The sequence below is a fragment of the Gadus chalcogrammus genome, chromosome 9, assembly GCF_026213295.1.
Source record: "Gadus chalcogrammus isolate NIFS_2021 chromosome 9, NIFS_Gcha_1.0, whole genome shotgun sequence".
Classification (NCBI taxonomy): domain Eukaryota; kingdom Metazoa; phylum Chordata; class Actinopteri; order Gadiformes; family Gadidae; genus Gadus; species Gadus chalcogrammus.
Genome location: NC_079420.1, coordinates 5,033,919 through 5,178,097, shown reverse-complemented (window position 1 = coordinate 5,178,097; position 144,179 = coordinate 5,033,919). Strand labels below are relative to the sequence as shown.

Here is a 144,179-nt window from a genome sequence, read left to right as displayed (position 1 = left end):
GAACCTATGGACCCAAGATCAAGGAACTGGGGTGGAGGCACCTGTAGGACCAGGGAGGGCACGGAGAAGATCATGGCTTCGTTGAAGATGGGGTTGTTGTCATCCCGCTTGGTGGACGTCTTCTTCTTGCTGATCTTCCGGCCGTCCTGCAGGAGGTACACCTTGACAAAGGGGTCTGAGGACCGGAGGCAGGCACACAGAGATAGGTGGAACAGGATTAGCTCTGGAACATCCACACAGGTGAGCTCGTCTTTGGCTGGGTGCACACACACACACACACACACACACACACACACACACACACACACACACACACACACACACACACACACACACACACACACACACACACACACACACACAAAGGCGTGCACATACATTTGTGTGCCTGGACACACATCCACGGGCATGCGTATGTACACACACACACAGTAATAATTTAGACAAACACAGCTCTACACAAATAATCTCAGAGGTTTACTCAGTGGCTCAGGGAGTGAGTGGAGAGGTCTTAAGGCGCTAGGTAGTTCAATTATTCTGAGTCTATTCACGAAGAGACCTTGTTGTCTCGTACATTTATTTTTGGTGAGTGTGTGGTTTAGCGCAGGGGTAGGGCACAGGAGTTTGAAGAGAAAAATAAGCATTGCAAGCAAAACAAAGAGGATGACCTCAAAAACATTTAGCGGTAGAAAAACAAGAAATCAAGCGACACTGAGTGAGAGAGTTGGAAAAAACTAAAGTTCAAAGTGGCCAAGCAAAAACAGAGATAAGAAATGGCCAATCAGACAGAGAAAAACAGCCAGACTGCCAGACGGACAAACATGTGTTTTGACTGGTTTCCGAACTCTCAAACGTGCACAGACTTGACTGGAAAGCCAAAGTACGCTAGCACGAATAGCTGTCCTACCTGCAGTGGTCCTGCCGTTGGTCCACACCAAGTTTTTAGCCTTGGCTACTACCACGGTGAGACGCTCTGCGGTGGGCAGATAGCTGAGAGACAGAAGGATCTCTCCCACTGCGTCCACAGCCTACAGGGGGGGAAGAAACCATGCAAAATACACAAAATCAACCTGGTCCTCAAGCCCAAAGCACTGAGTTGCAGTATTGTATGTTAAGTTTGTGAGAAACGGTCTTTGAAAAAAAGTTTGAAATGATTGTGCAAGTGTTTTTTTCAGTGCAAATATTTCCAACATAAACACAGTTTCATTGAGAAGGGTTGAAAGATCATAGGCAGCTTATCGGATTACTAAATATCAGTTGCATAACATTAGCCTTGTTTAAAAACGGTGTTAGACTTGCTACTGTCTTGCTACTGTATGCTTTGACACGTACTGCTATTCTATGGAACTGGTAGAGCATGCTATGCAATGGAATAAAAAAACAAAAGAGGCACATTCATTTATTCAGGTTATTGTGGGTCACCTTGTTAAAACCCTCAAGGTAGAGCCCAGTGCTGAAAGTCTGGCTGTCAGGTCAAACTGGTAGCGCATGCCATGGTAACCTAATTGACTATGTGGCACTTCATTGAAATTCTGGAGGTCGAGTCAGGAGTTATAGAGTCAGATGGTCAGTATAATATTGCATTTAATACTATGCTAGGCTAGGCCACATTAGGTGATTGTGTGGCAAGTTATTGACATCCTGGACATCGACCCAGGTCCAGGTCCAAGAGCTAGGCTAGGCTAAGCTAAGTGATTGTGTAGCACTTACCGACGTCCTCGGAGGTTGAGCCAGGCGTTGAAGGGTCTGAAGGCCAGGACCGACTGGTATTGCATGCGCTAGGCTAAGCTAAGCTAAGCTAGGTGATTGTGGGGCACCTTATTGACGTCCTGGAGGTAGAGCCAGGCGTTGAAGGGTCTGACGGTCAGGTCCAGGTCCGAGAGCTTTAGCTCGGCGAGCCCAGCGCTGATGTTGCGTTCCTCGGTGTCGATACCGAAGCATGCAAAGCGCAGACTGATCTCCTCCAGGGTGGCCACGTCCAGGGGGATGGAGAAGCGCTCGTCAAACAGCACAGTGAAGGCATTGGCCTGGACCTGAAAAATCAATTAAGATACATAACAATGAGGCAGGGATTCTGATTCCCGTTCAGTCTTTTAAGCAGGTGCTTAAACATCAGAAGCAACCTCTGGTGAATTGAGGTCAGGTCTTGAAGGGGTTAAGCATCTTGCACAAAAGATACCGGTGAGCACTCTGTGTCCATTGGGGATTGACCCAGGACCCCTTGCCAGCAAAATGAAATGATGAGTTGAAGATACTAAAGTGAATATAAAGTAAGTAAGTAAGTAAGTACGTTTTATTTATAGAGCACATATACACACAGCATACACTGACCAAAGTGCTGTACAATAAGATAAAAATAATAAAAATAATAATGATAATTAAAAATAACAATAATAATAATTATAATTATAATAATAAATAAAGATTAAAAAAAAGTGAATAAAATACAACAACACAACAATATATAGAGGTCATAGTAATACAAAGGGGGAACATTCATTTCCAGGGCATACCACACAGACATGAACAGGAGGTAGGCTAAAAGGTCAAGGGGCAAGACGTGGAAGAGATTTCAGAAGATACTGTGGTAGATATTTCTTTCTCAGGCTCTCCTAGAGGTGAACCCAGTAGAAACGACTTGTAGAAACGACTTGGTCTGGTGGTGTAGTCGCGAAAAGGGCTCTGTGTTTGTAGTTCTAGGGGTGTGTGTGTGTGTGTGTGTGTGTGTGTGTGTGTGTGTGTGTGTGTGTGTGTGTGTGTGTGTGTGTGTGTGTGTGTGTGTGTGTGTGTGTGTGTGTGTGTGTGTGTGTGTGTGTGTGTGTGTGTGCTAGTGAGTGTAATACATGCACTGTAGAACCTGCATAATGCATCCTCTTAATCAAGCAGTCAGAGGGTAGACTCCTAGCCGATCATCTAGACTCTTGGCAGGCGAGGTAGATTTAAGAATAGGTAGGGTCCAAGGCAACAGCCAGCGCTGGCCTTCTGCTCATCAAAATTAATGACAAAGAGAAACCTTTTTATAGTGGTGATTAAATGTTCACACTTTGAAGAAGAAATGGTTTCCAATGGATTTGACAAGGAATCGGACGGAAAAACATACTGCGACTCGATTATAATTGGACAGGTTCGCCACAGCCGACCCGTGAAATGTGAAAGCGGTCTGTATGAAATGTCTGAGTAGAGACAGCAACATTTAGCTCCACAGTGCAACAGTGAACGGCAAGGACACCTGGGTCACGAGTCACGACCAGAGATAAGGCCTGTGTGGCCAGCACGCTACTGGGCTGAGCAATCCCTGCTAGTGGTTCATCTTTAGTTTCATTTGATCAACCTAAAAACTTGAGTCACCCAGGCTTTTTGGTATCATCCACTCTAATGCAAAACATATTTGACTATGCCGTGGGATGATTACACGGTATGTTGTGTGGGAAATGCAAAGAGAGCATGTTGTTTCTCAGAGTGAATTTGGATTCGGCAGCACAGCGGCCTAGTCCATAACCTTGGAAGGATTTTAGCGGGCCAAACAGCATCAGAAAACAGAGACGTTTCTGAGTCACAAGACGCTCAAACAGGTGGTTAGCACTGAGGAGCCATGATCTCAAAGTTCATCACTGGGGAAAAGAGGGATAGAAAGATGACGTACAGCGAGCGAGCGAGAGAGAGAGCGCAGGCGAGAGAGAGAGCAAGATAAATATGGGGGGGGAGAAAGAAAGAGGGATAGAAAGATAGAGACCAAGAGATGGAGCAAGAGAGCAAGAGAGAAATGGGTAGAGGAAGAAGGCAAAACGGATAGAGCAAGAAAGACAATAAGACCGATAAATCAAGAGAGAGTGCGTGAGAGAGTGAGAGTAAGAGAGTAAGGGAGAGAGAGAATGCGAAAGCGAACAAGAAAGAGAGACAGAAACACAGAACAAGAGGGAGATAGAATACGAGAGAGAGAACGAGAGGCATAGAACGACACAGAGAGAAAGACACAGAGACAAAACGAGAGAAAATGAGCGAGAGAGAATGAGCGGGAGAGAACGACACATAGAGAGAATGAGAGGGAGAACGACACACACAGACAGAACGAGAGAGAATGAGAGAGAGAACGACACACACAGACAGAACGAGAGAGAAAATGAGAGAGAGAATGAGAGAGAGAACGACACAGAGAGAGAACGAGAGGGAGAACGACACAGAGAGACAGAACGAGAGAGAAAACGAGCGAGAGAGAATGAGGGAGAGAGAACGACACAGAGAGAATGAGAGAGAGAACGCCACAGAGAGAGAACGAGAGAGAGAGATAGAAAGTGAGTAAAAGATGAGCCCCTCGCAGGGAAAGCAGGGCCCGAGCGTGGGCCAGTGCGTCGGCTGGCTCCCTGTTGGTTGCGTGTTGCGCAGGGGAGCTGATGTCAGCCATTCCTCCCGCCTTCCACGCCCTCAAACCCCCCCCCCCCCTCCCCCGTTTGCACGTCACACGGGAAAACCAATCTCGCCTGCGCTGCGGCGCCTCCCGCCTTTATTAACACCACACCGCTTCAGCGCCGCGATAACTACAACAATGGGAATAATAACACAACGTGATAACACAACGTGAACACACTCCACTCCTGACACCCGGACAGCACGGAGGTGTAGTGTGGTGCAGCGCAGGCCCCTGCGCAAGGCTGGCCGAGAGCGGCACGGGGCTTTGGAATGAGCGCGTGAGCCCGAAGCCTGATCATGGGGTTGAGTGCGTCCAGCAGGCGGTGAGGACGGAGCCAGCGTGGCAGATGGAACCGATACCGCAGTGTCCCTTCGTCTCGTCCCCGGGCCCTCTCCAATTGTAGTCCCTAATCTGGTTAGCGTGTAGTGAACGGGCTTTTATAGGCCTTGTGCCTTTCTGGACAGGACAATGTGGAGACGCACATGGGAAGTGGGTTGAAAGAGAGAATAGGAATGAGACGGAGCATACTGTAGCTTGCAATCTAGCCCGAGTCGCTATATAGGCTCATGGCGTACTTCTTCGTCAAGCGATCGGTTACAAAAACATGCATAGCTATACACTGTGTGAGCCTGCTCGCTGACTACTGCTCGGAGATGTGAGGTCGTCCCCGTTCTGCTGAACGGAGAGGAAACAATAGGAAAGTAGAAGAAGCCGACTCAGCCTTTGGAATATAATGGAGCAGAGAGGTAGCATCTGGAGCTACAGGATCAACCCCCTCAACGGTGTGATTTATCACTGCATGGGAACAAGTTAAGTGCCCCTATCACTTAAGCACAACTTAAATGATTCCACCCCCCCAACAGTCACACACACACACACACACACACACACACACACACACACACACACACACACACACACACACACACACACACACACACACACACACACACACACACACACACACACACACACACACACAGTAACCGAGCTAGGCGTCCTAAGGCCTTGTGTTTGTGCCCAACTAATACCTTAATTGCAATGAAATCGAGCCAAATCCGGTGCTCAGCTGGCCTGGGTCAACAATGACAGCCATCACTGTGATGGTTTAAACACTCCGTGCGACAGCTCATTTAGACTGGATTTGGACTGGGGCGGTATTGGTGCAGTGACTGGATGCGATCGTGTTCAATGTCCACAAACACACTTACAAACTGTCGTGAGATAACAAACGCATACAACTAAACGTCATGGCTTTAAGCAGAAGATCAACGTGGGTCAAGTTGATTATATTAGTGTTTTCAGTTCTTCAAGGCATACACTCTTTGAATACACACATACACACAAACACACACACACACACTTTGACAAACACACACAAACACACTTTGACAAGCAGACACAAACACACACTTTGTCAAGCACACACACACACACAGTCCATCACCTTGGTGACGCCCACGTGGAACTCCTCGGCTCCCAGGGACACCCTGACGAAGCAGCCGGGGAAGTCCCCCTCCTCCCGCTCCAGCAGGTCCTTGCCCTGGTGCAGGGCCACGTGCAGCAGCCCCGTGCCGTGGCCCAGGTGGGTGTGGGGGTGGCGCGACGGCTCGAACTCCAGCGTCACCTCCAGCTGCCCCACCGTGTAGTCGTGGCCGAAGTTGTTGGCGACGGACGAGATGGAGCTCAGCGAGTCGGTGGACACCGAGCGGTTGAGGTGGGCCGCCGCGCCCGCCGGGTCCAGCTCCCGGCTCACCAGCTCCAGGGGGCCCAGCTCCCGCAGGACGTCCAGGGCCTCGCCCGCCGCCAGGCTGGGCTTGCGGCTGGAGGCGGTGGAGGTGCGGCGGTGGTTGTTGGCCGCCACTCTCTGCAGGGAGGGGGAAGAGGGGGGGGGGATTAATGATATTATGTGTTATGATTAATGATATTGACTTGTTTTCCCCACCTGAGTGCAGACAGCCCGGAACAAGACTTGCTGCAATTTAATCAGCTAATTACCTCAGACGAATTGACTGAATGCTGACAAATTGTAGCATTTCATCTGTTTGACTGTATCCCCCCTCTGAGACTAGCGGTCATCTTGGAGGTAAACACTCCACTGAAAGTTTCCCAACATTTCATCCACACATTAATTAATTGATTAACATGGGCCTAGTCTCACAAAACAGCCTTTAGATTCATATCTAAGCCTGATGGCTCAGTTCTGATTTAATGGGTCGTTTCACTTAATTTCACTTCATACTTCTGTCGACCAATCATGTCGCTGTAGGAGGGGATCTATAAGTGCGTTATTGGCAAACACATACTTGGCTAGCAGAAGTAAACTGTAAAGAAAGGGTCTGTATAGGAATCAAACCAACAGTGTGGACTGGGCACTGTAGAAAATACACTTCTTAAAATCACTTTTGAACCCTTTATCGACTTGCGCAAATTGGTTTTCTTTACAAGGCCTCACTCGGGCCCTCAACGTTGTTGGTTTTGTACCAGGCTCTGTGCCGTCTCTTCCCAGAAGTTTTGCTATAACATTTAAAAACTGCTGCATCCGAGATAAACATAGGTCTTAGTCCTCAATTTAGCGACAATAATAACCAAATTATTTTAAAACGTATAGGTTTTGAGCCCCTTCCTACCAACTATTATATTGACCTTTGGTACATTTTTATATTCAACACAAGGAAAAAATCTGTGATTAGTCCCTCGAAACGGATCAGAGTTTCAAAGCTGTAACCGTGTCCTATGAAATCATTCAACAATAGTGATCAATGATGAAATGAGAGCCAAGCTAATGCATTACTAGAAGGATGCATTTTCCCATGGCGAGGTAAGTGAATGATTTTTGAAGGGGCCATATTTCCCCGCCATTAGTACAAGCGGTTTCAAAATCCATCCACATGTGACATCGCAAGTGGCACTGCCTGCCCACCCAGATATAGGATCGACCAGTGGATCGATTCTGAAACAGCTTCTAATGAGCCACCAGAATCACACCTGCTGCTAAAGCAGTTGCCCTTTGGAAACAATCACTTTGGGCTTTGGACGGAGACGATCGCAAAAGGATCATCAAGAGATCGCTTCACGGTACCTTCTGCCGCACTTCCGAGAAGGAGTTTCCATATTTCTCCTGGAGGTACCGGTAGTCAAAGTTGGGGAAGGGAGAAGGGGTGGGAAACGTTCCCGACTTCCAGAGCTTCCAGATGTTCAGGCCCGCCACTGCCAGTAGGATCAGGAATCCCACCAGGTAAAGCCCCACCTCCCATCCTGGGGGGTTCCGCACCACTGGAGGTCAAACGCACACACACAGACTGAGAGGTCAACGCAGTGGGACCGGGCAGAAGAGGTTTCATTGAAGCTTGGGGAACAGAAGTCCATGACGGACACCATAGGGTTATCATTATTTTTTGATTGCATAGTTCTATAGAGATAGATTAACAAAGAGGTATGTAGTTACAGTTTATCAACATAGAAGTGTCACATCAAATGGAAAATACTGGAACATGTCACGGCATATTATCATGATTATACATATTTTTGGCCATAAAGACCACAGTCTCAGCAGGAACCTCATTCCCTTTTTGAATTGAACAAAGATGCTTCCAATTAGTTTGCTACAAGGATGGAATGTAAATGCCGTACCTAAAGTATTTCTTAAAGCCATGGGTAATAAATGAGCGAGTTCATCTGCGCCATCATTGACCTGAGGGAAAGCCATCTTGGGGGCTAGTTTTTTCTTTTTTGGTATACATATATACCGGAAGGTATATATGTTGTCCCTTTGATACTCCACTTTTCAATACACACACACACAGGCTGCAGCACTGGGGCGTTCAGCTGAGATGCGTGTTCAGTGATGAGGTATAGCGAAAGCCAGTGACAGGCATCGTCATGACAACGTCAGCCTCACTCACCACTCAGACGGTACCCTGAAGAATCCTCACTCTGAGCAGAGGACATGGTTCAGCAGCAGGCCTGTGAAGCACACACACACACACACACACACACACACACACACACACACACACACACACACACACACACACACACACACACACACACACACACACACACACACACAAACACACACACAGATCTGTTTAATGTCTAAATAGGTATAGGTATAAGCATGCAGAAATATTTTTTAATAGCTTAATGTTGTTGCAACAGGGTAACAAGATCAAGGCAAAATTCAAAATATGCACCTGTCTGGCCAAGACTGCAGTGTGAATCGCACAGAACAAAACACAACTAGGGCAGTTCTAGTAAGAACAGCCTTGTGTGTGAAGTATTTAGCCGTCCTCTTCACAATGAATCCAAATATAGTCAGTGGTTATTAAACCACAATCCCTTTCACACTTACTTTACACAAATCGTCCATAAATAGCCTATTTTATTTTGACTAGTAGAAGTCACTTGATACAATAATGTTCCAGATCACGCACATAGCCTACTGAATGTACCCTGAACACTGGAATTATTTCCACAAAATAAAAAAAATGTATTTTTTTGCTATTGTTTATGGACGGGACAGCGAAATCAGACAAGGCCGTGGGTGGAGAGAGCTGCTCTACGGGGTCGAACCGTGGGATGTCCGCCGCACACGAGCCAGAGGAGCCAGGGCTGATGCTGTGATCCTAGCGTCTCCACACAGCCACTGATGGTCTGTTTGGCTAACAACGTTAGACGGGGGAAGGAAGAGGAAGAAAAAAAAAAACCCTGTCCGTTAAAAATAGCAGCGGCAGGCTTTCGGAAAACAACACTTTCTGACGTCCCTTTCTCTCTCCTCCGGAGAAGCGTCGCCGCATTAGTTTCTGTGACTCATACCATTTCCCTCCACCTTCCCCACAAACCCCTTCTCTCCCTACCGCCCTAGTCGAACCCTCTTTGTTCTGACGGGAATCTTTCCGTGGCGCTTGGATGTGGTGAGGCGAGAAGTTCTGGCCTTGCCGTTAGCATAACGTTCACCCCTTTCCCCTCGCCACATCCATGTATCTATAGGAGGACGGCTCCATGGATGTGGCAGCGGTGGTGGTGGTGGTGGGAGGAGGGGGGGGGGTGGGGGTTTGTGGTGGAGGCTGGGGGGTTGGGGGGGGGGGGGTGAGTGGATGGGGGGTATTGCAATCCTGCTGAGTCCTTTTGCAGAGACCTAGACCAATTAAAAGAGCTGGTGCAGTGCAGGGGGTGATGGTGGCGGTGGGTGGTGGCGGTGGGTGGTGGGGGTGGGTCTACTGCTGATGTGCTGTTAGGAGAGCATGCCGGTTCCTCAGAGAGATTGAGGGAGGAGGAGAAGGGGGGGGGGGGGGGGGAAGGAGAGGGAGGAAGGGGAGGAAGGAGGTAGGGAGAGAGGGAGTAAAGGAAGAGGAGAAGGGAGGGAGGGAGGGAGGGAGGAGGTAGGGAGAGAGGGAGTGAGTGAAGAGGAGAAGGGAGGGAGGGAGGGAGGAGGTAGGGAGAGAGGGAGGAAGGGAAGAGGAGAAGGGAGGGAGGGAGAGGCAGGAGGTAGGGAGAGAGGGAGGAAGGGAAGAGGAGAAGGGAGGGAGGGAGAGGGAGGAGGTAGGGAGAGAGGGAGTGAGGGTTGAGAAGGGAGGGAGGAGGTAGGGAGAGAGATAGTGAGGGAGGAAGAGAAGGGAGGGAAGGTGGGCATTCCTCACCTCCTCACCTCCTCACCTCCTCACCTCCTCACCTCCTCACCTCCTCACCTGTGTCCAGCTCAGCCCAGGCCCTCTCCCCTAAAGCTCCCAGCCAATAACACTTTTGTTTTGATCAGCAGAACTCACTTCCGTAAGGAAATGTACTCAAGAAAGCGTTTTCCCCTCCTCAGGGCTTGGCCCCATTACGTCGTCCGGATTTGCAAACAGGCCAACCACCGCCTTCGGTGAATCTTCTGGAAGCTGCGTATCGATTTCGCAGCGTTGTCAGGTGCAGATCTTACCACTAATGGAAAGTTCCCATGAGCTTCATTTTCTTGCACATATTGCAAAATATCACAAAAATACAGAGGGAAAAAGTTGCGATGGACATCACATTTCCAGTGATTCGATGAAAATAGAGTAGAAATAGAGGCTCTGCGATGCACTGCCAGCCAACATCGTGAGGCACTGAAAAGTACTGCAAAGCATTAAAAACAACACCTCCGATCATCTCAAACCCAGCGATCTGCGTCATGGCTGTGGAATGTAGGCGTACCCCTTAATTATATAAAGTATGCCTGCAATGAATGTTATCGCAAAAGAACAGTAAATAACATCACTTTGCTGCAAAGTGTAGCACTGATGACAAGTGCATCATGGTACCTCAAGGAACACTTGAAAGGTTGCTGGACCCAGAAGACTAGTTTGGCCCTTCATGCGTATAGTTGTTAAGATCTGAATGAGTAAACACTAACACTGTCCGAATATAACTACAACACAAAACAAACAATAACTCACAGGTGTACTATAGTAACTATCAACACAGGACTCATCTTTATATATTTTAACCTCAATATCGGCACAGAAGATACAGCACACACATCTTTGCGTTCTGATGGCTGTGTCGAATTTATGGGGCCCAAAAAGATGAAACGTCATTGGATATAATTGGGTAACGAGTGAACGTACTACATAATAGAAAGGTTAAGGGTTCAGTATAGTTTGAAAGAAGTTTTAATATTCCTTTTGTGATTGTAGAGTAGGAGACGGTGGCAGCGAGCAGCAGCACTAATGATGTTTCTCTTCTGCTGCTGTGTCACTCAGATTTAATCTGGGAGGAATAAAGTACGTCTCATCTCATTTTAGATCAATAAAGTCAACCGTACCGACTACAGACGAAAATTCAAACACAAGTGGCGTTCTGGCGTTATTGTTATGCAACAAGTTCTCTCAGCCTGACTCATGTTTGAAATATGACTCACTGCACAGCGAAATGCAGTAATACACCGCCATGGACGATGACGCAATACTAATATAAGGTAATAGCAGTACTTATACAAGGCTTAACAAGTATACTGTTAACCACGTCATTAAAGAGTTATACTGTTGTCCACTCACTTCATATCCACAGCCTTAAAACCAGGAAAGCCTGTGGGGATGAACAAAGATCGACAAGCCAAATGTTTGTTCATCTCAGTTTATCATTTATTTATTCATTTTCCAGATGGTTTGAGTCATGAAGGCAAAACCGAGGAGGAGATGCCATAATAAAGATCCTATTTACAGACAATAATCCCGGGATGACTTTGTCATCACAACACAACCAACAGTTATCACGCACACACACTTACTAAGAGAGTGGTTTAAGCAGAGCTAAAAACACTGATGTTGATTGAGCCAAGGCAGTACTGTTATGAGACGCATTTTGGCATAATTGATTATTTTCACATTCAAAATATTCAAAATTCAAACATTCAAAACATTCAAAATATAAACAATGTTTACAAATGTATATTCATGGCAGACATGTTCAGTCATTAACTCTTACAGAGATCCAGTGAAGAAGTCTAGCGTCAGCTCCTCATTGTTTTACTTTATTCTATTCTTACCTCCATGGTGTAGTTCTATTCTCTTGCCTGTACAACTCCTGTGTTACATTCTCGTTGAACTGAATCCCATAACTTCCATTGAAGGCAGATAGGCAACACAACAACTCAACTATCCTACCCCTATCCAGCACATCCATGGGAGATGAAGTACAATTTCAGATCTCAACTCTCATTGTTTCTCCTTTTATGCTTGTAGGCTAATGAAAAGCATAAATTAAGAAAATAAATGAGTGAAAATGTATTTTAGCTTGCTGGGACCACTTGCCTTTCTCAATTTAAAGATCTTTATTCAGCATTTTAGAAGTATTGGGTTGGCACTGAACTGTTGGCAAACAGTCACCTATCCTCGCTCTCATTCTCTCTCTCTCTCCCTCCCTCTTCCTCAATTTCCTCCCAAGGAATTAGCAGCACGCCCGTTCTCCATGGTGACACAGAGAGGTACTGTGGATATGTCTGCTAAGGTCCAGACCACCTGCAGAGACACAGCCTCAGTCTACACGCGGCCTGTGGAGGGGGGAGCGACAGCTGGAGTGTGTGTACGTGCGAGTGTGTAAGATGGAGGATAAAGATTGTGTCTGCCTGTGTTTCTTTCGATAGGAGAAGACAACAGAAAACAAGTTCATGTGTGAGAGGGAGAGATATTGATTAAGAGAGCCCAGCTATGAGAGGCGAGCGAGCGAGCGAGAGCGAGAGAAAGAGAGAAAGCGCTCGGGCCACAACCAGAACGAGAGAGAGAAAGAGAGACGGCGAGAGCGAGAGACCGAAAGAGAGAGATACAAGGCCGACATTTATTAATCTTTCTAGCAACCCCATTACTGCAACTGCTATTTGTTAAGAATTTTGTTCAAAAAAATCTTTTTTGGTAGAAAGACAGATGAATGTAGAGAACAGCTCATAGCTGGCAGTGTAGAGGCAGAGATCTTCTCCAGGAGTGTATTTGGCTCTTGAACGATGCATGCCTGGAAACATTGATTATTTTTCATTGACTTCCTTTAAAACCACCAGGGAGAGTATCGACACAACGTACAGGGTAATTAGCCAGAGTTTGTGCCCGATTTTCCCCTTCCGACTCTGGTCAGCAAAGTGCTGTGGTGTGGGGCGTGGTTAGATTAAATATTAAACAAGTTAAATACGACGATGTCCTTTAGTGTGGGGGGGAACCCTGACGACAGCCAAGTACACAGGCAATTGATTGTCACCTGGGAAAGACGATAGCCAATCAGGAGCCATGCTGACTTAACGAAATACCATGAATTCATCAAGTATTCATAACAAAAGCCATGGCGGTAAAAGCTTTAGTGAGGTTGTCTTCCAATATGGAGGGAAGGCTTGTAGAGTGATCGTGAGAGATTGTAACGACTTCCGGTGTTGAGAATCTGTACTGGTTTATTGGGGAATGGTTAGTGTGGTGTGTGTGTGTCAACACTGAATGTATCTAAATCTATCGCAAGGTGAGTGGTCCCTCACATTTTCTAAATTTGATTAATCGTCTATGTTTTATCCAGCATAAGGCTAGCCTAGCATGTCAGTGAACTAAACCTACTTTGCTGACATTGTGAAGGAGATGTTACTTAGAATACTTGGATACATGAAAAATCTAATTGATTAGATTAATATTAATATGTTATCGTTATTTTGTAGAATAGATTAACTATGTAAAGGCCCAATGGTTGTGTTAGTGAAAGGAGCGCTGTACTTTCATACATAAAAATGTCTATAAATGGTAAAGTATATTGATGTATAAACATAGTGCGTGCGTGCGTGCGTGCGTGCGTGCGTGCGTGCGTGTGTGTGTGTGTATGCACAAGTGAGAGAAAAAAAATAAATCAAAAACAAAAGAAAGAGTCCAAGAAGTGAAAAGTAGACCAATTTCTTGGAAGGCTGCTAGCCAGTGAGATCAAAACGAGGATCATATGAGATGCTCCTTTATGGCTCCGGTACACCCAAGCAGCTCTGATCAATAGTAATGGCCACCAGAATTTATTACCACAGCCCCAATGGCCGGGGGGGGTGGAGTAGGGGCGAAACCGGGCTGGAGGCAGAGTGGGTGGATGGAGAAACAGCGGGAGAAGAAGGAGATTGGAATGGAGGAAAGAGCAGAGGAGACAAACAGACAGGCAGGGAGTGGGAGGGGGCGAGGGGTTTGGGGGTTGGGGGTGGGGGGGTTTGATGTGTGATCACAGACAGCCCTTCTCTCTCTCTTTGGCTTCGAATGTTGGACTGACTGATAAATCAAGTTCGCTTTTAATCCCACCCAATGACTCACAATTAAATTAAACATCTCTCTCCCTCTCTCCCCCTCTCCCTCCCTCTCTCTCTCTCCCCCTCTCTCTCTCTCTCTCTCTCTCTCTCTCTCTCTCTCTCTCCCTCCCTCTCTCTCTCTCTCGGTTGCCACTCAGCTACCGTTCTGATCGATTTACCCATCCATCCATCCACCTATTCATCCATCCATCCATCAATCCAACTCACCATTCATCCCTCTACCGGTCCACTCCACTCTCCATACTTTCTTTCGCCCAACCATCCAACTATCCGTCCATCTGTCCATGCACCATCCATTTCCTATGTTTCCGCTGAAGCAGCAGGTTATGATTCGGCTCATTGGTCGAACGGGGGGGGGGGGGGGGGGGGGGGGGGGGGGGGGGGGGGGGCGACGACGACTCATCAAGCAACATGTCAGGGCTATTGATGTCGATGAGCATGTGCCATCGGAGAGCTGCGTGTGGGTCGAACACCGAGTGGAGAACCCAGCCCTTTGCAGTCCAACCATCTTCATCATTCAGGGGCTGAAGCAACATGACGCGCCCTGGACTTATGTTTCCACCATGTGGGCCGGATGGAGCAAAGCATCATCTATTACAACTGTCACTTATTGAAGTAGGTTTTACACTGGAGCCCAGTTGCCTTGCATCTCTTTTTACAGTGACTGACCATCTTTCTTTGGTCTCTAACCTAACGACACAGAAATTAGGATGTGGAAGTGCAAACTGTTGCAATAAATACAACGGTAGTGTCTATACACGTCCATGCAGCATTACAGTAATCACACACTTATGGGCCAGAATCCCATGGCTTTTACCAAACTATCAAATTACGTTGGTGTTGGAAGTTACATTGCAACATAATATGGTTGCAGGGAAGCTGGGGGCATTCCGAGAGCGAGAGAGCGAGAGCGCGAGAGAGAGAGAGAGAGAGAGATGACTTCGATGATTGCGCGTGTTGAAATTGAATCGCAAAGCAGATCATATTTCAACATATATAGTTCATTCTGTTAGGGTCTTGGACAAAACAAGCATACGTCTAGATATATCAGTTATATCACCAAGATAATACCACATAACACCCAGAGTGTAGATTAGATGGAGGAGTAGGCTACTACTTAGCTGGCGCAAAAATGGAAAGGCAGCAGAGTGTAATGTATCAGGGAGAGGCCTCATTGCCTATACGTTGGCATTGTAATTCATTTGAAACGACGGACTTTCGTGTTGTCGTTGCTCTGGGCTTCCCTTGGACCGTCTGTGCGTGTGATGGGTTCAGTTAATAGAGCGTTAAAATCAGCAGAGAGTCGTGACCCGCCAAGTAGATTTACTCAGAAGAAATAACTGCATCTAAATCGGAAAAATCATATTTTAACAACGATGCAACTAAACGCGGTGTCTCAGACAGAACGCAGTGGGACCCTCAGACCTAGTTGTGTAGTGTGACCGTCCGGAGCAGACGGGAACAACACGTGCTCTGGCTGTTGCATAATCCTCCATGTGGCTGCTCTATCCCATTCAACGAGAAAGTAGTGTGATGCAAATGTAATAATTAAAAGGGTTAGCCCCGAACCCCAACCCTATGCCTTCTTCACAGCCAACGAGCTATTCTGAAGGGTCTGGGCATATGAAGAGGTTCTTTTGCGGTAAAGGTATATAGGATGATGATAAACCCACCGTGCCTACGTCCGGGGAACCAGATGCTCGGTAGCAAGGCCACAGGTCTTCGGCAGTGTTGCTATATTGGGCCAGATTTCCCGCCCAATCTGGCAACACTGGTCCTCGGACGCTTGGGTCGCCACTCAACGCCGACGGTGGAGCTTGAAGAGCGGCTCCTACCACTTGACTTGTTACCTTATAGCCTACTATTCCCCAATGTCCCACATTCAAAACTAAAGCGCCTCCGATAGGATGGTCTAACGGTAGTAGTGACGCGCATCACACCGATTAGGAAAACCAAATTCTTACTTTAAAGCACTTCTATTTCTTAACGGTCTGTGAGAGAGGACATTACGTCCAAATCTCTATCCCCAGAATATGCATGGCATTTACTGGCCAGGCGAATGGCTCGGTGCTGAACTGTGTCCTTTTTTATGTCCATCTAAAAGCCAACGGCCGTGAGAGGTGAAGTCCACCAATTGTCTCGCTCCTAATGCATTTGTAGTAGTGCTGGAATTACACAGTGAAGGCATATTTAGGCCAACGGCATTCAAAACGGGACTTGGGACTCCCAATGTATTTTCATTCAACAGCAAAAGTGAACAAGCCATCCTTACCCCAGAGTTTTCTTTTGGTGCAATGGGGAAGGGGGGGAACCCACTCCACCGCTCTTCCCTTCTTCACGCGTCTCTTGTCCCCATCAACGGACGCACAGGTGCTGCTTGTGCTGATGCTGAAGCTGGTGCTGATGTTGCTCGATCCGGCGGGACGCGTCCACGGCGAGCCGTGCTGTTCTTATCCCGCGGCGTGCATGCGCGATACACGGCAAAACGGGGATAAACGGTGAGGGCTTCTATACGTGAACCAGAATATGTGTCCGCCTGCGTTAGTGGGCTGTGGAAAACGCTGTGTGTAGCATTTCCATGAGAGACGCAGCTCCCCTGACTGCAGAAGTCACACCCCTGCAGTGGAACTTCTACACTTGATGGCGATACGCTGAGCCCGGGCCACCACAGCCCTACAAAGCCTCGTGTGATGTTAATCGAGCGGTGCTGTCTTACGCGACGGTCGCCCGTGGAGATACAAGGGGGGATAATGTAAAGACTACAGAGAGAGAGAGAGTATATGTGTGTGTGTGTGTGTGTGTGTGTGTGTGTGTGTGTGTGTGTGTGTGTGTGTGTGTGTGTGTGTGTGTGTGTGTGTGTGTGTGTGTTCTTGTCCTCTTGAATTAAGAATACTGAGGAAACACAATCACAACGTTTTCACTGTAATGATATAGCCATTTAATAGGCATCAGTTTATTTTGTTTCGTGTATTACACAACTTCATGAATGTTTTCATTGACCTCCCAGCATTGTGTTTTTATATGGATTCTCAAAATGTCATTTTAAAAAGGCTCAAGTTGATATTTCAATTAGGAAAGACTGGCTAGATATTCTTGCCTTGCAAAAGGTCACTGGATGTTTTTTATGGCATTCAATGTGTAATGCAGCTCAAAATATATCGGTTTTATTGCTCTCCAACGTAGAGAGAATCTACAATTGTGTGGTCTGTATCACTGCAATATCAGAAATCTATATTTAGATGACATTTAGACTAGACATATGGTCACTTTCTATAAAACAATCGTTTGAGTCAGCCTTTTAAATTGCAGAAAATGAAAAATCTTAACAGGCTTCATCTGGTTCAGTTAAATATGAAGCCTTTTAGTGTCAAATACCATGTATGGAGTAAAATCGTCTAAACAAGCTGCTGCATCAAAATTGTACAGGGCAGACATGTTTGTAAAGGTTAAAAAAGCAAAGACCTTGGTTCACTCCATCTATTTCTTCCCATTGGCTGTTCACATCTGTTTTGGAGCCATGATAACATTGTGTGTGCAAGTGATTGACAGGCGAGGCAGCTTCCCAAACCAAACGGGGTGCCTTGATTAAGTGAAAGTGACAGGTGAGTAAATATTCAGAAGGCTAGCTCCTCAGGGCAGGTCACACCAATACCGAGATCAGCAAGCTGAAAGTAGTTTAATAGCATTCGTTTGTCACTTCTTAATGAGAGCACATTGTTAACCATTTAAAAAGACTGTCTTGGGACACAGCAACACATTCTCTTATGGCAAGATAGAAAGATCTTTAACTCCATACAATCAGCACAACCAATCGACGCTCCGTGTTAACACTCAGACACTTAAGAAATAGTTTGCATGCAACCTAAACACAAGTCGTAATAATTAAATCATGTTTATTTATGAAGCAACACATTTTTACATAACAAATATAATCTAAAGCATTTCAAGCCCAGGATTAAACCCATAGGTGAAGAACCAAAATAGGTGGAGCCGAAGGGACACGTTTGGTTTAGGTTGTTATATTTTGAAATGTTCGTTTTGGCACAGGATTAAGGCTGGTCAATTGAATGCACAAGTTAACGGTTTGGTTTAGGTGTGAATATTATAGGCACTCATTCATATTTATGTTAGAGGATTAGTTTAGTGATGGTTTAGTTCATGATAGGAGATTTTCACATTGAGTTAGTGGGTTTGAGATTTTCTCGTTTAGGTTTTAGGTTAGTAAGTTTAGGCATTACGAGGTTTACCAGCTAGGGGGGCTAGAAATACAATAGCTGGGCTCAGACTCGCCGAAATAAAATACTAATAACAAATGGTCACAGGTCCGGTTGTCAACGGTGACAAGCAATCGAGCCATTGTAGCTGCCAACCCTCGTAACCGACTGATGGTACAGACTTTGGTTGAAGGTACAGCCATGTGGAATCCCGACCAACAGGCCAGTTTGTATGGCGACCACTACCTGCGGCCAAGGAGAGACTGCAGAGTTGAACCACCAAAGATTAATAAACATTTCATTGGCATTCAAAAACCCATAAATGCAGTGACAGTGCAATCTGTTAAATCGGATCATTACATTTAGTGGCAGGGTTCGGAAACTCGTTTTAATTGGTGGCCAATAAGTGCATAGTGGTTACCTCATCCAAAATACTAGGCTCCTCAAACGACAAAAAAAAAAATTGGGAGGGATTGTGTCATTGCCATTTGATGTCCATTATGATAAGTAAGTTGATTACAGATCTCACCAGGTCATCTGCAGAATGGGCACTGATCTGCTGAATGTTCCATCTTCACCCGTAAGAAACACATTTGCGCCGAGGACTTGAGTCACAGCAACGTGAACCGTCTGCCAACCTGAATGTGATCAGATTAACTGAACTTTATCGAATCAAGCCAAAGGCCTTACCTTTCCTGGAGGAGCTGGCCGGTCTCACCAACACCAGGAACTCCAGATGACCCGAAATCACTTCTGAAAGTTAACACTTTCACACCATCACAGGGATATGCAGCATATATACAGACACAAATAATCTTTATTTTACTTAAATACCCTCCCAAACCAAATAGCCAGCTGTACATGTACTGTATACTTTGTCTTATTGTAGTTCTCCCCTAAGGTTTCAATATTATTTACTATTATTTGCATGCAAGTGTAAAGTGGCCCCAAAATACCCACTGGCATGAGTTTCTAGACTGAAGTGCTCCTGGTCTTCCGTTCACCTTCAAACGTCTGTTCTGCATTTCATTGATACGTTTGAGTCACAGACACAGTAGGATGTACAAACATGGTAGGAGATTTCAACAAACAGCTCTGCTTGGTAGTTGTCGTCACTATCGAGGGGGAGTTGAATGAGTCAGCAGGGCCACCAGTCGATCCACAGAAACATCCATCAATGGGCACAACACTGCCAGGCTTAACAAAATGTAATTTCCATACTTCACTGTTTGAGGAGATCATTACGGTTACATTAAGCACACCCACCTACTTTCTAGGCCCATCTCACCACTCTGAATTAAACTACGCTTCATGAAAAGTATCAGCTATTTATATTACAAATTCCTTGATATCGTTTCTCAAATGTTTATTATGAAAGAAACCATTATGACTAGCAAGAGCCATATCTGCTAAGCTGGTGTAGTCATGACACAAATAATGGTGAACACAACCATTATGAGTTTTTTTAAAGTGTCAAGAACGAATTGCCTTTGTAGCTGATGTTTGTACAGATCTTCCAATGGACTTGGTAAAACACGGAAATTAAAAATATCAAAATTCGCCAAAAAAGTACATTTGTCATACTAAAAGCAGCTCAACGACCAGTGGCTAGAGTTGCAAGCCCATTACTCTAAAAGACAAACATAAATGTACCAATACTTTATCATTTTCAATGGAGCAAACCAAGACAATGCAAAATTTGCATTGGAATAATCATTTATAAGAAAAAAGATTCCCACAAACCACGCCAGTGTCAACAGCGGCCTGAACAAAGGGACAATGTCAGAGGTTAATCAAATACTTAATTGCACAAAACTACCTTGCACAGAGTCCATAAATCAGCAGTCAAACTGCAAGCAGCAGTTGACAAGTTCCAAATGTAGCATAGGAAGTGGAAAAGGAAAGACGAGATAAATGGGAGAGTAGTAGTGACGAGTAGGCATTCTGTGTGCAAGTGTGGAATACGTAATTACAGCATCAAAGCAAAGACTAAACATCAACACCCAAGTCAGTCATGAAGTCAGTCTTTTGTCTGTGAAAAGAGAAAAGCCTGTCCATTACTTTGTGAGTCTCTTTGGGCGACATGGCAGGCTTGACACCAATGAAGCTTCAAGGTGCTTTTTGTGGATTCATGGAGGGCAGCAACACGACATCTGCAAGAAGTGACGTTCCGTTCTTCAGAATGAGAGGCATCAAATCCGAAAGGTTTGAAGTGACCTTCAATCCTACAAAAGGTTGTCTTGCCAAAAATAGAGGTTTCTTGCAAATTCAGGACGCAACAGCTGTTGAGTTCTTTAACCTAGTGGATGTCCTTTACCGAGAAAATAGCCCTTGACAAAAGTTAGTACTCAAATACCCCGGGATTTCTCTACTTACACCATCACTTACCTATTTTTAAGAATAAAACAAACTACAGTAGAAGGCTTATGAACTTTACAGATACGGCTGAAGTTGTTTCCTATAGTTGAGGATCTTGATAGTTTCCCCAAACAACTATGCCAGTTATTCATTTTCCCAGTTGATCCATTTTGTTGCCAGAGCACACATTTTCCAGTGTAGTGTTCATCAGTGAGGAGGAATGCATGGTTTAGTAAAGTCAAGTCAGTGCAGTCAGCCAGCTTGCCTGTCGACCACAGCCAATACAAAACGCACTCAACAAACTGCAATCCGCAAAGCAGTGTTGACTGCAAAAGTGAAGTCCTTGAAAAGTAAGAGGGGAAAGAAGAGGAATAGAGGGCATGCATTTTGGGGGAGATGATAGGAAGGGTAATGCGTACAGTGCTCAAGTCCAAAACACGGCTCACTTGAAGCCAACAGACCAAAGCACCTCAACAATCATCACAGAAACGTTGAAGGCCTACTCACTGCGGTGATCCTCGGTGAGCCGTTCCCATAGGTGGCCACCCTTTTCCGGATTGTTCAAAAGCACACAAAACCAGGAACAAGCAGCAGATCATTTATGAGGCAATTTCAGAGCGACGCTAGAACACATATATTATCTAGATGGCCAATTAGCTACAGTCCACACCAGATTCGCTGTCCAACGCATAAATGCGTTTTTTTATTTTAAAGACCCACATATATAGGGTGCGTGACACGACTGAACTCAATCAAGAGCTAATGAGAAGGAACCCCCATAATTTAACACAACTGATTAAATCTATTATTTAAAGGTTGAAAACACAGCTCCCATTTCCATTCATACCTGCAGGGCCATGAGATGTGTTCTTAACTTCTGTGGGAAATAAGTATACAAATAAGGTTTAATAAGAGTTCCTCTTTGACCTTAACAGCAGGGGGGATCTAATCAAAGCAAAGATATATATATATATATATATATATATATATATAATCTCAAATGTATTCAAACATGATCACATTAGCAAATTTTTTACTCCATTTAGACTATGTTCAAATCCCTTCACTTGATTTTAGCCATTTAACATTTCTTAAACTATTTTGCTTTACTTAAACGTATTTCAACCTCATTTTGCACTACAACACTGACCGCATTTTCTGCAGTAAATGCATTTTTTCGTTTAATATTGATGTAAACTCTATGGAGATTTATTTATGGGGATTAACGTTGTTTTTACAATCCAACGAAACAAGTTTCAGCAGGTTCGAGGTATTGTCGCCATCTGGTGTCGGAGAGTATTTTGTCAAAGTTAAATGTTAAATAGACCAAACCGGCCCCATGCGACATTTATTCTCTAAAATAGTAGTAATATTGTAGGGATACAGTTGCTTCCATTACTGTGTCCATCCATTCATACCTACTGATTACCTTAACATGTATGTTCTGTCCTTGCTTTAATATCCTGCGACAAAACCCTGAAAGGACAGGAATTATGACAACAAAAAAATAATTGACGCAATGAAAATATATAAAAACATATATTTATTTTTCTGTTACCGCTGGTTAACTTGATTTGACAGTAAAATGGAATCGGGCCAGGAGATATACATCATGTACAGTTTGCGACTGACAAATGAAACAAAGTACTGTATTCACTGTCACTGCACGGCAACACTGGTACAAATCGATGAACACGGATGTGTTTTAAAAATGGTGCCCACACTTCCAACATGAACTCTCTTCAAAGTGGTTTGACTCCTGGATTGAGGAGGGGAAATATCTGTACAATAGGCCTACTGTGTCCAACGATTGTCTTTTCCATGTTAACAATTTCACTCTTTATTTTAGAGACAACTATACCTTTTCCTTCTCTCATAACCGTTACAATGGAGGAGAGTAAAGTAAATCTTTGCTTTATTAAAATGGACTAATTCTACTTTAGTCTCTCTGGTGCTCTGTAGGACGTGATAAAATAGTGTGTATAGGTTAAAATAGATAAGATTGGAGCATATATATATATTTGTATAAAGGCTTGACATCTTTACAAACACAAGGACAGCAACCAGTGCCATCCACACACACACACACACACACACTTCTTAAAGAAACAAACCCTTGTTTGTGACAAAATCCCATGCTTGCTTTATCTCGATTCACTTGCCACACTCAAGTTGCCACACACCAACAGAACCCTAATTCCAGAAGTCCATTTGCCTCGCTTTGATTCTGATAATGCATATCAATGATGTCGCAGGACGGATATCATGGAACATGTATAAGAAAAAAAAAGAAGAGAAAAATGGGTTCGTAAAAAAATGGAAGGAAAATGGTACACACAGGTGAATTAATCAACTAACCAACCGTTTCTTTTCAAGACTGTCCATATGGTTGCATTGTGTGTCAAAGTTGTGTTTTTTTATTTTCCACACCTCCAAGGCTTTTCGACAGATGGCTCCTCATGTTTGATCTACAAAACCTTGTAAAGCGAACCACTTGATATTCCTGTCTGGCAGACGCACCTCCCATCTCACCTGGAGCTGATAATAGGGCCAGACTTATTTGGCTGTTGCATGTGGGTACACTGAAAGCAAACACAGTAGGACTTGGCATGCGATTGGCTGGATCATACAGGAAGTAAAAGACAAAAGGGCGGGAAAGTGTGGAAGCATTGCTTAGTGGTTGGATAGTTTCACTGGAGGGGCGGGTTCTTAAGGCTGTGTTTGTAAAGTGTTTCTGGCGGCTAGTGGTTGAGATTCAAGCAGGCTTTTTTTTGGGGGGGGGGGGGGGTGGGGGGTGGGGGTGGGTGATAGTCCAGTGAAATAGTTTCAAATGGTTTATTTGTTTGCTCTCCTTCAAGGTCTGGCCCAAAGACCCCAGCCCATCACGTACAGTTTAGTCCAAACTAATCACAAGCCAGTTCCTCCACTGAAAGGGAACCTCTCTCAGATGTTCTCTTTCTCTCTCTCTCTCTCTCTCTCACTCACTCTCTTTGGCTCTCAGATAACCTCTGATGTCTGCAATGTTATTGTCCCATCAGGGTTTGTCAGCGCAACTTGATGGATTTGTAAATGCCATCCACTGACTGGTATTGTTAGAAAACGGCGAACACAGTCGAAAGAAAATCAAAAACCAAAACAATTAAAACATCCCCCATTCACTGAAGCATGTCAAACTGTGTCCAAGCCATCGTTGTAACATTGAATCCAAATGAAGTTTACAGCCTTAACTGTGACTCTGTGTCTATGAGACATTGCCGTCATTTTATGTGCCACAAGAAATTAAAAAGGACTTGCAAAGGTTTGTAAAATGCTTCATGGTGTCCTAAAAATAACAACATACTGTAAGCTCCATAGGAAATTCACAAAAAAAATTGCACACATTGCAACAAAATATAAAATCCACGGTTTGCTTTGTGCCATTTGAGCTTGGAAAGGACGACATTAAATGGGTTTACACATACTGACAGTCAACTGTGCGATCAGATCACGAAAGGGGCAATGTATGCCAAAGAACACTAAATGCGACTGAAGAAATCTACATTTGTGTTTTTGGCGACTAAAACTGCATGTCACTGAAATGCTACATACCGTAGGTAAAAACGCCAGGATTTGATTTGAAAGTACTTGAACATAAGTTCCAAGGAGAAACTGTGGAAACCTAATGCTGTTGGCATGGTAACCTACTGTTGACACCAACAGTTGGTGACTTGTTAGCAATTTATGTAAGATTTGATTGAAAAAAACGAAGTGACCTTGACTGGCTTCTAGTGACCTTGAGCAATTCAGTCGTAATTTTGTGTGGGATTCTTTGGCTACTTTATAATTGAATGGTCATAGTTCACAGTATGTCCTTTGTGCTTTTCCTGGCGCATGTACGGGAACCATGGTCTAAAATATTGAGTTACATCCCACGAGTTGCATCTAAAACCCACCATACATTAAACGTTCACCTGCTCAAACCTCTCTGATTTGCTACATCACACAGGACGTTTCTTCACGGCAAATGAATGTAAACGACAAATACACCCGTGGCTGCGTGAGTACACAGCACAAAACAATGACTCTGTTCAGTCTTGATCCCTCGTGCAGCCTGCACCTCTCACAGGAAAGGTCTATTGGACACACAGCCAGCATCTGCACGATTCATTTATGTAACGCCTTAATGTCTCGCAGGGCTTTGAGCTCAAAACCTCAAGCAGCCCCCAGGGCAGTGCACTTTGATCAAGGATTGAATCGCAGACAGCTCGAGGCCGTAGGTGTCTCTGCATCTTAAGCACCCCGCACACAGGGATATCAACCCGCATGGTCGGGCTGCACGGACTTCACAGTGTCCTACAACGGGTCTACGCCTCGTTGCATTTTGTTTTGGACTTCATTTCTTGACTGTCGATGACAGCCCCCGTGTTGGCTCTCTTTGTTCCGCTGTCACGGGGGAAAAATTGATTGAGTGGACAGCCACAACTGTCCACTCCCTTTACACGTTCCGTCATGGAAAGATCGAAACTACTGAAAAGGCAGATGAAACCAGGCTGTCTCGTAGGGGATCCGAGGGGCCAGAGATGTACACGACCAGGCCAGATATTAGTCTTCATCAAGTTCAAGTTTCACGCACGCACAGACACACACACACCCACACCCACACACGCAGACATACACACACACACACAGGCGCACACACACTCGCACACTCCAGAGGGGTGGCGGCGGATCTGTTGCCATAGCGACGGCCCGACTTCAGAGGCTCACAGCGGCTGGGACTGCGCGAGGTGGATCGTGGGGGCGGCGTGGTGGTGGTTCGGGGCGTGGTGGGCGACGTGCGGCGGCGGCGGCGGCGGCTGCTGGTGCTGGGGCGGGCCCTGGGGAGGAGCCTGTGGGTGGGGCTGGTCCTGGGGGGCGACCTGGGGGTGGGGCTGCTGCAGGATGTGCACCACGCGGCCCAGCGTCTCGGTGGAGGCGAACGCCAGATACTGGCAGCACAGCCAGTCCTCCAGGCTCACGCCGCTGACCGTGTCCAGCGAGCGCTCGGCGAACTTGATCATCATCAGCGTCCTCTTCAGGTCCAGCCAGTTCTGCAGCGTGGTGTCGCGCTGCTGCCCGGCGTCGCCCCCCGCCGTGGGCTGCGTCGCGGCGGCGGCGGCGGCGGTGGCGGTGGCGGCGCCCAGTGCCTGGAACAGGTCCTCCCGCGGGCCCCAGAGCAGGCACTGCAGGCAGGCGCGCGCCTCCGCCATGCGGATCCTCTCGGAGGGGTTGACGGTGAGCAGCAGGCTGGCCAGCTGCTGCAGGCCCTGGGAGTAGAGCGAGCGCAGGGGCAGCGGCGGCAGGTCGGCCCAGGTGTACTCGCGCTCCTTCAGCTCCGGCGTCTCCTCGAAGGGGTTGGCCCGGTGCAGCATCTCGTAGATGAGGATGCCCGTCTGGAACTCGTCGCACTTGCGGTACTGCGTGGCGGTCACGATCTCGGGCGCCAGCCGCGACTGGTCGCGCAGGGTGCCCGCGTCGCCGGCCGCCAGGCGGCTCTTCTGCTTGGCCTGGGAGAAGTTGCTGATGATGAGGCGGGCGGGGCAGGTGGCGGCGTTGGCGTTGCCGTTGGCCGTGTTGCCGGGACTAGCCCCTCCACCGCCGCCGCCGCCGGCGCCGTTCCCTGGGTTGTTGTTGTTGTTGTTGTTGGGCTCCGTGGGCTCCGCGGGGTTGGCCGGGGAGCCGGGCAGGCATTGCACCAGCAGCAGGTTCTCCAGCCGCAGGTCGCAGTGCGTGACGTGGTGGGGCTTCATGTGCTCCAGGCCGGAGCACAGCTGCAGCAGCAGGAGACACACCTGCCGCTCGTACAGCTCCGGGTTGCGGGCGTGGCGGGACACGCCCTGGCGGACGAAGTCGGCCACCGTCTGGAAGGGGACCTCCCGCGTGATGACCACCACGCGGCTGCGCAGGGAGCCCCGCGAGCTCGCGTGCGGTGAAGGCTCCTCCGGCCGGCCGTCCGCCGACGAAGGCCTGGCGTCCGGCGTCCTGTTTGCGGCCTTCCTCTTCTCATCGTCCTTCTCCCTTTGTCCTTCTACATCTTCCTCTCCTCCCTCCTCCTCCTCCTCCTCCTCCTCCTCCTCGTCGTCGTCGTCCTCCTCCTCTTCGTCCGCTCCCTGGGTCTCCTCCCAGGGCAGCAGGCGGGCGGGGACGTCGGCCAGGAAGTGTCCACAGTCCTGCTGGATGTTAAAGTGCAGTGCCAGGCTCTGCCTTACCGCCAGGCTGTGGAAGAACTGCTGCTGGGTCTCCTTCACTTTGCTCCGGCAGATCTGGAGGAGCGAGGGGGGCGACAGAGAGACACGCAAAGATGGATGGTCGATGCGGCAACAAAGGGCAGGAGATAATGTGTCAACAAGGCAGAGATTGGGTGGAGGGACAACGGTGCCATGGATTAAAGTGTTAGCTTTTGTACTGAAGCGCTCGCACGGGGCGAGGCAGCCAGCCTCGCCCCGTTACTCTCCGTTACTCTAAACTGCCGAGACAGGCTCAGAACCTCGACGCACCTCCAGGATTAGATCACAGAGGGGGGTCGCTAAACCTTGCCCGACCCAGAAGGCGCATGGATGCGACTTGGAACCTTAATTTGAATTCCAATTATGCGCTATTTCATATGCATTGGTTGTAAACTATAAACTATAAAGTTTCTCTGGTCATTCTGAATAAAAATCAGGACCAAAATCGTCTGGATGTTTGGTGCACGTGTACAGTGCACGTGAGCCCACGACCTGCAGGCACTGAGCTTGTTGCTATGGCGACCAACCTAATCGTCCTCTAATGAAGCCCACCTAGCACACACACAAAGTGTTTGTCACCCAGTGTGCCCGACGGATAAGCATCCTAATAAATCTCTAATGCGAGGCCTGGTGTCGTGATGACTATGAGCAACGTTTTAATGTTTTAATGTTTCAGTGTTGGAAACAGGTGAAAACAGGCCGACTCAACTGAAACCAGGACACTGAAGAATTCATGACATAAACAACAAACAACAAGAAATAAATACGGTTAAGGAACTACTGACAAGCACAAATAGAACACGTCAAAATCCTCAGGAATGCCTTGAGGATGAACGTCGAGCAAATCTAATATTTGACAGTCAGGCAGGAAGTCACAGAACTGGGCCACATCTAAACAGGTTTTTTTTTTAAACTGGGCAGCTGGGTTTCATCCGGAAAGAAATGGCCTTCTCTAGAATCCAGTGATGACATAGAAACAAGTAGTGAAGAGCTAACTTTCCTTCTAACTAGATCAACCTAGAGCTTCTACATTTCCTTTGGAACTGAGCAAGGCAACAGGCCAGCTTTACCCACAGGGCCTATATTAGTGAGCCTGGCCCCACATTTACCAAAAGTCTTCCCAAGCTTCTTGCAACATGGTAGACTTTCACATAATGTATTTCGAAGCTTTATTAAAATATAAAACGATATGATAAGATGGCCGTATATGGGCAAAGAATTGGGCACAATATTCTATTTTTAAATATCCACCAGCCTCATTACAGAGCTGTTGCTGGTTAAATAACTTAATTCCCCCAATCGGGATTTGCGACCAAGTCAAGTCCATTTAGTTTGAATAGCCCCTTAATCACGGTGTCTCTTAATTATACCAAAGGCTGCACAGGCTGCACAGGCTGGTGTCTTACGTGACACCCTCTAACCCTGAGCCTTCTAAAGAACAGACAACAACCTCAACACAATCCAAACAAAACCCAAGAAATTAACCCAGAAGAGGGGATCCCTCTTCCCTCCTTCCAGGGCCGGTTGGAGTGTGGGACAGGGGGGGGGAAATAACTGAGCTCTGTCCCTCTGTCTCCCACTATCAATCCGCACTACAGAGTCTCTCCCCACCTTTAAAACCTCCATCAACACTCACCTGTTCTGAATGGCCTGTCCCACTTAATTCCACCCATCAGCCAATTTAATGAATATGTTGCTTTGTAAAATGTGTTCTTTTTAACTATATTTGCCAGTTTTTAAATTGCATTTGCTTTTCTTAACTGTAAGGCGACTTTGAGAGTCTTTGAAAGGTGCCCTGAAACAAAAAGTATTAACATTATTATTATTATTAATAATAATAAACTACTATGGCCCCACCCACCACCTACGTATTCACGGATTCCCCTAGGGGGGGGGACCCCAGACCCACCTTGATGGCGTAGTTGACCAGGGGGTCCTTGGCGTACGAGGCCGTGTAGTAGACGGCGTCCCCGGCCTCGCAGCACGGCTTGCCGGCCGTCAGCCGGAAGTGGGACCAGCTGTCGGTGCCGAAGCGCAGGTGGTCCTTCTGCCCCGCCATGAAGCGGTCCTCGCAGCGCGCCGACAGCTTCCGCAACGTGTCCGTGTGGAGGCTGCGGATGCGTCCCACCACCTCCTCCCAGCTGTCCATGCCCCGGTACAGGATGGGCACCGGGGGCTTGGAGGAGCCCCCCGGACCTCCGACGGCGCCGCCGCCACCACCCCCTCGACCCGTTGTCCGGGCCCTCGCCGCCAGAGACCCGCCCCCCCTCTCCCGTCCGCCGGTGGCCGTGCCGGGGGCCGGGGCCACCAGGGCGGTCAGGCTGTTGGCGGGACGTCCCTTCCCCGAGCTGGGCGCGGCTGCCGGCGGCGGCGGCGTCGGCCTCTCCAGGGAGTCCCCGCCGCTCTCGTGCTCGTGGAGGCGGTGGGGCTCGGAGCTCAGCGAGGAGCTCTGGCTGGCCGACTCCCAGGTGGAGTCCAGGTCGTAGAGGGGGTTGGCCACGCTCAGGTTGGTGCCGCCGGGCTTGGCCTCGGCCCGGGGTCTTGCGACGGGCCCCGGCGGCGGCGGCGGCGGCTCCTTGCCCGCGAGGCCCGGTTCGGTGACGGAGCGCGGGACGGACTTCTTGGGCAGCGGGGGCGGGGTGGACTTGGGGAAGGGCTGCTCCGAGAGGCCGTCCAGGTCCAGCGAGGCCAGGGTGTCGTTGGAGGCTTTGAGGTTGCGCGGCTGTTTGAGCGGGATCATGTTGGCTCTGGATTGACCTGGGGGAGGGGGCGGGGGGGGGAGGGGGGGGAGAGAGAGGAGGAGGGTCGAGTCATAAATTTAACATCGTTCCAATACAAATGTGTATAACTTGTTCAGGCGCAAATAAATGAAACCGACCAGGCAAATGTGACCTGCGAAACAATCTCAAAACATTAGCAGAGTTTCTTTGGAGTCCACTGCGGTCCTATAAATATCGTCCGACGGTCATCCCTGGTTGAAAGGGGCGGAATCGCCGCAGCTACAGCAGCGCAACCACTTTTCGCACGCCTCCAGCTCTCGAATCTTCACTTGTTTCTTCCTGCTAGCCTTCCCACACTCGTCTGACGGCTTACTGGCTCCTCTAACGAGCTGCGCATATGAGAGGGTGAAAACAGGATCTGCCTCCCTCCCCTCTCTCTCCCTCTCTCTCTCAACACACATGGTGGAGGGAGGGTGGGTGGGGGAGGACGGGGGGCCTTATAGGAGGATCTCGAGCTCAAGACAGGGAAGGTTGCCCGTCTTATCTGGCTCTTCCTGCAGGGCAGCTTAAAGTGCCGTCATGGTAGATGATCCTGTCTGGAGGGAGGAGTGACATGGGAGTTCTTTGGAGGGGGGCCCAGGACTGATATTTCACCCCTAGACATGCCTTGGAGCGCAGGGAGAGGACGAGGTTCACGAAGGGGGGTCTCGAGCGGATTTCAAAAGGACAAAGAGTCCCACTCTTTGTGTGATCGGGAATTTGATCATCTCCCTGTTTCGGTGTCAACCAGGAGCCGGCCCACGAGGACACACGAGACAGCAACGCCTCTTAAGCTCTGCAGCTCACAGGGAAATCCCCTCGTTGCTTCGGAAGATTGGACTGAGAAAGGGGCACCCGTTGGCAGACCACGCCCCTGCAAAGCAAGGCTTGTGGAAGTTGACATCAGGGGTCCGTAGTATACACGCTGCAATGATGTCCCCTCGAGAAAAACACCTAATCCTTACAGTATATATAATACCCTTCTTTCATGCCCCGCAAGTCGCTTGCGATAATAGCATAGGTGTAAACGTGAGTAAGACCGCCAACAGTACTTAGATCTATAAATGTATGCAACTAAATTGTTTTGAAAATCCCCATTCAACCAAGTGAGTGAGCTATCCCAAAAGAAACAATTTAATTGGAAATAGTCATTTCCAATCGCTAAACAACCATATGGGTCAGGGTAGCATAGTGGCTAGCCTGTGACTAGCCAAAAAGTTACTGAGTTCGATCCCCCGTCCTCCACACAGCATACCTGTAGGCATCCTAGCGCAAGACGCCTCAAGCCTGCATGCGGCTTTATAACATAAACACCACAGCTTTAGAACGTTCATCCAAAATCGCTGTGAGTTGCCTCGGACATAAGCATCTGCTAAATAACTAAAACGGCACCAAACAGTATTCAGAGTCTACACGGGCTTCCTCTTGGATTAGAGGGAGAGGAGGAGGGGACGAGGGGGGTGAGGAGTGGTTTGGGGAGACGTAAACGCGTGTGGTCTTATCCTCCCCTGAAGAGTGTGTGTTTAGATGTGTTCCTCGTCCAATCTGTGGTAATCCATCAGAGCAGTACGAGTGGTTTTCGCTCATCCTGCGGCAGAGAACGCAGCGGGCGATGTGCGCTCGATTTAGCGGCGTTACGCAACAGATTCCCTCTCCGAGTATCAGAGATATGATGGAGGAAGCCGAGAGAGAGACATGTTGGACAGGGAAGGCCAAGGTAGAGCGTAAAAAACACGCGTGCAGGTGACAATTACACATCGATAGATATCAATTGGGATTAATTAATTGTAGTCTTTTTGTTGGGGCTTAATGCTTTCCTTGAAACTACACTTTCTTTATATGCAGTATGTTGGCCTCGTTATTTACCAGAGCATGCGTGGGTGATCCCTTAAAAAGAATGTCTAGACATATATAGACGAAAATAAATGATGGTTTCCAAACAAATCTCGTTTATTGGAAATAAATCTAGCTCACCATATTTCAAATTCATCAATATTTGATTCCTGCAAAAGACTGCTGCTTCTGAGGGGTGTTTGGGATAAACACTACCGCCATGAATCTCCCCCCCCCCCTCAAAAACAACACTTTGAGCGGGGGGGGGGGGGGGGGGGGTTTGTTATTCCGTCGTGCATGGAGCACATTTCCTTCAGCTCACTCCAGAGTAAATCTTTGATGACTTGCCATGAGGTAACAACAGAGAAATATCTCTCCCCCGCCCTGTGCTTCAAAGAACAACACAGCATGTTGTATGGATGTCTCTCCAAAGAGACATCATCTTCAAAGTGTTTATATGATTCTGTTTTCCCACATTAGATAACATTATCATCATCAGTTTTTCCCGCTGGGCGCATATCTGGCCTTGGGGCGCTACTGCTGGAGAGTTGGAAGTCTCTGTTCCAGCAGCAGATGTCGAAGACAGACAGGATGTCTGTCTTCGACATCACCACATCAGTCAGGGTTAGGTACCTTGTCAAGGACACCTCGACACTCAGCTAGGAGAAGCCGGGGATCGAACCAGCAACCTTCGACCTTTAAGAACCCTAACAACTGTTCTATTGGCACGCTGCCCATGGATAATACAAAATAAATACAACTAAATCTGATAACCCCCCTGTGGGTTCAAAAGGACAGACTCCCCCATCTCCAGAGGGATGAAGAAGACTCCTCACATAATCCCTCCCAAATCTACTGGGGATTAAGAAGCTAATTGCACTCTCGGCAACTCGCTGTGTGGTGGCGCACAGTCGTGCAGCGAGTATCTTTCATAGAAGGCTGCCAATGGACGGCTCGATCGATCCGACATCGACTTGAAATGGAAACAGCCAACAACCCAAACCAACGCAAGGGAATCACATTAATTCAGGCGCAGTCAAACAGCCACCAACAAGGAGTTATCCTCAGTCATTTCATCCCAGAATTGATTGAAAACTTTTCATATGCTTCCTGAATCTGGAAAAAAGACAATTTGTAAAACAACTAATTAATTTAGTTCAAGTATGCTTTCCAGTCGCTTAACAGCCATCTCCCGAATCCACCTTGTATTTATTTTCTGAATAAATGTGTTAGGGTTAATGTTTTTATTCATATTGATTCTACAATTTGAACTCCAGGCACGGTTAAACTCCATTTCAAGATCATTGTGGCCAATGGTGAGGTCTTATCACACTCTGTGGTGCAGTGACATCGGCACACTAACCACAGCAGAGTTCACTATGAGAACACATCCTTAAATCAACCGAGCTCCGTCTCCAGTGTTAATACACTGCACACTTTTAATACACAAACAAATAGGCAAACTGTGGTGAAAGACCAAAAGAGACACACACAGAGAGACAGACACACAGAGAGAGATAGAGAGAGAGAGAGAGAGAGAAAGTTCTGGGATAAGATTGAGGATGGCAAATGATGAGACGTGACTGATCGAGAAGAGATAGTTAGAGATAGAAAAAGAGAGAGAGAAAAAGTAAGTGTGTGTGTGTGAGACAGAGTAGGAGCGAAAGCAGAAAAAAAGGTAAAGTTGCAAAAGCCTACCCTTAGCTCTGCTTCCAAGCTTCAAAGTACTTCAAATGTTACAGAGAAACATTCTCTCTCCCCCCTCTCTAACTATCTCTTCCTCCTTCCTACCACAACAGCAATGCCAACACAGACAGAGACAGAGACAGAGACAGAGACAGAGACAGAGACAGAGACAGAGACAGAGACAGAGAGAGAGAGATCTGACTGAAGCGACGAGGAGGAAGGCATCAAAGGGATCTGCCTCCTCATGCTTCACACACTATCATTAAAAAGTAGTTGTGTGTGAGGAGAACGAGGGCGAGCCGTAGGGGGCGAGCCGAGGGGGCTGCCAGAGAGAATGAGGAGAGAGGACACACAGAGCAACATTCACACGTAAAGTGAAACGATAACAATAAATGCATATATAGATGGTGTGTGTGTGTGTGTGTGTGTGTGTGTGTGTGTGTGTGTGTGTGTGTGTGTGTGTGTGTGTGTGTGTGTGTGTGTGTGTGTGTGTGTGTGTGTGTGTGTCGTGAATGTTGATGTGTGAATGGTAGTGAAAGGAAAAGACTGCATCGTTCACAAGTCCATCTGAAAAACTTTAGTGAGAAACACTTCTCCAGACAGCAATGACTATCAAACGTACACGGACACGTGCACGCGCACGCACACGCACACACACACACACACACACACACACACACACAGGTGTCCAGCGTTTATTGTCCCTTCAGACAATATATGCTGTTCTTCCTTCCATCACGAAACGTATCTTAATGAAAGGATGAACAGGGGGACTAGTGGTCGATACGGGCAGAAATATATAAATTGTGTTAATCTGAAAGAAGAGCAGGAGACATTTCAGTCCACAAGATGGCACAGCTGTGTTGCACTGCAGGACACCGGCAGACAGACTAGCAACCGTAACTATAGCTACAGCCCCACTGTAATAATTAAGACATCCAAACAACAGCAGAGTCACAAGCAAAGACACACAACCACAAACACACACAAATACAGAGAGCCACAAAAAAATCACACACACACACACTTCACGAATATACACACACACATAGCTAACAACACAGACACACCACACCCCAGACACAAGTGCGCATGTACACAGACACACACAAAACGCACACAGCTACAAGCACACAGACACACACCTGTCTGTTCTGTCAGCAGCTGTGTGCAGCAGGTGGAATTAGACACACACACACACACACACACACCACACACACACACACACACACACACACACCACACACACACACACACACACACCACACACACACACACACACACACACACAGGAAAGAAGAGGATGGTGCCACTCGCTGTTAACAGAAAAAAGCTGAAAAAGACTAAAAGACAAACACACATGATATAATAAAGATATAACACATTTTCAGGGTGTGATGGGAACTCTGTGATGGCAGCCAAACATGTGCTGTGCCTCTAAAAATAAGTTAAATCAAAGCGTTAATCTACTTCTCCGTGACAAACAGAGAAACGCAATCTCAAAAGCATCATGATATCAACAAAATACAAAACACTTTCATCACATGGAGCGCTACGGACAACGCTGACTTTCTAGTACAAAGCATTGGATGCTAGCGTCACACTACATCACACAGCATGGCATTACTCACAGTGCACCATTACATCATAGCGCCGTTATTTAGCGAGCGTCTGATGAGGTCTGCTAATGAGTTGACTAATTAATCACGGGCACATCCCCGGGTACTAGTGGAGGCAGCAGGCTGATTATGTAAGGCTCACAGCACCATGCAAAGCTTTTGGACCCAATCAGAATCAAGTTGGGTCTTTGTCATAAAAACCCATGTACAGCATTGTCTGTGACTGGATACACACGCTTTGGCATAGTTGCAAGCTAGCCTCTTAGAAATGAGGATATGAAGATATGAAGCTTCTTGGTACAGACAAATTATACATCTGCAGTAAACATACGGTTTAGTATGCAGTCTGATTGACTGTATTTATGGAGACATAACTAACAGGCATCTTCCTGGTTTGCCTAACTGCGGTTATGGAGGCAGGAATACACTAGAATGTAGTGTATTCCTGCCTCCAGGTAAAAAAATCAACTAAATACTGATTTTACACTCTATGTATTGACTAGATATAATGTCAAATCCATATTTAGTAAAACAAAAAAACAACAGAATCCTTTAATACAATTATGCAGTCGTCTTTGAACCAAAGTGCGGAAGACACTTTCCCTGAAGACGTCTTTGTTTGTGAGAGGCCTAGGGCCACGGGCCCGGGTAAGGACGGGACTAACCCGTGGTAGATCAGAGAACAAAGGATGCACTGAGGCCAGAGTGATGAAAGAGAGGAAGGAAGGGAATGACAGGGAGAGAGGGAGAGAGGGAACCGGCGGGAGACAGACGGATGAGACGCGACACACGAAGAGCAGATAATACAAAACACCAGCGCTTTTTGACCCTTTTCAGTGTGAGTGAGTGTGTGCAATCAATAACACTCGGAATGGGTCTCAAACCAATTCCGTGTGACGGGCGTCGTCTTCTCCTGATGGGATGACTCCCGGGCGAGACGAGGCCGCCCCGGTCGTCACCAAAACCTCGGACAGCCTAAAGGCAACCGCTCATCACAGATAACCGTTGGCACCAGGGGCGTACGCAGTACACCGTCTCGAGGCCGTGTTCATGACCTTCTAACGACGTGCGGCGGACGATGAGTCACCTGACTCAGACCCGTGACGTAAGGGACCGGGGGTTGTAACGGCATGAGAGAGGAAATAAATCCACTCAAAATGAGCAGAACTGCGTGAAGCACCGTCTGCGAACGTCGACGAACATTGGGGCATTGAACCGGGGAACCTTTAGTTGGGAGTCGACGACCACAAGGTTTTGCTTTGAAACAAACTCCTTCGCCACTAGACCATTTTATCCTGCCCATCTTGAAACAGAGCCTCAAACAAACTGTTATTGCATCCTTAAGGCTCAGTTGTGGTTCCACGTCGACGCAACGCGAGGGGGTTTACGCACATTTTGTCCTTGCGGACCTTCCTTGCGTCCACCGCAAGGGCCAGACGTGCGCCCCCCCAAAAATTGTAAGCTTGTGTCGAGGCGACGCAGCAGCAAGGGCTGTGATTGGTCGGCTCACAAACCCGACGCAGAAACCGAAACAGGTTCACGACTGCGTCGAAGCGTCTGCGAGGTCACTGCGTTGCCTCGACGTGGAACCATAACTGAGCCTTTAGGAGCACCGAAAGACAATCCCGTTTTCCTCATGATAACGAGGAGCTTATTCTCGGTGATGCATTATTAGATAGCGAGGTCGTGTGTTCTCACCCAGGTTGCTGTAGGTGGCGCTGCAGGCACTGGAGGCCGGGGAGTGGGAGTGATGGGAGTGCAGGCTGTCGTCCTCGGGGTCCCCCAGGCTGGCACTGCCCTCGCTGGCCGCGGTGACGGCGGCGGCGGCGGTGGTGGTGGGGGCGAGGTGGTAAGGGCGGTGGTAGGCCTCATCCTCCACATCCTCCTCCTCCTCCTCCTCCTCAGGCCCCTCCTCCTCCACCCCCCTGGGCGGGGGGAGGGTTTAGGAGCCGGCCGGAGAGGGAGGCGGCCCCTGCAGGCCCCTCCCCCCCGTCCCTGGTGGGGCGGTGATGGCCGCTCGCTGCCGCCACCTGGCTGTGGACGGAGGGATACACCAAAGTAGAATCATGTTAGCGATCATGCTGGTATGTGGGAGAAGAAGGCTGTGGAAAGAACCCCCCCCCCCTGCGAAATAAGCTATACTTTAGAAATGATAGTGTAAACCAGGTTGTAATAAACGGGGAAGTACAAATGTGCAATAAAAAGGTTATGAGTTCAAGCCCACACACGAGCCCTAAAGGGTTAGGTCGCTGGTTCGATCGTGGCTCCTCCTAGCAGAGGTCGCCAGAGGAACACACCTTCCCTACCTGCCTGATGAGCTGGCTGTTTCCCTTGCATGGTTGACATGAATGTGTGTATGAATGGGTGAATGAATGGTGCATGTGTGGCACTAACTGTAAACTGCTTTGAGCAGCCACTGGTAGGACAAGCACTTGTGTGTGTATATATATATATATATATATATATATGCAGTCCAGTATATAGGCTACGTTAATGTTTTATTCCGTCAGTTTGACAGTTAGGGTTGAACGAGTACTGGATTCTTGGTTCAACAGGGCAATGACCTCGGCTTCCTTTTTAACTGGCGAAGGAAGGTGTGGTAAAGTTTGAGACGGAAAAAGGTTCATGAATCAAGTAGACTACACCTGAATCACTGTGGAAGGTAGACGGTAAAAGGTGTCAGGGACAACGTAGCAACGGTCTGTCTTTCTGATCATTTGAAGACTTGATCCACTGTCAACTGTCAACTTTTTGTGTTTATGGATCATAACATACTCAACTTACACTAAGCCTAACAAACACAAGCACCAACACACGCATACAAAAACCAAAACACGTGTCCCTGTTCCTTCCGAACCGACGTGGTTGCAGAAAGAGACTTTGCTCCAACTTTATGATGCCCTGCAGTCATGCATTTGACACAACGAGAAGCGACAGGAGGTAGTTACTGTTGATTGACTAGAAGAGAGTTACTACAGACTTTGGTTGCTCAGGGTTGGATCAGGGACCGGGGGGGAAGTGAAACAGCTGAGCCACAGCCAAACTACACAGCGATTCCCTGGAGTAAAGCATTGAGGAGTGACTGAAAACAAACAGGATCCTCGCTACACGGCCAAACTTCAGATGACTCCATTCCACAGACAACAAACCTCCATTTTAGATCTCCTATCGATTCTTCCATGCATTGGCATGAATGGCTGGTATGATTTGCAACAATAAATGAGTAAATAAATATATAATAAAGACAAACGGCAGCTGCTTTGAGGACATGTCCTGCTTTGAGGACATGAGTGACAGTGAGTAGTATTTACAGATGTGGACTGCGGGTAGCATGGTTGACTTTTTAGCACTTTGCTAACTGGGTCACATCTTGAGGTCACACAAACAGACGCACACATGCAGGCACAGACAGACATACCCACACACACACACCAGAATAATTACAGACGAGTGGAGTGAGCCCTCTGAGACTAGACCCAGGGCTTCTTCTGTGACAGGCTGACAGCCAGGCGCGTGCTGAAGCGAGAAAGTGAAATGTAGTGCAAGTGAGTGGGTATCAGTATGCCATGCTAAAAAAAACACAGACTCAAATATCTATACTGAATTATTTTGACACATTCAACGTTGCCATTCATCTGAACTGTAAAAGTTGAACTGTTTAAGTTGTAAAAAATAGCACTCCATATTTTGGTTTATATTTACTGTACAACCGTAGTAGGAACAGTACTACGCTAGCAGTAAGGATTATGCATCAAGCGTTACAAATCAGACTGGAACAAACCACAGTTTGTGTTCAAAGGTGAAGTGTCACATCCTCTATTTGCATCCCTTACAGTTACAGAAGCATTGTTTGTTTACAAATCACAACCTATGTTAGCATCATCCAATATGTCAGGCAACTGAGTCAAAACTGGGAACTACTGAATCATTTGTGATGATGTTGACAAACGTATCATGCGAGGCGAAGGTATATTGTGGTATGAAATATTCCTTCCTTCAACAAATGTTGAAGGACACACACACACACACACACACACACACACACACACACACACACACACACACACACACACACACACACACACACACACACACACACACACACACACACACACACACACACACACACACACACCTCGAGTGGCCCCCTGGAACAATAAATACCTTTAGAGCTAGTGAACGTTTTGAGGCCCGGACATGTTCAGACGAAGTTAGGCTGCAGAGAAAACATTTCACTTTCTGCAAAATCTCAAAGTCGAAAAACTCTACAGCCGGACTTACACAGATACCCCTTCAACGCAACCCAAGAAGGAGCACAGCCTAAACAAATACAATCTCAAGCACTGCTCCCGCCCCACAGGGTCACCGTGGCCAAAGATACTGTGTTCCATCAAAACCGTTGAGGAAAACACAGAATAAATATCAAACAAGAACAAGAACTAGACGGAGACAGAGTCAGATCAAGGGACAGAGACTGAAGCCATAGCAGGGACAGAGAGACAGAGACAGAGCCATAGCAGGGACAGGGACAGAGAGACAGAGACAGAGCCATAGCAGGGACAGAGAGACAGAGACAGAGCCATAGAAAGAGACAGAGAAAGAGAGACAGAGAGAAAGAGAGAGACAGAGACAGAGAGATAGGGATGTCACAAGCTTACCCACTGTACTGGCTTACACAGTTTCCCATTTCTGAACGGCCTTTGTAATAAATTTGACGCAGGGTTAAGGGGAGTGGGCTCACATCCTCTCGGTAAGAGAGCAGGAACTCTCTCTTCTGTCTTGGTTTGATGGAAAAATAAATTGATACGTGGAAAACCTGGAGACCTCCTTTCTCTCTGGGCACTCTGCTTCCCCTTCTCTCTGTCCTACCTGACTCACCTGCGTTCTCACCTGTCTGAGCTCTGTCTGAATGTGTGTGCGCTCGTGTGTGTGAGAGCACGCCCAATGTTAGCCAATACCAGAGTTATGGCCACAGTGAACAGAAATACAGAAAGGCAGGGTACTTCTTGGATCATCCAATCGAAACATTCTATTGATGAGTGAGGGACAGAATGTAAGCAGGCCTATGAATATACAGAATATAATATGTAGATATGTCTTTTTTTTTTATCCGAGCATTACAGTTTGTAAAAAATGAAGGGGGATGCAAGGGCTTTTTCAGAATAACTGAAATTCCTCAAAGTTAATGAATGAACAGGGAAAGCCTGAAATTAAATTGGATTGACCGTTGATTTCTCCATTTGTGGGGATAGCCGTGTGTCTGTTACAGTATTGCTCAAACTGTGTGCACGATTTCACACCGCAGCTTGTGAAAGGCGAGGTAATAAACACACAAACGATAACGGCTGGGCAACTAGACGTCAACACAGGAAGCGTGTTGATCACGTGACAAATACGAATCTCAGCTCAACTTTTACACAACAGCCGGTGTTGCTTATCAGCATAACAATTATTATGCATTCTCTACTGGTTGTATGTGATTTGTGTAAACCGCTTCCCCTGTTAAACCTATGAACCTGCATTCATTGACTGAAACTACCTTTGTTTTCTTCCTTCCTATTTCTTTCAGTTGGACGGGTAAGCTGAGAAACGAATTGACTTGTTTGTTTAACCACTGTGCACCGTACCCACTCACTGTGTCGTCTGTAATGGGCTAACCGACCTGTGGTGAACCCATATCCTAAAGGTACAATCATCAAAACAACTCCTTCTCCTACAGCCTATATTACTTGATTCATATGGGTGGAAAAAATTGATAATTTCTTTCTTTCATTTTTTAACTCTGGGGGTTGTTACATAATAGACAGAATGGGGACAAGCCTTTGGCAGTCTAAATTCAAATGCTGAGGTTGATGAGATTGTGAGAGGAGAGAAGAAGTATCAAACTCTGAATACTGGTGCTTTAAGATAGCCTGTGGGTCTAGAAGACATATCCAACCTCACATGCTGCAATCTCGATCGCTATTATTAGTAAGCGAGATTATACTGGCAGAGCGATCCAGTCGGAGGAGTTGTAACTAGCAGAGGAATGTTCATAATGTTTGGCTGCCATTACAGTCTGGGCAAAGAAAAAAGATTTTCCGTGAGTCACACTGAAGGCAATATACATAGACAAGAAGTAAAGACAAAGTAAAGACAAAGTAAAGAAAGAAAGAAAGAAAGAAAGAAAGAAAGAAAGAAAGAAAGAAAGAAAGAAAGAAAGAAAGAAAGAAAGAAAGAAAGAAAGAAAGAAAGAAGAAAGAAAGAAGAAAGAAAGAAAGAAAGAAGAAAGAAAGAAAGAAAGAAAGAAAGAAAGAGAGAGAGAGAGAAAAACAGGACAGGAATGGCAAGGCAACATTTTAGAAGAAAGTTGTCAGGAAAGTGGGACTATGGATAAAATATACAGAACAAAGTGCGATGGTGGACTCGAAAGTGTATCAAGGAAATAAATGTCAGCCATGAAAGAATGATATAATAACAGACCCTGTGAATAGCAGATACAAAAGAACAGCAAGAAATAACTCAATATAACAAAAGAGATTCATGCAGAATGCAGCGAAAAGGATCTCAATATTTAGACATTCCTTTGCTCGCTGTAACACTGATAAGATGTGAAACATCAGGAAACATATAACAATGGAACAGATTCATCAAGTGTATGAAGAGAACGAAAACATCTACAACTAAAATAAATGTAACCGTGTAAAACCCACAAATTGTTTCTGTATTTTCCATGCCGAAACAAATTACTGTTAAGAACTGATATGGACAGATACTGGGAGCATCTTGGTAAATTTATGACGACGACGTGTGAATAAAACTCTTTCATCTGAGGCCCATCAACAGCTAGACTTACCATAGAAACAGGTTTCTGCTGCTGGTATGATCAAAAAGCTTTAGTTTGACAGTTCCGAAGAATATTTGGCCACAGTAGTTCTTACTTTTAACCCCACTTAATAGAGAAACCTTTCAGAATGGATTTATTACCCAGAGGCAGTATCCAGGATACTCATCAAATGATTTAAGGACAGAGATCTCAATATCTGACCAAAAGACAAACAAAAAAAATTCGAATAAACTGCATGTCGCGGTCATGTCTGTTATTTCTATTAAGGGGAAAGATCATTTCAGATTTTTCATGTTTCTGTCGGCTTCTGTCGGCCAAAATAACTCATCACCTCAACATTATTTCTCATTAGAAATTACGTCATAGTCCTACCATGAACCATTTATCATGCACGTAATATCTATGGGAACGTATTGTACATGGATTAGGGGATTCGATGCATATGTTTTTTAAATCTATGATTCCTCAATAAGCAATGAATAAATCATCCATCTCGGCGATTTTGGCGACGTCGGAAGTCGGAACACCAGAGCGATGATCCTGAACTCTCGCTGGGTCAGACTGGCTGATCCCAGTGGGTTGCTCCCCCACTCTGCCTGACCTGGCTCAGGGCGGGGGGGGGGGGGGGGGCTGGATCCTAGCAGGAGACCCATGGAGAGCGGGAAACCATGCCGTTCTGCTAATGGACGCCCATTAAGGATAAAATGCAGGGGAGGGAGGGGGAATATTAATAGACGGTGCAATGGGGAATACGTGTTGTGCATCATCGTGCGTTCAGTCAGGGACAAGAGGGAGGCCGTTGTCTGTGGTAGCGCCGTCTAGAGTACGGGTCCGAAGCTCTTTTAGGTTTCTTATGACTCGATTACGATTCAGACGTATTACGTACTCGGTACCGGCCCCTGGAACCGGCTCTCTAGAACCGGTCCCTGGAACAGGTTCACTAGAACCATCTCCCTTAGCCTATGAGAGCAGTCGCTTCTGTTGATTGTTTTAAGAAGTATTTAAAAACTAAACGGCCTAAAAGGCTTTGACTCTGTAATTATGGTGGCTGGTCCCTTGTCTCTTCAAATAACTGTCTCTCTTCCTTTTCATCTTCATACATTTCGTTTTTTTCCCTCTTATTTATTTTCTACCGTTTTTTTATGGCTTGTTTTATTCTGATGTCACTTAAACACGTTGTCAGTCTCTCTGAAAAGTTGCTATGAATAATGATCAAAAATGATATTGTAATACCATATCATCAGACCAGCAGGTCAGAGTGAAATTGGCATTAGTGGGGCAAGTGGTCCCCTGGACTGTGTACTGATTCCCCCCACTAATATGATCTGATCAGAAAAGGGTCATTCAGGAACCATTTTAGAGAACATGATAATCCCCTGTCTTCAGCTGTGAGACATTCACACAACTGCGGCATGCTGTCGGCTGTCTCCTTCGGCTGCTCATGGATGCAAGGTTAATGTCTTCAGGATGGCTGTAGCAACTCCTCGGTGGGGTTCATCATGGAGTAAGACACATGATTGTGTGCAAGCCATTCCAGCTATCCACACAATCCTTCCCCGATGGACCATATATCCTTGACTCACATTTGTTATTATTATGAAAGTTTCTGAATAATGGAGATCAAAAAAATACCATTACCCATTATTCAAATTTAATTATTTGTGATTTGTTTTCCCAGGCTGATAATCACATCCTTCTGAGTTATCTGATGGATTTTATAATTTGAAGGTTTGACTGCGATGTATTCCGTTGGAGCGCTTCGCTGAATAATGGATACTAATGAATATTGGATAATTATAAATGATTAGCTATCGTACACTGTAAAAGCCTCATTAACACACAATCACCTCGTTTAGGTATTTATGTTGAATTACACATCAGAGATGTAGCCAGACACACGACGGAGATGCAGCGCACCGCACACACACACACACACACACACACACACACCACACACACACACACACACACACACACACACACACACACACACACACACACACACACACACACACACACACACACACACACACACCTATCATTTGGGAAACAACAGCTTTCCCTTACTGAACATCCGTTTTCTCGAGCGAGAGACCAAACCGGTAGCGACAGAAACGGGAAGGGTGACAAAAAAGCGTTGACTTTACCTGATGACCTCGCTCGATGATGTCCGCCCCCACGCTGTGCGGCGACGGCGTTCCCCTCGGAACAGTCAGCCGGGGGTCCCTACTCCCTTCCGGGGATGGTCGGACGCCGCGACCTCCCCGCCTTGATCGTCCGAGCGCTCCTCCCCTTATCGTCTCCGTCAGTGCGCGGCGCCCGTCCGCTTGTAGGTGAAGTGATGGTGGGCTTCTGGCTGGGGTAGTCGGGCTTGGCCTCGGCGAACAGTTATGCGCTGTTGGGCGGCGGCGGCAGCACGTGGATGACGGTGCCGTCGAGCCCCACCAGGGTTTCCCTTCTCCTTCTCCTTCTCCGCCTTCTCCTTCTGCTCGTCGTCCTGAACCCGCGGCGGAAGAAGCTCTTGAACGAGATCCAGCGTTTGGGTTTCGTGCTCTCTCGGCCGCCGCCCGCCTGCCGCCGCCGCCGTCGCCCGCGCCGCCGCCGCTCTCCCCGGCGCGGCCGCGTGGGGGAACCCACGCCGGCGACTTGTTGCTCCAGTTGCCGAAGTTGTTCTGGAGGATTTCGGTGGCGTGGTACGGGGAGGAGGTGGAGCGGGGGGGGGGAACGGGGCGCGGGCTCCGCCTTGGCGGGGACTGGACAGGGGAGAGCCGCCGAGGCGCTGTGGGACTTGGGCAGCAGCCTCGACGGCGTCTCCTGGTGGGTTTGGAGAGCGCGCCGTAGGGGGAGGAACAGGGACTTGGGCCGGACGAGGCTCTCCGTGGCGTCAGGGGGGCACGGCGTAGATCTCCTCGAGCCGAACGTATCGGACTTCTCCGAGGGAGACTCCGGAGGGGAGTGCGGGGGTTGGATGGACGCCACGATCTGGGAGAGCACGGCGCTGGCCTCCTCGCGGTGGCCCGCCCCCGCCCCGAAGGACACGGACAGGTCCGTGGCGACAGAGGACCCACCGCTCCTCTGGCCGGACGGCGCCACTGCAGTGGCAGCAGGGCTGCGCTTGGGTAGGCTCACGGTATAGGTGGAGAGGACTGGCCGCGTTGGCCTGACTAGTGGGAGAGGGAGCGGCGCTTATGTGCTGCTCATACAAGCTTGCACCCGCAGTGTTGGGATCTGTAGTGGTTCTCGGCTGAACGTTCATCATCTTGGACAGGGCTTCGGGCCGAGCTCTCAGCTCCTCGGCAGCGGTCTTTCAGAGGTTGCCTTGCCGGAGAGGGTTTTATCACGTGGAGCTGGAATGGACGCTCTCAGAGGAGCCGATCTCCTCGTAGGTGGTGGCTGGTCACTGCTGCCCGTCACTCTGCCGACGGCCCCTTGGGCGGCGGCCGCTCCCCGCTGAGTCCCAGGAAGCTCCTGTACACCTCCAGGTTGTCGTAGGCGTACGCGCACGGGTTGATGACGATGGGCACCTTGACGGCGTATTGAACTGCGCGCCTAGGCGGCTCGTCGCGAATGATAATGGGAAACGGCGGCCATCACGGCGTTGTTAAAGCTATTGAACTTGATTCGACAAGTTGGAGATTTCACCGGTATGGTGCGGGAGGAGGACAGCCCGGAGATGGGAGACGTGGGGGCCCGACTTGTGGCTGCAGTGTCGCGGGGGGACCGCCGGACCGTTGTGCGCACCCTGAACCGTGATCTATCTTGGCGATTTTTCTGGCGCGGGCTCTGTGATGGACGTCCACACCTCTTGGTACCGAATGCTCCCGCTGGCTTTCGGCGGGCGTTCGCCGGCAACAGCGCCGTTGGGCGTCATCGGGGACGCCGGGGAAGAAGGGGACCCCGGGAAGGACGGACGGAGAAGGCCTGACGCAGAGGGCCGGGGACGCGTTTGGGCTCAGGGGCTTTTTTCGTTTTCGACGTGGGGTCAGGGATCGGCTCTTCTTTGGTCGTCATGGATGCAGAAAGAAACGTCTACGACAGTGTAGGGCTTGCAAACGAGAGACTTCTCCAGGTTGACACACCCGGTACGGGTACCCTGTGACCACCTGCTCCTCCGTGGGGCTGACGCTGATGGTGACGGGTTGACCCGGTAGAGCCTGAGGGCATCGGAGCGCCTTCCCTTGCCGCTCTGCTCTCAGCCGGATGGCGAGCCGGCCGTTGTGCGTCTCGGCCGTCCTAAACGGACTCTGCGGCGCCGACCTGGGGGTCGGGCGGCGCCTTAGTCTCAAAAGTGCAGGGCTTGTGGGGAGCGTGTGGAGGCGCGAGGGAGAGTTTATGCCGTTGGGTGCCCGGCAGGGGGGGCGCGCTGCTACCGCTGCTCGAGGCCGGCGGGAATCCCCGAGGAGGGACGAGGAGGACTCGGGCGAGGTGGGGGGATTCCGAGTTGGAGGACGACAGCCGGACGCCCGCACGTCGCTCTGTCCGTAGGCCATGGGAGCTCCGTTGGAGTCCAGAGAGGGGTAGCCGTTGAGGATCTCGTCGTAGCTGTCGTCGTAGTCCCCGGCGCATAGCTTTGCAGCGAGCGGTCGCAGCGGCACGTTGTTCCACTTCGTCCCGGCGGCGAAAGTGCACCGGCGACAACGTGGCCGGCGGAATATCGAGAAGCGCGGCTGGCCCCGCATGCGGATCGCCATGGCCAGCATCTCCTCGTCACTCTCGTCCCAGCTGTCCTGCTCGTCATCGTCGTCGTCGTCGTCTTCCTCGTGCTCCTCTTCGCTCTCCTCCTCTTCCTCTTCCTCGTCGTCTTCCTCGTCCCCGCTGGAAAACTCCGGGTAGCAGTAGCGTCCACCCTCGGCACTGATGATCTCAGCGCTGTTGTTGAGGGAGACCCCTTTTCTGGCCAGACACTCCGCTTCCAACGCTTTGACCCATGGCCAGGCAGCTCGCGGCCCTGAAGACCCCCTTTCAAGGGACCGCCGGTCTGACGTGTTGATGCGTCCGAAGAAGAGGTCCCTGGAGCGGACAGGGGACAGAGGCTGGGCCCGGCCCCAGGCCGACGATCTCTTTCTTTGAGAACGTCAGTCAGTCCGCTGTTTGTTGTTGTTCCGAACGGGGCCAGGGGGCCTGATGCGGTCACAGTAACCCTCGATCTCCTCCCTCCTCCTCTCCTCTATCCTCTCCCTCGTTGTTGTTGTTGGGCCCGGCAGGCCTCTTGCGATTCAGCCCGTTGCGGTTCCAGACCGTGAAGGCGGAGGTCTTGCCCTGCTCCCCAGCACTGGGTGGACGGTGCGGCTGCTGCTGCTGCTGCTGCTGCTGCTGGAGGTTGCCTTCCGGATCCAGATCCGTGGAGGCGCATGGCAGCATCATGGTGGGCTTGACTGCGATGGTGGGCTTCTTGGCCACCGGCGGCCGGAAGTGGCCCGAGCGAGCAGCCACTCCGCCGGGCCTCTGGGGGGCGTTGGGGAGGTCCGGGTTGGGCCTGGCCCCAACAGAAGGCTGGTTCTGCTGCTGCTGTGGAGGGGAAAGCCTGTGCTCCGACTGGGCCTTCCTCACGCTGTTTTGAGGCTGGAGATGGTGCAGGCTCTTAGGCTTGAAGCAGTTCTTGCACTCGCCCGGCTTCCACACGTGCTCAGTGAAGGAGCTGCAGGCTGACATGGCTGCAGAGGCGGTGAGGTGGGGGGGGCGGAGTCAGTGGACAGGAAATCCCTCCATGGAGCCACAGGTCACCGGAATGGACTCTGAACCAGCGACCCTGGACTGTGCTCTACGGCCCCGGTCCTCTCACGCACGGATCACTGGACCTGAAACAACACGACAAACAGAAAAATACATGTATTTAGTGAGGATAAACAATCGATTTAATTATTAATCTGTATATTTATTCATGTACGCAAAATTCATGAAACACACACAAATGCACTCATACTGGATATAAAAAGCGCATACAAAGATTATAGAGGGAGAGAAAAATGTGTAAACAAGAGAAGGGAAATGCATCTTCATTTCCATTAGGTGGCAGTATTTCTCTATTTTGCAGCTGGTCTGCTTGCAGTGAGGGTCAACTAACATGTTATTCATAGAAGTTGTGCTTTTCCAATTATTTTCAATATTCTTTTGTATTTTATTGATGTTAGTGGTGGGCCTCAGGTTAGAATGGAATATGTTGCATTGAATTGTGAAATTTTTATTTGCTAATTTCTGTTCCATATCTGTTCCATATCCCAGTTGATGAGAACTCAAACAAAGACAGTCTCTGAAGCCAGACAATTTGAAAAATATAGCAAAGTCATCAAGATGAAAGATGAATCGACAGTTTCATAAACAAATCAAAGAGACGTGTGAATGAGTTAAGTCCCAAGTGTTTGATCAAGAGCACACACCAGCTAACACAAAAGAAAGGCACTCAAAGCTAAAGTGAACCCAAGATGAACACCCACCATTTCACCCTCCATGACTGAACAAATACCTAACTACCAGACTGCATAATTACTTAAAAATAAACATAACCTAGAAAAGTATAAAGAGTGTGGGATGACTGAAACTATTTTCTAGAATTTCCATTGCACTCGTCTGGAATATATATCCCGTTTTGTTCCAGAACGTTCAGGTACATTGGCTGCTGGATACTTTTTGGGGGGAAAACGATTTCCATCCGGTAATAGACACGCTGCAGATGACAGTTGGGCCATGACTCAGCAGGAACACTGTTGGGCTGATGCGTGTTTGTGTCTATCCATCCACCGCTAGGGACACGCCAGGGCTGAGATCCTGGGCGGTCAACGCCCGGCGTCCTTCTGCCCAGAACACAATGAAAGCGGGAACTCCCTGCAGCCGAGAAAACCTAGGGATGGGGGGGGGGACGATTTATCCTGTTGCACCCCCTGACCGGCCACATCCTGACAGGAAAGCAATGGCCAAAGCCCTTCGGATGAGTGATGTGATGAGCGAGTGTTGACGTCGAATGCGTGATGTCATACGTGGGTTTGTGATGGATGGTGGGGTTTTCTTCATAACAGCACCACACCTTTTTGAGAAGGGTGGGGTTATAGCAGAGAGGACCGGACAATGATAGCCTTATAGCAAAGAGACACCGGCCAATCAGAGCACAGGGAAACGGCTAAGTGGCTATTGCTCCAACCAAGTAGACTCACTTTATGATGACAGATTATCAACATTACCATTGATTATCGCCCTCTAGCACTCACACAACCCTTGTGATGAAAATGTTTGAAACAAAAAAAAGGGAGGTCCAATAGCCATGAATCAGGGCAGATATCACCCAAAAGGTCTACCATCAAAAGGCTTATAATTAAAATAATGGACCCCTCATAACGACCTGGACGTCAACCTGCTCTGGATTGCTCACCACAACCGAGGAGTTTTTGAGGTGCTGAAGAAGACACGTGGCCGCATCGTCTTCCAACCCGCTCAACAAGTCACTGGTTTCTGCTGGAGCAGTCGTCCACCTCCTCCAACAGCTGGAGAAGGACTAGGGTCATAAACATGCAGTGTTTTCCCCTCAGTCGCCACAACAACCACCCTAAACTATCTCCCAATTCCAGGTTTCTGTGCTCCAAGTGAAGTCTTAAGGACAGACCAGGGTCTAGATTTAAGACTCTGTTTTTGTACGAGATCACAAAACAACATGTCGTAAGAAGGCTTTCTTCCAGAAGGTCGAAATGAAAATCAAAATGGTATGCAGTGGTGGAGAACAGCAACGTGCTTGTTGTGACAATTCAAGAAAGCACAAGACACTCATTTGAACACATCCAATGCATTATGCAAATGTTAGTTTGTGCTGCGCTCCACAAAAACACAATTCTCTGTTAGTGGCGCATCTTTGGCAGGAACACAAAGACAACGTGCTCGTTCAGATTTGTGAATTTTAGCCAGGATGGGAAGGTAATGGTATCATCCATTTTGAATAGAATAACTTTACTTGAACATGGAACACTTTTTGCTTTAACTTCATGGTCAAGATACTTGAGAAACTAGAAGAAAAGTATATAAAAAAATAGCACAAGTATATTTTTTATACACATGAAATAAACTAACTCAATTACAAGTGCATTACTCCTCCAACAGATAGCTAGAGGTATTGTTTCTCTGTAAACAAATTTCATTGACGCATTGGATTGGATATTGGCATTGGATAATACCAATATAATCTTTGGAAAGAGGCAGGATTCATTTGAATCTTCTAGCCAAGGGCACAGCAGTGTGGAAGGTTGCTACGGGAAAAGGCTTTGTAACATCTAATCCAAGAAAATAATGACTCAATATCATTTTCATCATTCATGTAGTCTGTTAAACGCTGCCCTGGAGGCACAGCACAAAGGAAAAACATAGTGAATCACAACTATGTAATCACCTGCATAGACGCTTATCAAATCCGAGTCAAGTGGCAATTCTATTGTGATTCATGATTTCGATTCATGACTTCAAGCAGACCCCCCCCCTTCAGTTAAATATAAGTACCTGCTCACTGGGCGTTTGATGTCACCGATGTTATCTAACAGACTTGCATGTTGGAAAAGACATCTTTATGGTAATTTCATTATTGTAATAGATATAAATACATAAACTGTGTGCTAATCCTTGTACATCCCTAATTACAATTGTAAACAAGATAGCAAAGAATGAAATGATTTACGCATTCAAAATATCTTATATCTTACACCTAATATTTATGATGGTTCCATAATGCACTTTCCATTATTCCAATGATTGTTATTTTCCAAACAATCAGTGACCATGCCACTGTCAGGTGATTACCAATAACAAATCCATATTTATATGGATCATATCCCTTTGCTTTGTAAAACCCTTTGCTTTCGGGAATGTTCAGGGACTTTTTAAATTCTGGAATCTGGATTGGTACAAGGCTTCACAGTGGGAAAACAGCATCACTTATAAATATAACTTATGAAAGCACAAAGGCAAACCAGGCCGTCTCCATTCTAGTCGCACAGCGGGTCGGTAAAAACACTGAGTAGGAGTATATTAGTAATGTGCAGAGTCCCAGCCTTCTGCACGGCCATGTGAGGCCATGTCCACACAGTTCACACTATGTTGTCACGACAATTATCTGGGGATTTTAATACCGTTCTTCTTGTGCATATGTGCTTCTGAAGTTCTGAAAGGACAATGAATGCTGGACACCTTTGGGGTGTGTGTGTGGTGTGTGTGTGTGTGTGTGTGTGTGTGTGTGTGTGTGTGTGTGTGTGTGTGTGTGTGTGTGTGTGTGTGTGTGTGTGTGTGTGTGTGTGTGTGTGTGTGTGTGTGTGTGTGTGTGTGCGCGTGCATGGCTGTATTCCTGTCTGTGCACCCGGGCGTGCGTGTGTGCGTATGGCTGTATTCGTACGCGTGTGTGTGTAAATGTTGTGAGGTGGCCCACATGCACTTGTGCGGCATTCCTCCTTCAATGACAATAAACCCCACAACAGTCCCACCACTGACGCACACAAATCATCCCAGAAACCAACAAAGCCCTTTTATTTATTTATTTTTTGTCACCAATGAACCGGATCGTTCTAGAACGTTCCGAGAGTTCCAGATGTGGCGTGATTCCATTTTTCAACCCGGCCCCTTCGACTCCTCCAACTGTGTGAGTGAGAGGAGTGAATAACATCACACACCACCACAATGCCACCGTGAATAGCACGAATGAAACAATAATCCAAGAAACGTGTTTTCATCCAAGCAAAAAAAATCCTTAGACAAAGGCCTGGTGCACCGGAATGTTCTAAAACAGCCTTAGCAACTCCCACACTGTGTGAGAGAGGTCACAGGGGTAGAGTACCTGTGTACCTGGTACCTGTCAGGTAAGAGATAGACTTTCACACAGGAGGGGTGGGGGGGGGGGGGGGGGATGGGGTGAAGAGGCAGGTGACGACATGCCCTTGTGCCAGGGAGGGTTTGAACGCCACACCTGCTGTACAGCAGCCAGCACGTCGCCCCAGAGACCGCGGAGGACAGGTCACTGGCTCAGGAAAACGGGCATCCTGTATCGGATATTCATCTGTTACTGCTATTCCTGTCTTCCGCTGGAAGATTGATGGATATTTTTCCCATTATTGAACTATTCGCTGGCATGGTTTCGTTCTCCTCTGACTTTATTAAGGATCAATATAACTTTGTAGGCATGATGATTAATGACTAAATACTTCTTCAATGATATTGAGAATAGCTGCAGCACACTGTCATTATTACTTTATAGCTCCACACACCATTTCAATTACGACAATATAAATGGTAATGTTCCTCCTATGAAAGTGCTCTCTGAGAGCATGAAATAGCATGTGGAGTCAGTCATAAGCAGCAGACGAGCATGTCAGCTTGTGTTCATCAACCAGTACGTTTCAGCTAGCCTGGAACCACATGTGCCCCGCGCACACGCACACACGCACACACACACACACACACACACACACAGACAGACAGACAGACAGACAGACAGACAGACAGACACAGACAGACAGACAGACAGACAGACAGACAGACAGACAGACACACAGACACACAGACACACAGACACACAGACACACAGACACACACACCTCGTGTTCATTAAATTGATCTTGAAACAGGGAGAGCAGAGTATCAAAATGTCTGTTGGGAGATTTGTGGTTCTGTCTGTCCGTCTTGATAGGTTGCCGTAGATTAGAAAAACTCGACCCCCTTTACAGCAAGGGGATATTTAACGATACTCTTGTGAACAACCAGAGCTAAACCCTGAAACTAGTTTTTCCACATTTTTGATGATCACATCTAAAAGACACTGGGGGCAGGGTTTGGCTCACACATCAGGCTTATCAGATATCTAATGATGCTGGTGCAGAGTTACCCAGGCTAACAGGTGGCCCATCACAAAGTGATTCATGGGCAGCTGAACGAGCCTCCAAAAACAACCCAAAACTAATCTGCACATTCATGGCACGCCAGTTCATCATCTCCTATCATCTGGGAGCAGATCCACAATCTCATATACATACACATATATATATATATACACATTAAATACATTTGATTCATGCAAGTATAACGATTATTTGATCCCACAATATTTTGCTAAATTGACAAAAAAAAAAGAAAGGTCAATGTAATCTCGTCAATGTAATCTGGTCCAAATGTAGGCCCTTTGCTTTATCCGCATTATGTTAGTCATAGTATTCAACTATGTTTGGTTTGACAGCGTTCAATGAAGAATCAATGAGGTCCTGTGAAACCCGAACCAACGTTAAACCTATACATAAACCACACTTGATACAAATCGCACAAAGCAAAATGTATATCACACCGACATCACACTTTTTACACAGTTTAAATATTTGTCGAATCGCAATATATGTGGTGCGGCACTCACGATCGCTGTAGTATCGTTTAGTGAGGTCCCTGCCGATTCCAGCAACTACAATCTGATACTACACAATAACAACACTTCACATCACATGCCAGGTATTCATTTCTTGAAAAATATAGATCTATTGAGCTCCGTTTACTGAACATTATACAGATCTGGGGAGCTCAGTTTACTGAACATTATACAGATCTGGGGAGCTCAGTTTACTAAACATTATACAGATCTGGGGAGCTCAGTTTACTGAACATTATACAGATCTGGGGAGCTCCATTTACTGTACATTATAGAGACCTGGTTAGCTCAGTTTACTGTACATTATAGGAACCTGGTGAGCTCCATTATCTGTGCATTGAATAATTACACAGATCTGGTAAACTCCCATAGGCTGGACGCCATTACATTTGGCTCGAAGCCGAGAGAAGGACAGAATAATTGAGGTGGATATAATGGAGACGAAAATGGGAAAAACAGAGTCCATGAACGATATTGGATTAAAATAAAAGGGACTGGACTGGACAGCTTTCCGTATTTGACAATGACAAGTCATCTGTAGCTGTTGTTACCACAAAACCAGGCATTATACTTCTAGAGCTGTATAGCTGTATAATGGACCACATGGACCATTATGGACGTTCTTAAAGCAAACCCGGTCACCAGCTTGGGAATCAACCCGTTCTCTGTAGTGCAGTGAAGGGTAAGGCTTTGCTACGGGTCCTGTACTTCTGCCTCCATGTCTGAGTGCCATAATGTTGTGACATCCCTCAAAGTGAGAGAGAAAATCGAAAGAACGCGTGGAAACTGAAAAGGGAAAAGGTGGTTTCTGTTTCGAAAAGCTGTCGCTCTCTGGGAAAACGCTTTTCCCCCGCAACAGTAAAACAACCTGCCAAGCTCACGTTCAAGGTCTGCTCGTACGGGAATGTTTCCATAACATACCCAAAGCACACTATAAATTATAGACAACACTGAGAAGAATTGGTTCAGATAAAACACCTGTCCACAAACGTCAGCCGCACCATTGTTGTTAATGGAGTCGCTCTGAGCCCATGTCCCCCACAAGACATGCTGTTTGGTTTGCGAATTGTTTCGGATGTTGCCGATGTTCACAGGTTATTAATCTTCGGGTGCGAGGCCAGCAGGATTACATTTAAAGCCATTAAATGGCCAATACGTTAAAGGGAAACAGATCCATTCACCTCTGAAATGACAAACGTAGGAGAGACTATGTATGTACTATGCACTAAGGCAACAGTGGGGAAAAAACAATAACCGATTCAAACTCCTCAAGTACCCGTGACTACAAAGTAGCCTTATCCTTCTTTACCATTAGAAGAACATTTTATGTCCATAAAGGTTCAACACAGCGTTACGCAATAGAGAGGGACAGCATGCTATGGTTTCATAGTGGATCCATACTACCTCCATTACTCTAAGTATGATGGCCTTTCACTGAACTGAAACATTGATTTGACAATAATGGAGTTCAGCCAATGGCCATGCCTCCAACCAAAGGGGATTTGGATCCCTAGAATAGGTAAAATATGCAACATATTATAATAACATTTATCGGTGACACGGATCGATTCTACCTAACGAGGCATAAATAAACATGTGTCCCACCCGCCAGAGAAAGAGAGAGTCCATTTAGTGACTGTGAGCCACTGCTAGCCTCATCAATGAAACCACTGATGCATCCTAATGCTAAATACCAAACATTGATCACCAACCACAGAAGAATGCGACTGCAATTTCTGCAAGTCATTGGAGAGGTCCACGGCCAGCCAGCCAAAATAGAAGCGGACAGAAAGGGCATTCATCACAGCCAGCATACTTATCCAGGCCATTTCACATCGCCCACATGATTAGGATGCACGGAGGGCTTGCCAATGGGTCATCAATATGGATGATATACAAGAGGCCGGCAGAGTGCAATGGACTGTATCAGCTGTGATGTGACACACGCTTCTAAGTGGCTGGGCGTGTGCGTGTGCGTGTGCGTGTGTGTGAGCTGCTAGATTATGGGAAACTCATAATCACGATTATTATGGTCAATATTGAAATTCCGATCATTCAAACGATTATATGACGGGTGTGTGTGTGTGTGTGTGTGTGTGTGTGTGTGTGTGTGTGTGTGTGTGTGTGTGTGTGTGTGTGTGTGTGTGTGTGCATGTGACTGTGTGTGTGTGTGACTGTGCGTGTGTGACTGTGTGTAGGTGTGTGTGTGTGTGTGTTTGTGCATTGGCATGTGTGTGACTCAGAATCTTGGATTAGAAGGATAAAGTGCGATAAGCATCACAATAAGCAACATGTGGACCAAGAGAGACCGCAGAGTAAACACGACCATGCAGAAGGGAGCGGGCACCCCCCCCCCCCACACACACACACACACACACACACACACACACCTAGGAAGCCAACTCCTCTAGGCCAGCTCTAGTTGTTTTAAGGTCTCTGGTCGGCGCTGAGCAAACTCAAAGTCGTCTATTAAGGCTTTTGTAGCGCTGGCGTTGACGAAGAGCGGCGATTAACCTGTCAGCTAAACAACCTCATTAATAGCGGGCCCCTCTTCCCGTGCTTTAAACTTTACCTACGAATAATGTATGGAGCCATAAAGGACAACCTCAACGCACTGCACTCTCCCCAACACTGAGTTTCAATCATCAACCTCCAGACCAATTAGGCTATGGCCAGAAGTTCAAGGAGTTCTTCAGTAGAGCTCTATCGTTTTTAAAGGCCAAAAGCATTCCAGAGGCCTCTCAGACACGGCAATTACTACGATTAGTCCAATAAAAACAACTACTCTGAAGCAAGTCCATTAATCGGACGGGCGCCGTTATACTTCTGATTTCTTTGCCTCTCCCTAGTCATTTGAAGTCGGTAACATTTCAAAGCAGAAGAAGCAACGGGTTCTGTCACAATAAAAGCGCCCTTTATTTGATGCATCTTTAAGCAGCTGTCTGAGTCTAAATCCGAGACAATTTAAACTCTTATTCTGCGATTCTCCCCCTTCCTTTGACTCCTTCCCCCTCATCCAACCCCATCAATCACTCAAACAGAACATTCTTTGGCGTCAGGCAAACAGTCCGCTTGCGTAACACTCGCCAGGCTCCACGACTGCATAAACTATCATCTTCTCCGGAGAAATGAAAAGATAATGGGTTAGGAAGTGGAAGTTTATCAGAGCGCAAAAAAAGACAACAGATGCGGAGGACGAGATAGGGACACGTTTTAGAGCGAGAGCAAGAGAGAGGTATGACGTATACGGAGAAGGAAAAAACATTACAGGGGTAGACATTTCCTAATAAATAACAGTAGCATAAATAACAGAAAGAAGGGACTCAGATAATTCACACAGCAGAGTTTCAGTTAGAGGGACCCGAATACGCTGTTGTTTCTTTCATCCATGTGATGTTACTCTAAGGCACAATTTCCATTCGACGCCGTAGCAGTGACAGTATAAAACAAACAAACATGACAAACAGAAAAAAAGAAAAGAAAAAAGGACAGCAAGTTCGCATTCCAGAGTGGCGGATTGCACAATCACTCTGGGAGGTGACACCGGGAAGGACCAATCAGGACTGGGAAGAAGGCCTGCAAAGATCCCGCCCCCGCTCCCACAACCACATACCCAGGAGACACACACATACACACAGCAGACATGTACACATAAACACAGACACGAGAACAATAACACACATGCGCGCACAAATACACACACTGCACACACCACTGGGAAAGTATGTGATGAAGCTTTTTTTTCTATTAAATGCAGAGACGTTGGCTTTTTTTCCTATGGGATGTTGTTTGATGTTTGTTATTATGGGCTATTTCTAGGCCCTCGCTCACAAAACGTGCATCTTTTAATGCCCCCACCTCAGGAAAATGTTCCGTCTTTAAAGTTAACCATGTCATCGATTCTCTGCAGTCTTCATTGGATATTATATTCCTTTCATCTCGCACGACTTGAACATGACATGCTTCATTCAAAACAGAGAAATGTTGCGTCTGGTCAGCTGGGGAATCCATACAGAAGATAGAAATGCAGAAATTAGGGACCCTGTTACGACTTACTACTACTAGATATCATCTGGGAGCCTAAATGCTATCTCCTCTTAGCTTTAAACGGCCACACTACAGGGAAGGAAACTCAGTATGAATCATCGCCCTACTAAAGAAATGTCTTTAAATCGAAGACGGTGAGGGAGACAATCAACATTACTGTGACTTTATGATGATCTTTGCATGAGGGCTCTCAAATTGCATTTTTAGGTTTCTACCATAAACCTGTCAGCATACACAAACCCCCCCCCCAATAAAAGCACTAATGCCATATTGGAAACAGATTCGGGCCACACAGAGCATTGACCGGCGGAGCCGCCGAACATTCAAACTAATTCAAACACCCCTGTGCTTCCAGAAGGATTGACCCCTGGTCTCCGACCAGGGAGGTAGCAGTAAGTGGCGGTGACAGATGACCCACATCGTTTCTAACTTGAGGAACAATTGAATTCATATAAATATCCATAAAGGTGACAATTATATACCATCTGTAAATCCACACTCAAGAACTTAAATTTGATCCAACCCGGTGAGGATTAACCCTGGCAACGTCAACGCCCACTGAGGCCACGTTTGTGAGGGTCTCTGAGTGAAAACAGACGGGGGGACCCTGGAACCTATCAGACCGGGGGGACCCTGAAACCTATCAGGCGGGGGGACCCTGAAACCTACCCTGAGGTTAACTGAGGTCCTTTTTTACACTCTTGCCACTTGAGTTTCTCCATCGAGGCTCTAGAGGAGTGTTGACCGTACAAGGTCTCCACGGGAGGGCTTCAATGACCTCATTGACGCCATGAGAGTGAGGTCAGAAGCATGGGGGGGGGGGGTTGGTCCAAATGTCTTGGTCAATAACTTTGAGGAAGGAACGAGTTGCCAGGAGCAATCCTGGAGACGAACGTAGAGAAAGATCTAGAATGTGTTAGATTTACTGTTTCACCACTTCTGCGGTTTGGCACCTGGAGGATGCGCGCGCACACACACACAGACACGCACACGCACACACACACACACACCCCCCCACCTCTGGCTAAAAGCATCTGCTCAATGACTCTAATAGTAAAATAATAAAAAAAGAAAAGAACATACTATTAGAATCAAAGTCATCGTCACACACTCACAAAACCACTTGTGAACGTGGAGTAGAGGACCATACAACGCAGCAGCCTTGTCTGCCCCCTACTACCAAACCAGTGCAGCTGAAATGATCTTGCAGTGTCCAAAAGACTGGGTAAAGAAATGGGAAAATCATATAACCAACCCGCTTCAAAGACACGAAAAGAAGAAGAATCGTCACACATCTAGGTAATGTTGCAGTATATAGGTTTGCATACACTAGAACTGGATAATAAACTCCTTACATAGACCTCTGTAAGCTTTACTGAGGAGCCCGTGGGCAAATATATAGGATAAGTAAGCTTCAAGACAGAACGAAAGCTCTTGGTGAAACATGGCCTAGTTTATTCTGGAGACCATCATCTACCACCAACTAATTCTATAGGGGAAGGACTGGCGGCCTTAAGCTCGCTCACACGCACGCACGCACGCGCGCGCGCGCGCACACGCACACACACACACACACACACACACACACACACACACACACCCACACACGGGGGTTTTAAATCACTTTCATGTAGACTAGAAAAAATGAAGCGTGTGAAATCACTCAAATGAACAGTTCCCATACTAGCAGTGGCAAAGCAATGGTTGCAGCAAGCGACCAGTATTCTGATTATGTGTGTCTGACTAAGTATGCTGGCTCTTTTGTCGAACACACGTATAAGGCACTATTAAATACGACCAAAGTAAACGCTAGGATTCGTCCAGCTTCTAAAAGTCCCTGCAGCTCTTTCCAGGAAAGCCTCTAGCAGCTGACTTGGTGTGATCCGCTAGAGTGTGACCATCTACGGCTACGGGGCCGCTGTTTCTGGCCCGGCCGGCCGGGGCGGGTTGAGGAGTGACGGTAAAGAGGTTGTCGGGGGAAGGGGGTTCGAAGAGATGACGCCAGCAATCGACCATGTGATCAAAGTGCCACTACATCTTCGACAGCCTCATCATCATCCTAGTCGCGGAAATGGAACCACCTCCCCCCCACACACCACACACACACACTCTCACTCCAAACAGCCGAGAGCAAAACAAACAAAACGACAAACGATCGCAGCCGAAGCGATCGATACAGAGAAGTATGGGAAGTGGGAAGCGGAGACGACAGGAAGGGCGACCGGGCTGCTACTTCCTGTCGGGATGCACAGGTGGGACGTGAAAGAGCTGACTCCATCTTTCAACAGCGCTTTGTGGTTAAAAAAAAAAGTCAGGAGCAGCACATTGTATCCGGATAACCGCTTCTCGTTGCACTCCTCCTCCTCATCTTCCCTCCTCTTCCTCCCTCCTTTCCGTCGCTCCCATTTTCCTCCGCCTTTCCTCTTCTTACCGTCCGCGACGCCAAACTTCAGCATTGCTGCCCCGAAGCGGATCCATTCTATGATTCACTCTACCTCTTCTACCTCTCCATTCTACCTCTTCTCCCCCTCCTCCCCTCTCCTTCTCCTGCCTCTCCTTCCCCTCTCTCCTCCTCCTCCCCCCTTCATTCTCCTGCCTCTCCTTCTCCCTCCTTCTCATCCCCCTCTCCTTCCCCCCCTCCTCCTCCTCCTCCCCCTTCCTTCTCCTGCCTCTGCCTCTCCTTCTCCTCCTCCTCCTCTTTCCTTCACCTCCTCCCTCCTTCTCATCCCCCTCTCTTCAACTCCTACTACTCCTCCCCTCTCCTCCTCCCCTCTCCTCCTCCTTCTTCCTTCTCCTTCTCCTCCTCCTCCCCCCCCTCCTTCTCATCCCCCTCTCTTCAACTCCTACTACTCCGCCCCTCTCCTTTCCCCTCCTCCTCCCCTTCCTCCTCCACGCTCGCTGAGCTACACGCGTGTGAAATTGATCCTGGCGGCGGGTATAATTAAATCAACGCTACCAAAAAAATAAAAAAGGTGAAACAACAGAGAGAGAATTTCAGCAGGCGCTAGAGGTGAAAACGCTGCTGCTCTCTGCATGGGCCCTGGCCCATTTATGATCATCAAAGTTATTGCTACTTTATGTAAACAATTTGCATATGCCTAGATATGAATGCTGTGGTGCTTTCATCCCCACCGGGAAAGGTCCCTTCTTTACCCAGATAATACGGTCCAGAATAGTGGAGTTACAAGAGTGGTCAACTCCCAGCCAGAAAGGACTGTTCAAATTTGTACCTGTACGCATATCACAAACCTCCTTCCTGCTCCCAATCCCATGTGTCGACTAATTACACGTATTCACTGTTAGTCATGTCAACAAAACCCTCAGCTCGATGACTCAATAAGATTAAATACTAACGACTGAATCATAAGCTCCACAGCCCTACAGATGAACCCTCTGGCTTCCTGTGAATAAGCAAAGCCCCACAAATAGCCACAGAGTCAAACACAACCAGTAGGAATTCACAACACATCACACACACACAGCGACCCTGTGTTCCCACCATCAATAAGGAGCAGAAAGACAATTGGAGACAACAAGTCTGCAGACAGGAGAAACCCAAACAGAGCCGAGGTGTCCTGGTCCGAGGACAGAGGCCTAGGCCACGCAGCCGGCCCTGGGTCGGGAGCAGGAAGGAGCGCACCTCCGCAGACAAAACACGGCCAGGGGGGAAGCCCAGGTTGAGGAGGAAAAGGAACGCTTTTTGTCTCTGGCTGTACAAAGGTTGAGCGAAACTATAGCATGGGTTCTGTTTCCTACAATCCTTTCCAATGTACGCTCGTGTGTGCGTGCGTACACAAGCATGCGCACACACACACACACACACACACACACACACCACACACACACACACACACACACACACACACACAGACACACACACACACACACACACACACACACACACACACACACACACACACACACCTGGGATTGACCAACACAAATTGTAGCTCTTCCCTTCGTTTCAGAGAGCCAATATATTCATATTCACCAAGCGGCCATCTTAGCTTTAAACGCTAGCAGCATTCAGTAAAGTCCCCCCACCCAGCTTGATTTAACAACCAAGTTACCCCTGGGTGAATAAGACCCATTGAGCAAGTCAGTCAAATCAGGATTATGATTACATCATAGACCACAGAAAAATTCAAACTATGTGATTAGAAATAGAAGGAAAAATAACGTTACAGCTGGACGGGTCTTGTCAGCAGACCAGTGCGATAACTATGAAGCAAATTTGGATGGAACAATGATGGATTATCTATCCATCCACCCATCCGTCAAGTGTCTAGCAAGGCATGGCACACTTAGTATGATCAACTAATATGATTTCAGAGCTTAGGTTTCCATCTTTTCTTTGGCTGAACACACACACACACACACACACACACACACACACACACACACACACACACACACACACACACACACACACACACACACACACACACACACACACACACACACACACACACACACAGTATAGAAGTCTACTGCCAACTTTGGGTTAATTGCGAAGCTGTCAGATTGCGTAAGAGGAGAAAATGAAAGACTGTTAAAGATAGATCCGTGAACATTCTGCTCAGTGTGCTGTGTGTGTGTGTGTGTGTGTGTGTGTGTGTGTGTGTGTGTGTGTGTGTGTGTGTGTGTGTGTGTGTGTGTGTGTGTGTGTGTGTGTGTGTGTGTAGGTGTAGGTGTGTTTGTGTGGTGTAGGTGTGTGTGTTCCAAAAGTGTATGCCTTGAACTGAAAAAACAAATTATAATTAATAACCCGGTTTGATTTGGTTTCTCATCATGTGGACACGCTCTACATAACATCAGCTTTGAAAAAAGCACCCTAGACACGCAAGTAATTGCAGTTGTGTTGTTAACTGACTATGATTGGTTAACACACACACGCACACGCACACACGCTAAGAAAGAGTAGGGCTGGACTCACGGTGCGATGAATCAGGAGGTACAGACGGAAGGAGCGCCCAGCAGAGACACCAGTTGCTGCTCTAGCTCCTGCGGTGTGCCTTCGTCTCTGACCTACAGAGAGTGAATCATAACAAACACAGAGATTCACAGGAGGGAGAGAGAGGGAGGTGGGGTGTGCGGGGTGGGGGGGGATCAGAACAAGAAGCAAAAGAAACAGAAGAGGGTGTTAAGTTATTTTGCCGAAGGCGACGCTGCACTTGCTCAAAGAGTGTCATTGTTCCCCGCGATGCGCTCCGGTGCACAGATCAGATCTGATGGCACGTTGGGCCAAGGCGTTGTGTTGCAAGCGTTCCTGTCGCCCGGGACAGAGACGCTGCTGTCCTGGAACAGAGACACCGGGGCCCCGGTGTGATGGTACAAACATCACCTCCGACCGACGCGGGTTTGACAATATCGTGTTAGTACTGAGTTTGTTCTGAAGAGTGCATTCATCGTCACCCCACTTGGAGGGTGTCTGATGAAATCAATGAGATCGAGATCATATTATGCATGACCTTGCCTTGGCTTATAATTATCAAGGCATCCCCTGGTTTACCCACGAGTAGTGGTCTTCTCTTTACCGCCAGGTCTTCGTAACTAGCCCATTGTTAGCCACACAGACACACGCACACACGCACGCGCCTAATCAAAAATAGCACATAGCTTCCTTGGGTTTGGGGATCATATCTTAAAAAGCAGCCCTACATTAATATTCATTAAAGGCGGATGCCTGGGATAAAATAGCAATAGTCATCTCATGAGGCCTCGGGCGGGGGGAGGGGAGAGGGGAGGGGGGAGGGACGGGGGGTAATGAGCCAATAAGCTCCGTCAACAAGATCCGTCGAAAAAGATGAGCACAGAAGGATCAAATCCGTGAACCGTGGGCGCAGCTCATCTGGTGTTGGGTACCAGAGAGGCCAGATGTAATGCAGTCTCTTTATTACGGTTGGTTGTTATTGATTCCAAAGGTGACTGCTGTGCATCTGTTGTTAGCAGTGTCCCCCATCGCGTGGCTGTGGGGTGGACAACGGTGGATTAGCCTGATACTAATACTGCTAGGCTTAGCAGGCCTTTTGAGTCTCGCTCCATTTGGCACGCACGCACACATGCCGGCACGCACGCACACACACACGCACGCACGCACGCACGCACACACCAAATGACTCAATGTGATAAATCCATCAATCATTCACTGAGCCACCAGGGTTGGGTTGGTCAAACATCCTAAGAGTAGTTCCCTATTCCAGTCGCACTGACTGACACACAACATAGGTGACCGCAAAGGAAAGAGACGGGTAGTGTAGACCTGGCGTCCATATTGGTGAGTCGGGAGGGGGGAACCTTCTAGAATATTGGGAAACTATGACCACTTCACCCAGGTAGCATATAGGATGCACTTTAAAGTGATGGGCAAAGACATTTGATTTTACACCTCGTTCCTCGTTAGTAACAATGAGATGGCATGAAATGGCATAGATTACTATGTGGAAGATCATATACCATGTTTAAAAACCAACAATAACGATTTTTGGTTCACTGTCCCTTTAAAATGTGTGAAGTCAATCAGTGGACAATCATCGTTTTAGTCTGACTCTGTGCCTGACATTATCAGAGTTCCCCTATACTCAACCACATCACTCATAGTTTCAGACACACACAGGCCCCCTAGGTGAACCCAAAAACACGGCAGAATAACATCCATTTCATCAAAATAACAACAACAACCGCAGCAGAAGCAGCTGGCTCCAAAAAGGCCGGTGTGAGCAGTCACCTCCTGTCTCTAATGGAAGTCCCAGTGATGCACGGTGCCATTTACACCGTCTGGACGGAAAGGTGCAGTTGCGTGCAGGCAGCCACACAAGGTTTGTGCTCTCCCAGCATAATAACAGTCCGGCAACTTGAACCTGCACACACTCCGCGCCAACCCCGCCTTTATTGGAGTGCCTCAGTGCCATTTTCATTTTAACACCAGACAATAACTGGTGGGGTTTGAAACAACACAACATCTATGCTGTTTACTTTGTTGCTGTGTGGTGGTTATGTTTGAGAGTGGGCCCCAGGAGTTTGTCTCGGGAGCATCAAAGGGGTGGTTGGCGGTGGTCGGCTGGTCTGTTTACTTCCTGTTTGATTGGACCATGATACAGACTGCACTGTGGCTTTGTCTTCAGGAATATCCGAGGCTGAAGTTTACTTTATTGATTTTATGCCCTCTAATTCTTGCACTTTTGGGGTTTATCTTCATGGTTGAAGGCATCTATTGTTGCTTTGAACAAATACGTGAGCTAAATAAATGTAATATAAGTAATGTAAGATACAATTTCACTAATGAATGAAACTGAATGCTCTGAAAAAAAATCTTTTTTTCAATTTCGGGGTCAGAATTGTTTTTCAAAATATGTATCACTGAAAATTATTATTTTATAAAGTATTATTTTATTTCATTATTTGAATTTTCAATTAGTTTTGTCTCTTTTTGTGACCCTCTTTTGTTAATGTTTGGATTACTATCCAATTTTGTCTTGATTGAGAGGTGATGTGAAGATATCAGAAGCATCAGGGTAGGGCTGGGTACATTTCGTTGTACGTTACTTTCTTTGAGTAAATTGTGCAGACCCATCTGGCCTGATATTTATCCCCATTAGAAGAACCGACTCGTGATACCATAAAGAGTCGATCTGACAACCCTCTAGATAAAGACATATCCATCCACATCCAAACCTTATCGATAGACAATCTCGTCCATAGGGAGTCCAATCACTTGAAATAAATGGGAGAATCGAAGAAGCACTCAGACAAATAAAGATAAGAAATAAGCTATACCCTTGAACATTGAATTGCATTGAACGGCTAATAGCCTATCAAAATGTAGATAAGCTCCAAGAGAAGCAGAACATCAGAGCCAATCACATTCTCTTAGGCTGCAGGTGGGAGTCCCACTTGAGAACGGAGGTGGAATCCGAGTTAGGAGGAGATAGATAGAGGTTCTTGTTCTTCATAATCATCCCAGACGGATCGGAATGCAAAGTGGTCAGACAATTCCAGCCTCTTAAAGCCATGCAAGCGTTTAGTACCATGAAGGCTGCTAGGTGAACAAGGCCCATGGGTTTTGGCCTTGGTTGAAACCAGAGACTATTGTTTAAGCCTCCCTCAGTATTCAGCCAGCTCTGAATTTTGGGATTTACAACTTTGGTGTAACTTCCAGATCGACTGGCGCTACCCATCTCAATGATAAAACATTTACTGGAATTGGAATGGAAAACCACTTTCTCCCTTCACATTTTGAGGACCCCCGACTTTGACAGGTTTCTTCTGACAGCTTTTTTCTAAAGCACGGCAGTATTCTTCACAACGTATTGAATGTTGCACTGAATTACTTTTTTATTATAGGGATGACGGTGGAATCCACCAAAAAGGTCCCAACAGAAATGGGAACCTTTACTGGAAGATCATATCTGAATCTTAGTGTGTGCGTGCTTGTGTGCAGAAACACACACACACACACACACCACACACACACACACACACACGCGCGCGCGCGCACACACACAAGCACATGCACAAGCACACGCAAGCACACACACACTATCAAGTTCAGCGTTCTTGCATTGTGTTCTACCATTCTCTTGTCTCCATGACAACAGTGCCCCCCCACTACCAATATGGAACAGTGGCACTATGGCTGTTTGAAACTCTATGCCAAAGTGATTGTGCCCGTGTTTCAACATCCGCATCGATACGGAAACACTGGGTGTATATCATACCTTCCAGGTATGATAATGATGAAGATTCGGTTATTGGATACACCATCGGAGATCATAACACAAGATAAGCTGCATCCCTGACAGGAAATGAGGGTGTCAAAAGATGAAGTACAGCACAGTAATAAGAATAAGAAAACTGATCTGCAAAAAATATACCGAAAATATATCCGTATTCACAATAGGAGTAGTAGTAGTAAAATATATATAAATGTGAAGAACACAGGGAGCCGTATAACCGTATGTCTAACACACACACACTGGGCTGTTCGATTATGGGAAAAATCATAATCACGATTATTTTGGTCAATATTGAAATCACGATTATTCCAACGATTCTTTTTGAGTTTGTAATCATGTTGTATTTATTCAGCATGTCTCTCTGATATTTTTTTTACAACTGATAACTTTGAAATTTTGCCTTAAAAAAATACACAAAATGGTCACAAAGAACGTTCCAATCTAAAATGATGTACAGATGTGTATCCAGCTGTTCTGCCCTTTCGATAAAACATTCGAAAAAATCGATTATTTTAATTATGTGATCATTTGACGCTAAAATCGAAATCGCGATCAAAATTCGATTAATCGCCCAGCCCTAACACCACACCACACACACAGGCAGTGGGATCAACCCAAGTAAACAGGGGTCTCGTTAACATGCAAGCCCGCCTGTTCACAACAACACATGCAGCCTAATGAGAGGCTAACACACACACACACCACACACACACACACACACACACACACACACACACACACCGCTGAAAGTCCTTCTCCTCGACACACTTCACATGGATCAACCTGATGGGGACCACATGGTTGTCTTGTAAGGTCGTACGGTTCGTTGGCAGGGCCCGGGGGTCACGGCAACCCCCGGCTCCACAGTGCGGCCCCGGACCCATCAGGCAGAACACGGTGTGCGTCACGCCCGTTTGCGTCCCGGGCTCGCCCTCTGTGATCCACACAGCGCCGCCTGTTACTGTTAAAACCCAGCAAGACCCTTCGCCAGCACAGCCGCGGGGGTGGCACAGTCGCTATGACGAGCGATGACTCGTCAATTATTCATGGTCAACGCGGAGCATGATTCGGCACGGTTACAGCTGTGTCCCGACACCTCCTTATTCATCACGACAGGCCCCGCAGGGGGTCTCTGCTAGTGGGATACTGGTCTGTGGGCTTCACACAGAATCTGCAAGAGCATCCTCTACCAATCGCCATGAGGAAGGGAAAAAAAAAAACCTTTTGCAGTTAGCCGTTCAAACCACGACTACTTTCACTGGGGTGAAGATGGAGAGGTCGATGTTGTGAAGGCTGGTTTATCCACACTAGTCACTAGACACTTACAGAATGACTCGGTCACCCTTGTCCCTCGAGCTGGCAAACGATCGCTTAATCCAGATCCGATCACGTCATCGCCGTTCTTCAGGAGACAATGCTCAAGATCACAACTTCGTCACGAGAACATTCACGTAATCACCCGCTCCACTGTCATCCTCTCTCACGAGACAGTATACAAGTTTCAGGAAGACATTGTAGTGATCAGTCACAAAACCTTCTAACCCTGTCCCCTCGAGCAATGCTGTTACCATGGTTACCACCGGTAGAGGCCTCAACTTTTTTCTCAACACAAGAAAAAAACATTTAAAAACAGTGTTGTTTGTACCGACAGCATTAATTCAAATTCGTGTAGCAAGGTTGTATTAATGACTCTTCTTACACTGATTATCTTTTGTACACAAGTTACGTTTAGGGTTTCAAATATTTAACAAGGTATCTCGTGCCATAGTCATCCCCAGGGCCTTAATTCTACCCCCCACTCCAATAATGAGCAAATATTTGCCGCGGGTCACGTTTCGGCATCCCACCACACCGAGCCAAAAGTTCTCCCCACCTACGCCTACACCTACCCAAGTCTAATCGATGTTAGCTCGGGTTGAATCCCAATCTAGATGTTAGCTACCCCCTGTAGAATATCTGGAGAACGAAGATGCCCTTGACGCCACAAGTTCCAGCCAGCAGTCGGATTGAACACTAATTGGAAGTCAGGGGCTGAAGGCAAAAGGAGTTCTGTTCACCTGCTCCCTAACCAGCCCATTTATATACGGCTGGGTAAAAACTCACACCCGCCCCCCCGGATTATCATTTCTGTCTACCCCGAGCGGTAGAGGAGCTCACATACAGGATGGCTGGGGTGCCTTCTCATGCAAACTACAGGGAACGTGCACAGAGGTTGGAACGCTGATCGAGTCTTAATTATGTTGACTCCGTTCCAAACACTGTGATGAATGTATGGCCAAGCTTTTCTTCCCTCCCAAGGGAATAAGCTGCTTTGAAATGAGAGCAAGGAAATGAGAGAGGACTAGAGAGAGCAAGAGACAGGGAGAGAGAGAGAATAGAGAGAGAGCGAGTGAGCGAGAGCGAGAGAGATCAGTCACGTGTCTTTCCATTAGTGAAAATCCCATCCCCATTTCTCTTCAGGTTCCTTTTTCCTGCACTTGGAATATTTTAGAGAAAGCCTTTTGTGAGCCGGCTCCATGGCTCCCAGAGCCTGCATGCTAAATCAGAGTCACAGGGCAGACAATGGTCTCCCCTAAGCGGATAAACCTCCTGCTTTCCACATTCGCCCCATGGCATGCAACAGAGTGTCAGCAGGGCGGTTCTTATAAAAAAATATTTTGCATCATAGGGCAGAGTACAACGCTAGTAAATTTGGCATCTGGGTAAAGGCTGGTGGAAAAATCGGATGCTATGAGAGAGACGGAGAGAAAGAATTAGAGACATGTTTGTTGGATGACCTCACACATCACACCACGGGCCTCCCCGAGACAGGGAGACGTATGACTAACACACACACACACACACACACAACTGTGGGATTCAAACAAAGTAAACAGGGGACTCGTTAACAACGGTTCACAACCACACATTCAGCCTAATTAGAGGCCAACACACACACACACCGCTAAAAGTCCCTTCCCGAGACACACTTCACACAGAGGGAAAATGATAGTCCACACACACACACACACACACACACACACACACACACACACACACACACACCACACACACACACACACACACACACACACACACACACACACACACACACACACACACACACACACACACACACACGCGTCCCGTTACTCCCTGCCCTCTGGTGATCCACGTGGGACGGGCTCCTGGTTCCTGCTCCGGTCTCCTCTTTAAGTCTGAGGCGACTGTCTGCTCCGTTTTATCCCACCATGACGGAGACTAAATAAATAGGCACACAGTCCGATGACGTCCGCTTCGTTCCAAACACCGCTGTGAATGTTTGGCCTGGCTTTGCTCCATCGCCTCTCCCGAAGGAATAAGCTCAAGTCGATGCACTCTGTCGTTGCTGCAAAGTGATGGTAGGGGATAGTGTGTGTGAGTGTGTGTGTCTGTGTGTCTGTGTGTGTGTGTGTGCGTTTGGGCGATGGAAGGTGCTAAAAGTGTACTTGACGAGTGGGGAGAGAAGGTGACATGACAAACATTCAGAGGACGATGCATGAATGACTTGGTGGATTTATTTCCTTCATCGTGATACATACATAGCTCTCCAGTGAAGCTGGCTTAGAGGAAGGATGACCGCACAGATCTATTCCAAGGCCACATTCTAGTTGGAAATGTTTGCGATAGAAAATATGTATGCACTGAATCCGTGTGACCAACAGAACCATTGATCAACTGCCATTAAGCTAACTGAAATGTATTAACGTTTAGGCAACAGTGTGAGCATCTTCCAGTATATAGTTTAACCAGGATCATCTCTTCAGGTAAAGGAAACCAATAATCAATCACTTTATTCCATGGTGGATTTGACTTTGACTCTTTGTTCCTGCATTGAGTCTAAATTTAGCCCCGCTGGTATGCGACAGCTCACTGTCGTACTGTATGGCGTGCCCTCCTCCAACTCATTTATTATACATCAAAGCTTTCAATGAGTTGCTGCCAATGACAGCTACGAAATTACTTATTAGGTCCCTCTGTATGATGCAAAGGACATTACATAATAAAATAAATCCAGAAAAATATACAGGAAGGTCACGTCCGGTATGGATGGATTTAAGGTCAACATTTCATTGTGAAAGGCACACAGGATAACTTTTTGATCAAGACATATTTTTATCTTGTACAAACCGCACATCCTAAGTCGTACTTTTGCCGAGTTTCAAATATCAATTTTCATCTACAAATATAAAGTATACATAAAGAATTTTGGCAAATCCACTATTAGGTCATTCACTTGACCTGTCACATGACCTGTAGCTAGTTTTTCCCGAAAAGCCATTTGGATATCACCTTGGTTAAACCCCTCTGCCTTTCTAATCCCAGGGCAGTGCGAGTTTGTTGATGTCTACAACATTTTTCTTTCCCCCAGTGTGCTTAGTCTTGATGGAAAACCGGATTCTAAATCAGGTAAACGCAGAGATGTCTTCCACGACCTTGGTGAGATACGGTACGTGGGTGTCAGCAAGATTGACAGTTAAGGGGGCAGGACATTGCGCTGGATAATGATGTTGCACCCCTCACTGTAAGCTACTGGGTTGGATCCCTAATGTCCATAACAGAAGATGCTTGACCCCTACCTGCTCCTATGAACCATATCTAAATTAATAGAAATTCCCTTTTCGATAAAAGTACACGCTAAATGACTGAATAGTAACTAGAAAAATGGATTATGGTTGGTGAAGGGGTTGACGGTATAAACGGTAAAGAAAGTACACCGTTGTGATTTTTCTCTATGGTGTGGATTCTGACTGTAGAAGAAGATGAAGGAGGACTGAATTTATAAGGCGCTTTTCACTCACTCAAAGACGCTTTACACTGAAGGGGGGGACCTCACTCACCACCACCAGTGTGTAGCAGCCACATGGGTGATGCACGGCAGCCAATATGCGCCAGAACGCCACACACACCAGCTTGAGGTAGAAAGTGATGGAATTAATGAGTCGGCCAGTTATACAGGAGGATGATTAGGGACCGGATTGAATGAGCCTAGTTGGGCAGTTATAGCCGGGACACCAGGGAAACCCCTACTCTTTGTGATAAGTGGATAAGGGATCTTTTATGACCTCAGTGAGTCAGGACCTCGGTTTGACGTCTCCTCAGTAAGGACGGACTGTAACATGCTGAACGGTTTAGCCCTCACAGTAACGAGGCCCAGTGGGAGGCAGCCATGCACTACCCTGTGCCTTGTCTGCCATAGAGAAGAAGAAGTTTGGCTGTTTAACTTGAGGGTCGATACTGCTTTGTTTGCAAAATGCAGAAATGGCTGAAAGTGATGCACACAGTAAGGTGAAAAAAGAAAGGCTGGTGCAACTTCCATTAATAGCTCTGGTTAAAAAGTAAGACGTGCAGATAACACGTCTGCACCTTAGGGCGACAGTGGTTGCAACGCTTGGTAAAACAGGCAATCTTTTCTATCATCTCAAATAAAAACATGTTCTGGAATTTGAGAGCATCCTCGCCAAACCATCGATCAGTATTTTTTTTACATTTATTATTATTACCAAATCTCACCAGACCCTTCTATCGCGTCTCTACGTTCACTTTGTATGGGATCGTGTCGCCCCTTCGCGTTTGGTGTGAACGCACCTTTAGATTGGTGGTTACTGACCCAATCATCTGTGTAAGACACATGCATCAAACGCCATTCTTCATTGCAGACTCCTGGCAAAGCGGGTCACTGGACGGTCCGAAGAACCGCAGCATGGACCACAACGGCATAGTACAAAGACTGAGCCAGGCTGGTAATTGGCTAGTGAGCGCAACACGACCCGGGTGTCTCTCTATAATTACGGTCGTGCATCAACCCAAGGTCTTTTTGTTGTTGTCGTCTTCAACCTGAAGAAGATTTCTTAAAACATGCTTCAAAAATTATAATTGGAAAGTTCACGCTGTGGCAATTGGGTATGGGAAACACAGGTTGTGGAATAACAATGAGTGGCCTGCAACGGGAGATCTGGACGCAGGCAAAGCAAGGGGGCGGACGATGTCGAGGTGAGAGGGGTCAGAGGTCAGAGAGATGAGGATAGGGATGAGTAGAATGTGAATGTACTGAAGGACCAGAAGAGGTGTGTTCGCCCAGTACGTTTGTGGTGTGGGTGTGTGTGTGTGTGTGAGAGAGAGTGTGCGTGTGTGTCAGTGTGTGTGTGTGTGTGTGTGTGTGTGTGTGTGTGTGTGTGTGTGTGTGTGTGTGTGTGTGTGTGTGTGTGTGTGTGTGTGTGTGTGTGTGTGTGTGTGTGTGTGTGAGACAGAGTGTAGGGGTGCCGCTGGTTCTAAGCCACCCGTTTGCCCTCAGCCAACAACAAAGAGAGCTGATCCAAGCAGCATGCGTTGGGGGGCGTGGGGCTGGGGAGGGGGGGCGTGGGGCATGATTAAAATAACACGTGTCCATCTAGCCTTTGTAGTTGCTGGGTTAGTCTGGCGTCACCAGATCTGCTGCAGTGGAGTTCCATGACTCTGAAGACCCCACGTTGACCCCAACGTGTGGCAGAGTGAGCACGTGACGCAGAACGCTCCGTCACTCAGGGTTAAACGCTAATGACCCGGAATCAGAGTTCTGTTGTGGGCGGTTATTCTAATGTTTTGACCGGACCAAGACTGGACCAGGCTCTTTAACACGATCCTCGATGACGGCGGAAGATCGATGGAACGACGGGAAAGATAGCGTCCCATGAGATACAGATATTTCAATCCGTATCATCAGTGTGCAGCTTTTACGAGGTCAATCACACAAAGTGACTGACGATACAGCGTTTGTCTCGTGAACAGGAATTCACGAGACACAATGAAAATCAACTTGCTATAATACAAATCATCACCATTCCATGTCAATTCAGATTGACGTTTTCGTTTAAAAAAGAAATGTAATGCAGGTTGATCGTTCAGATCGTCTTAATTCCTCCCCAGGGGGAAATTAGTTCCCTCTCTAAGCGTCGTCTAGGAACAGAGGGCAGCCCCGGCGAGGATAGGAGCCAGAATACAGGTCCAGGGTCCAAGCCTTCAAGCACCGTCAGGTCAAGTTTATTTCAAATAAATACCCTGAAATGACATTTTCAAGGGATTTGCAATGCTGATATCCCGCTCAATGAGAAGACGTACATAGAACGAAGGTAGCCTGCAGTATTTGGGGGCTCAAACTCGTTACCTTTCATGTGTGGAGTCCAACGACTTCCGACACCCCAATACTCTCCTGCCTCCGGCGTCCTCGTGAATCACCAGTAGAGACACGGGGGGGGGGGGGGGGGGGAGAGGGTCGTAGGGGGGGGTAAAAGAGAAGGGTTCCCCGAGCAGAGAATCCACAGGATCATTGAATCCGTGTCAGGTTCCCACAACCCCCATCGTTCCCCCGGCTGATGAGGTCTGACACTCTGCTGTAAAGAGGGTGGCTCGCAGCGGCGTCGGCCTTAGCGCTCTGCCTATTGTGGCTGTCATGGTGCATATTAGGGGGTAGGGAGAGTACGGGTAGGAGGGGTCGGTCCTAGAGAGTGCTCGCTGTGTCCAATGGCATTATGGAGGACGGTGGTGGGGGGGAGAGAGCGGGTTCTGGAGGCTGGTGCGGAGCGATAGCAGTGAGCCATCCCTATGTGGGCCACATACGCTCCCTATAGTGCACTCTCCCATTCCAAAGTCGAGTAATTGATTCCCACACTTATCAGAAGCGGCCGGGGGCCGTCTAGTCTCTCACGCGGCGCCGAGTGTGACGCACCAATGGGAAGCCGTGCGATTTGAAACGGTAGCCTACGTGGTTCATCGCTGCATCGGCGTGCAGCGATGATCGTTGTGTAATTAACGCTCAACTCTTGACGCATCAGAACATTGTTTTTATTCCATGGGAAGGCAAAGTGGGAGGCAAACAAACATTCGAGGGGGCCTTTGGCTTACTTGGGTCCCCCGAGACTTGAGTCCCGGTCCCAGCAACCCGGATCAGAGCAGAGACGGGCTGAGTCCGGTTCTGGAACCAGATGAGAACATTCTGGACCCCCCCCCCCCGCATGCAACCCAAGGCTGTTGACAGCCAGCAGTCTCTGTTCAATAGAAAGATCCCACAGCATGGCTACGGCAAGACATTGGTTGCAGTCAAGACAACGCAACTGGGAAGCAGCTTGAGATAACTTTTGACACATTGAATTTGAACGCTCGAAAAACCGATGACTTGAAAGGGGGTTATTTTTCAAATATTCAAACAATAACAGGAAGGAAAATGGACTCAATTTTGACGGTTGCTCTTCTCACGCAGAGCAGCTGTCTACGTTGGGCAGAGTCTTCTGGAGTTTCACACGGAGCCTCAAGGCCTGTTTCTTTTGCTTATTTGGGAGAAATATCTGGAAGAAAGTGGTGGAGTATTCAAAGCACTTGGCGAAGCACAAGCCGTTCCTTACATTGCTTTCTTTCTCTCCCCCTCTCTCTCTCGTTCTCTGCCTCTCTCTCCCCGACGCTCTCGACATAACACTATACTATCAGGAGACGACGGCGTGGCGTAGCTGCTCGCTGTGCCCTCGTTTTCTTCCGAGCCTCGCGGAATAATTAACAAGATCAAAGCCAACGTGAGCCTTCGCCTCGGCGCGGTCGGTGCTCGGGGAGGAGGTTGGCTCAATCCGATAATGAGGAGTCAAAATAAAGAGATATCCCCACGCTGCTTTATTGTCCCTGAAGTCGGGGACATAGCTCTGTTTAAACCAAGGCCAACGGGCTCAGGACAACCCAGGACAACCGTGGCCAACTGGTTTGTTGTGGTCAAACCAGTATTGAAACACGGACTTCAAATAGTGGAATGATTGTATTGTAGGATTTTGAGCTGCTGGATTCGTTTCTGGTGGGGAAACTGTGCGCTTAAAATTGTAAAACGGTTAGGTACTGTTTGCTGTAAAAGTGAAATTTGTGAAGTGCATGGATGTTGTCCTGGACAATGTTCAACACACATTCAGTGTTTTGGTAAAAGTAGACAATAGCTTCATGTTTTTACCTGACTATGTTTTGACGACCACTGGCACCAAGGACAATTTGGCAGTTATCCCCTAGAATGGGCTAAATACCGAAAAACATTCTGAAAGGACATTTGATACAAGGCAAGTTGATCTACTTCAATCTTTTGCCAATATTGCATTTTTCTTTCCTCTACATCAATGAGATTCATATTATAACCCATCACAAATCATACTCAATTCCACTCACATCTGCAGCTGGCAAGAGGAAATATATTCTTTAATTCAACTGTTGTTTGCTATGACATGATACTTCATAACAAGGGTCTCATCTGACAGTGAGTGCAAGTCATCTCTCCGCCTGTGGGGTGTTAACATGCATGCGAGAGTCCGACCTCTGCTCCAACCATAGAGGGTCGAGAATTTTTTTCTGCCGTGAAAAATTCCTCTGGTGCTACCGCTTCTGCGGTTAAACCGCCATACAAAAAGAGAAAATAAATAAATATATATATTTAAAAACGGAATTCCCATGGCGGTATCTTGACCTACATGTCCTTGACAGTGGTGGTGGACAGATAAACACATGTTTCCTCTTTACATAATCCTGTTAAATGTGGCAGAGCGTGTATTAGCCACAGACCTCCTCCGTTTTCTATCCAGATTGGGTTCAGTTATGTAATCAAGGTAAAAGGTTGGGAAGTCAGTTGGGGGGGGGGGGGGGGCGGGGGCGGCATTGCCAGGCAATCCACATAAATCAGGCTTGACGGATGGCAGATATCACTCATTCCACAAATAGCCTCTTGCTGGACAGAAGAACCACAGGGAGCATTAAGAAGAAGCTTTTATGCATCAGTCTTTAAGGCCTTTTGAGTATGACCGAGACCGCAAGCAAGATCTCGAAGCAATCGCGGATTGCTGCCCATTATTCACATGTCAAGATGGTATAGGGCACATTACAGCACTGGGCCAGCGAGAGTCATGCACCACTACATTCTTCTATGGAATGAAACCAGTGTTCAAAAGGCATCAGAGTAGAGTGCTGCTGAGTTCTAAACAAATATGGCACCATTATCCGTCTCTCTTTAAATGTTGGGCCTCATCTGTTTAAAGAGTTACCAAACCTCACCAGACCCTTCTCACAGACGGTGCCAAACACAGACTGTGGCTAGCTTAAATGGATGCCAGGTGATATTTTTTCACAAGCCGCATAGTTATGTTTTTACCAGAGATGCTGTAAGTGTCAAATCACCCTTTAAAAGGCTGCCAACAACATTGTTACGGCTGTTTTCAATGAAGCAATTACAATTCAGGAATAACCCTAACCCTATAAAATAAAATAGTATGCTTAAAAGGATACTCTTTAAGCATAAAGTATTCTCAAAGATATACTCTTCAAGCATACTTAAAAGTATGCTTGAAGAATCCCTTGAAGAAAACTTAAGAGGCAAAATTCTTCGTTGTGTGTCCAGAAGGGGCAGCGAGGGAGTTTTCTGGGTTAGCCTTTGCTATCAGACAGCCGCTTCCATTGACTTATGAGGTAATCCAGTAGCCTAGCTCCTGTTAATGAAAGGAATTCACTTTAATTACTTTCTGAAGATTTCCAATATGTCCCTAATGGTCCAAGTGCCAGAAACGAGTGCCAGTCTCTCAAAACACACCAGATACTTTGGCATCATTTTCTGTGCTGTGGTTATTAGACTACCTGTGATGTGCCCGTGACAAGTAGCCTTTTGCGTAGACTACCCAGCCAGACGCAGCTGATTACAGAAAAATCTAAGTGCTGAGAATACAGGAATAATTTTATTTTGAAGCTGGGTTTCCTCACTTATGACCAATTATTTTTCCTGCCTGTCTGGTGTTTTTTTTAAGATAAGACGTGGCTGAACTCAAACGGTGTGCAGATGAGCAGCAGGCTGGATAAATACCAGTAGTTATCCCACCAGGTAATCAAGCAGAGAGCGCTGATCACCCAGAACAGATAAGAGTTATAGCCAGGGCAAGAAATAAAAGCAAGGGCAAGAGCACACTTGGAAGGGCAATCATTACTAGTTCTACCAGCTATGTGATTTGTAGGGTCTTGTTCACTGTAGCCGCCAGATTCTCTCTCTCTCTCTCTCTCTCTCTCTCTCCTCCTCTCTCTCTCTCTCCCTCTCTCTCTCTCTCTCTCTCTCTCTCTCTCCCTCTCTCTCTCCACCTCTCTCTGTCCCCCTCCTCTCTCTCTCTCTCTCTCTCTCTCTCCCTCCTCTCCTCTCCCTCTCCCCTCTCCTCTCCCTCCTCTCTCTCTCTCTCTCCCATCCTCCTCCTCTCTCCTCTCTCTCTCTCTCATAATCACCAAGCCGTCCACATTAGACGTAAGAAGAAGAACACTTCTTCAAGTAGGAGCCAATCATTCATCTCCCCCAAAGACCGTGCCTACGCATTAAATCACGGATATCGTGCGACTGCACGCAAACCAAGCTGCTGTGGTCGGCCCCGCCCACCCTCCCTTTTCTGAGGGCAAAATAATAAAGCAAGATGAATATTTCACACAAGGTCACTGATCTTATTAAATCCTAACCGCGATGGAACACGCAGCCCAGCCTGCTGCGATAGCAGAGGGGCTAGAGCGCCCGGACGACGCAGATGTCTCTGGCACACTTTAATGAGTCAGAGGAAGGAGCCCGTAGTAAATATCACAGGAATTAGTTACGTGATAGCGGTTCAAGTCATAAAGTGCTCAGGGTGATGAAACGGCCCTGGCATTACTCGGGACAAAAATATGATACTAAAAGACGGCTTATGATAATTCACTCCGAGCGCATCGTTGAGCCGACGGAGCAACCACCCAGGTCGCATTTCCATTCTTGAGGAAGAGATGAAATTGTGAACAAGAAGTACAATAGATCAATGTGTTCTGTTGCCAATACATCGGTAAAAGACAGGTTTTTCATAATTTGCGGAAGACTTTTATGCAAATTCACTTCTGCCACGCTATTGTTCAACCAACTGTATGAACCGCAACTATTATAGCATAGGATGTAATTTGTTTATTAAAAAAAAAAAAGGATCCCTGGTCTCCAGAGAGAAGGTTTGAAAAAGTATTTATAAATTAAACATAACGGCTGATACCCTATGAATCTATGAATCAACAATAGAATGGTGGCTATTAAGGATGCCCTACCCTGCTTAGTGGAATTTGATTCACGCTTCAGACCATACGCTCCCAAATATATATTTTACCCATGTAAGTGCCTTGTAATAAAAGGTGTCTTTGGACTTTATGACCATATAATAACAGCAGATAATAAGCAGAGGCACACAGGTAAGAGGGTGATAGGATGAGGCATTCGCATACATTGGGGAAATTGTGTTTCAGTCCTGTTGAATATTCATCCTTTTGTTTTGAATTTAAACTCTCAGGTAGTTGGAGTAAACTGATGTAGTGCATGCTGGACCTTTTGGTTCAACAAACTACTACTCTTACCACCTAGGGCAGTATACCTTGTAGTGACTCGGGTTACATTCCCTTTCTGTTTCAAACCTCTTTCCAGTCTGACATCACTGACCCTTCCCTAAAAGCCCCAAAAAGTATATAACAAACGAAGGTAACATATATACCAAACTGCTCTTACTTCTTGCAGTGTCATAACATCAAGGTCCTATCCACTTGTGTTGTGTGTTGTTCCCAATTATGAAATCAAAACATTTCCATCCTCTACAATCACAGCGACCTCCTCACCCAGCCTTGCGGTGAGAAACCAGCATTCCGCCTGATTGTCAAGTCTGACTTGGGCTAGGGTTAGAGCACCCTCAAGAGTTCCACTAGACACTGACGCAGGCCGAATTAAACATGTCATTGAGGCCAAGATGATCCAATGGCAAAGCTTGAATTTCGAAAAATTTTCAAATGGGAAAAATATATAATAGATACATTAGATATTTCGATTTTTCTAATGAGGTAGTGTGTGTTTTGTTTAAATCTACCACTCAAGCGCCTTGTTTTGTCATTAGCACAAAAAGAGCAACATAAATAGATGACTGATTGATTGACAGGATATTAGGGTTAGTTGGTTTCACTGTCCTCAAAGAGATGCAGGGTGGGCCATTTTTCATGGCAAACTGGGGCACATTGGTCACGGGTGTGGATGGACTAATGGAGCTGTCACACGCAGACAGCCAGACCGAGATACACGATCTGTCCAGTTTGGACTTCATTTCCCCGGATAGCACACTCCAGACGAGACCCGAGGTGGCTCGTAGTAACCTCCGGTTCTGGGATGAGATTCCTAAAGTGTCATCGAGTCCACAGAAAACACAAAGGCTTTTTGATAGCTGAACTGTGACACCGGGATAACTATTTTCATACCTTACCCCATGTTGATGCATCACATACATGCTGTACGTGATGTGTTTTAACCAAAAGAGGGCATCATTGTATATCCCCAATTATAGCGCTTATCTAATAAAGTACACCACCCCCACCAAATAAGAACCACAGTTTAGAGCGAAAATGCCTTGATAGACACCTAAAAGGCATTCAGCTGGCCTACGCTCATCTCAAAACAATACATATTTTGCATGAGACCAAAATATCCGGGCTCAAGCAACCCAAAACCAGAAGCAGGAACCGAAAGTCCCGACGACCACTCGCACTCCCACACCAAAAGGTATACTCTGCGCTATCTTGAATCGATCGGTAGAGATGATTGTAGATCTTTATGGTGTAAAGTCTACAAACTGCCCATCTCTGACATTTAACCAATGTCACATAGTCTACACACTGATTTGAACACATTACATGAGAACCTTTGACAGGCGGTGAATAACACTGTTTTCATGTTTTCTCCACAGACAACAAAGGGCATTTGTCCTTCCTAGCAGTATCTACACCATTAATGATCAGCGCCGCAAACATGACAACAGCGCCCCTATCGCTAGGCAGACTTCAGAGTGCCACAGAGCTCTCTCCCTCACATGTATACAAATTGAGTCGTTAGAAAAAGTGAACGAAAAAGCGTCCGCCGTAGAGTTTGACACCCTCACGCTGCATGGATTCTATTAATAGGATGTCAGGTCCCAAGTTGGCTTACTGAAATTCATAATATTCACGGGGAGTCGGGTTACAACGCAGAGTCGCCGGCACCTTAGTGTGACAATGATTATGCATGATTAAGATTCGGAGCCCAAACAATGAATTGGTCGGTGGAGGCGCTTGGTAAGGCAAGAGGCTGCCAGGTGTTTTTAATGAGTATCTTTTCGTTCTTCCAAGTGCTAAGTCAATCCCATTAGAAATCAATCCTGGGTTCTTTTTGGGGGGTGGGGTTGTTTGTTTCGCTCCTTTGGGTTGAGTTTCCCCTTCATTAGTTTCAACAACTCAACTCGGAACACCATTGGAAGAGGATTTGCAACTCACCGATCAAGGACACAAGCCGTTCTCCTTCCCGTAAATTGAGTATTACGCTTTGGCAGCACCTGGGGAATATTAAAAGGGGAAGTGTTTTTTTTCAGTTCAACTCTCCACACTGCAACATCACATAGTTAGCATGATGGCAATCAAACAAACACTAGATAATTATTAACCTATAAAACACGTGGAAGCAAAACGAAAACCGATCCAGGAGCACAGAACAGAGCACACAACGACCGAGTTTCGTCGAGAATCGTTTTGGGGTCGACAGGTCAACAACACAATCGAAACGGCTAAATAGAGCACAAATGAAAACTAGGGTAGGTCAATTTCAGAAACCAGGCAGAGTTAGCTCAATTTTTTTAAGCAATAAAACCAGCCTTGTGGAAAAGTAGACATGTGCAATGATTGCACAAGCAGAGTAAGTGTAGGTAGCCAGGCAGGTAGGTAGACAGCTAGGTAAGTAGACAGGTAGGTAGGTAGACAGGTAAGTAGGTAGACTGAGAATTGCAACCGTTTGGTCGCATATGTTCTCAAAGTTAAATTTTTATGACCTAGAAGGATAATTGGGAACATTTTTGCAGGTGCCAGCGTTTTGCTGGTGCTCCTTACCAAGTTGGGATCACCAGGGCTACCAAGTCAAAATGTTAAGATTGAAATGATTCAATGAAATGATTATGCAGGCCTTCGTGCAGGACTGCCACTGCCACAGATACAGGGTTTGAGTAAGAGCATTTAGAAGCATTGCAATGCAAGATCTCCAAAATGGAAGATGATTACAAAGCACTCCGTAAATCACTTATAGTGAATAAATTCCCATAAAAAGACATCTTGATTTTCATTTATCAAGATGTCAGATGCTGTCCAAAAATGCACCTGTGCAGACCTTTGAGAGGGAGTGGAACGGCGCGTCAGTACCCCAGCACCACCCAGCCATGCGACCGGCCGGCTAGTCATGCAGGAGGAATGGCCTGCGAGGCTAAGCTGCTAACAGCCAGGCCGCGGCGCGGTGCGGCGCGGTGCCTGCCCGCGGGCCGTGCCGGAGCGCGGGCGCGGGCGCCGCCCTCGGCATACCACGCTCAGCAGCTGAGTCCGACGGAGACGTGCGGCAACAGGACACCACAACGCTCAGTGGACGCCACACTCCACGGCCATCCATCCCACTGCCGGCTGGAATCTACTGGGAATACTGTCGGCTCCCCAGTACGGCCCCCTGACGCGCTCTGCACTGGTTTGGCGATCGACATACCTGTATTTCATATAGACTCAGTCAGTCAGTCAGTCAGTCAGTGTGTGTATCGTTCAGTCAGTGTGTGTGTCAGTGTGTGTGTGTCAGTGTGTGTGTGTCAGTGAGGCAGTGTGTGTGTGTCGGTGAGGCAGTGTGTGTGTGTGCGTCAGTCAGTCAGTGTGTGTGTCAGACCAACACACACACACACACACACACACACACACACACACACACACACACACACACACACACACACACACACACACACACACACACACACACACACACACACACACACACACACACCTGCCTGGACAATGATTACTTCCCCCAAGCCCCCACCAAGTCTCATATTCTCTCCATTAGCATGGATCCACCAGCTGCTCCCATTCGATCTTCTGCAGGCACGCACACCTCGGCAAGCTGTGTCTGCAGAGGGTGGGCCGGGGGGGGGGGGGGGGGCTCGCTCTCCATGCCGGTCAATAAACCATAACCCATGCGTCAGAGTGCAAGTGGCAGAGGATGAGACAAAAAGGGGCACAGCTGCGGACAATATCAATGCTTGCCCTTATCGGTAGGCCTCTGTAGAATACCTTAAGCCATGTTTCTGGGTTCGAACCCCAATGCCCAAGGACGACATGTAGGCGTCCTTGAGAAACTCACTCAAACCCCTCACTGCTTCAAAAATACGATGTATTGGATCAGAGCGTCTTCTAAATGAATAGTCAACTTTAGTCCCAACACTCAGACAATGGGATAATATTGCATTAGACTAAACTCGGAGTGTAGGGGTATTTAAGTGTTTGACAATTGAAGTTAACTTCTTGTAACTTTGGCTCCAATTCACCCAAGGCAGGACAGAGAAATTATATTACCATTTCGAGACAATATAAACCTCTGTGCCAGTTTTCTCCCTTTTGTTTCCATGTTTTTCCATCTTAGTTGCCAGTCTTCTAAATAAAAAAGCAAATTTGATTTTGGCAGTTTGACATCCGATGACAGATCTAAAGCCTTCATGGGGTTCATTGCTCCTCTGGCCTAAGAGGAAACACAATCCATCTACTTGAATGAAAGCCATTAGCCTAGATGAGGACTTTGAAGGGGAACTGCAACACTTTTGGTAGATCATTTTTTATAAGTTAGAGGGAAAAGAAACGTTATAGCTGGCATTGAATAATCACAGGATGTTGCTGGCCTAAATGATTCATGGAAATAAAGTAATAGTCCAGAAGAAAAACCTCTGCTGTGCTGTGAGGGGATTTCACTATTTTGGCCAGGACCAAAATAAATTTTGCCATCAGAGTAAAGGGTCATCTAAGGTATTCATTTGTGATACTTTAATTTTACTGAATTGTATTCATCTATTATCATCGCATTCAACATTTTGAACATCCTTCCAGATTTAAAGTGCATTTGTAACATCACTATCTATTGCACTCTGGGCCATCCCAGAAGTGAAAGTCAACATATGGCCATCCCATTTTCCATTGTGCTTTGGGTCAAATCCTGCTTCAGCTTGGACCTGTAAGGCTCTCCGAGGCAGCAATTGTGATGTATACCAATCATGTGCCATAAAAATAAACTTATTTAAAAAGAAACACAAGGAATAAACACAAGCAGATTGATGCACATCGAGATTTGACATCACACTCCTCTAATGGCTGAGGTTAAATTCTTCATAAAGCAAAGTCCAAAGCAAACAAAGGCTAATTAATTGCAGGCCGTGCAGTCATAAAATGTTATGGCCTTGGCAGAACTCCTCGTTCAAATATGGTTTTACTTTGTTCTATGCTCATAGGGATCTAACAATCTATCATTTTGTAAAATTATTCCATTATAATGTTATCTTGAGATTTATTCAATTGCAAAACATAATTGTCCTATTGCATGTATTTCGCTAAAGTTTAATATGTGAAAGAACGATAACAAAAGATTGTAACGATAATCCTCCACATACATCCTCGATGAGAGGACAGCATTGGTTGGGCTCTAAAGAAGACAAAGGTCATTAGACAAACAGTTTGGGCTCTGTTTATCATTCCTTGCCGATTGTTCGGCTGTTCCAGACCTACGTCCACATACCGGTTTACCCCTGAGAGGGCGGTTGCCAGATTGCATTAACATTATGCAGAGGGGAAATGGGCCAAATGGCCAGGCTGGAGCTATAGTGATCGATGCAAACCAAGGCATGGGGGGGTGGGGGGGGGGGGGGGGGGGTAGGCTGGGGTTTCTTCGATATAGACATACACGCTTCATATCCCACAAATGAGAGATTAGCCATTAGTGGGAAGCGTCCGCTTTCATTCTCATCAATAATAGATGGGTGGGCACTCCTTTGCTGACAAGCTGGCTTTCCGTTTTCTTGCTGGATGTAGGCCCAAGATTATTAGATCAGCCCCAATGTTAACCTTCATGTATTTGATGCTGATATTTTATGAGGAACCAGATGGATGGGATAGGATAAGAACGTATACGCAAATGTGAAAGCAAGAGAATGTAATCCTTGCAATTGTATAGGCGAATAATTGGAGGAATAGCCATTCCATCCTATAGAAAATGTAGTATAACTTCACTATACACTTCTAAAGGCTGAAAACTTGTAAGGATGTAGGGTTAGAAAAAAATAATAATTGGCATTTGGCATCTCTAGATTTGATTGTATTACGTTATAGCAAATAAGTGCTTATAGCAAATAAAAAGTGAATTATTTGGTCTCAAACATTGGATGTTGTTGAGTACTTGCTAATAGCACCATAAGCTCCCTGAAGATATTGAAATTGATGACAGTAGAGGAAGATGAACTCTGACCTTTGCAAAATAGTTTGGCAAAACTCATATATTGTTCTGGCAAAGTCCTATAGACTTCATCGGAAATGGAACTGCAGACGAGATTGGCGTGGCATGGATTAGGTTTTAATGACTTTATGGGCACAGTTATAATGCCACATTAAAGGTCTTTATCATTGATATGATTATAAATGCCTGGTAAGCCACCTGTTATCTGCCACGGTGATCTTGCTTTCATGTTAGTCATCAGCATTGGGTGGGTGGTTCACTGCATCTGTATGCGAACACATTGTTTGCATAGCAGTCAACGCCAATTCATAAAGCAATCCTATAAAGGTCAACATATTAGTATAAACCCTACCATACACACTCAGGCTGTAAGCGATAACTGTTCTGTCCATATATATATATATCTATATATATGCACAAAGTTATAACTATAATAATCAAACTAAATTAGACCTCAACCTGACCTTAATTCTTTAATACATTCCTTGGCAGACATACTGTACCTTGCAAGAAAATGAAAGGTGCAAAAGGTTTGGTAGGATGCAGATTGTTGGAAACAAGAAGAAAAATGTATCCCAAGGGACCGTATAGACCAGGTATGCAAATCCAGGCTTGCTCTTATAAAACAACGACTCACAGTAGAGAATCGTCATGCATCTTCATTATTTCACCCAATGTTTAAATGGTCACATTATGTATATTCACTTCCATACAAAGTACTGTGATCCTTCACTCATTTCCCCAGTAGTAAAATAACAGTAAGGACGGGATAGAATAACGGCATTCATGCATTGATGACAGTGATCAAGAGCTCGCGGTCATTCAAAAGCTGAGCTAGAGGGGCCCCGCCGTCAACAGCAGAACAGCTGGACCCCCTGGACCCGCTGGCCCGGATCTCAGATTGCAATTCCAAATATCGACTTTTGCTTTTGAAGATGGCATGCTGCTGACTTCTGCCAGGCCATCTACAAAAGCATGATCCAGCTTAAGTGGCCGTGGCTGAAACAGCTCTGAGTCACAGCCTGTTTCAAAGCGTCCGTGATGAGGTTGACTTAACATCGATGAAATAGGTGGCTGAATAGAAGCGCTGCGTGGCAGAAGATTAAATCGAGGGTCTCAGATTACAGCAATATACCGGGGACAACGGATCCAGAACATTCTTTACATGAAACCACAGGAATTTAAACTCCATTCAAAGTCAACTGCGATGCACTGGTTTGCATAATCGAATGTAAGCATTTTCTTCTGCCATTCATAGGAGATCTCATTGTAAAAGGCACAGGTGAGGTTTTTACTCATACCACGACTTTGACTTTATAATCCCATCACGCTGAGATGGAAACAATATAGAATGAAGAGTTGTTGTCTTGGTTATTTCCGGCAATAGGGAAACAGAAGCCTTGACAAAGTTTCTTGATTTAAAAGAAACCCAAGAAGACAAAACTGATCCTCATAATTGAGCTTACACTCAAAATGTTATAAAGGATAAAACAATATTCCCTCTTCTTCTTCAGCACTTCCCTGGCCAAACATAGCCTTCTGCAGAGCTGAGCTGGTCGGGGTATGGGGAGGGGGGGGATGTGGAGGTTGCATGCATGGGAAAGCATGTGCGTTTTCAGGCAGTCTCGACCGAGTTCTGGGGGTGGGGAAAGGGGCAGTATGGGTGAGTCATTGCAGGCTATAAGGACTTATGACCCCTTCTCATGCTTTGGCACATTCCTGCCATGACTAAGTTGAAACAGGCCTGGGATAACTCAAGCAGGGGGTCCACAGGGGACAAGGCCACAGTCTGGTGGACTTTGAGAGAGAGAGAGAGCCAGGGGAACGACTGGCTCCCCAATGTCACCTGTCGTGAATACCCCAGGTCCATCACCGCTGAGCCCCCTGTTGGAACCAGACATTGGGGAACGTCAAAGGGCCAGTGGTGAGGGTACACGATGGACATGGGAAACTTGAGCTGAAACGTCAACATCTGTCGTTTTCAAGCCAAACCCAATGCTTGGTCAAGGGGGGAGCGGGTGCTTAAAACATATAACTCAAACATCCTTCTTTTAGGTGATTTAATGACGAAACAATGCTCCTGATAGGGTGCCTACAAATGAGCTTACCCTAGTCCTCCGTCAGAAACGGCTACACAAGCCAGAACTGAGAGATGATTTGGTATTGATTTTTACAGACCTCTGTGACTTCCTCTGTGTAATGCGGTTTTGCTCTCTGAGGTGCTTTCATGGGAAACGCAACAGCTGCCGGTTTCCAGCCCCAACCACACCAGAGCAAGGGGCGGGGGGGGGGGGGGGGGGGGGGGGGGGGGTGAGCGGGAATAAGGGTGGGGGAGGGAGGGAGGGCGTGTTCAGAGGGCCAGGTTCGTTCTCCAGACTTTCATTGATCCTCCATGACCTTGCATTTCCACTGATGGGTCTTGCTTCAAGGACGCACCACTCCCCAATGGTCCATCTTGTCCCGTTCGAGTGCTACATTTCCTGTTAGCCGAGTACTTTGCATGGCTTTATTGATCCTGCCCTTAATGATGAAGGCCCCAAGGGGAACACTTAATATTGTTTACCATTGCAGCAAGATAGCAAGTGAGTTAGTGATTACTGGTGGGGTCGGAATTACTTTTAAGGGAAAGGAAAGAAAGATAATGGCGTTCACAGAGGTCATGCACTGAGGACACTGACGGCCAATTAGCAGATCATATTAGCACATAATGAACATTTTAAAAGTTAAGTCTTTACTGAGGTACATAGGTATAGTTTCTGAAAGGCAACTGACTTATGTCTTTGGTTCTGAGAAATAATTAGTTTGTAGCAGAGAAAAGTCACAAAAAAAGGGAGGAGAACATATCTTTGATCAAATAAACAAACACAAATTTGTGCCTGGTTATCACAACAGTAAAAGAGAAAGGAATCCATTCCTGGGCCTGGAAGCAAATACATCCATCTTGGAGAAATATGCAGAGAGTTTACACAAGCCGGAGCAAAAACAACAGATCATCTTAAAAGGCAAGAGTGTAACAGAAATGGAAAGAATGAGACAGCACACAGCTAAGAGTATCATACAAACCATTTTCAAATGATGCAAAAAAAGTCACTCGGTGTACTGCTGAGAACTACAACACAATGTAGCAGATCAGCATAATAGCATACATTTACACCAAACCAGGTTACACAAAACAAAGGCAAATTGAAATTGTGCTGTCATTTGTAGACGAAGCAAATTGGAACACACGACAAAAGGACTTTCATGCTTTTGCAAACATGTTTAAAATAAACAAATAAATACCTTTAATATGTCTGACATGCAGCAACAAACTTTCAAAAGTAGCCTAAAGTGAAAATGCCAACAAAAAAAGGTATTACATCTCAAGCAAGCAATAAATTGCCCCTACACGATACGATGTGCTCTCACTTTCAGGAAAAATAAATCCTCTATCCATACATAAGCCTCAACATGCCTGAACATGTTCCAGACCGCCGTGTTTTCCTCATTCCTTCCCTACATTGCTCGATTCCCACCTCAGATGTTTTCCCTCTGTTTATCAGCACGTCACTGTTTGTTTTTTCCTCCACGTGGTTTCCAAGGCCAGTACAGTTCCCACGTCCTGCTAACAGAACTACGACCTCCAACACCCCTCCCTCTCTCTCTTTCATCATCATCATCATCATCATCATCATCTTGGGCTATTAGATGCAATTCAAGTCATGACATCTGGGTCCTGGTAATAATCTTAATATATATCTTCATGACTTAATGGGCTACAATTGATGGCTAGGTAATGGTTGACTACAAAATGATAGTATTATTAGTATAAATAGCTTAAAAGTTCAAGTTCACTAGACGTTGATATAAGATATATATATATAATGATGTAGCTTTCCAAAGAAAATGTAAAGGATTGTATTGAAACATGCTCACATATCCCAAATGTAAATGGGCACATTTTGCATGAAGGAATGTTATTCAGCCTTTTTGTGGAACACTAATGTCTAGAATTCAAAGACATCTCGGGAAAACATTGGGTGGCCAATCTGACAATGACTCTTGCTAGAGAGTCTATCCGTATTCACGTTTGTTCTCACACACACACACACACACACACACACACACACACACACACACACACACACACACACACACACACACACACACACACACACACACACACACACACACACACACAGAGCTAGAAATCCATCCTGTCTCTTTGTGTTTGTTTTGGCAAACTTGTAAATAAAATACAGAGAGAGATTTATAGCCAAGCCGGGCGGGAAGGAGGGGGAACAAAGGAAGAAGCTTGTACATGGGCCAGGAACCTCCAGTGGTCCCAACAGCTCTGGGCTTCATTCACCGGACACAATATAGCCTTGCAGCAGCTAATCCTGAGCAGAACACAACGTACCCCCTTCTGAATAGCACATTCTAGTCCAAAATGAACGAGCCTAAACTAGACTGTAGGACGGAATACATTTGGGAACGAATTCTGAGGCAAAGATTTTGTTACCTGTTATTTAAAACAGTGAGTCCATTGAATCAGAAATGTCCAACACTAGGCCGGTAGGGGAAGAGGCTTGACTTACCGGTGGAACGGAAGTCTCTTATATCTTCAACAGAGCCGAGGGGATCGGATAGAATCACCAAGCGTCTGGAGAATGCGTTTCGTCTGTGGACGAGAGAAACAAAGATTCATTAAAACCTTCACTCTTTTGAAACTAGCTCCAAAGAATTCCATTAGCGATTAGGAAAAAAACACAGTGAATAGTAAACAGTAATAAGTCAATTATTTTTAATTTCTAAGTTGGACCGCATACATGATCTCGTTATCAAAAGTCATTACGTTGCCAATCATTATTCTTGGTCCATGGAATTAGGATGTAATGATTTTGACCAGTTCAGAACCAAATGTGTCTCTAAGATGTTTATCACAACAAATTAATGTTACCTTCATAAATACTACAGATGACCCAAAACAAAACACAACACATTAAACCCACTACTTCAGATCACCGAAAACAAAACCTGACACGGTAATATTACCTTCAGATCATAGATCACCAAAAACAAAAACACACAACACAATAATATTACCGTCGTATAACAAATAACGAAAAACAAAAACGTGACACAGTGTCAACATGCCTCATTCCTAAATACAAACACTCCTTTTAAAAAACACAAATTAATCCGCACATGCCGTGCCTCACACTCTGTATATTCATGTTTTCACTCTCGGCAGTGTCTGCCCGGGCTGAAACAAGCTATATAAGGATTTGTTGTGGCCACAGCTAGTGTTGTCCAAAGGGAACGCATTCGAGTAGTGTGTCTGTTTACACATTGTTCATGATGGCTGCTCCAGGTCCCGTAATACAGACTCCAACACTAATATTTATTTGGCTGCTGTGCTGTTGGAAGGTGATAGTGAAGCATGGAAACCTGCTTGGTCCGTGTTCCGGCATGCGTGCAGCCATTTCTGCGCGTGTGTTGAGGGTCCTGGGTGAGGGGAAGTGATGGAGGTCGACAGGGTGAGCCAGTTGGCGTGAGTGAATGAGTGAGTGAATGAGTGATGAGAATGCAGACAGGTTGTATGCCTTTTGTACATTTCAATAGGACCATGGAGAGCCAAACTATGTGTTCTTTATGCAGAGGAACAAGGGAAAGAGTACGAGAGGAAGTAATCAAGAGAGAGACACAACTTCCCTGAAGATTAAAGTAATTAATTCGGCCCATGTGTGCCCTTTGGTGGTCACATGGCCGAGCCTAACGAGCAGGGGCCGGGGGGAATATGTCTGAACCGACTGAGGTACCACTGAAGCAGCCAACCAACGTCGGCCATTCATCCAGGTCTCAGTAGTGCTCGAGTGTAGTGGCTTGGGTGTGTGGCAGTCTGCAGTGTGACCGGAGGCATCTTACAGGGCCAGATAGCCCCAACCCCTTTCTGCTCATAATCCGTTGTATCCGTTCCACAAAGCCAATGCAAGGTGCGCTTGATGATAGCGTTTAGCTAAATGATTTCATCATGAATCGTCCCACGTGCTATGCTTGCTTTTCTCCACATCTACTAGAGGCAAGGCCTAGCTCAGGAGGTAGTATGGGTTGACTTGTAACTGGAAGTTTGCTAGTTCGATCCCCGGCTCTTCCTAACTGAGTGTCAAGGTTTCCCTTACTGCTCCAGATGAGCTGGCCTTTCATGGATGACTCAGTGTGTGAATGTTTATGAACTGTTGTGTCTGCTAATCACCCTCAAATGTAAATGTAAAATTGGACTGGTTTGGCTCAGTCAATTATGCAAAATGCAATGCAGTGATGATGACCCTTCATATTTGTCTAACTTTGGGGAAAGGCTACAGACATGAGTGGTACATCACAGAGGATCTGTAGCCTACTTGTGTAACGTGAGCCTTTGGTGGGGCCTGATGAAAAAAAACACTATAAGCCCTCGTTAGGATGCATATGCATTATTATTATTATTAGCCGCTTTGATCTTCAGATGCAGCCCAAAAAGATGCGTTCCCTGACGGAGAGAAACATGCCAAGCTCGGCAGAACGCATATCAAAGGCTTTTCCCTCCATATGATTAGCCTGGAACCAGAGAAGACATTACACAGCAAGGAGGAGCAACAGTGGTTAGATAACTGCTCAGACCTATGTTCTCAAAGGATCTACGGGAATAATTTACAAGCGTTTTGTGCATGTGATCAACCGTTAGAAAAATCCATTGTGGGGGAGGTTCGGGCTTAATTGGCCATGATGTGAAGAAAACAAGCTTATATTGATACATAGAATCATGTATCCCTAATCCTAGCTATTGTGGGGAACATGCCCATGTTGCTTGGACACAGTACATTACATGATTCAATTTGATAGGCCTACTTCTAATTTGATACTGTAGCATGTCAAGAACAGAGACAACCAAGAACACAGGAAAGCTCACACAATTAAAATGGCTCCAATGGACACATTTACAAAAATGTAATTAACCGACAGATGAATGAACAAACCCAATAAACAAAAAGGCTAATTCATTGAATTGACGCCAGGGCTGCGCTTGTCACACATAAGGAATGCAGGTTATTGCCCGGGCTGAGCGAACCAGGTTTGAAGAAATACGTAATAGAAAACAAAGGCAAACTATTTTAAGCAAACATCATGTTGTTAGAGTATGACATCACCATTCCTGCTGGAGCCAGGGCAGAAAAAGAAAGGCGTGTACTGATCCGAAACCAGCAGTTTGAATCACATGTGCATGGCATCACTCACTATATATAAACCGGATTCGGCACCACGACAATAAAAACAAACCCCAAGAGCTTCTGACTTATCAAATGGCCAAAAACATGTCTCCATCTCTGTCCCCGTTCAACTTCTCTTGCATGGCATACCCCCTCCCACTTCCCAATCTCTTTTTTTCTGTTTTGTTGGGCGTTCCATCTGGAATGCCATCTTGCGATCTCCTCTTCACCCTTGGACCCTCGAGACCCGAGCCTTCCGTCTGCGCTCTGGGGCTCTGGGGCTCCAGGGGAGGTCTAGCGTGACGCTGCCACCAGACGGCTCCGGCGACAAAAAAGGGGGGAAACCCCACAGATTGTCGCGGTGAGGAGCAGCCACCCGTGGTCTTCCTCCACCGCCGCCGGGGTTAGCTCCCAGTGTGATTACGGTCGCTGCTAATTACAGCTCCGTCCGTCCGCCCCGGCTCCCAACGACTCCCGACTTGGTGAGCGGATAAAAAAAACACAGAGTCGGATTCCGCAAGAAAAAAAACGTTAAGGCCATCCTCGACCAAATAAACCATTGGTGGGTGGATGGTTAACTCGTTAAGGAGCGGCTCAGGGCCATTGCTGGAGGTCAACCTCCACAACCCCCCCCCCCCCCCCCCAGGGAAGCCCGTTAACTGGTCAGAGGCCACTGGGATGGCGTTTAATGGCCGAGCCAGAGGCATGATGTAATCGGTACCACGGCCGTAAAGTCAGGGTTAAATATAGAACATGCAGACAGGGATGTTGTTCACCGAATCCTCCAGATGCTCTTTGGGTTACGAGTGCCCCCGGGTGGGGGGGGGCGTTGTGATTCTACGCACTCACGGTGTTGTCAGATGCTTCACGAGAAGGACGGTGGAAGTCTCTCCCCCAAATGGTATGTGTTATGATATTATTAGCATATATTAAGTTCCTTGTCTGCAGCGATAATGACATCAGTGGTTCTGAAAGCTGTTTGTGCGTGTGCGTGCGCGTGCGTGCGTGCATGCGTGCGTGCGTGCGTGTGCGTGTGCGTGTCTCTCCCACTACGGACGGATGGCTAGCTTGCTACTCTCACTGCTCCTCCTGTAATATAACCAGTTCTGTTGGGGACTTCTGGCTTGGGTGGGATTTCCAATGGGATTTGCCTGGAGGAGACATAGTGTTTGTATTTTGTCTTTTAATGCTTCCAGATCAAGTTGCGAGCAACAGGTACACTGCCAAGGTAGGTGGTTACTGACAGAAGGGGGGGGGGGCACACCGCAGGGTTGAGTGACAGTCGGATTGAACTACATTACTCTGGTCGGGTGGTTAGGGTTAGGGTTAGGGGGGTGGGTAACTCGAGGTAGCGTAAGCTCCCCCAGATGGACGTAGATTTAAATTGAGGGCACTGAACATTATATTACTTGTGGGAAAACCTTTGGGCCACGCCAGACAAGGCCAGCCGCCTCATTGTGTTTACAAGTCGTGTGGCGTGTGAACACTGACGGGCATTTTCACCATTTGTGTCAAAGGCATAATGTCACAGCGCTCCTTAAATGCCACCTGACAATGGGCTGCCCGAGAGCAGGATCGCCTTACAAATACCTCTGCTGTTGCTGTGCAGTAGTTTCTGTGACGTGGGTGATCGCGGTGAATTGGCTGATTCAGAGGGCAGAACAAGCCGGGTAGTTCGACTCCCAATTGAAAAAAAAAGGTACCGGGTTCAATCCCCAAGCTTCCAAAGCCTAACCTGTGGGCCTCCTTCGGCAAGATCACAACAACTACTGCTCAATGACTCACTGCAAGTCCCGTTGGGTAGGAATATCAGCTCAATTACTAAACAGTAAGTGATGACACATTCACAGGCCCTCCCCAAAGTCCTAGTGCACTCACTACTGTTCAGTTCAATAGAGTTAAATACCCTTCTAGGCCATTCAATACATCTACTTTTTAGTCACACTTCAAGAGTCTCAAAGTCTGGCCATATTTCTAAAATGAACCGTTGTCAGTCTCCCTGACTCGGTTTCACTACTTCTCTCTTTCTCCATTGTCCAAATCAAAAACTGCCGTCTCAAGAACTCAATTTGGAAGGAGAAAAGTGAGTCACGATGACCCAGTTCGGACTCCACAACGGTGGAAACTTCTGGAAATGTGCAGTGTCAGGAGGAGCCATTAGAGAGAGGACAAACAAGCCGAGCACCTCCTCGCACCTCTTCATCCCTAATTTATGAACCTTATTCTTTTGCATTTAAACCGGTGACACAAGCCGGCTGGTGAATGAAAAAGAGACCGTGGAGAATAACACGCCTAAACCTTAGAGGGCCGCAAACTCATAAAACGAAAAACGTTTCAATATTTAGTATCCCAAACTTCAGAGATCACAGAGGTTCAACGTTTGTTGTACTGCCTCACTTGTACCCCTTTTGTAGAAGTTGGAAACTAATTTGGATTCAATTCTTAGAAAGAGAAGTTGGGTGAGGTAGATCACAGCCCAGCCAGCAAAATGGGGACCAGAATACGACTTGGAAGCATATGAGCATCCACACCGGAACTTTGTTAACGTCTAACTCATAATAACTGCAAAGCCATAGCAGATGACTGGAGACTAGAGATGAATTATGATAGATTATAGTGATTCAGGATGCATATAGCTCTCACAGTTATTCCTGCTGCGACTACATTATCTAGTGATGAATGTTGTTATTGCAACTTAAAAAGGACGCTTCTTGTCTTGAGTAGAGCTAACTCTTCATCAAATCAACGGTTCGGTTCAGACCTTAATTTATTCATGTTTTGCGGGGGGGGGGGGGGGGCAGGGGGCTATTAAATACATCCTAGAAAACAACATGTCAACCGTATAATACAACGACTGCGGAAAATAATAGTGCTGCATTTACTATTTCTCAGTGAGGCTGTAAAGACGGCCCCTTTCAGTACGTACTCATGTCACGCGGCTCCGTCCCCTCCCCTGCCTGTCCAATCCTCTCACGGATCCCCGACCCCTCGGACGGGTGGGAACATACTGGATCTGATCTGATCTCGATGGGGGAGCCCAGAGGCTCAGGTGCAGGAAGGTTGACGGCAGCAAGACTCGTCTGAGGCAAGGCGTTGTGGTTATTTTGGGATGCAGAGCCAGACTGTCCGAGCCCCAGAGGGTCGTTCCAGTCTCACCCAGGCCTTTGCATTTGCAATGATGCAACCGCATGACTATTTCAAGAAGCTCTGAATGTTCTGGGGAGGACCCAAGTTCATCCGGGGTTTGGATTAGTGTGACTCAATGCCGTGCTGTATCAGAAGAATATTTGAAATGTAAGCAGCGTCTTTGTAATCTCTTCTTGGTTCCATCGTGTTGTGTTGTAGAGGGGATGATGCAATACACTCTTGCCATCAGTAGTGAATTAATAGTGAAGTCTACTTTTAAAGGGGAAGATACAAGTACATATGATGGGCCCAAATAGCATCATCGGTTTTCAGAAAAAATATTTTTATCGAATGGTTCGATATTTTTTTATTCTCACAACGGATGGCAGGGGTGAAGTGCTACCAAATAAGCCAATTCAAATAATGTTTTAATAATGGAAAACAAAACTAACAAAGGATAAATGGATAATCCCATGTTTGGCTAGGCCCTTTTAATAAGTGTTCCCTTTTAAATGTAACCTAACCTTCTAACCTTTTTTTCTTCACAAAAGATTATAAATAAAGTAAGCATTCAAACACTGACTTGAACGAATATTTATTTTTTATTAGTAGAAGATTGTGTTATGTTACTCTTTGAGATTAAAGAGCATCTCCCCTCCCCTTTAAATGGGGCTGACGTGCAGATGTTGTCTTTGTACTTTAGAACTTTCCGGAAGGGATCGTAAGGAACCCTACTATTTGTGCACATTACTTGGGTAAGTCATAAAAATAAGATATAATCAGTAACTATAGCCACCGGTCATATCTGATGCGAGTTCTCCTCTGTTCCCAAGAGCTGGGAGCGGGGACTGCTATAAAAAACAAAGCTCTGTTTATTGGAATGGCATCTTGCATTAAATATACAGTACATGAGCAAAGTTATATCCTGTGCATGTTATTGTCCTTGGCTGACATCCAACACAAACAAATTCCGGTATGTTATACTATCGCCTAGATAATGTTACTACTGTATTTTCCAAGACCGGTTTCTGGTTCTTGTACTACATCAGGTAATTTGCCATGTATCTCTGTACATGAAGTCATTCACCATAAAAGGATGTAATTCACCATATAAACAATACACGACATCATTCACAACACGTGATGTCATCACCTTACACCAGGTCCAATACATGACATCATGCACTATATATGACATCATTCACAATACGTGATGTCAATCACCTTGCACCAGGCTCCGTACATGACAACATGCACCATTCATGGCTTCGTTCACCAATCACCATCCATGACGTCATTCACAATATGTGATGTCATTCACGCAAAACAGGCCCCAAACATGACGTTATGCACCATACATCGCCATACATGGCAGCATGCCCCAATCACCATGCGTGGGTCCATGACGTCATTACCCACACATAATGTCAGTCATAGTACAACATCATTCATGATACACAATGTCATCGTGTCACCTATCACAAAAAATTGACGTCGTTCACTCGTACACAAAGTCATCCACCGTGCATCAGGTCGGGATGAAGTTCAAAACCTTGGTCAGAGCCAGTGAAGCCTTTAAATAAGACCGTGTTGGAGTCTGTTAGGAGTACCCGCAGCCTGAGGACTGGAAGTAGTAGAGAGCCACCTCATCCATCAGCCACTGAACACAAACCGTAACAGGTTGTCATAGCAGTTAGTGTCTCAACAAGGTCTGCAAGACGTCAGCAGTCAAACAACAATGCCTCACTAAAGGCTCACTATACGCTCCTTTCTGGACCTCACAGGGTTCAGCATCCTGGTCTGGCGGGACTGTTTCACTCAATACTGTTCAGTTCGTCAGAGAGAAATACCCTCCAAGACCATTCATTACATAGACTTTTTAGTCACGATTCAGGAGTCGGACAGTTCATTTAGAAAAATAAGTCTGGCCATATTTTTCTAAGTGAACTGTCGTCAGCCTCCCTGACTCGGTCTCACTCCTTCTCTCCCTCTCCTTCGCTTTTGTCCAAGTCAAAGACAAGTTCTTTGAACCGGACAATAGACGTTCATCCTCCTATGCAGTTTAATCTTTTCAAAAAATGTGGGACTTTTCGTCTGCCTCCGTTAAGCATGAGATGATTCACAAAGCTGATCTCTCCTGGCCCCGTGAGAATTAAATCAAAAACGACTCCACCGAAGAGCAAAGACCTCAACTATTCAATTTCTGAAGTTGTTCGGCCATTAAGTTTCCCATCTACATAGCATTGAGTGCCACATTAAATGTAGCATGGTCAAAAGAAATCCACCACCGACAGAGAGTTAGATCAGAGCACTATGGATTTACAAAGGAAATATGGTATTGTTTGCAATAAATGATTTGCACTCGTGTAAACAAATGTATGACATAATTACTGTACGTGTTGCAAGAGACAATAAGGAAACTATTAACAGACTGAACTGACATTCAGTTATTTTCGTTTTTAAACCACTGAGGAGTGACGTTGGAACACCAAATAAAAGCCATCGTCGACCAACACTGGGGCCCTCATACCCTGTAAAAGAGTGATGGATGAATGAATGATAGGGTCCCAATGGAGCGACAAAAAGCAGGGAACCACAGCCAGCAACTCTAACCATCTCCCATCCACAGACCGCTGGATGAAATGGATTGAAGGGAGCCCGAATAGAGCTGGTGAGATCGGGGCTGTGTTCCAAAAAAAATACCCCAATCATCTCTGGAACTCTCCGAGGACCCGAGTCAGTGGCAGCTGTCAATCAGAGCGCCACTTTAACATGTCCATGATGATCACATGACCACATGAACGTCGAGCACCGTTTGCCGACGTAATCGTAGGGTCAGCCTACGCATCAGATACCATAGGAGTAGTCTGATGCGCATTGTGTATATGGTGATATGTACTGGAGATGACAGCCCAGTTTCGGTGTAACCCTGCCCTCTCTTCCCACCCAAACCTCCAAGCGGCTACTGACAGTAGCAGTTCCTCGCTGGAGAAGAGACCAACAGACCTGCTGTAGCATGTAGGAGACGCTCCATCGCTCAGCTCATTACACAAATGAGGCTACACAGTCAAATGAAGGCCCCCCCGGCTCCATGAAGAAGCCAGGAAATTAAGGTGCAAGCCGAATCTTGGCAGTTAAAAGATTGATGTTATTATGATTACTATGATTATAAATGCAGGCCTATGGAACCGAATTATAATACACAGCAAAAGCAACAGCACGGACATGGCCACAGCAGTACAAGAACAAACGGGCTGAGGTTTCGACTAACCACAGCTCCATCAGACCAGTTTGATCAATGACTTCATATTTCGTTCATTAACATAATACAACTTATCTGGATAGAATGGCAAAGCCTTCTTTGACATAAGAATGATCACCAATTGAACTATGGGAGGCACAAGTTATATTGCACTGTTGAACATTCATAATGAAGCCTGAAGTAAAGCATTATCTGACGCCTGGGATGTAAACATTATCACGAAGGAAAGAATAAGAAAATAAATAAGGAATACTGTACATGTCGAACTATATTGTCAAAGGTATGGAATTGTGCATGCATGTGCACAAGTGTGTGTGTGTGTGTGTGTGTGTGTGTGTGTGTGTGTGTGTGTGTGTGTGTGTATGTGTATGTGTATGTGTATGTGTATGTGTATGTGTATGTGTGTGTGTTTTCCGGAAGCTTAACCCCGCGGGTCACACCTGTTGCTCCCTGTACTGTCTCCAGCCGTGGCCCTCGGCATGGGACGATCTCATTGGATGTTGGCGTCACATGATCTTCCTCAAAAATGTGAAACTTTCCACCTCCATAACTGCGCTGACCCAGTATCAAAAATGAATCGGTGGCCTGAAAAGACATGTTAGCCAAACCAGCTGAAGAAGTAAACATCCTCATCTGCAACAGTTGATTGAATTTTGAGCGTTCAATTCATGACAATTTTTTATAGGAGAAGACCTATTTTTAAATGAATAAATAATTACTTGGTGGCTCTTTCCTATATTAAATCAAGTATAACATGTAGGCTATTGTAGCCCATTTCTGACGTGATTTCCAGTTTGTAAAGAAAGCAGTTTGTGAAGAAATTTGAACACAGATGTTGAATACATTATAGTTGAGCACACACACGAACACGCACGCACATACTCGCACGCGCAAGCACACACGCACGCACGCACACCCACCAACCCACCCACGGAAAACACTTTAAGGAATGACGGGGTTGGGTCAAGGTCTGGCCCATCAATCTTGCACTGAAACCAGGAACACGTCATCCTCATTCACAAAACATTCAGAAGTAGGCCTACTGCGCTGATATTGGTGTTTTCACGCCACTCGGATGAATTGATGATATTATGTAGCCCTGGACTGCACTACGTCACGTTTCGATGCATCCCTCACAAAAACATACTTAGAGATTTTCGAGCGTCTGAACATATCTTTTCTTATTAAAAAACGTGAACATTTAAGAAAATGATAGTTGCAGCAGTGTAGTGCAGTAAAAACGAAACATAGTGTAGGAGTGATTGAATAGACATTTTCCAGATCGTTTCAGTCGAAATTGATGGACGTGCGATGCTACGGCACCAGACAGCATCTTTATCAGGCAGAGAGATCACGACTTTCGAAAACAATGTCAAATGGAAAGTTCAAGATTACCATAAGGTGAAGGCTGTTTACTGCCTGGAATCTAAGGTATGTCCTTCACATTTTCATCTGGGATGGAACAAACCAGCATCACCATTGCATCACGTAGACTCTCTAGACGAGCATAGAGATACCGGTAGAAAATATGTGGAGCCTCTTTTATCAGAAAGGCTGGCTCTGCTTCTTCCTTATTTCAGTAACAAGGTGACATCTGCCACTTTGGACCAATCTAACTCCAAAATGTGCATCCGAGCCAACGCTGCGTAACGACAAGTCTTGGCAACTATACATTTCCCAATAGTAGTACTAAACCGTTTTGATACGAAAAATAGGCCAATAGTTCCCCTGGATTAAGTAAATATGTGATGGTCAGTAGGCCAAATACATTTCCCTTAGGCAGTTATAAACAAAAGCAATTATTTTCTTGATTATTTATTATAGTCCTCAAGTAATTCCAGAACAATTGCAGCAAAAAAATAGCTAAAGTGTCTGTGGGATATGTCATCCTATTTTACATATAGACGACTTTCAACGTGACAATATGATGTTGCATCACTGAGCGCCCTCCGTTAGACGCTGGGACGACTAACGTACTACATATTCATGTGGATGGATGGATCCAGTCCATTGAACTTCCACAGTATCAGTCAATCAACCACCCAAAAGAAAGGTATTACAGAGATGTACGATAGCTTTTTTTAAACACAAAAAACAAATAGCCTGCAGCATATCCCGCACCACAGAACGTACTGGCCCACCACGACCACTTCATTTGGTGGAAGGCTGCGCTACGTTAACGCGCAAACTTCTCCAGGATCGACGTTTTCTATCCCGCTCACCGCAGATCAACGCGGTGGAGACGGTGCGATACCGGGATTGAAACAACAGTGCGGCAGTACAGTAGTGTGTGTCTGCCGTTTCAAAAAAACATCGCATTCCCCGCTGTACACAACTTCGCAACGATTTTTTGGGAGACTTGGGACTGGTATGAGGCAGTTTCAGTTTACACTTAACTTAAACTTTTCCTTACCTTGTTGATTCCGAGTCATTCCCGGGTGTGCTCGTACGCGTGTGTCGCGGTCATGATCCCGTTTGGATTACGTGAATGTCTTCGGGAAAACACGAAATCCGAATGTATTTCTAGCGGTGATTGTACACAGTCGTCCCTGCGTGGCTCGACCAGCCGCAGTTTTTCCACAAGCCCGTCGCGGGAACGCGCGTACTAAATAGAGGCTGGCCCGGAGAACCGCGACCACGCGCAATTGGTCTTCTGTCGCTCTCTTTATGTGCAAACGTTGTACTATTAAGATAATACTGTATTAACCTTATGTTTATTTGAACATTTGATCTTTATTTGAAAAATAAAGAACTGCGTTATTCGATAAAATAGTGTTATCTAGGCCTGGTAGTCGGCACTATTCAGAAATCTATAGTCAACATACATGCATTCTTTTTTTACATGATAAATACCTCACATTTTTTTGAGAAAACCACAATCATACTTCTTCCCAAGGCGCTTCGAAGTTATGGGTTGTTTTACTGGCTAAATGACATTTAAGGTGATACACAAGGTTCTTATGTGGCCTGTGAGTGAGTGACTGATCTATCACAAGGCCCAGGCCCTCAAGGGCTGAAGCAGGAATCCCCCTTCAGTCCCAGGAGGGGGACGGAGGAGGATATAGTGTAGGTCCACGTCTAGCACACAGTAGGAGGGGTTTCGGCCCGGAGTTGACATGTGAGAATGACTCAAGTTTTTTTTCTTACCCATTCCGAGCATTGTTTGCTCTCCTCTGCCCTGGCAACGCGAATTGGAGCCAAAGAAAAGAAATCCACTGCAGGGGAGAGTCGTAAGCAATGGCTTTACTGAATAATAACCGACTGGATTTGTAGCAAACCGGTTATCCCGTTTCCGAGGAATTATCTTTCTCTCATACCGAAAGTAGAAGAATAGTGTATGGACAATATAAACAATTGCTTATATGCCCAACTCTTATAGACTAGGCTTACAAAGTAAGCCTAGTCTATACAAAATAGTCTAACAAAATAATTTAGGCTTTGTTCAACTGTATTAAAGTACCTTTGCTTTTGTAAAGTGGATGATAGTGGACGTGAGGAAATGTATGTACGACAACTAATTCCTGAGAACGACCTGATCACGTCTGACTCTTTATAACGAAAATTACAGCGCCCTCCGCTGGTCATCTATCAACACTGTTTCTGGTTAGAAATTGACAGACGGCGGCGCTGGCCAAACAATCTTAAGAATTAACTTGAGGACGATTCTTTAGAGTGATGTATATTGTATCCTACAATATACATCACTCTAAAGATTGGGCCTCAACGAAATGCCTTCAATTTGTAGGCAAGTAGTTCCCTTGTGTTAGCATTATGTGTTTTGTTTTTTGTTTTGTTTTGTTTTGTTCTTTAGAACTATACAGTATAAACATCCTCATCGCTTTTATTATGTGTAATAAAAAAAAGGAGCAGCAGTTTCCCAATGACAGGAAAGCCGACAGGAGTCACCAGACATTGAATGACTCCTGATAACATTGCTCATGCCTGACAATAAAACACAGACATATTGCTCACTCTCCGAGTTATGTTTAGCTATCAGTTAAAATAAAGAAACACATGTAGGCTATAATACCCCCCCCCCCCCCCCCCCCTTCACTACCCCCTCCTTTACTGTGCCACAGGACAGAGATCACAGTCTAAATGGCCTTAATCTGTTTCTATTTGTAGGTTTTGATGCTGCTCTTCACGTGGGAGTGTAATTATCCTGTAACACACGCACGCACGCACATCTGAAGACGGGCCGTCCTGCAGTGTGTTAATGTTAACGAGCGGCTGGGGGTGTGGACTCTAGCAGGGCAGGAAGGGAGTGCAGCAGGACAGGAAGTGAAGGTTAGCAGGGTAGCTTGAGGGGCAGAGCTCATCCTCTCTGACGCACCCATTCTTCCCCGCTGGGCTCCGGGTTAGATGCTCTCCCGGTGTGGAGGCGGGGCTCCGCTGTCTGACTCTCTGATGTCATGGCAACCCAACCGTGGGTCACCGGCCGAGAAGATACCAGAAGGAGCTAGACAAGGCCATATAAGGGTGTGTGTGTGTGTGTGTGTGTGTGTGTGTGTGTGTGTGTGTGTGTGTGTGTGTGTGTGTGTGTGTGTGTGTACAAAAGGCGGTGTTTGGTCATGGTCCGGAAGCTGACCATGTCTGTGTGTGTGTGTGTGTGTGTGTGTGTGTCTGTGTGTGTCATTGTATGTGTGTGTGTGTGTGTGTGTCCAACCGGAATGACATGAATGCTGATTTAATTGCATCTCTGAAGGGCCTTGTTAAATGTCTCTTATGAGCCGACTTTGATTACTGTCTGGATAAGACTACAAGCCTATGTATGTACTTGAATGTGGCCTATCGCTCTCATAGTGAATTGCACAACATTTATTTCCGTCTGCAGCAACGCAAGACGTGGATGCTCATCCCATTGCATAAACATGCACCCATACATAGAAGGTTCCAGAGGTTTCAACGGAACCGTCAGGTGAAATGCTCGGTCAGAAGCATTAATTAAGGATCTTCAGATCCACTAAATACGAGGTTGAACAGCTCAAACCTTTACATTTCCTGTATTTCCTATGCATTTAACTGATAGCAAATGCAGTACAACCTGTACTGCTAATGCAAACAACAGTTGAAATGAGTATACTTTGTCTGGAGTGAAGTTGTGTGACTGTTCCACTATTCAATGGGGGTCATTTTGTGTTAATAGATTGTGGGCGATAACCTGGGTGTACATTGTCAACACTGGACAGGAAGTGGCAGCTGGCAGAGGAAGTGGGCATGAGTGAAACAGGAAACAGGAAAGGGTCATTATATCCAAATGGCTCAAATGCTTTGGCCTTTTTCTTTTTTAATGATCTATTAGTTAACCCTCAATGTGGAGTTGTGCCAACTTTTACTTGACTAAATCTAGCAGATGTGTGATACTATTTATTTATGTGCGATAATATATGAATTAGGATTAATTGTCATAATAATATTATTATACCAACTATATTATCAAGCAAATCTGTCTGTCCATTTTCCTGCGAGCACACAATCTCGGTGTCAGCTGTTCGGTGAACATGGATTCCCGACCCCCAGTCAGAACAAGCTGCTTGATCAGCATACTCCATTTCAATCGTTTGGGAGTCACTTGGCTTACAGCAACACGCACGCACGCACGCACGCACGCACGCACGCGCACACACACACACACACACACCAGGAACAGATGTCTTGATGATTTCCAAGCAGGACATCTAAATATTATACTGATGTTATTACACATTAAAACAGGCATTGGGGGTTTTAAAACACATCTAGTGTTAAAAAAACACATTACTCGCATTAATGTCACTTATATTGAATATTTCCAGTCTAGATGAATCATTAATCAGGCCCAGAACAGCTACAGTATTTTGTAAATGTGTTTATTGGAAAAACTTCTCTTTTCCCCCACAAATAAGAAAAAAAAGACATGGCACGAGAGAGTTAATTTTTGTAAAGGCCATGACAATAGCTAAACAAAATGTTGTTTTCCTTATATGTCGAATACAAAACCACTGAGAAATGTTCTTACGTAGCACACAACATATGATATGATAAAATGGCTAAATATTGCAGTGAAAACATTGAAACACTTAAGACAACATGACAAGCAAAACCTCCAAAGTAAAAATAACAGTGTAATCCCCTTACAAGTTTGGAAATTTCAATCGTATAAAAACAACAAACCTTAAATGTAATAGGCATGAAATAAATACATCACAACAACTATGTCTGAAGAAAAGGATGAGAATGACGAAATACCAGCTCTACTCCTGGTTCCCAAAAGTAGCTCCACTTCGGCGAAATGGTCCAATTATCTGGGTGTCACAGAAAACAGAATGTGTTACTTAACTGGTCATGCTCCGACACATTTGTCACAGCAGAAGCCAAACTGCTCAATGTCTTGTTTAGGACTTTTCCCAAGGTTCATCGTGCTTCAAAGTTTGCTTATAGCATCGTAACTTTAGGATGGTGCAATGGCTGGCTAGGGTGATGGACTTCCAGCCTGAAGGTTGTTGGTTCAATCACCGATATCCGCAGGCACAGTCTCCAAAATGCCTTATCCCAACCTGCTCTTTTAAGACATGTATCTGAATCATGTGTGAATTGGCTCAATGAAGTTAAGAACAAAAAATGATGCACGATGAAATGTGCGGATCAAATTAGGGCTGGGCGATTAATCGAATTTTGATCGCGATTACGATTTTAGCGTCAAACGATCAGAAAATTAACATAATCGAGTTATCCGATTTTTTTTATTTTATTTTTTATTATTTTTTTATTTTTTTTTAATGATTTATAGAAGGGTCAGAACAGCTGGACACATATCTGTATATCATTTTAGATTGGAACATTTTATTTTTGACCATTTTGTGTATTTTTTTAAGGCGAAATTTCAAAGTTCTCAGTTACAACGTTTTTTTTGGGAGAGACATGGTGAATAAATACAACACGTTTTCAAACTCAAAGATAATCGTTTGAATAATCGTGATTTCAATATTGACCAAAATAATCGTGATTATGATTTTTCCCATAATCGAGCAGCCCTAGATCAAATATTCATTTTCCAGGCCTTCTTGCTTCAAGTTTGACCTGCGTTGATCTCACATTTACATCTGGAATACAGCGCTTCACAGCTCTCTCCATGGTTTAAACCAGCCACCAGCATCTACCGGCAGTACAAATGTCCCAGTGGACGAATCAACCTCGCATCACACCAGTGAGTTGGCGCTAGTTTTCTGATGGGTATGAATTATTAATCTGTTTGTAGACTAGAAGAATACACCATGAAACAACTAAAGCTTATAGGTCAGCGATCTGTACCCCAGGCGGCCCTGTGTGGGGGCCCCCCGACCCCTACGACCCCACTGGCGTATAGAAGAGGCGTTTACCTGTCCAGGCGGTTGACCACGTCCCGGACAGTGTTGATGAGGCCCTCGTGCTCCTGGGGGTTGCTGACCACGATGCTGTGGAGCTTCTTCATGTAGGAGTCCACAGAGTCTAGGGTGGGGGTCTCTCCACTGCCTGGGGAGGGCAAAACGCACGCTGGCCGTTAGCAAGCACAAGACTAGCCATTAGCGAACGCCGGCTAGCTTTCCGAGAAACGCAGAGCTAGTCGTTACTAAACCCAAAGCTAGCCATTGGCAAACCCAAAGCTAGCCGTTAGCAAACCCAAAGTTAGCCGTTAGCAAATCCAAAGCTAGCCGTTAACAAACCCAAAGCTAGCTGTTAACAAACCCAAAGCTAGCTGTTAACAAACCCAAAGCTAGTCGGTAACAAACCCAGAGCTAGTCGTTAACAAACCCAAAGCTAGTCGGTAACAAACCCAGAGCTAGTCATTAACAAACCCAAAGCTAGCCGCTAGCAAAGATAAGCTTGCCGATAGCGAAGGACATCAAGGATTCAAGGTTATTTGTCCATATCGATATGTGCAAAAATCGACAAAATTAGGGGATTACTATTGACCGGATTGGAAACTGGCTCTACTGAAAATGTAGCATGCAACCCAACAAGTTAGTGGTGTGGGTTGTAATTTCAAAACTCAGATACTGTTAACAACATCAAAGGCTATTAAAGTCGTCTGGCATATCAACGCGTCAAAAAAGTGATCAAACCTTATCCACGGAATTGGATATTAAAGAAAGGCTTTTTTGATATAAAGAGACGTTAAATGTGCTCCGAAATAGAAAATGGGTGGTATGTCAAAAACCCATGTAGCGTGTACTCACAGTGATGAGTCCCGCATTCACAGCCTGGCTTTAGAGTGCTCACTAAAAGTGCCTAGAGTTTTGGCCTCAAATTGGTGCCGTGGGCAAAAAGAAATCTGCCTATTATCCGGTGACAGCGCCAGGATCACCATGACAACAAGGCTCACAGCGCAGGGTTTTATTACATCGTTATATCCGGCTCCCACAGCTCTCTGAAACGGCATAATTACCACAAAAAAAAAAGGTAGGCATTCCTCTGAAGTAGAAGAGTTTTGCACCAAGGTTGGCGTTAGAGCATCCTTCTGCCCTCGTTAATCCAAAAGGCCAATGTCTTGAGGATTCAAGGAGTTCATGTGGTAACGGGCTGTGCCTTAAGGACATGACGTCCGTTATTCTGTCTCAGGACAGAGCCACACAGGTAGGGCTGGAAACATTTGAAGTGTTAATCAAACAACACGTCGCTACAACAGCTTGACACCCTGTGCCTTGTGTGCGCCTGGCAAGAACAGAACATGGGTATGGGACTCTTGGTCCAGTGTGGCAGACCCTCAGTCTCCTCCCTCCCTCGACCCCCAGCCTTAGTCCCCTCCCTCTCACCCCAGGCCTTAAGCCCCGTGCCCACTCCCTCCGTCAGTTGTCCGTTGCCCATTGACTTTGAATGGGGACGGTCGCGCAATGCATTGTGGATCCGTCCGTTGAGTTGGAGCGTTCGCCACCGTCAGAAAGTTGAAAAATGTTCAACTTTTTCGGCAGCGACGGTTCCGTCATCCAATCAGATCGCGTATGCAAATTTAAGCACTGTGACGCGACTCGGGCTCTGACGATACTGGAAAGCGGGAAAGCGGGTCATCTTGCCTCGCAACAAGCAGGAAGAAGCGGGAAGAACCCGGGGAAGCGATTTGATTGGCTGACGGATGCCTCTGCAAAGACTACTCCCCCATCCGTCAGCCACGCCTTCCCACGTCCGTTGACTGACGGTGCAGTGGGCACGAGGCGTCAGTCTCCTCCCTCCCTCGACCCCAGCCTTAGTCCCCTCCCTCTCACCCCCGGCCTTAGTCTCCCTCACCCCCCCCCCCCCTCACCGGGCAGTGGGACGGAGGAGAAGCTGGCTGCGAGCGCCTGCCGCAGGGTGTCCAGGTGCTGCTGCAGCAGGCCGTTGCGGCCGCGCTCCTGCATGACGTCGCCCTCCAGCCGGTCCACCGCGCCGCGCATGTTCTCCACGTGCTTCTGCAGCGCCGCGTTGCGCTCCTCGAACTCCATGTTGGTCTTCCGCAGCCCTCGCATCTCGGCCTCGCGGGCTGGGGGGCACCGGGGGGGGCACCGGGGGGGGGGGGGTACAGAGAGCATGTATGTTAAAGTTCCTCCCTTCCGTGTTTGGTGCATCCAGTAAAAACTCATGACCGCAGCACAACACCCACCAGCCCTTGTCGGTGATTGGTTGGAATTAGGGCATATTCGAAGTTAGTTAGTTTATTAATATTCAAATATTTATTAATAATATTTTTGACCATCAAATGCCTTCAGTAAGACCTGGATTGGGCATTCGCAAAGTTTGTTTACCGCGTTGCTATGGTTACCGGTCTTGCGTGTTCCAGCGGTTTATTAGGTTTCTAATAAATCGCTGTCTAATCAATACTTCATTCACTGCCTCTTCCGTGGTCGTTACAATTGTTATGAATAGACTGCGTCGGGTTCTCCGACGTCTCTCCCTCTTGGCCTGCCCATAACAGGTTTGAATATTAAGGGCTGCCTAATATTGGTTCGAATTTTGATTGATTTTTTGATATTCGGATTATATTCGAATAACTTAGTCCGGAGTCAAAGCCCTAGTTGGAATACTTTTGGAATTTAGCAAACGTTGCTCATCTATCCGTCATACATCTAGGTGGACACACCCACCTAAGAGGTCAGACGAGGCAAAACGGCTTGTAACGGCTAATCACACTCACACCTGGTGGTATAATAGGTCACCTTTAACGCGTGTGTGTGTGCATGCAACAGACAGACATGCAGAACCTTGAGTCAGTGCGTCTACAATGCATGTTAATAAACGGGGTCAATGACTTGGGGTTAAGCCAATCATTAATAATGGTAAACCATAAACTCAAGTTAGGTAAATACTGTTAGTGATTCAGCTCCCTGGAGCATAATACGACGTGGAGAACTCGATCATCACACCTTGAATGGATTATGGTCGGTGAATCGATTCTGCAAAGATTGGAGTTTGACATCACCAACCGTTGGTGACAGAGAGAGAGTGTCAGAAGACTTCTAAAACTCCGGGAGAATACCTGAAACAGGGGTTTAGTAAATCCCTCCCCCTACCAACGGCCTGTAGCACCTGGAAGGTAGCTCGCCGTGCGTTCAGGTTCCCCTTACCTTTGCTGTGGTTGAGGAACTCTTCTGTGAAGATGGGGATGTCAAACACAGACCTCTCCTTCCCCTCCACGTCCTTCTGGGGGCAGAGACAGAGAAGGTGGAGCAGGTTTTTTAAAGAGGCAGTCTGGCTCATGTGGTGAACAAGTCCTGAAAGTTTAACCGGCTACATGGTTGGTCTTTGTGGAGGAAAGTCAGAGGACACTGAGACTGAGACTGAGACTATCGCTGGATGGACTATAGGCTACAACGCCAGCCATCACTAATACTACTAATATCAGAAGCCTGTTTTTAGCTGTTTCAAAAAAATCCCTCTGGCATTAATACCTCCTAATCATACAAATTATGCGTTTAGACAAAGTGCAATTCAGCTGAATAAATAGATGCTTCTTCACAAGAGAACACTGAAACCTATTCATTTTTTAAAGGCTGTATTCTGCTTCCCACTTGCCCTCAAAAACAAACATTTCCGAGCCGACGTTCCCAGAGGAATACAAAGAAACACCGAGCCACCGCGCGACATAACCCTCCCCAGTTAAAAAACGATTTTCAGAAACCTTAATTACAACACTTGATCCTGAGCAAACACAACCGCCCCAAAGAGGATTAGAGCAACTTCAGCGCTCAAACAATGATTTGTTGAGCGAGGACAAATGCGAAGGCGGGAGGCTGGCGAATGCACTGTGGGTTTATAAGGAGGCATTCAATTAAACGCAGGCGCTTTTCCGGAAAGTAAAATAAAGGCACTGCTTAGAGTGGAAACGCATTGGGATTCAAGTTTATGAAAAATCGATCGGTGACTTGAGGGTTTCAGCTGTGAGATTGGTTCATTCAATACATCCCGGGGGGTGTAAAATTAGATTGACAAGATATCGAAATAGTTGCAGAACAGAAGGGCCAGGAAGCAAAGGCAGAAAATTCAATTGTGTAGCAGAACCAAGAGTATATTCCTGTACTGGAGGATGATGCAGCTTGAGGAGCAATTGGGTGGAATAAACCTTTGAAACTTTAGTGATTTGGATAAAAGCAGCATCTCAATCTACAGAAGGGTCCTAGGAATGCTATCCTGAAACAGCAGCCTCCTTGTTTGCAAGAACATACTACTGACGAAGTCATCAGAGGCCGGGACCTCTTAGCATTGTGTTTCACCATAGCGTTACAACACGGTGTGAGGTCAACCTCATGTTCCCTATAGAGTTGCATAGAGTAGTGACACAGCAGGCAGCGTAGTGTAATAGACATGCGAGCGACCATCAATGAAACCCAAAGGGTCTCCGGCCTCTGCCTTACACTGAGAATGAAGTCACTCGAGGAGTGGGCGAAGATAACTCACCTCATGATGGTTGTCGATGGTGACCTGGTGTCCGCCCTCTGAGAAGGAGAGAAACACAAGTTCTAGGTCAATGTTACACACCTATACAGCCCTGTTGGTCTGGGGGAGGGGAACAGCAAGAGGACGAGGCTGCCGGAGTATCAAGTCTTAAAATGGAAGTACATTTTATTCCACCAATGCAACCACAGCTCCACCAATGTAAACAACAGCCCATTGATAGATGCAGATCTATAAAAATTATATCTCGTTTTTTTAACTTTATTCTACTACACTCCGGACCCAAGTAGCCGGCAGTACCCTCGGCTCACGAAAGCATGTGTATACGTCTACCGGTAGTTATCTTATCCGTTTATGTTTGGTGAGCTTTTGCCTTGACCTGCACCGTTTATAGTTCTGTAAACAGCTGCTTAAACACCTTATTTACCTCCAGGGAATCATAAAGTCTTATCTTATCCCAAGTGCTCCCGAAGCCCACATCACACTTCTCCACGGAGCTCGTGTGCAAAGATCCTTCCAGAGCTTAGCAACGCCTCACAGTTTATACTTTTGTTTTTTTTGGGTACGCTATACTGCCCCCTGGTGTACACCTGGACGTTTAAACACTGGCAGCTCGGAATGGATTAACGTCTTGACCCTCCGTGCGGATCTTGTCGAACACGGTGTTCTCAGAAGAGTGAGTTCAGCCTGTGGAGGAGGGGGAGGAGGAGGAGGAGGAGGAGGAGGAGGAGGAGGAGATCATCAGACGGCCCACCTGTCCGGTGCCTCTTGCCCTTCTGCTTCTCCTGCACCTTGCGGGTGAAGTGCTTGTAGGCCTCCGTCTTCTGGTACTTCTCCAGCTCCCGCATGTAGCGCTCCTTGTCCCGCTCCGCCTCCTCCAGGTAACGCTGGGGAGGTGGAAGGGGAGGAGAGGAATCATGCTTTGTGTGAGGGTCTAGTATCTGTTATGTTGCAATAAGGATGGAAGAAAAAAACGGTGTGTGTGTGTGTGTGTGTGTGTGTGTGTGTGTGTGTGTGTGTGTGTGTGTGTGTGTGTGTGTGTGTGTGTGTGTGTGTGTGTGTGTGTGTGTGTGTGTGTGTGTGTGTGTGTGTGTGTGTGTCAAAATTAACTCATTGAACATTCAACAACTGTCATTCACTCCACACTTTGGAAGAGAAAACCTATTATCCCAACAGAGTCCATCATTATGCAAAGGTGCTCCTATCACGAGGAAGGTGCTTCATTAAACCCTGCAACGTTCTTCGACCTAGCTCCCCTGACAGCTAAGCCCATATACAAGTCCTAGCAGGCTGCTATCGCCAATGTCCGCGATGCCATTATGCGTGTCACTGACAAAGTGACACTCAGTATTACGCTTTAAGTAGAACTTGGCGAAAAAGGGGGGGAAATCCTGGAGGGTGTGGACTTTGGAATAAAAAGCTGTCGGTTGTAGAATAAGGGTACGGTGGATACTGGGAGAGCGGCCAATTAGGTTGGCAGCATAGGAGACGTTTCCTCCCGTTGATACATTTACATATAGATTATGTCGTCCCGCATCACATCCTGTGAAAGTGATTATGAGGTGCTGTGTGGAAAGGATGTTATTTTAAAGGATTTGCATGAAACTCATTGTCTCTGCATCCTGTAGCCAGGTATGAAAGAGCATCGATCAGAGGGCTATCAGCGTTGCTATGAAGGTTGCTGCTATGAAGGTTGTTTGCACGTCGCATGTTGAATATGCTTTAGACTTTTCGTTCCCTCCAAGGACTAAAGAAGAATAACACAGAAGAAATCGGGATTGTACCTCTGCTGGTATTCTAGTAGCAAATTGCTACTAGAATAATAATTGAATCAATATGCAACCGCGCCTTGTAAAATCAGCTAAGCACATAACATAATAATTACCGTTCGTTTTGGACTATTGAAAAAGCACCTCCAAGGTAACGAGGAAAATAGGCTAAAGCACTCCAGGCCAAACAAGCGAAACAAGCGACAATTAATCGGGAAACATTGGGCCAACACAGAGCGAGCAACACAGATTGGTGTAGAGACAAAAAAAACAAACAGCAATCTGTCCTCCTGTGGGACGGACAAATGACGTCTGGGCTCCTCGGAAGCCGCTCCACCAGATGCCAGGCCTTGCGCTGTAGCGTACAAAAACGGCCCAAATATTTGCCGACTCACTGAACACAAACTCTGCCAAACCCGATTCCCACGTGTCGAAAATACCACAACAAAAACAAAAAACGCAAGCAAGTTTGGGCCCTTTTTCTTTATTTCGTTATCTGTTTTGTTGTGCTTTGCCTCTTTTGTTGTTGCTGCGGTATCAACGCCGCGCATCCCTTCCTCCCTCCCTCCACCGCTCCCTCTCCCCCCTCCCCACTGACCTGCTTGTCCTCGGGGGGCAGCTTGCTCCACTCGTTGCCCAGCATGCGGGTGATCTCCGGGAAGGGCACGTCGGGCCGGTCCGCCCGCAGCTGCTCCCGCCGGTCGTTCATGAAGCGCACGTAGCCCGTGAGCGGCGCCTTGGGGGCGTTGCTGTCCTTCAGGGGCTTCTTCCGCTTGGCCTTGGTCCAGCTGCCGCGCCGGGGCTTCTGCAGCGGGGAGGGGGACGACGACGACGACGACGTTGTTTAAAGGAAGCTGGCATAAGAAGTAGGCATACCTGGGCACACCTGCAGCAGAGCTAGGCTGAAGAGCTGGGCACACCTGCAGCAGAGCTAGGCTGAAGAGCTAGGCACACCTGGGCATAGCGGCAGCAGAGCTAGCCTGGAGAGTAAGGCATACCTGCAGCAGGCTGTCTGGGCACACCTGTGGTAGAGCTAGGCTGAAGAGCTAGGCTTACCTGCACTCTGCCTACCCTGGCATACCTACAGTAGGGCTTTGACTTTTGCCCAAAAATCATATTCAAAGTTTGTTTGTTTATTAATGTTTGAATATATTCGAATATTTATTAATAATATTTTGACCATTAAATGCCTTCAGTAAAACCTGGATTGGGCTTCGCGAGGTTTGTTTACTGGCATTGCTATGGTTACCGGTCTTGCGCGTTCCAACGGTTTATCAGGTTTCTAATAAATCGCTGTCTAATTAATACTTCATTCACTGCCTCTTCCGTGGTCATTACAATATTATGAATAGACTGCGTCGGGTTCTCCGACGTCTCTCCCTCTTGGCCTGCCCATAAAAGGTTTGAATATTAAGGGCTGCCTAATATTCGTTCGAATTTTGATTTATTTTTTGATATTCAAATTATATTCGGATAAAGTTCGGAGTCAAAGCCCTAACCTACAGTAGAGCTGGGTATTCCTGCGGTATCTCTTGGTTTGATTCGTTCAATTATAGTTGCACTCTAGAGGGAGTTCTGTGTATTCTTTGTCTTATTTTCATCCTTTCTCAATGTTGCTTCGGTCCCGGGGCACCCTCCTTAGCCATCTGGGATTAACAAAATACGACCTCATAGACATTCTGATTACAGCGGTTATACCGGCCATCAGCGCAACATGAATGTTTGAATACTTAATTATTTTATTGTGGCAATAACGCCCCTCGAACCATCATAAAAGACATCGCCTGAACAGTCCAAAAGTGCGTTGGACAGTGAGCTGTTGCACAAAAGGATTCTTGTTTCGGTATCTGGGGAATCAGTTGTTTACCGGTAAAACATGGATGTCACGCGACTGAGCTTTTGATGCAGGCGCATAATAGATACAGAGACCATGATGCAATTAACTTCATGGATGACATTGTATATGGACGATATGGCAAAATACTTAATCTAATTGATGCTCCAGGAAATAAATGGAATGGCCTGTAATCGCAGTAGGTTGTTACCATTAAAGTTAATGATTAAAATGTTGAAGCTTGATTAAGAACCCGATTGGTTGGCGGTTTTGTGTGCATGTCGACATACGGAGATTGTTCATTTGACAATGCAAACACTCCTAGGAAGGCAAGCAGCCCCCACTGTTCGAGTCCACGTAGTTCTTGGATAGCATATTGAAGGACCTAGGGATATATATATAGGACTTCCGCATCATATCACATCGCAATGACTCCTTTCCGGATGTCATTAAGCATAGCAATGTTATTGATATGTTTCTTGTGGTGTAGAGGTAGGTCATTGTTTAGTAATTATCGTGAAATTACTTTTTCATTATGGGGACACATAACTGTGTTTTTTAATCTGCCACAGTGTTTCTCAAACAGGATGTGGCAGAACAACGTTTGGATTAGATTAGGTTGTGGCATATTTACACAGATTTAGGATTGAACAGCAGTACAACGCTCGCCATAGAGGAATCACAAAATGGGTGAGAATCGCCACCAAACAATCCCATGATGCATTGTGATGAACATCATTCTGGCACCCTGTGAGCCCGCCTCTCACCTCTTCTCCATTTCTCTGGCTGCTGTTGTCGGTCGTCGCCCCAGGCGAGCCTGTCTGCTCATCCATGACTCCTCGGCCAACAAGACGGGCCTAGACACAAAATATAACAACATATCACGGTTAGCATAGGAACGATAAGCCCTCAGCGTATAGCGTGAGGTTACACGTTCAGCTTTTTTTTGCCAAGAGTCCGAGCGAAGTGTGGCCAACATGGACTGACAGTTGGTCAGGTGGGAGACAGAGCGAGGGAGAGTGTTGAAGTGTGGGGAGGACCGTGATGCCACAGGGCATGGATGCTGCCCAGATCAGCAGAATGTATTCTGGATTCAGAATGACTTGACCCCTGTATGTCATCCAACCAAACCAATCCCAAAAAATGGACAGGTCAAGGATTTCTCTGATTAGGAAGGAATGTATGGCCATGTGCAATGTGTATAGACAAAATCGAAAGTCCAAACTCTCGGTTAATCCAAGAGTTAGTGTTAAAACTAGCTTTCAAGAGCTTTGAATGCTGAAGAAATATGTGCTGTATCCACAGCAGCAAACATATTTTCTGTCAGAAAAGAGACTTAGTGCGAATGACTGTTCTTTAGAATGTAACAACGTTTTGCTTGGAATTTGATAACATTTGGGTTGCGGGGACAGGGAATTACTGCACAGAAAAAATATGATCATGCACAACTATTAGTCATAGCTCAAATGGTTATTATCACCATACAGCCTGTGGCGAGAGCTTGAAATAGGTAGAAGGATTATTGTGATTTCATCTCTAACCTCCTCATATACATAGGAAGACGTCATATCCTGGATTTAGCCAAATAAGCTTGTGGCATTAATCTCTGCATACAACGTGTCGTATACATATAAACGTGTTAAAGGCAAAGAAACATAATAAACAGGAATTTTTCCGAATATGCCTAACCCATTCCAGCATCGTCAAGAATAACAAACATTGAACCATGTTGTGTTGCAGTGCCCCCCTGTGGCTAAAATCCTATTTCACACTGCTAGATCTATCAAATGATCGGTACATTTTGACAATATGCACCCTCGTTCAAGCTCTTATTCTTAAAATCACATTACATTGTTATTGTGTGATACTATTATAACATAATATTGATATGGTTAGGGATGGAATACATGAGATATTATTGAAAAATGTGTCTGCTTTATTATTAGATCAGGCGAAACGTAGACTCAATGTCCAGAGATGTATACATCTAGAGAAACATCCATATTAAGGTTTTTTTACACAGTTTAGTGAACTTACTATCAATTGTTCATATAACCCAAAATGACATGCAGCTGACTACATTGAATAAAGAAACCCAGCAGACAGCAGAAGCTGTTTCCAGCGAGGAAACCTCACTGATGACAACAAACAGGAGCTGGTTCAGCATCACAGGATCCATCCGTGTCACCAAGCTGTCTCTACAGTCTACGAGTCGTATACACGTCATTATACCCCCGGTGTTTTATGATCCCGGGTGTTTAACCATGGGGTACATTAAATGAGCTGACTGGCTCTGAGGCATTAGCGATCATTTAGTTGCAAACAGCTGCTGTCAAGCGGGATTTGCGTGCATTCAGATCCGACGAGAAACTTATTTTCTACACGTATCCACCGGTATCTTGTAGTATGGCTAGAAGTAAATAAATAAACGCCAGACGTATAAGCATTATTACGGTTCTCGGTTAGACAGGACTCAAAAGATGGCAAGCCTGTTAGCTTGTTAGCTCGCCTCAAGTCCAGTGCTCTGTTCTTAATCTTTAATGTGGTACATGGTTTGAGTGAATAGAGGTTAAACACTGGCTCGTCACACATTCACATTCAACCTAAATATTCGATCTATACATGCCCACAACGAACCTTTTTAGAAGCAGTGCTCTGCGGTGGAAAGGTGTAGCGTTAGGCTACCTTCCGAGGGATGTTTGCTATCAAAACAATGCGCTTCGTCCCCACAGAACCGCATCGGATAGAAGAGGAATCTATGCGGTTGCTCTGGATTGTATTGCTCAAGTAGAGTTAAGGGTCGTCACATACATTTAGTTAACGTACGATGATTCTGTTTATAATTCGTTCCTCACATGAGGGACAATACGAGGTTTAAATTAAGTTATAAACCGCAATTAGCTCAATATGTGCATGTTGTTATAAAGCAGTGACCATTTAAAGAAAACCAATGCTACATTGAAAACAGTGTCTTCAAATTATTCGGTGAATTGTGGCAGCTGTATCACATCGGGAAAATGTGTGGATTAAATCATTACTCGTTATGTTTCATAATTTGCCTATAGAGCATTCTTTTCTATCTGCTCTATTTCTGTGTCCCATTCTTGTTCGACGAGAAAATGACTTAAATAACGTTTTGCTTCTCTCTGCAGTTCACTATAGACATTACATGCTTTTTTACGATACGTTTTTCCGATTCTGACAGAGCACAAGATTGTGTATTGTGTTAGAAAATAAAAATGCTTATTTATTTTTTTACTCACTATCTGTAGGCCTATATATCTCTCTTTGGGGTTCTGTCGTGCCATATTGCATATACACATTGCATCATTGAAAAAGAGTCCTGGGACTCAAATTAGCTTCTCTCTTAAAATAAAGGTTGATGATTGGAATATGTTAAATCCGGCTGACTTGCATGACCCAGGAATCGGAGAGCTCTAAGCTACGTGGAGCCATCGCTGCTAATGATCATTTACAAGCTCATGTGCCCACGCCCTGTCTCCATCCCATGATCAACCATGCAGAGAGCTAACAGCCCCTGAAGGACATCAAAACAAACCCTTGTCTTGCCTCTGAATCCCACACACGCCTGCTCATATACAGGTCAAAGAGGGCCACTCTAACCTTCAGCGATATACGGCCCTAATACAATTGAACTGATTCTACCGAAACTTTCTGACATTTGCATACGTCTAATTGATAATTGGATGGATGTAAGTGCTTGATACGTAAAGTCTTACATTTTGTAGTTCTTGCTAGGACTCGGACAAGCACGATACATTTTTAACGCAAGGCTTTTGGCAATGTCCACGATGAGAAAGGGCCGTTTTTGGAAGAGATTTTTTGTGTTGAAAGTGAGCCTATAGGGTAGAAGATTCCAAGAAACCATGCCTCGTAACAGAAGGGCTGGATAGCAGAGGCCTAATCAACCCTTATGCAACATCATATAACAGGGCCCTGCTGCTTCGGGATGTTCATTAGGAACTCTGCATTTTCCATCTGTAAGTAGTTAAGCAACAGCATGACTTGCAGCAGACAAGCTTGAGACATTGCACTGGATTCGTGGAAGCTTTAATTGCTCTGATGTAAACACTATGTACAACTGGATTCCATCTGCATAATGGCAAAGATGAATTATAAAAACTTCAGATGACATCTCCAAATGGAACCATGTTTTTTGTAGAAGGTAGGAGCGATGGGCAAGACCTAGGAGTGCACCGTATGGCCATGTGCAATGTGTATAGACAAAATCGAAAGTCCCAACTCTCGGTTAATCCAAGAGTTAGTGTTAAAACTAGCTTTAGAGAGCTTTGAATGTTGAAGAAATATGTGCCATATATCCACAGCAGCAAACATGTTTTCAGTCAGAAAAGAGACTTTGTGCGAATGACTCTTCTAGAATATACCAGACCAGAACTGAGATATAAAGAATGCACGTCAATGAATGAGTGCACAATGTACCAAAGCCAAAACCCTTTTTGACTTAATGAATGGAAGAATCAGTCGTCATCGACATTTCAGCCGCATGGTTTAATACAGCTCCATGTACCCTCCAAATAAATAAATAAAAAGGCCAAAAAAAAAACAGACAAATTAACACTTTCCCTAATTCACCGCCACAGTGGTGCATAAAGCGCGGCAACAGACAGGCCTACAACCAGATGGGGACCGACACAAGGTCCGGTCACCATCCTCCGTCTATCGCGATGAACACTCAGCGCGATCCATCACTTATTACTTATGCTAGCTCTGTGCCAGGGACACTGGAAGCCTTCAGCCGAGCAGGCTTGTTGGAGGCCGCTGTGTGGTGTTGTGGTGCCGGGCGGTTGAGCTCCAGGGAGCTTGTTAGTGTTGACTGCCTGCTCCGTCTGATGGATCGGATGGGAAAAGCTCGTCTGAAGGGAGGGCCGAGCCAGGCTGAAGAGAGGATGGTTCCTGGTGCCAACGGTGCATCTTGTTGTCATTATTGAAATTTGGGGGGGTGGGGGAATATGGCGGGAATGTCAAGGTATGTTTCAGGCCGGAATGAAAGGTCAACAATATTGTTCTGTGTCTAATTGTATGGAAATGTGTGCAGTTTTGATTAGGGACAAAACCGGCAATGGTGACAAATGAGAAAATATAGTTTGGCATTTTATTTGCAAATGAACACACACACACACACACACACACACACACACACACACACACACACACACACACACACACACACACACACACACACACACACACACACACACACACACACACACACACACACACACACACACACACACACGCACACACACACACACAGAAAAACACATTTTTGGAGAAGATATTTCTGAATGTGACACAACCTCCCTTGGAGGGGAAGAGTGTGGAAGGTGCCAACACGTATTAAGTCTGTATAAGCTTATCAAGCCTCCGGGTGCTAGCGTCTGTGTGTGGGGGTATATTTGAAAGTTCATGCACAATGACGAAGTGTTATACCATGTCACGATGCTCATTTTTACTGCACCAGCTGGCGTTAATGACTATAAAAATCTGTAAGTAAGATCTGAACTATACGGTGATTGCAATGGGTCACTTGTGACTGTAGCCCATTATTATGTCAGAGTAGTGATGAGTCATCTGCTGTTTCACACCATTTCAGCCCCCTCCTCCAACACACCACAGAGATACACGGAGCCACCCTGGCCAATGGAGGTATCATATTGATTTTGGCTATGCACATCCTTTCCAGTGCATTAGAAACTATCTTTCTATCTATCAATAAAGCCATCAATCTATCTATCCTTCCATCCAGCCACCCCGATCCATCTATCGATCTATCTATCTCAGATTACAAAGCTGGATGCAAATAATCGATCCATTATTGTAATTAATAATTGATTCCTTATTGTAATCACAAATAAATTGAGAGGGGAGGAACCGACGGCGGGATTTCCTGACGTGGGCTTTACCAGAATGTAGAAGAGCTTGTAATACGATACACTGTCTTTGGCTGATAGCGCTCACACTCAATATTTTTCTAAATGCCACTAAAGAGGAGGTGACATTTTAATTCACGAGTAAGGCATCTTGTTCGCCCAAGGGCGCCCAGAGGTTGCGCACTACGGGGGATTGAACCCAGTACCTTTTAGCTGGATCGAACAGCCAGGCCCCTACATAATTGGGCATGTTCTTTTTCCATGTAAAACATGAAGTCTGTTCAACCATCCCATAACCGCCATAACATGTCCAGCAGCCGATCACGTCCAAATTCTATCCCTAAACCCGGCCAATCAAAAGTTCAGCAAGTGCATTTTCCAGGCCGAGGATTTTGCCCATGACCATGCTGGTTCTTCAGCTATTAAAAGAAACATGTACGCATCCACCTTTCCCTCAGAACATTTGGCCTAAGTGGATAGGCTGTCACCACATGTCCTTTAAAGTCCACGGTGTACACGAGTCCCTGTGGTGTGGGGCCTTATGGGGTCCCAAAGACTGCAGTGCATCCTCCATTAGACCAGCATGGGTCGTATGTCGGTGCGCGTGCACGTGCGTGTGTGCGTGCAGATGTGTATTTAAAGTGTGAGCATGTGGGTGTATGTTTGTGTGGGTTACATGCTTTCTGGCGTCAAGAATCAAAAAATAAAATGTCTGTCTGTCTGTCTGTCTGTCTGTCTGTCTGTCTGTCTGTCTGTCTGTCTGTCTGTCTGTCTGTCTGTCTGTCTGTCTGTCTGTCTGTCTGTCTGTCTGTCTGTCTGTCTGTCTGTCTGTCTGTCTGTCTGTCTGTCTGTCTGTCTGTCTGTCTGTCTGTCTGTCTGTCTGTCTGTCTGTCTGTCCGTCCGTCTGTGTTTGGATATGTCTATCTCTCGGTCGGTGTGTGTGTGTTTGGATATGTCTGTCTGTCTGGATATGTCTGTCTGTCTGTCTGTCTGTGTGTGTGTGTTTGGATATGTCTGTCTGTCTGTCTGTCTGTCTGTCTGTCTGTCTGTCTGTCTGTCTGTCTGTCTGTCTGTCTGTCTGTCTGTCTGTGCGTGCTGCATGAGAGTGTGTGCATGCATGTGTAGTACATGTCTATCCAGCGCCAAGGATCTAAAACATTGGCAGCTGAAACAATCAGCTGAAACTATCTGTCACTTGAGGATTTAATCGTCAGAAAAAAAAGCAGCGGATGTTGAACATTTTAATTGGATATTGTTTGTGTTGCGGCTAGATTGAGTTGGAAGTTTCATCTTACCGGTTGAGCACATATCATGCGCTGGTACACAGGCTTATGGCTATTTAGATTAAGATAATCCTTGCAGGTGTATTAAATATACACACACAGAGACACACTAGCTCACTCTCACACCACACACACACACTCTCTCTCGCTCACACACTCACACATCCACACACACACACACACACACACACACACACACACACACACAGTCACTCTCTTGATCTCACATAAAACACACATCCCCACACACACACACCCACGCCAATACAGTCTCTCTCTTGATCTCACACAAACACACGCACATACACACACACACACACACACACACACATACACACAGACAAATATCATGTAAGCTACAAACGCCTTCATAGAAAGTGACTTTGGGTCTTTGGTTGTCCCAAAGGTGAGGCTTTTATTCCACCTTGCTTAACTAACTGGAGCTTACATGGCCAATGCGAGCTACCTCGACCCAACTCGCGTCTTAGCCATGACTAGGGGGAACCCATGGTGTCTCACAGGACAGAGAGCCTGTTTGTCACTCTCTGCTACTTCTGGCGTGTTCCTCCCTCGTCTTATGATGTTTTTCTCCCCAGACTCACAGTTTGTACTAATTCCAGGCTTGTTTCTCGGTCGTTTTTTCTCGCCCTTCATCGGTCTTTGCATCATCCTCCCTTTTGATCCTCTCCCTGTCCCCTCTTTTCTCCTCCTCTCTCCTCCCTGTAGTCTCTCCTCTCCCTTCCGCTCCCTCCTCTCCTCTCTCTTCCCTCCTCTCTCTTCTCTTCTCTCCCCTCCCTCCTTCCTCCTCTCGTCTCTCCTCTTCATTCTTATCGCACTTGTGTTCTCTCTCCCCTCCTCCCTCCCCTCCACTCCTCTTCTCCCTCCCCTCCTCTTCTCCCTCCCCTCCTCTCCTCCCTCCCCTCCTCCCTCTCCTCCCTCCCCTCCTCCCTCTCCTCCCTCCCCTCCCTCTCCTCCCTCCACTCCTCTCCTCTCTCCCCTCCTCTCCTCCCTCCCCTCCACTCCTCTTCTCTCTCCCCTCCTCCCTCTCCTCCCTCCCCTCCTCCCTCCCCTCCACTCCTCTCTCCCCTCCACTCCACTCCTCTCTCCCCTCCTCCCTCTCCTCCCTCCCCTCCTCTCCTCTCTCCCCTCCTCCCTCTCCTCCCTCCCCTCCTCTCCTCTCTCGCCTCCTCCCTCTCCTCCCTCCACTCCTCCCTCTCCTCCCTCCACTCCACTCCTCTCTCCCCTCCACTCCTCTCTCCCCTCCTCTCCTCTCTCCCCTCCTCTCCTCCCTCCCCTCCTCTCCTCTCTCCCCTCCTCTTCTCCCTCCCCTCCTCTCCTCTCTCCCCTCCTCTCCTCCCTCCTCTCCTCTCCTCTCTCCCCTCCTCTCCTCCCTCCCCTCCTCTTCTCCCTCCCCTCCACTCCTCTCTTCTCTACCTCTCTCGTCTCCTCTCCTTTGACCACGGTGGTCGATTCTTTCATTCTGTGTCCGTTTTCCTCCGTTCCGCTGGTAGCGTGCCACTAGTCCCTCTGTGCTACACGGCTAGCCGGTTCGAGACGAGTTTAATTAGTGAGTCAGAGCGTTAGATGCCGCGCGTTTGTTTATGCCCAGGGAGGCTTTTTCGGAAAAAGCAACAAACGGCAGCATCACTGCAGACAGAGCCCTCCACAGACACAACACGGCGATGGCTGTTTGGGGGAGACCGGGCATGCCCAGAAACATTCACTCATTTAATCAAACAGCAAAGCTCTCTTTCCTCTTCTCTTATAAAGGTAGCACAGACATGCTCTATCTCTCATTACACAGGCATTGGCGGAGGACCAGCAGTTTGCACACAGCGCACATACAAATGCACATGTGCGTGCAATGTGCATGTACACAAACACACACCACACCCATCTGCATCCAAATACAAACACACAGAAAAGATGTGGCTCACGAAGCAAACGTGCAAAACGTTTCTAGCAAACGTGCCTGTCCACACACACACCAACACACACACACTCACACACCAAAACAAACACGCAAACATGCAGGTGCACACACATAACCCAAACACACACACAAACACACATGCACAAACACAGACAAACTCATACACTCGCACCTGCACACACACATTACCGAAGTACATACACACATGTAGCGCACGCACACACACACACACACACTCACATGAACACACACACACACACACACACACACACACACACACACACACACACACACACACAGAGAACAGATGCGGGTCACACACCAAAACAAACACGCAAACATGCAGGTGCACACACATAACCCAAACACACACACACACACACACACACACACACACACACAGAGAACAGATGCGGGTGACCGAGGCGTCCAAGCGTCCAGCTGGTGTGTCCTTGGCGTTTCCTCTTCCTGTTGAAGTGAGAGGACTGCAGATGAGATGCTCCGCCTCTCAAACCTCCATCAATGGCACTCCTTTGTGGGCCTTTGATAAGTACTGAACATGCTAATTATTGTAGCTTTATGTCGATTTGAGTGGCTAACAGTGGCAATTTACATATGGTTACAGAGGAAGGAATTGTCTCCACAAGACCTCCTCACACACGCACACGCACACACACACACACACACACACACACACACACACACACACACACACACACACCCCATGGGATTCTTGATGTTTGACAGCACACTCCATAGCTTAATGTATTCAGCGTGGTGTTGAACCAGGGAGTATTTTAATGACTGTCTGTAGCCTTATGGGCTTATAATGAGGTCAGAAGCGAGGCTTGCATCGGGCAACACATTTCCCATCGAGATTTAATCATGCACAAAGGATTCTCAACCGCTGTATCTAATCTGAAAGTAATCATACCTGGTCTGTCACACCTGGATCTATATCGGTTCTAGGAAAAATATGCTCCCTTGTATCGCTTTAACGCATCACAACCATTCTCAACCATCTTATCTGATCAATGATTTATGTGAGTCTGATCCATCAAATATTTTGTCGGTTTTATAAAATATTCACCTCTATCCTATTGTGTCTCGATTGTGTCATATTAACCTCTTGTTCTAATCTAAACAGTGATCTTTATGAGAAGTATATCAATATTTAAATGACTAGTGTCTACTGTCTAGTTTGAACACAGAGCTGGGTGACCCTTATGTGTTGATTCTGTCTCCCAATGCGGATGTCCTTCAGTTTCCCAACACATATGGACCATCAGTACTGGAGACTCCTATTCCTGCCTGCGCCCTTGGCCGAGGTACTGCCATCGGACCTTTGGAAGTTGGTTTACCATCTACAGTTATGGTATTCATTTAGCGGTGAACTGGGTCAGCCCAGTACTCTTCAGTGTCACCTGGCAGCCATCTTGGTTCTAATCGCTAGCCGGTTGGTGGGGGAACTGAATGCGGGATTCCACTTTCAGTGAATAATTGAATAAGGACGGAAGCAGAGGGTGAAGATCCCCCTTAGGGCAACATCTAAGACCTTCTGTATCTTTCCCTCTTCCTCGGACTCCATTCTCCATTGTTATAGTCAGTCGTCAAAGGGTCCTCAACATCTTTCTGTCTACGAAAAGCCTATTGAATACGACACGTCCAGACATTTTGTCCACTTATCAAACCGGATATCAACAATGTGTGTGTGCGTGTGTGCTTGTGCGTGTGCGTGTGTGTGTGCGCGTGTGTTTGTGTTTGTGCGCGTGTGTGTGTGCATGGGGTATAGGCTTTCTAACGTCAAGATTCTAAAAATATATATATGTGTGTGTGTGTGTGTGTGTGTGTGTGTGTGTGTGTGTGTGTGTGTGTGTGTGTGTGTGTGTGTGCACGTTTGTTTGTGTCTGCGCGTGTGTGTGCGACTGAGTGCATATCACGGGAATGGCTCTTCCTGCCAATTTCTCCGATTTTGCAGCAAATCTCGACAGATGTATTGTCAGGCGCGCAACGGCCGTCGTGTGACGAGAGCGTTATGGTATTACGATAAGTGGGCTTTGTTCCTTCGCCGCCGCTGGTGAGATGAGGGGGTCTAGGAGTGAGGGGTGGGGGTGGGGGGTGGGGGAGGGGAGGAAGAGGAGGGCGGGGAAAAATGAGGCTGTCTTGGAGGAAGAAGTCCAGGTGATTCATCAGGGACCAGGGCTTGTTATGGCCGCAGACACACCCCGCACGCACACGATCCCACACTCAGACACACACTTTATCTGGTCCCTCTCCCACTTCCTATTAGAGGTACTTCAGGTACTCCACAGCCCACCCCACCTGTGTGTATGTGTGAGTGCATGTGGTTCGCTTGGGGATAACTGAGTGCTGTGTGTGTGTGTGTGTGTGTGTGTGTGTGTGTGTGTGTGTGTGTGTGTGTGTGTGTGTGTGTGTGTGTGTGTGTGTGTGTGTGTGCGCGTGTGTGTGTGTAAATGGGAATGACGTGATGTGTGTGTTGGGTTGACTGAGTGAGGAGAATTTATTCATAAACCTTCATAAACTTTCAGAGCCGGTTCTAAGGGCACAGCGGCCAGGAGACTGGAAATGATGTTTCACTGCATGGTGTTGTGTGTGTGTGCATACGTGTGTGTGTACATATCTGCGTATGTGTGTATGTATGTATGTGTATGTCTTTACGTGTATATTTGTGTGTGTATGTGAATGCGCGTGTGTGTGTGTGTGTGAGTGTGTGTGTATGGGTGCATGCCCAAGTGTGTGTGTGTGTGTGCATGCGCGTGTGTATGTGTGTGTGTGTGTGTGTGTGTGTGTGTGTGTGTGTGTGTGTGTGTGTGTGTGTGTGTGTGTGTGTGTGTGTGTGTGTGTGCGTGCGTGTGTCCATGAGACTCCTGTGGAAGAACCCTAGTGCCAAGCCAGCTGTATTAATGCTTGCCTTTTACATTCTGAGATCTCAGTGGATCAGCTAATAGGTGTGGATGCCGGTTGTTTTCACAGTGCTGCAACCCTGATTACACAGTCACAATTGATAGATAGCTTAGCTTAGCACTAAGGCGGATAACCTGCCTATGTTAAATCGCTGGGTATGGCATTTTAACTATCTGTGTTCCGTGCCAGACCTGGACAGTAAGCCATCAGAATGGAACGACGTAAAGCCTATTGGTCCAATGAGAATAGTGGAGGGGAATTGTCACGAACACATTTCACACTCTATTATGATTTTCCAGCAAAGCAGCCAATTGGGTCGTTCCAAAACACATTCATTCAAAGGTGAAACAAAAGATTACAAAAGAGGGACGGGGGGAAGTGGACCATTAGCACTAAATCAAGCATTACATTTAATCCGATTGCCCGCCTAGGTACCCCGCTTGGAAAACCAGTGCTACCCATGGCAGTGTTAAACCCGGCCAGAAGGGGGCGGTAGCAGACAGCAGCGCCGGACGACAAGCCAGTCAACTGTCAAGAGTTGTTCAGACAAGGGGCAGTAAGTAGGTAGGCTTTCTGGAATGTCGAATGATCTTCAAATGAGAAGCAGGTGGAGTGGGTATTGCCCGAAAAGAGAGAACGAATAAAAAGAAAAAGCTACAAAGAAGGCTGATTAGAACGTTGTCTCTTCAAAGATGAGTGGCCTCAATTATCCCCAGCCAGATCCCCGGCTGGCTTCCAATGGTCAGACTTTTCCGAAGAAGTCCATGTCGAGGCAGAGGTGTTATTAAAAAATCAGAGGGAGCTGCAGCCGCATCGCTGGGATGAATGGCATGGAAAGTAGGTACCTGGGGGTAGATGTGAATAGCTGTGGCCCGGTTGGAGAGCATACACACGCAGAAATGTGGCAAACATGCAGACCTTAGAAACAGGCAGATAGTCAGGGGCAATTGAAGAGAGAAGGAGATGTTTTTATTTACACCATTGCGTAAGCCTTGTCGACATTGCCCACCATCAAATTCAACCTCTTTTTGCCCTCTCTCTCTCCCAATTTGACCGACCCTCTCGCTCGCTCTCCCTCAAAGCATTTCCCTCCTCTCTCTTTCCCTCCATTGCCCTGTCTCCCATGCCCTCACTCTCCCCACCTCTCTTCCTCCATTCTCCCAATTCACCTTCTCTCTCTCTCCCTCACCCTCTACATATTTCCCTCTCCCCCTCCCCCCAACATTCTATCGCTCTGTCTCTCGCTCTCTCTCTCTAAAAATGCCCCTGTCCCTCGCTCCTTCCCCCCTTCTCTAAAACTTTACCTCTGCCCCTCTCCCTCACTCCCCCCCCCCCCCCCCCCCTCTCTAAACATTTCCCTCTCCCCCTCTCCCCCCCCTCTCCCTCTCTGCCCATTGTGTGTCTGGGTGCACTGGGCTGAACAGGAACATGTTCTGATGGATTGGAGATCAAAATGGTGTCCTCTGCGAGCCGCAGACGTAGAAGCAGCAGCCGGCACTTGAGGACAAAGCTGTGTTCTGTTCACCAGGATCATACCAAACAAAACGCACACGCATGCGCACACTGTCGCACACGCACACCAACAAAACAACACAAACACGCACACACCCACAAAAACACACTAACAAAACAACACAAACACGCACACACACACACACAAAAACACAACACCACAAAACACACACAAAAACACAACAGAAAAAGTCAGCAAAAGGACTGAGGAGCAGGGAAATGGGTGTTCAACTCCGAGCCAAAAGGTTCTAGGTTAAATCCCCAAGGCTCAACATACAAGCGGATATCCTTAAAGGTTAAGAGTTATAATTTGAGTGACATTTGTTGCAAGTGGCATCGCCATCCATCAGCTAGACGCTCTGTGAGTACATCGGTTGACTGGTTGACTGCGCCTTCCTCTAAGTGAGCCATTTCTGACCAATCTTGGCATCTTTCCCCTGATTGGTTCTGGGAATCAACCTCGCCTGTCAATCAGGTGCTTGAAATGCAATATTTCTCGTATGGAGGGAGGGGACGCTTTTGGTTGTTTTGTTATTTAATACCCTCAAATCTTTTCTACAGCAACCTTTAAACATGAGGCCTCATCCCATACCTGCGTATTAAGGGCACGTTCATAAAGTTAAATCACTTACGGCTCAATAGCATACCACAAAAACAAAAACAAACAAACAACAAGACATCAACCAGACAACAGAAGCTCTGGGGCCAGAGTGAGGCGGAGGTGGGGTGATGCGTGTGAGAGAGTGGTTGCGCGGTGACAACCCTGTCTCGTCAAAATTACGTTCCCATAGAACTATTCGGCATTCTCAATTACGTTTGTCATAAAACGTATTTTGTCCGCGATTACGTTTTATTGAACGTATTGCAAATACGTTCGTCCTCAGCCTATTTTTTGCCATTCATTAACCTCTAGGATTATGTTTGGTTGAAACGTATCCCAGATAGGTTAGATGTCAACGTATAGCACATTATTGTCATTAAGGCATATCTTCCTTTCAGGGAACGTTTCATTTGACGTATTTTGTCTGAAAAACGTATCTTGGCTGTGGATACGTGTTATTGAACATATCGCAAATACGTTCGTTGTCAACCTATTTTTTGCCATTCATTTACCTCTAGGATTATGTTTGGTTGAAACGTATTCCAAATATGTTAAATGTCAACGTATAGCACATTATTGTCATTAAGGCATATTTCCCTTTCGGGAAACGTTTCATTTAACGTTATTTTGTCCCTGATTACGTCTTATTGAACATATTGCAAATAGGTTCGTTCTCAACATTTTTGTTGTTATTTATTTAAGCTACCTCTTGGATTACAGGCTACATTTAATTTAAACGTATCCTTAATAGGCTACGTTAAATTTCGATAACACATTATTGTCAGCATATAGGCATAGGTCTACCTCTCGGGGAAGCGTACGTTTGATTGTAATGTAAATAGTCCAACGTTATATCAACATGTCACAAGAGGAGAAATTAGCTGCTGACGGGGTAACTGTAGGAGCGGGGGTTGCTTTGTTGATTTCTTTATCTAGGGCTATAGCTGTGGTCAAAGCGGGAAGTGTGCGTTGTCTGGGCGGCTGCCTGAACTGAGCTGCAGGAAATTATGTTCACACGTTTCTTCATTCATTCATGAAGGCTATACCGGTGAACGGTGACGTCAGACTCACGCCCACCTACAAACCAATCAATGTCCACTATCAGCCTGTCCTCTCGGAAAATACGACCACGTAGGTGGTTTGTTCCGCCACAGATTACGACCCATTGGAATTGATCCAAAACGAGCGAACGAGGCCCTCTACATGTGCGGGGAACCCTTTCTCATCAAAATTACGTTCCCAGAGAACTATTCGGCATTCTCAATTACATTTGTCTAAAAAACGTTTTTTGTCCGTGATTATGTTTTATTGAACATATTGTAATGACCTCGCCGGTGACATAACGATGTCGAGTCATTAGTAATTGAAGGAACTTTTAATGGACCAAAACCAGGTCACTGAAACCCGTAACCAACGGCAGAAATCCCACCCAAAACAAACCCCGGTTACCCCGGCAACCCCCAACACGGTCTCCCTCACGTGCAGGCCCCCACCCTCGTGTTCTTCCAAGGCCCTCCCCCAGCTGACCTAATGATTCGCCCTCACACTGATTGACAAGAAGAACATTACAATACATGCACACAGACAACCCAGTCGCCAAGAAAAAACGTCAGTGGTGTACGTTTCCATGAACACTGGATACGTAGCATTTCAACGTAAAAAATAGCGTGTTATACCTACAGTATCCACGTGTGCCGCTGTGGAGGCGGGTTTCGGGGTTTGGGTTTCACGGCTTTCGCGGCAAATTGTGGACACGATTGTTTAGGGGGGGGGGGGGAGACTGTTGTTGACCGGGGAGGGGGGGGGGGGGGGGGGGGGGAGACACGTTTGTTGAGGGGGGGGGACGACACACGATTGTGGGGGGGGGGGACGACGACGACACGTTAGTTGAAGGGGGGGGGGGGGACACGTTTGTTGAGGGGGGGTGAGACACGTTTGTAGGGGGGGGGCACGCTCGACAACGAGAGTTGGTTTTTATTGAACGCTCGACAACGAGAGTTGGTTTTTATTGAACGAGACTTCAACACGGAACAGCTGCGCGAAACGATGGTCACGTCACTCTCGGTGACGGTGTCGACAATAATGAACACACGGACAATGTTAATAGAACAACACACAACCACATAACATCCCGAACCCATTAACCCCACTTAATCCTAACAACAAAACAAGTTAACAAAAGCCCCATTTGTCAACTGAGAACCCCAATTCCCAGAATCCCCCGCGGCTCCGGAACACGGCGTAGCTTATATTAATCTTTATTATCTGAATGGGAAATGCAATATTTTAGGACAGATACACCATTAAACGCGTTTCTAATGACATTTCTAGCGAGAAATGTACATTTTCCTTACATAATCTTCAGTCAGTGAATGTGTATGATCTTTATTAATCTTTATTATCTGAATGGGAAATGCAATATTTTAGGACCGATTCACCGTTAAACGTGTTTCTAATAACATTTCTAGCGAGAAATATACTTTTTAATTGCATAATCTTCAGTCAGTGATTGTGTCTGATCTTTAGTTTTATAGTTATTAGGAGTTGATCGGCTCGCTCGCATGTTTCAACGACGTCAGGTTGCTTTCGCTAAACTAGCAGCTCACGTGCTTCCTGCGTTTGTGTTATTAAACTGTTACTTTATGTAACTTTTAATGATATCATCTTGTTAGAAACACGTATATCTGAGAGCCAACCCAGTCGCCAAAAACATACCTACGTTGACAGTGTACGTTTCGTGAACACTGGATTACGTCGCATTTCAACATAAAATAGCGTGTTATACACACACACACACGCACGCACATGCACAGACACACACACACACAAGCACACACAAGCACACACACGCACGCACAGACACACAGACACAGACACAGACACACACACACACACACACACACACGCACACACGCACACGGTGCATTTCGCTGCTAAAACAACAACACATTTTTTTTCCCTCAAATATTATTACTTTCAAAACGTTGGCCAAAATGGCCAATAATATCTTTTTTTTTTGGGATGCTTCCAGGACATTTTGGGTGGATTTTGAACGGTATGTGGGGGGCACGTTTTTTGCAGGACCTGGCAACCCTGCGCTGTTGCCCGAGATCTGGATCCACCCCGGCGTGGTGCTGTCTCCTTTTGACCTTTTGACCCCAGACTTCTGGGGGAATAGCTGAATCAATTCATTAGTCAATCAGAAGCATGTAAATATCTTTCCGGTGGGGTAAGAGGACGAACAAGGTGTCCTTCAGCATCTACGCTTCCAGGCGATTGCAACGGTGCCACACATGAGCATATTCGAACATGTTTAATGGTAGTAATTAGCTGTCGAAATTGGAGGCCTTAATCAATACTGAGCAGCTATTGATTTGCTTCCCGATAAAGATTTTTCACAAATGACATGTTATTTAGCATCTACACGTTGAGCTGAGTCCAATGACACCAAGAACGACACTCTAGCTAATGGTAACATGTATTTGACATGGTACACCTAGGTCTAGGACATGATCTCGGTGTAGCAAGAGGCCGAGCTTGATCTCATTGGACTCAGCTTAACGTGTAGATGCTAATTAACATGTAATTTGTCAAAAATCTCCATCGGGAAGCAAATCTATAGCTGGTCATTATTGATAAAGGCCTCCAAAATCGACAGCTAATTGCTACCCCGAAACATATTCAAATATGATCATGTGTGGCACTGTTGCAATCGTCTCGAAACGTAGATGTCAAAGGACACCTTGTTTGCTCTGTTGCACCACCGGGAACATATTTTCATACTTCTAATGGATTGATTCATATTTTAAGGTTCTCGGAGTGAGACTTTAAGTGGCTGCAGCAGAAGTGTTGAGACGAAAGATGATATCAAGAGATTTATAGAATATTCCCATTCACATTATGATTCTTCGTCGTAACCTCCGACCAAACATCCTTTACATTCACAGAGCGAAGATTATGAAAGTCCAGGCTCAGCAAGTGCTCCATCTCGTTGCACCTGCACCCAGCGGCTCGCTTGCAAGATTTTGGCCTGAAGATCTTCCCAGACCAACACCCTAGCCATCCAACATGCATATCTGAGAATCAGGCCTCTCTTTAATAATGACATAAAGTTATGAGAGAAACACACATTAACTTTTTGTTATCTCATAAGCGGCGTGGTGCCATCTCCTTTTGACCTTTTGACCCCCGACTTCAAAAACGTGGCCACAGGCCAGCTGTGTCTACACACCTTTAGCCACAAATGTACACCTCCATCCCACAAAAAATGGGGACTAGAAACTAACCTCTGTCTTATGTACATTTACTGTACTGTTGGAGGTCACGCCCCTTTGCCGACCTTTTCGAGATAGCTAGGGATGCTAAAATGTTTACACACATTTCCCGGGGCCCCGTGTACGACATATCCGAGATTTGGAGTTCTAGCCCTTAGAGAAAAAAAGTTTTCCCAAATGGAGTGTCATTTGGACAAAGCCCCTCAGAAGTGTAGCCTGCAAGACCTAATGGTTCAGAATGTGGTGGAAAAACAGTTTTTGAGATAGGAAGGTCCTACCGCCCTGAAATTTTAATACCTTATTCTAGGGCCTAACTGGGACCTCCGCACCGAAACTTGGCCCGGTCGGACCCCGAGGGGAGGAAGGGGGGGCCCTTCCTGCCCGAGACTTGGCCCGGTCAGACCCCGAGGGCAGGCCCCCCCTTCCTGCCCTCGGGGTCCGACCGGGCCAAGTTTCGGTGCGGGGGTCCCAGTTAGGCCCTAGAATATGGTATTCAAATTTCAGGGCGGTAGGACCTTCCTATCTCAAAAACTTTTTTTCCACCACATTCTGAACCATTAGGTCTCGCAGGCAACACTTCTGAAGGGGCTTTGTCCAAATGACAGTCCATTTGGGAAAACTTTTTTTCTCTATGGGCTAGAACTACAAATCTTGCATATGTCGTTCTCGGGGCCCCGGGAAATGTGTGTCAACATTTTAGCATCCCTAGCTATCTCGAAAAGGCTGGAAAAGGGGCGTGACCTCCAACAGTACAGTCAATGTATATAAGACAGAGGTTAGTTTCTAGGCCCCATTTTTTGCGGGATGGAGGTGTACATTTGTGGCTTAATGTGTGTAGACACAGCTGGCCTGTGGCCACGTCTTTGAAGTCTGGGGTCAAAAGGTCAAAAGGAGCCGGCACCACGCCGCTTATGAGATAACAAAAAGTGAATCTGTATTTCTCTCATTACATTTTGTCATTATTGAAGAGAGGCCTGATTCTCAGATATGCATATTGGACTGTTAGGGTATAGGTCTGGGAAGAACTTCAGGCCAAAATCTTGCAAGCGAGCCGCTGGGTGCAGGTGCAACGAGATGGAGCACTTGCTGAGCCTGGACTTTCATAATCTTCGCTCTGTGAATGTAAAGGATGTTTGGTCGGAGGTTACGACGAAGAATCATAATGTGAATGGGAATATTCTATAAATCTCTTGATATCATCTTTCGTCTCAACACTTCTGCTGCAGCCACTTAAAGTCTCACTCCGAGAACCTTAAAATATGAATCAATCCATTAGAAGTATGAAAATATGTTCCCGGTGGTGCAACAGAGCAAACAAGGTGTCCTTTGACATCTACGTTTCGAGACGATTGCAACAGTGCCACACATGATCATATTTGAATATGTTTCGGGGTAGTAATTAGCTGTCGATTTTGGAGGCCTTTATCAATAATGACCAGCTATAGATTTGCTTCCCGATGGAGATTTTTGACAAATTACATGTTAATTAGCATCTACACGTTAAGCTGAGTCCAATGAGATCAAGCTCGGCCTCTTGCTACACCGAGATCATGTCCTAGACCTAGGTGTACCATGTCAAATACATGTTACCATTAGCTAGAGTGTCGTTCTTGGTGTCATTGGACTCAGCTCAACGTGTAGATGCTAAATAACATGTCATTTGTGACAAATCTTTATCGGGAAGCAAATCAATAGCTGCTCAGTATTGATTAAGGCCTCCAATTTCGACAGCTAATTACTACCATTAAACATGTTCGAATATGCTCATGTGTGGCACCGTGGCAATCGCCTGGAAGCGTAGAGGCTGAAGGACACCTTGTTCGTCCTCTTACCCCACCGGAAAGATATTTACATGCTTCTGATTGACTAATGAATTGATTCAGCTATTCCCCCAGAAGTCTGGGGTCAAAAGGTCAAAAGGAGACAGCACCACGCCGGGGTGGATCCAGATCTCGGGCAACAGCGCAGGGTTGCCAGGTCCTGCAAAAAACGTGCCCCCCACATACCGTTCAAAATCCACCCAAAATGTCCTGGAAGCATCCCAAAAAAAAAAGATATTATTGGCCATTTTGGCCAACGTTTTGAAAGTAATAATATTTGAGGGAATATTTTTTGTTGTTGTTTTAGCAGCATAATGCACCGTGTGCGTGTGTGCGTGTGTGTGTGTGTGTGTGTGTGTGTGTGTGTGTGTGTGTGTGTGTGTGTGTGTCTGTGTCTGTGTGTCTGTGCGTGCGTGTGTGTGCTTGTGTGTGCTTGTGTGTGTGTGTGTGTCTGTGCATGTGCGTGCGTGTGTGTGTGTGTATAACACGCTATTTTATGTTGAAATGCGACGTAATCCAGTGTTCACGAAACGTACACTGTCAACGTAGGTATGTTTTTGGCGACTGGGTTGGCTCTCAGATATACGTGTTTCTAACAAGATGATATCATTAAAAGTTACATAAAGTAACAGTTTAATAACACAAACGCAGGAAGCACGTGAGCTGCTAGTTTAGCGAAAGCAACCTGACGTCGTTGAAACATGCGAGCGAGCCGATCAACTCCTAATAACTATAAAACTAAAGATCAGACACAATCACTGACTGAAGATTATGCAATTAAAAAGTATATTTCTCGCTAGAAATGTTATTAGAAACACGTTTAACGGTGAATCGGTCCTAAAATATTGCATTTCCCATTCAGATAATAAAGATTAATAAAGATCATACACATTCACTGACTGAAGATTATGTAAGGAAAATGTACATTTCTCGCTAGAAATGTCATTAGAAACGCGTTTAATGGTGTATCTGTCCTAAAATATTGCATTTCCCATTCAGATAATAAAGATTAATATAAGCTACGCCGTGTTCCGGAGCCGCGGGGGATTCTGGGAATTGGGGTTCTCAGTTGACAAATGGGGCTTTTGTTAACTTGTTTTGTTGTTAGGATTAAGTGGGGTTAATGGGTTCGGGATGTTATGTGGTTGTGTATTGTTCTATTAACATTGTCCGTGTGTTCATTATTGTCGACACCGTCACCGAGAGTGACGTGACCATCGTTTCGCGCAGCTGTTCCGTGTTGAAGTCTCGTTCAATAAAAACCAACTCTCGTTGTCGAGCATTCAATAAAAACCAACTCTCGTTGTCGAGCGTGCCCCCCCCCCCTACAAACGTGTCTCACCCCCCCTCAACAAACGTGTCCCCCCCCCCCCCTTCAACTAACGTGTCGTCCCCCCCCCCCCCCCCCCCCTACAATCGTGTGTCGTCGTCCCCCCTCAACAAACGTGTCTCCCCCCCCCCCCCCCCTCCCCGGTCAACAACAGTCTCCCCCCCCCCCCTAAACAATCGTGTCCACAATTTGCCGCGAAAGCCGTGAAACCCAAACCCCGAAACCCGCCTCCACAGCGGCACACGTGGATACTGTAGGTATAACACGCTATTTTTTACGTTGAAATGCTACGTATCCAGTGTTCATGGAAACGTACACCACTGACGTTTTTTCTTGGCGACTGGGTTGTCTGTGTGCATGTATTGTAATGTTCTTCTTGTCAATCAGTGTGAGGGCGAATCATTAGGTCAGCTGGGGGAGGGCCTTGGAAGAACACGAGGGTGGGGGCCTGCACGTGAGTGAGACCGTGTTGGGGGTTGCCGGGGTAACCGGGGTTTGTTTTGGGTGGGATTTCTGCCGTTGGTTACGGGTTTCAGTGACCTGGTTTTGGTCCATTAAAAGTTCCTTCAATTACTAATGACTCGACATCGTTATGTCACCGGCGAGGTCATTACAATATGTTCAATAAAACATAATCACGGACAAAAAACGTTTTTTAGACAAATGTAATTGAGAATGCCGAATAGTTCTCTGGGAACGTAATTTTGATGAGAAAGGGTTCCCCGCACATGTAGAGGGCCTCGTTCGCTCGTTTTGGATCAATTCCAATGGGTCGTAATCTGTGGCGGAACAAACCACCTACGTGGTCGTATTTTCCGAGAGGACAGGCTGATAGTGGACATTGATTGGTTTGTAGGTGGGCGTGAGTCTGACGTCACCGTTCACCGGTATAGCCTTCATGAATGAATGAAGAAACGTGTGAACATAATTTCCTGCAGCTCAGTTCAGGCAGCCGCCCAGACAACGCACACTTCCCGCTTTGACCACAGCTATAGCCCTAGATAAAGAAATCAACAAAGCAACCCCCGCTCCTACAGTTACCCCGTCAGCAGCTAATTTCTCCTCTTGTGACATGTTGATATAACGTTGGACTATTTACATTACAATCAAACGTACGCTTCCCCGAGAGGTAGACCTATGCCTATATGCTGACAATAATGTGTTATCGAAATTTAACGTAGCCTATTAAGGATACGTTTAAATTAAATGTAGCCTGTAATCCAAGAGGTAGCTTAAATAAATAACAACAAAAATGTTGAGAACGAACCTATTTGCAATATGTTCAATAAGACGTAATCAGGGACAAAATAACGTTAAATGAAACGTTTCCCGAAAGGGAAATATGCCTTAATGACAATAATGTGCTATACGTTGACATTTAACATATTTGGAATACGTTTCAACCAAACATAATCCTAGAGGTAAATGAATGGCAAAAAATAGGTTGACAACGAACGTATTTGCGATATGTTCAATAACACGTATCCACAGCCAAGATACGTTTTTCAGACAAAATACGTCAAATGAAACGTTCCCTGAAAGGAAGATATGCCTTAATGACAATAATGTGCTATACGTTGACATCTAACCTATCTGGGATACGTTTCAACCAAACATAATCCTAGAGGTTAATGAATGGCAAAAAATAGGCTGAGGACGAACGTATTTGCAATACGTTCAATAAAACGTAATCGCGGACAAAATACGTTTTATGACAAACGTAATTGAGAATGCCGAATAGTTCTATGGGAACGTAATTTTGACGAGACAGGGTTGGCGGTGACGTGCACGTGGCTTATCACACACACACACACACACACACACACACACACACACACACACACACACACACACACACACACACACACACACACACACACACATGACTGCATATGTCCATGTGCGCCTGCATCAATGTGATCCCATCATCTGCATGTCTGGGGTCAGATGGGGAGAAGGGAGGGGGCAACAGTTGGCTTCCCCCCTGAAAAGAGACAACCACTGACAGCAGCTCTCAACCGTGCTGACACACACACACACACACACACACACACACACACACACACACACACACACACACACACACACACACACACACACACACACATGCACTCATACGGACAGACAGAGGGACACACGCACACACCTTGCACAAATAGTACCGACAAACACCCACAAGCGCACTTATGCACACTCACAGCTACACACAAACACACACACCACACACACCACACACACAAACAAATGTCAAAGCAAATAACAAAGTCAAAGACAAATCTTTACGACTTGTACTCCACAGATCCATCTAATTGGGGTTCTGTTTTGGAGGGGGCCCCCCCCCCATCACCCAGGGGTGGCTACAATGCAAGCAGGCAGCAGCGTCACACAATGACCCTGTGGTGCATAGAACAGTAGGCAATACCTCAGAATCCCCCCAAGACTCTCCTCTCCCTCTTCTCTCCCACTTCCTCTCTTCCTCTCTCCCGCTCGTTTCCTCTCCTTCGTTCCCTCTCTCTCTTACTCTCTCCCTCCCTCCTTCTCTCCTGGTGTACGTCTTTTCGTCTAAGCCCTAACTAATTTTTCTTATTTTTGGCCAGGCACTGCCATTGAACGACTCGAGTGGGGGCCTAATTATGGGGGCGGTCAGACTGGGGGATGCATTAGTGTTATTGGTCTGGTCTTGTCTATGCAGCCAGACAGCGCTCCCCCATTTGCTCGGGAGTCGGGACCCCAGGGGTGTCTATCGCTGAGCTGCTGAGTCCAGTGAACGGAGATGGACAGGCTTTCGAATCTGCTTTAAAGGCTGAATTATACTTCTGCGTCTACACCAGCCCACGGCCGACAGTGCTGAACGCTCACACAAGCGTGGGCTTATGGTTCTGCTTCTCTCTTGACCACGTATTCAGGGACATCTGGACATCTTACCACGTGAAGTCTGTGCGTCGTACGAATCAACACATGAACCTCCTCAATGGGTGAATCTTTGACGCTGCGCACCCTGTTTTCAAAGTCGGAGGAAATGAGCGGGAAAATAAAGCAGGAAACAGGAAGCGGGCCAATCACAGTCCTTCTGGAGAGGTGCACAGCGGTTGAGGTGTGGTATGATAATGCTTCCTGCAAGGCTGCGACACTAAATGGAAATGGAACTGGTCCGTCTGGTCGCTAAACAAAAGGAGCGGAATAACTAGCCTTGTGAGACCCTCCTGATGTCAGGAGTTCACGTTCTGTTTCTCTCTGCAGATCACTCTGGCCCCTCCAGCACACCCCATAAAAATCCTCTTCCATAATAGTAAAAAATATAGATACTATAGGACCAATCGGTGCCAAGGGGAAGGGGTTCCAGGTCACGACGAACAAGGCTCAAAGTCTGCCTGCCGTATTAAAATGCAATGGCCGAGGTGTGCCTATCGATGAAGCAATCAAACAGATTTATACCGAAATGGACTGAATCATGGGAACAGAAGTAAAACAGAGGAAGGTGAACAGAAAGTATATCAGTATCCAGTGCTTATAATACGTAGATTTGTAGACAGAACCGATAATCCACATTTCAGTTAAGAGTCGTCAGTCGCTCACGTCATTTCAGAACGAGCCGTTTCTATCGATGTTTGGTTGTTTTGCTGGTGCAGGCCTAATGGCATTATAATATATAAAATTGCACAACCAATCACTCATTAGTTAGCCCGAATTACGCCACAGGAAAGGAGATGACACTTCATTATCTCGGGGGAGAGGGCACGCGGTGAGCAGCTACACCAGTGATATCCGGCGACAGCCATCGGTGTTCCTCGTTTGCCGATCCTCGTGTCAACGTGTTTCATTCTTCCACACCAAACAAAATGAATATGCTCCACCCTGTGTAGCTCGCGCATGCATTTACATAAGCTTATGTCTGTCCATTGTTGTGATAATAAGCATGTGATCTTCCTCGCAGAACATCTCGTCCATTCAAATAGAAACGTCAGGCCCAGACATTAGCCTCCTGCGTTGTGATTGGCCGTAAAGGTCAACCCGGCACTGACTAGAGAGACAGCGATTTGATGTACTAACGAAATAAATGAATATTAGTAGTTGTAATAATGTTCTTTGTTGTGTTCACCCACCCCTCCCCTCAGCTTCAATACAATTTTTTTTATCACCTGGTGCTGTACGAGTGTGTGTGTGTGTGTGTGTGTGTGTGTGTGTGTGTGTGTGTGTGTGTGTGTGTGTGTGTGTGTGTGTGTGTGTGTGTGTGTGTGTGTGTGTGTGTGCGTGTACGCACGCTTGTGTTTGTGTGTGTCTGTGTGTATGCGTCTGTTTGTGTGTGTGTGTGTGTATGTAAATGTGTGCGTACGTTTGCTTATGCCTGTGTGTGTGTGTGTGCATGTGCCAGTGGCCCCTGCCCTTCTTAGAGATCCTTTTATGTACGATTCCTTTAATGGCCTCCATTAATATCACTCATGTCTAACATTTCTACGGAGGCTTCCCTGGGCTGTATTTTTTCCCCCTCTTCGTGCATTATTTGTGCGCTCCCTGGCAGACGCCCCGACAACAGTTGGCCATTTTCAAACCGACACTGAAACCTGACCTTGCAAGCTTGACACCCGCTCTAATCGGGCCGCTCGCGTAAATCTTATTGTTTGTTGGTGTGTTTCTAATCCCCCCCGGTAAGGGAAGGGAAAGTGTCATCCCACGTTTTATGACCTGCTCCACAACAGATTTCATAATAAATAAAAACAAGGAAACCGGAGATAAACACAATGAGGCATGATCATCATTGTTATCGCCAGTGTAATAGTCACACAAGGTTTAATTCCTGCGTGCAAAAAATTATCAAGGCTTTGTGTTACCGCCATACTTACAGACTGAGGATACCTCAGACTTCAAACAGCAGTAATTCTTACGGTCAAACTTTTGATTTGTAAATAACGTTAACCAGATTTTGCTGAGAACATTGAATCGGATTATTCGTTTTTAACACCACGTTTATTCAGTCGGGCACGGTGCAATCTCTGCCTTGCACCCGTACTTGAGTACAAAGGCATGAATACGTGTGCGTCTTCCCCAAGAGTGACATTTGATCAAAGGATTACGTCTTTCAGAGCAACACCCCTACCGCCCGCGATTTAGCTTTGTCGTTTCTCCTCCGAAACCGTCCCACAGTCTAATCCATCAGTTGGCGTTTATGCTCCTTACAACCGCAGAAAAGAAGGCAATGTATACATTTCCGACACAATCTCAACTCAAGCCCTATTTGGAGGACGATGCTTTGTAGACGGTAAGAAGGTTTGAGAAACACAGTGATTGTGTTTCTTACAGAAGGGTTGATATCTGAATGTGTGGGTTGGGAAGCAATTCTGATCTGTATCAAATAAACACTATGGTCCGGAGTTCCAATTGAAAATGTACGAGACACATATATACTGTAGGTTATTTTATGAAGCTCTAATTCTAATGTAATATATTTATTTAAATATAGACATTTAAGTAGCCTACTTTTTCAATGTAAATAATAAGACTTTCATTTGTAACCAGGAAACAAATCCCTCAGTTGTAGATGCAGTCAACCATACAATAATTGCATTTAAGATACTAAATACACTCGCTATAATACGCATTTATGTATTCTCACAGCCTGCCGGGCATCCATGTCCACATGTCCATATCCACTATATTAACATGTAGTTTCCCATGACGAATCAATGTAAAAGAACAACAAATCCAATATGGCCTCCCAGTGCTTTGTTGTTCATCCTCATCACCAGGACAGACCCTCGTTTTCTCCGCTAGGTATTTAACTCGGGCCACAATCGTTACTCCGATAACACAAGGAACCCCAGCAGAAGCTGTGACAACGTGTCTATACTCAACTGTGTGTCACATGTCTGCGCCCCTGGCGGTTTTATGGATGCATTATGGAATATTACATTACAGGCTCCATCTTGTTTCTGTTTTACTCGATTACATCATCGCTGCCATCCATGCGACCATTACTCATTGATGGCTGTGCCGTTCCCCGGCCAGGGTTGTGTTTTAGTGTTGGTTTACACAGCTTGTCACTGGGAAGGGGGCCTTGGGTGGAGGTTGGTGGTAAATGTCCTTTCAATTTGAGTGTTTTCGTTTAAGTGTGTTTGTCCCAGAGTGCTTGTTGGAAATTCACTCTGCCGTTTGTTAATTGGCCAACGTGTGTGATGAAGAGAGAACGGTAGGAATAAAACGACTGCTTTAAACCGTTAGGGCCATGATGGGGGAAAGAGATGGTATACAGACAAACACACACACACACACACACACACTGGATAAAGGACAGAAGGACTTCTACAATTAGCAGACAAGTTATAAAACCAGGCCCTGACAAACTGGCAAAGAGAAAGTGAAAGCATCCATGCACCAATATGGCCGTCCACCCAGACTCAATGGAAGGGACTCTCATTCTCCCTGACCCACTGGGTAACCTCCCAGTGTGGAAGCCTCCTTTATCGCAGTCTTTTTTTCAATTTATAGAATGCCTCAGTATAGTGTGCTTGTGCGCGCTTGCGCTCTCCCTCTCCCTCTCCCTCTCCCTCTCCCTCTCCCTCTCTCTCTCTCTCTCTCTCTCTCTCTCTCTCTCTCTCTCTCTCTCTCTCTCTCTCTCTCTCTCTCTCTCTCTCTCTCTCTCTCTCTCTCTCTCTCTCTCTCTCTCTCTCTCTCTCTCTCCCTCCCTCCCTCCCTCCCTCCCTCCCTCCCTCTCCCTCTCTCTCTCTCTCTCTCTCTCTCTCTCTCTCTCTCTCTCTCTCTCTCTCTCTCTCTCTCTCTCCCCCTCTCTCTCTCTCTCCCTCTCTCTCTCCCTCTCTCCCTCTCCCTCTCCCTCCCTCTCTCCCCCCTCTCTCCCTCTCTCCCCTCGGCGTGTCCATCTGCACGCGTCTCCATGGCACCTGCCTCCGTTTCCACGGTTTCCTCACATCTCGCCTCTACCATGGGAGCGCTGGGGCTCTGTGACCGCTCTGGGATCTGCCAGCCGGGTCCAGGACGCACCTGCTTCCGTGAGGCTCCCTTTGATCCCGCGCCCTCGCTGTGACTGTCCCAGTGTGTGCACACGGATGCGGAACAGGGCTGCTATGCTATGTCCTTATTCAGGGGGGGGGGTCATGACCAGAGCCAAAGAGACTTTATGGCCATGGTGTGGGCTATGCTATTTAGCTTTCAGGAAAATGAAAATTACGAAAAAATAACACAAGGCATGACCTCAGTGTGCTCAACGGTTATTATGCTCTTGGTCTGCGACTCTCAGACAGCCTTTAAATGGACTCCATGTTATTGCCTTGGCAGTGGTCTGCAGCATGGGGGGGGGGGGGAAACTGTAGTCATTATGCCCATCATGGGAGCATTGATAGGAAGCTACTAAGGTGAAAGAAACTCACCCATCGAGCCGGAAGCACGGATGGGTCACACAGCGAGAAAGGGGTTCATGTGAAACACAATTCAAGATTTGACATGTGGTATTTTACTAATTATTGTTTCTATTATAGTGATCTATAATTGTTCATAGATAGACTCAAGGAATATCCAGGTTCGAAACTTTCAGACGGTAAACCACTGGAATATCTTGCCCTGCGTCCAGGTTCACAATCTCTGATGCGCTCTTGGGCAGAACATGAAACAGGCCGCCCTTACTCTGCAAGGGTTCCTCCACAAAAACAAGATGATAAAACAGCTAGAAGAATTGCTAACACATCGGTACACAGCAGCTCAAGGTAACACATTGCACCAACACCAACACTAAACTATTGAATGTTAGCCAACGGCGAACGGAGATGTTCACCAAAATATTCAGCTACAAATATAACAGCTACAACCGGTATGGCACACTGACCCGATGTTAGCACTTGTTGGAGTTTGTTTGGGCAACAGGCAGGCATCTTTAGTCTTTTACAGTGTACAAGGGTTACTCTTCACACTGGGTATATAATAATAATAATAACAATAATACATTTAATTTAGAGGCGCCTTTCAAGACACCCAAGGTCACCTTACAGAGCATATAGTCATCATTCAAAACTATGTAAAACAGACTAGGAATAAAAGGAAAACAGAGGTTAAACATGAAGAATAATAATAATTAATAACACTCAAAGACGCCTAAAGTGAAGGGGGGACCTCACTAACCACCACCAATATGTAGCACCCACTTGGGTGATGCACGGCAGCCAATCGGTGCCAGAACGCTCACTACACACCAGCTTGAGGTGGAGAGTTAGGGATGAGGTGGAGAGTGAGGGAAAAGAACATTTAAACACTATCGACCATATTTAAACACTATCGATCACATTTAAACAATATCGACCACATGTAAACACTATCGACCACATTTAAACACTATCGACCATATTTAAACACTATGGACCACATGTAAACCCTATCGACCACATGTACTATCGCCCACATTTAAACACTATCACCCACATTTAAACACTATGGACCACACGTAAACCCTATCGACAACATTTAAACACTATCGCCCACATTTAAACACTATCGCCCAAATTTAAACACTATGGACCACATTTAAACACCATGGACCACATGTAAACCCAATCGACCACATGTAAACCCTATCGACCATATATAAACACTATCGACTACATTTAAACATGTAAACCCTATCGACCACATTTAAACCCTATCGACCATGGGCATTTGATACATTTGCTTATTTAACTACATATTGAAAGAATATGATGTGAATTCACTCTTGTTCCCCTTATCATGTGCTAGTTCTCAAGCTAAACTCCATCTAGGGGGCTTATACTCGGCTCCTTCAGAACAAAGACAACGGAAGACGCTGATGTTGGAAGCCGGTTTATTCCAGAGTTTGAAGACAATGATACAGGAGCACGGTGATCAATGCGGCCATGTAGGAGATCTCCAATCAGTGCGACTCGGGCCAGGTGAGGCTGCTTAAACCAGCCATCAGCCACACACACATTCTACACATATTATAGGCTAATATAACTATCTCCAAAAACCCTGCGAGACATATATTTGTTGTGATAAATACAATTCTAAAAAGCGAGAAAAATCATTTTCCAGTGAGCGGCGCGTAACCGGTGCAAAATATATTCAAGTGAGACAAAATGGATTTCTATAAATCAACACAGAACTTTGTTGTGTAACCCTGCCAGAGAAACCAGTGATAATCACTGACACCGTTTGAACTTGAGAATTTCCACTCCCTTTTCACAGGAACAGACTCCACGAGAAACAAGGTTACAAAGAAGCGGGGAAGCAAAAAGCCGAGCTAACAGAATATAA

At 46.3% G+C, this 144,179-nt stretch overlaps 2 protein-coding genes and 1 pseudogene across 4 annotated transcripts in view; all 3 read right to left on the bottom strand.

Moving 5' to 3' along the window:
• The window catches only part of syt12 (synaptotagmin XII), a 20,539-nt gene extending 3,582 nt beyond the window's left edge, over positions 1-16,957 (bottom strand). Inside the window, exons 1-7 of the mRNA XM_056598161.1 lie at positions 16,453-16,957; positions 8,314-8,374; positions 7,491-7,684; positions 5,856-6,275; positions 1,818-2,033; positions 908-1,028; positions 42-175 (exon numbers count right to left, since the gene is read on the bottom strand). Of these exons, the coding sequence (XP_056454136.1) occupies positions 42-175; positions 908-1,028; positions 1,818-2,033; positions 5,856-6,275; positions 7,491-7,684; positions 8,314-8,359 (1,131 nt within the window). The 5' untranslated portion in view covers positions 8,360-8,374; positions 16,453-16,957. The remainder of the gene's footprint in view (positions 1-41; positions 176-907; positions 1,029-1,817; positions 2,034-5,855; positions 6,276-7,490; positions 7,685-8,313; positions 8,375-16,452) is intronic.
• Positions 16,958-23,548: 6,591 nt separating this feature from the next.
• Positions 23,549-100,484, bottom strand: LOC130389065 (inactive tyrosine-protein kinase PEAK1-like; annotated as a pseudogene).
• A 3,197-nt stretch (positions 100,485-103,681) lies between these two features.
• LOC130389053 (high mobility group protein 20A-like) lies at positions 103,682-116,334 on the bottom strand. 3 transcript variants are annotated; one of them, XM_056598719.1, is made up of 9 exons: positions 115,957-116,334; positions 114,087-114,176; positions 112,084-112,290; positions 110,471-110,603; positions 109,720-109,757; positions 108,390-108,462; positions 107,093-107,308; positions 105,195-105,327; positions 103,682-104,120 (listed from the first exon to the last, which is right to left on the bottom strand). In XM_056598719.1, exons 2-9 carry the CDS (start codon positions 114,150-114,152, stop codon positions 104,117-104,119), a joined length of 870 nt encoding a protein of 289 aa, XP_056454694.1. In that variant the 5' UTR covers positions 114,153-114,176; positions 115,957-116,334; the 3' UTR covers positions 103,682-104,116. The 3 variants fall into 3 exon arrangements, with proteins under 3 accessions (XP_056454694.1, XP_056454692.1, XP_056454693.1); XM_056598717.1 differs by having other exon boundaries at positions 103,688-104,120; positions 108,390-108,465; positions 115,957-116,333; XM_056598718.1 differs by lacking the exon at positions 103,682-104,120 and having other exon boundaries at positions 105,191-105,327; positions 108,390-108,465; positions 115,957-116,333.
• Between the last annotated feature and the right edge of the window lie 27,845 nt (positions 116,335-144,179).

What these genes read in the sequence shown, in the direction of transcription:
- LOC130389053 (XM_056598717.1), bottom strand. Translation starts at nt 114,152, where the DNA reads ATGGATGAGCAGACAGGCTCGCCTGGGGCGACGACCGACAACAGCAGC. An exon ending in GCCAGAGAAATGGAGAAGAG is followed by an intron (nt 112,291 to 114,086) that starts GTGAGAGGCGGG and finishes TCCCCGCTGCAG; the next exon opens with AAGCCCCGGCGCGGCAGCTG. An exon ending in GGGCAAGAGGCACCGGACAG is followed by an intron (nt 109,758 to 110,470) that starts GTGGGCCGTCTG and finishes TCTCCTTCTCAG; the next exon opens with AGGGCGGACACCAGGTCACC.